At 37.8% G+C, this 144,179-nt stretch overlaps 3 protein-coding genes across 7 annotated transcripts; 1 reads left to right on the plus strand and 2 right to left on the minus strand.

The window, feature by feature from the left end:
* Window positions 1-228: 228 nt before the first annotated feature.
* On the minus strand, window positions 229-34,817 carry VTA1 (vesicle trafficking 1). 3 transcript variants are annotated; one of them, XM_064649312.1, is made up of 8 exons: window positions 34,640-34,817; window positions 23,591-23,685; window positions 20,070-20,197; window positions 19,331-19,406; window positions 15,887-15,998; window positions 9,235-9,408; window positions 7,421-7,501; window positions 229-1,349 (listed from the first exon to the last, which is right to left on the minus strand). In XM_064649312.1, the coding sequence occupies exons 1-8, from the start codon at window positions 34,746-34,748 to the stop codon at window positions 1,204-1,206; spliced, it is 921 nt and encodes a 306-aa protein (XP_064505382.1). In that variant the 5' UTR covers window positions 34,749-34,817; the 3' UTR covers window positions 229-1,203. The 3 variants fall into 3 exon arrangements, with proteins under 3 accessions (XP_064505382.1, XP_064505381.1, XP_064505383.1); XM_064649311.1 differs by having other exon boundaries at window positions 9,235-9,411; window positions 34,640-34,812; XM_064649313.1 differs by lacking the exon at window positions 34,640-34,817 and adding an exon at window positions 33,794-33,845 and having other exon boundaries at window positions 970-1,349; window positions 9,235-9,411.
* A 2,077-nt stretch (window positions 34,818-36,894) lies between these two features.
* On the minus strand, window positions 36,895-47,830 carry GJE1 (gap junction protein epsilon 1). 2 transcript variants are annotated; one of them, XM_064649314.1, is made up of 3 exons: window positions 40,411-47,345; window positions 39,643-39,825; window positions 36,895-39,233 (listed from the first exon to the last, which is right to left on the minus strand). In XM_064649314.1, the coding sequence occupies exons 1-3, from the start codon at window positions 40,447-40,449 to the stop codon at window positions 38,838-38,840; spliced, it is 618 nt and encodes a 205-aa protein (XP_064505384.1). In that variant the 5' UTR covers window positions 40,450-47,345; the 3' UTR covers window positions 36,895-38,837. The 2 variants fall into 2 exon arrangements, with proteins under 2 accessions (XP_064505384.1, XP_064505385.1); XM_064649315.1 differs by lacking the exons at window positions 36,895-39,233; window positions 39,643-39,825 and adding an exon at window positions 39,872-40,225 and having other exon boundaries at window positions 40,411-47,830.
* Window positions 47,831-48,165: 335 nt separating this feature from the next.
* NMBR (neuromedin B receptor) lies at window positions 48,166-75,118 on the plus strand. 2 transcript variants are annotated; one of them, XM_064649310.1, is made up of 4 exons: window positions 48,506-48,581; window positions 52,841-52,886; window positions 63,067-63,415; window positions 65,748-75,118. In XM_064649310.1, exons 3-4 carry the CDS (start codon window positions 63,089-63,091, stop codon window positions 66,147-66,149), a joined length of 729 nt encoding a protein of 242 aa, XP_064505380.1. In that variant the 5' UTR covers window positions 48,506-48,581; window positions 52,841-52,886; window positions 63,067-63,088; the 3' UTR covers window positions 66,150-75,118. The 2 variants fall into 2 exon arrangements, with proteins under 2 accessions (XP_064505379.1, XP_064505380.1); XM_064649309.1 differs by lacking the exon at window positions 52,841-52,886 and having other exon boundaries at window positions 48,166-48,581.
* Window positions 75,119-144,179: the final 69,061 nt, after the last annotated feature.

The raw sequence follows: 144,179 nt of genomic DNA on the forward strand, positions 1-144,179 counted from the left end.
TGCAAAGCAGTACAGCTATAAAAATGTAAATTTGATCCAGTAGCTTGGAAAGAAAGAGATAAAATGTCATTTAAATTATAACATAAATCAGACATGCTTTATGTTGTACTCAATTATTATGTCATGCCAGTTAAAAGACTACTTATTCTTTCTTTTAAACAGCATGGAGGGATTTTTAACAATCAAGAGCTCTATAATTGCAAGGGCAGATTTCATAAAGACTCAAAATCCAGTTTCCAAGATATTTTAATTAAATCCCAAGTCCAAAAAGTCTCCACAACAAAGCAGACAGGAAAAATATTAGTTGAAAAAACGAAACTCTATGACACTAAGACCAGAGACAAACCTATACTGCTTTATTGGTTGAAGAACAAGCTTTTTTTTTCAGTCTCTTAAAGATGGAACAGTTATGAAGTAAATCTCCCTAAAAGTTCATGTTTAGAATCTCTGCCTCCAGTTTCAGGATCATTGCTGATAAATATTAGTACTTTCCCTTAATTTCCCTTACATATACAAAATTGTAAAGTGTTCACACAGAAGGAGCAAGAACCAATAACGAAGAATACATGTTGCAATCCATGCAGCTATAGGGGATTATTCTCTCTGAAGTAACAAGAGATGTTTTCTCCAGTACATTTTAAAATGAGATGCAAAGGTCCTCAAGTCTCCCTCAACCTTGACTTATGTCTCAGGTAATACAAATACCGAAATAATTCATTTACAGAATAAAGTTCTTCCTACTGTGGATCTGTCAGCCTTCTCACATTCTCTCATTTTAGGAGGAAAGCACTAATCTTAGTTACCATTTTAAAGCTATTATACTTATTAAATAATTGTCTGGAATAATAAAATAAGAGTAAGAATTTTAACAGAACATCCTAATTCTCAAGTCTTTTACAGTCAGCGTTTTCCCATTCTGATAATCTAAATACTGCAAGTATTCTAACTTTTGCATGGTGTTCGTAGTACTTTCTTCAGTATTTTGCTTACAACAAGCCACTGCATTCATGTTTCTAGCTCCACTGTCTGTAAGATGAAAACAGAGATTCCTACTGTACCATTAATTACTAATCTGACAATGAAAAGGGGTTTCATTGTCCTGGGTGATGGAATTGAGAATTTCTGAGTAACTCCCCTACCCTAACAGGTACAGTAATAAGATGTTAGTTTTTTAGGCAAAAGACGAACTGTTGAATAAAGGCTTCATTCTCTGCCTGTAATTAGTAACTTGAGGGCCTTCTGTAGATTCTGCACAGCAGTGCTCACATCTTCATATTGCAAAGCACTGCCAGCATATTTGCAATACTTCTGAGCTCTGGCAAAGTCCTCTGGAGTCAAGCGGACTTCTCCTGCAAAAACATAAGTATTACAGTTACTATAAAGGAAATCTGACTTAGGCTTCCTTTCTTATGATTTTTATGTTAGACATATAGTTGTGGTAATTATTATGAAAACCAGGCTAATATTTGTGGTAGTACTACAAAGCCCAAGCTATGGAATTTCTTTTGTTCTCTTTTCTTTCCATTTATATAATGCTGAACTTCTTTACTTCTGGCATTTGAAAAATATGAGCACCTTTCTAAACACTGGTATTTGTATGACCTAGTGTCTTTCAAAAGTCAAGATCTTTGAGAAAGATGTGCTCTTCATCTAAGGCAGCAGAGGAGAGCTTTTAAACAACCTGTAAGAAACAAGGACAGTGGTCTTTGTGTTTACAGTATAATTACTCTGCTCTCTTCTTCAGGAATAATACATTTGAGTTAGAAACTGTTCCTTCTTAACTGGATAACTTTTCAAAATGTAGAATTCCTCACCAGCATGTTTTCACACATTTTATAATTCTGTTTTTCCAAATAATTCTTATGTTTCCAATTTTATGTAAGATGACTGGAAACAAGATTGATGTCATTAAATGTGCCCATTTTTGTAATACTGGAGAACACTAGCAAAAAATATTCTCATAATATACTATAAACCATCTGTTACTTATTAATCAGAATATTTTCTTAACATAAGTTAAAATATTGGGAATTCTGCAACGCTCAAACACATGCATTCAGTCTTCAAGAAAGCACAGTAGGGACTTATGCCCTAACTGGTAGAAGATTTTATATATGAATAGCATCAGTGATGTGTGCGTAAAATAAAGCACAGTTATGTTACTGTACCTCCTTCCACCCATAAATTCACTAGGAGTTTTAAGGCTAATCCCATGCCACACCAATAACCAATGGACAAATTATAAAACCTTTACTAAGGTTCTTTCAGAACAATTTAACTTGTAAATGATGGATTTTTATGGACACGGATAAATAATTATATGAAACACTAAAGATTATGTCTATATTTAATAATTTCCAACACAGCATTTTATTAGCAGTGAACAGATTACACAGATTAAGAGAAAACGCATTTTTAAATGCACCATAGATTTTATATAAAAATTGATTAAACAAAGATTTAGCTCTCTGAGTACAACATTTTAAGCAATGACATGAATATAGTTAAACCCACTTTTATGGCACAACTTCAGTTAGCTGGATCCTTTCTTTCAAAAGAGAACTGTTGTTAGCAATACTGTGAGAACGTTTACTAAAGAATCTCAGTTCTTATCAAAAAGTGTCTATTGTATTTGCTTTTCCTTCCCCCAATCTTATTATTTAAGAACAGCTTTTGAACAAATAAAATGAAAAACCTGGGAATATTAAAAACTAGACTGGTCTGCTGGTTTTCAAAACAACCCTACTCCAATAAAAAGCAGAAAGGTAAGTGCTCTTAAGCTTAATTTATCAATTTTTAAAACATACTCTAAAACTCTACTTATCTTCCCTTCAATAAATAAATATAAGCATTGAGGGACATAAAAACTTGGTGGGCTCATTATAATTGCAATGTATATTAGTTTACTGCTGAATAAATGAAGCCACATTACATCTCTTAAAATACGTACACATGTGAGTAAATACACTGAGGGAGTGCATAAACACAGGCACACACTTTGGTTATTTTGTAGCATACATAAAGTTACAGAGTAGAAGCAGCTGGGGTCAATCTGCGACCACATTACTGAACATCTTTAAGGAATTATAAAAGACCAGTTCCCCTCAAAGTGGCTTTATGCTATGATGCCAAAAGAAACTACAAAATCATTCTTTAAAAACTGGCCAAGGCATCAGTCCAGTATTCAACTAATTTATTGGAAGCAAGCCTAAATTCACCCGTCTAATCTTATTTTTACAGTATGAGCTCTATTAATGTTTTGCTGGCATAAAGCCTTATTTATTATGAAATCTACTTCAGATGCTATTATGACATAACTTGAGGGAAAAAAGTTAACAGTTTTAAATTTATAAACCAAAGTTTACACAGTAAGGGTGTTGATCTTTTGATGTACTCAGTAGCCTGAGCTCCTATTGAAATCAGCACCTCACAATGGACAAATAAAATAGAAATAAACTAGTTCTGTGTTCTTAAGTTTTCAAAATAATGTGAAACTTAATTGTAATGACTGCCTTAAATCAAAGGTATAAACACAGAAGTGAGTTACCAACTTTAATCTACATATTCTAAGGACTAAGTAGTTTCGCAGGAAAGGACCTGGGGGACCTGGTGGACAACAATTTGTCCAAGAGTCAACAATCTGCCCTTGCAGTGAAGAGAGACAACAGCATCCTGCGCTGGATTACGAAGAGCATTGCCAGCAGGTTGAGGGAGGTGATCCCGTCCCTTGCAGCCCTAGTGAGGCCGCATCTGGAGTGCTGTGTCCAGTTCTGGGCTCCTCAGTGCAAGAAAGAGTGACTGACATCCTGGTGATACGTCCAGTGAAGGGCCACAAAGATGATTAAGGGAATGAAGCACCTCTCATATGAGAAGTGGCTGAGAGAGCTGGGACCATTCAGCCTAGAGAAGAGAGGGCTCGGGGGAATCTTATTAATGTATATAAATACCTGAAGGGGGAGCATACAGAGGACAGAGCCAGGTTCTTTTCAGTGGTGCCTAGTGACAAGACCAGAGGTGATGGGCATAAACTGAAACACAGGAGGGTTGTGTCTGAACATCAGGAAACAGTTTTTCTTTTGAGGGTAACCAAGCTCTGGGACAGGTTGCTCAGAGGGGCTGCGAAGTGTCTGTCCTTGGAGAAATTCAAAAGCTGCCTTTTGTATTAAGTGACATTTTTTCTCAAACTTCCTCCTTCAGTGCAGCAAATTGTACTACAGAGAGAGTGCGTGGGCAGGGGGAGACACAAAGGACATGGTCCTGAGTGACTGGTTTTACAGGACCCTTCCTTGAGCAGAGGGGTTGAACCACATCACCTCCTGAAGTCCCTTCCAACCCAAAGTATCCTATGATTCTGAGCTCTAAAACAACACCAAGATGGGAAAAGTTTACTGTATTTATCCTGAAACAAACCTGTTTCTGTGTCTGCAATTATTAGCACAGTAGTTATATTACTGAAACATGAAAGGCATATGGAATCCAAAGCATGATTCTTTTTGTTTAAGAAGAACACAAAGTGAAAATGATTTAACTAAAACTGCTGAAAATCGTGTTGGGAAAAAAGCAGTTTTAGAATGAAAGTAGTGTGTATTTTACATGATATATCTGCTTCTCCCTAGTGTCCTCTTCTACCCATCAGATGTTTTTCCTTTTTATGATGCCCAAATATAAGGCAGTTGATTTAAGAATATTTCAATCACACAAACTGGTGCATAAAAACAGTGATGGCAAAGGTAAAAAATGGTTTTTGAAACAAGATGCTCTTTTTCCCCATTAAAGCACTTGAAATATTTGAAAGGATTTCTTTTTAAGATCATAAAAGCACATTCAATGTCAAATTATTATTTCTACATTATTATGCGCACAACTAGAATGGACAAATGCTTTCTCTATACTATGCCACTTGTGGAAGGGAGCATATGGCAATGTAAGAAGATCTTATAAAAACTGTGTAGCACAACTATGAATGCATGTAGTGTTAGCAGAATCTAGGGGTAATAAATTTTTTAAGAAAACTACACCAGACAAATGCACACACACACATGCACAAAGCTGCTGTGTAGCTCTACACTCTGTAGTAAAATACATTAACCAGTAATTAAATGCAAAAGTTTTGACACTTCAGAAGTCATGTTAATCTCTGAAACCTGCTCCCACAGGACAGGACAACTATTCAAAGACTCATGCTGACTCAAAATCAAAGAATACTGTTCCTTTAACTTAATTTTCTTTTGATAAAATATTCAACTCCTCTCCACCAAAAGTTTTTCTCCCATCTTAGTATTAATCAAATTGCTTCTCGCATGTTATGGGAAGGAAAGAAAATATATCATTTATTCTAAAGATATACATTTGATCTTACTACCAGAAGGAGTCTTGCAGGAATATGTGGAATATCCTGTTTGGCTATGTCTATACTAGCACATTCAACAGTGCCAAAGAACGCGTCTCAGCACTCAAACTTGACTGTCTACAGTGTCAACCTGCTGGAACACGCTCCAGTATGGTTTTGGCCCAAGCAAACTAGCACTTTCCCAAACAATTCCTGGACATGACTTGTGGTCAGAGCAGACTACAGACCGTTCAAGCAGTCTTCACAAGCTACCTTGTTTAGAAGGTTTAAAAGTTTAATAGTATGGATGTGAGTGGTTCTGTGCCAGCAGTTCTCCATGCCAAATATTTATAGGCACGTATAATTTGTTAGTATAGACAGAGACACTGTGTCTAATCATGAAGCAAGTGTACTTTGCACTGTGCTAGCTCTATGGATCTATTGGAGGGCAACATTGACTCCTTCCCATGCAAAGGAAACTTCAGTTCCATGGGAATGGTACCTACCTCAATATGGAGCAAGGATCTAGCCCAAATATATATATTGCAACTAGGAGCTGGGGGGGGCTCCTGAGTCCCAGAGTTTAGTATATCCCTTGAGATACAGGCACTTCTCAATCTACTTATGGGTCAGAGAACAAGGCTACTGTGTAACAGAGTACTGCTGGCATCAAGGGGACTCCTCAGCAGCATGAGAAGAATGGTATCTGCCCTTACTCTTACATGTATAGTTGAGGGGAGGATGCTTTGGGTAATGACCAGGCACGCACAATAGGACAGAGACAGGCACAGACAAACGCTTTCCATTGCTCTCAAGCTTTTTAATTCTACACATACAAACAAAGCTGTCACTGCATCTCTGCTGACTGACACATGCCCTATGCCCTCTTGAACTCCTACATAACTGAAAACGTATTTTCTAAGCTTTTAGAACTGAGGATCTGTATGACCTGTATGACCTGTATCAGCTCTTCCAGTGCACTTCTGCAAAACTCCCTCATAAGAATGTAACTTTGAGCTGTTCCAAGACCCAAACTTGCAGTGACACAACAGATGTGCACAGGAGGAATGCAGGCATACAAATACTCAGGTTAGGTCAAGTTAAAGATTTATCATGGTGCTTAGCAAGGCTCTTAATCACACAATATTACTTACTACGCATTCTCACAAACACACTCAATTCCTTTTTATTTATGTACTTATTAAACCAGGTTATCACAGGTAAGTGGTTAGAGGTAGCAATGCACTGATACCATTCAGATATTGAATAATATAAATATCTATTTCACGGACAGAAAAACTCCTAGAAACCAGTTAATTTGTCCAAATGTACATGAGTGTTCAAATTAGAATATAGGATAATTCCAGCTTCATTGTCAGTCACTACTCTTTCACAGGTTTCCCTAAGGTTAGCATTTATGTGCACACTTCAAAGCATGGTATATGCAAGCAGACATAAAAATACACATGATATAGGTTATTAGTGATTTTAACATCAAAGGCAGATGGTATCTTAGAAGATAAAAGCCTTGATTAAATGGTACATCAAAATGACATAATTAGCAATACCTTATAAATTATTTCATTTAACATGGGTACTACTTGTAGTCAACAAGCACACATAACAATTATGCTGCACCAAAACCACCACTGGAATGTTGCAATTATTTAATGAAGTGAATATATAACTTACATATTGACCCTGTAGAACAAATTTTAAGTAAAGGGAATGTGTATTAATGACCAAAAATATAATTTAGCAAGGCCATTGGGAATATAGGCTGTGCTAAGTATATCACAACCTCATCTGAGAAGTAAAAACATAAATAATAAAAAGCCTTACACAATGGTAGCTCATGGGTTCAAAACAGTCAGATAGACAGCATTAACCACACACTGCAACAAAGCTTTCAGAAACTATTAAACTCTTAGCAAAAAAATGCCTAGGTGATGTCAATTCTTTTTAAAATTTTGGAATTAGTAGCATTCAGATAACAATGACAATATTTCTCAAACTTCTTCCTGCAGTGCAGGGGAGACAAAAAGGACAAAGTATGCCCATGTACAAGCAATACAAATGCCACCAGCTTACCTCCAGACTGAGCACTGTAAAGGGAAGGATCGACTAGAGGAATATTCTGAGGAGCAGGTTGAATGGTGTTACTTGTCACTCCTGCAAATCAATCCAAAAAAGACGGACTTGGGTTATTTTTACTCAGGCTTTAAAATAAACAAACAAAATGGAACAGGTACACCTAATGATTCTTAAATTCAGCAGCTGATAGCTTACTAATTCGGAAAATGTGTAACAAATAATTTTAAAGCCCTCACTTCATACTATGAAAGTTTTATAAAATTATACAGAAGAATATTGTCATCCATGTTGTCATCCATTTTATCAGTACAGGATTTCACAGAAATTTAATTTCAAGCATCAAAAAGATAGGAAAACACTACTCCAAGAGACTCCCTAGAGCATTGAGGAAAACCTGCTAAAGAAAAGTGTGAGTTAACTTTGATGTCTGAAACTTAAATTCTACATTTTAATATCAGAGACAATCTCTATTATTTAAAGACTCATGCCTGTCATCTAACACTTGCAAACTATCTCCTTCCTAATTACTTCAAAAACAATTGATGAAAATAAAAAGCTAGCTAGAATTAAAAGAGAAATGGTGATGCTAGAAGAAACAGCACTTCATGCTGTGAAACATTCTTGTATGTGTTCCCATTTTAGACACACTCATTTGCCTAGATCCAAAAGTGTGCTTTTGCAATATGTCCAGTTCATAGCAGACTAACATAAAGTTATTTCTACAACATCTGCTATGTAGGAAGATGGTATAATCACTTTTCTAAATTATCTGTTACTGCATGGAATGATTGATGGGGTTAAAACTATATAATGCAATGAAATTCATGTATTCCAACAAGGTACATACTCCATAATTTTCAGATATGGTAAAAACAACACACTCTCCCTCCCAGACCCAAAAAAACCCCACCTATCTGAAGGATTTCCCTTTGATAAAACTGAAAAAAGAGCATCCTGAACTCCTCATAGGTTGAAGCATTTTTAAAATGAGAAAGTAAAAGGAGGGATTGTGTGACAAAAACATGTTCAATAATATAAAAAAGTATCTAAACAATAAATGATCATCAAGATTGAAATAAAATTTTTAATCTTATTATCAACCATTATATTTTATGGTTATTATAAAAAGGTCCCATGAGGTAAAAAAGTTGTATTCATCAATCCTTGAAGACAATTTTTTTAATACTGCAACTCGGAAGGAACTTTGGCACATAATAATAAGGATGTAGGAGGCAATATGTTTAGCAGTAGGGATAAAATTCCCATTAACAATATTGTCTGAGGTCAATCACAGTAAAGTACTTGCACAGGAAAAGGAGCACGAACCAAAAAGAAGAAAAGTATGAATAGTACATCAGGAATTATTGCTGTAGTGTTGCTGTAGCAATTTCAACATTATGTTGGATATGCTCCCGCATAAAGAATGACAGCCCATCTACACAGGGAAAGCCAAATATGAAATGAAATAACACAATTTCATCTATCAAGTGAAAGATACAAACAGCGCTTTATAGTATAGATGTTGCGATGCAACATCATTTTACTGGTTCTAGAGAAGACAAAAAATTCTGTCTGCAGGGATAGTAATTTTTTTAGTCCATAAATCTCTTCTGGCAAAGTGCTCCAAAATATGAATTACACATTTTAAAAAACGTAAAAAAGTATTCCCTATGGCATTTTTATAATATTATCTTATGAAGATGCTTTTGCCACACAATACCTGTGTTATTCTACTTTATAGGTAAGGGAAAGTGGGCTAGAGTTCATCTCTCAGTAAAGGCATGGATTTTTTAGGTGTGATTTGGACATACCTGTGTTATGAGGTACTTCAGCTGGAGTGTTGGCTGGTGCATGGGCACCTGGTGGTATATGTATGCCAGTGTAATTACTAGTTGGTGTGTTGTTAGCTTCATATGTAGATGATGATGCTGGTTGAGTTGTTCCACTATGGACAGAAGACGACCCCGCTTCTTCCTTTTCAACATCTGCTAAGATGACACAAAACAGGAATTACTGCAGCTGTTCCGTACAAACACTTGAAAACTCTGGCTTTCTTTAAAACCTCCTTTCGAATTTTTATTAGTAAAAAAATTGCCACTACAGTGTGCCAGAAAACATCAAGCCACCTACAATTGATTTGACAAAATAAAAAAGTAACATACCATACAATAAAGATCTAGAAACTCACATACTTTCAGAGGTCTCTTCTGTTCGAATTGAAGGATCATTTCATTACTGGTCTGAATATAAGAAATCTTTCTCATTAGAACAATCCCTTATACATTCATGTACTGCATCCACAGTAGTTAAACAAGATGTACAAACATGCAGCAATCTATGTTTTAATATATACATGAATCAGAATATGGAAAACTGTATTTGCCCTACAAACTCTTTGTAAAAAACTAGATAATCCTTTTACTCCATATCAAACCATGGATAAATAGCAAAAAAGAGGAACTTTGGGAAAGTAATACCAAACAAGAAAACTAAATGCAGCTTAGCTAAGTCATAATTGTATCTAGAACAGTTACAGTACATAATGTTCTACAAAAACAATATATCCCATAGCATGTACAAAGAATATACATATTATTTTTCAATCTCGTCATGTTCTTAAGGTTCTGGTCTAGTTTATTCAATGTTGCTTTAAAGGCTAGTGATCAATTTATTATGCTAATGATCCAGTTACTTTAGAACATGGTTGATTTCTGCTCCTTCATTTGAATTCAGTTCAATTTAAAACAGTTAATTTTCTTTTGCTGTGTATGTATTCTCCTGTATCAATAATGTCAGATGGAACAAGTACAGTTTTGGGAATTGCTTATTTAACAGACAGTTCTTGAAAGTGAAAAAAAAAATATATAGGAGCACAAAACTCATATGTGTATAGAGCTAGAAAAAGATGTTTTTTTATGAAATCCATACTGATCTTCAACTACACAAGATTATTATTATTATGTTATTCAAACACTTATACTGCTTAATAATGAAACCACCTACTGTTAAAAATATTACTATTACAAATATAAGAATTTTTTCCCTTTAAGACCCTCTTCCTCCCAGAAAAAACTTCAGGTGCTACCTTCACTAAACACCTTTTAAGTCACAACACTATTTACTAAAATAAAAGGCTACAAAGCAGAGTAAAATCAACAGTATTGTTGTTAGAACATTTTTACTAGACTTTAATAAATACACTGTAGTTTTATTAAACTGTTTCTGACATAGGCAAACAAACATCTGGCAGATTTCTGGAAGACAAAGGGTATCTTAAGGAGCCAGATATTTCCTTTCCTATATTTTTTGCTAGTAATTCATACTACAATATTATGTGGTTAATACACATGGAAATAAAATTAATGCCTGACAACTGTCAAAAAAGAGAAGAAAACTTTATTTTTGAGGTTCAAAAGTAAACAATGAATGTCTTTCAAATAATATTGCAATGATAAAAATAAGTTCAAATGCTGTATTTTTCAGTGGTTTTGGTGTTAACTTTAAAAAATCAGTTTCAGAAAAAAATACATTTAACAAAAACACAGAGGCTTACTACACATAAGATGAAAGAAATAGTTATGTACAACACTCATCATGCTGTCTGAAGGTAAGGCTGCCCAATATTACTTGTAACACTGTTACCAATTATAGCTTTGTAAAATTGTAGCTATAAAGTTGGCTTCTCCAAGCTGGGCGTCTGCATGAAGCTAGGATTTCGGGAAAGTTGTTATAAAAATTACTAAGCCACTTTTAAGAATGAGGCAGTAAGATCGAACATCCTTCCACTGTACTCAGTATCTCAACTAGGAAAAATTACCTGTAAATTCATGCCCAGACTTAAACCATTAATGCATTTATTCCTTTGTTCTGCCCCCTGTAGCTTCCTGTTGCCCTTATCTGCTTTTCCAGTCCCATTCTGATTTCTCTTTCTGTGCACTAGGACTTCATACCCCTGCAACCTCTTGCCCCATACTTTTGTTTCTCTTGCAGTAATCCCATCTTCTCTCCAAGACATTCTCAGTTTGAGCTTCAAGTTCCTCACTGCATAGTTCAGGGTCTCGTCACTCCTGTAACAGTGCAGTGCTGTAGGGAGCACTGGCCATGGAAAACATGAACTCAAAAAAGTCTGCCAATGTTAAAAACAACCAAAACCAGTGTTACCAGTGCTGACCATCCTTAATTACAGTGCCTGCAAAAGGAAAATTCAATAAAGGCAATCTACTTTTTAATCAGGTATATGTACCAAAAGATTAAGCTCAACTGTTTGATTTGCTCATTATGCAACTGGCCAGTGTTAAACTGTATTAAATGTAAAAGTAGTTTTGTTTAAATTAACTCTTCTTAGGTGTTTAAAGTGCCCAGATATCATCAAAGCATTGTAAGTATTCTTCCTGCAAAGCAAATATTTAAAAACTCTTTATCAAAGATTAAAGTATTAGAAACATTTTAAGATACGCACTTGCAGTATTTGTGAATAGTTTTAACAGTAGTGCCAAATAAAAGGATTTCACACTGCTGAAAAAGAATATTTAAGTCAACAAACTGTTTTTAAATTCTGCAGTTAGAACATCCATAACATTACTAAAAAAAAATAATCTTTTCCAGGCAATGGGAATGAACACTAAAAAAAATTAGAGAATTATTTTCTCATAAAGCAGTAGTAACCTAGAACTCAAAGTTCCTTGCAATTTGCTTAAAGATGCTGAAATACTAGGCTGTGAAACAGTGACACAATTGTTTTACATGTCGTTTCAGCTCCAGCTGAGTTTCTTGTCTTGGAACCTCATAAACCTTTGTGCTTGAATCCCAGCATAATGAATCCATAAGCTCTTCATATTTTCTGCAAAGCTACAGTATACCCACACCATCTGTTTGCATTTTTAAAATTATTATTTATTTATGGAACACAAGACTTTGTGAAATAAGACTGATATCCCTGGCCCCATAACCAACTATCCAAAGATACTTTTGTACAAACAGAGGATTCTCAAGGCTTAATGGGATTTCCTTGTCTAGTGTAAGGAAGCACCAATTATGACTTAACTTCAGCAGCTTAGTGCGCTAAATTTAAGAGTAAAAAAAAAAATTATTTTTGAGGAGTCCAGACTTCTCCAATTCTATGGACTCCTATTTTTAATGAATTCAGAGATTTAAAAGGTATCAATTTTAATTTTAAAATGTTTTCTTTTTCTCATTCTGCTGCATTGTTTCTCTTTTGCTTGAGATGTTGCTATAAGATTCATAATGTAAGGTTCTATTGGAACACTGATTTTTAAAAAAAATACATATACATCCAATTTTTTTCCACAACATTGAGAAATAAACTCCAAAGTGCATCAACTTTTCATACAATGTTCTTTCTACTAGTTGGAACTAATAATGTTTTCTCAAATTCTGTAATATAAATGTAGATTACATATTACATATTGCAGTGTAAGCAATTACATTTCATTTATTTACTATGGCTATACTATAACCATTTAGAACTTTTAAATATTTCCATTTTTTTTCCATTAGTATAAAATCTTGTTGGATGACCTAGGGCAAATGCTAAGTAACCTTTATATGTTCTCTAGGACTTGTATTCCAACTGCATTAATAAATTAAGCATGTTATTTTAAGGTTTCCATGGTGGCATCCTGACAAAAGTATCCATGAATCCAACAGCAGAACTGCATAAAGCATGCCTATGTTGCCGTAAAAACATCTCCAAGAGTTACAGTATGGTTTTCAAAAATCACAAAAAAACCCCAACACTTTGGAAAAAAATGGTAATTTGTCAAGCTTCAGAGACCTAGCTTCACTCTGTTTAAACAGACTTTTTCCACTTGCTAGGGGAGGAAGAAAACGAGCAAGCAGAAAGGAATGGGGAAGGTCCAGTCGTACATTCAAACAATGTTGCTTTTCTTCTTATGATGCACAAAGCAAGAACTGAAACTCTCTTTTACTGATTCTTCTCATAAAAATTAATTTGCATAAAGTTTTTGTCTTGGTTGTGTAAAACATTAGGGACACCTACACTGTGGAGTTAACTGTCAAAATAAATGTCAGAAAAGGTATTTTTCATTTCATTTCTCAGAAAATAAAAGTGTGAGAAATTATCTTTCTACATGAAATACAATTCCACAACAATATAAAAAGATATTGACAAATTACAGATCTTGCAGGCTCCCTAACAGTAAGGATGTTAAAATTTTGGCTCACTCAGCATTTGCGTCCCTTTTAAGTTGCATGTAGATATAACTTGGTAATGGAGAGCAAGAGTCTTCACCAATTCACCTGTACTGAACCACAGTGAGTACTAAGGATTTGAGTAAGGCCCTGAATTCTACTTTTACTTCTACAACAGTTTCTTTTGCAGCCTTGAGCAAGTCAGTTATCTTTGCATTCCATATTAATAAAATGAAGAGAGAACCTATTTGTTGCTGCTGAGCAATAGCTTCTACACAAGTTGCACACACAGATTTTTAGCAAAAGCTTTGTAATATTTACTTAGAAATTCTATTTTTGCAGTTGTTTACAATTCACAATTTGTTTCAGATAATCAGGTGAGCTTTACCACACTATGAGCCAGACCCCTAAAGAGAACTCATTTAAAACTAAAAATATTTAACTGAGCTATTCATTACATTCAATATACCAAAAGACTGTTCTCCCGTATGTTCCATTTTTCATTAAATCATCAAACTGGTGTAATTTGACAAAGATGTGATGAGGTTTGCAGTGGGAGTTGCAACTTGCACTTTTAGAGGTGGCTATATAAGTTTTATGAATTTATGTATTAATATAGGTGATTGATATATTTATACTTGTGCGTGCATATGTACAAAGTCTCATATACTAGGTCAGAAGAAAACTTCAAACGGTTAATGTTAGTTTTTTCATTAGGTATGTGAAGAATGATACATAGAGGTTATTGTCATTGTGCAGAATTAGTCTATTTTAATCTGCATAGTGAAAATATCCATTCCAAAGACATCCTATTTCGTAAGAGATTAACCTCTAAAATTCATATTCAATCTGTGTTGACTGAGGAGAAAAACAAAGAGACCTTTTATTAATAAAACTGATCACTATCAAAAGCAATTGGTTAAATGCAAAAAGAACTAAACATCCACAAAGCATTAAGCATAGAAAAACTGCAATCAAAGGAAAAGTAAATGGGTGAAAATATTTTCAAAGTTAGTTTAATAAATTACATACAATTTCTATTTTTATATATTTTAGAAATGAATATTTTTTGCATATCTTTTGCTTTTATCAATAACTGAAAAACATAATCAGTTTACACACACCATAGTAATACTTTTTTCTGGCTTAGCAGTTTAACCAAAAAAGTTTTGCACATGATTTCATCTGACTTCACAAAAATATGCATACATCTGTGAAGTTTGCAGATCTCTACTTTAGAAGTAGGGTAACATCTATAAAGATTAGAAATAAAAATATGGCAACTCTGATTTGATTGTTTAGTTACTCTTAGTAAATATACACATAATAAAAAAAGAGAACAGAGCTGTCTTTCTCAGAAGAGATTAGGATGTGATCCTGTAAGAGAGTCTGCTTAGTATGTATTCTGTTACTTTATAGAGAGGCTAGTTCATGTCTGCTCAAAGTGGTGTGTCTGTCTTTAAAAAGCTCTAAATGAGAAAGTTTTGAATGTCCCTAACATTTCATACTGAAGAGCCAGGCCTTTTATATTAGCAGCAATTTAGACAGGTCTGAGTGTATTAAATAGCAGACAGTAAAAGTTGTAACTTAGGAGGTTTAAAACAGCCTGTTGTAATAAACATTCATTTTGGTTAAGTGGATGTGCTTGGAAATCCCCACTTTACCTAACAGTTAGAGGATTCAAGGAATCCTGTACAGGAAGCTCAGGTAGCCAGAGGACCACAAGGAAAAACTGAAGACATGAGGAAAAGGTGGACAAGTGAGAAAGAGGCAGGAAATCCAATTGAAAAACAGCAGACCTGTTTTGAAACCCACAATACTGTACAGGGAGAAAGGGGTTGTCTCACAACCAGGTGTTTGCTTTGAAGTTGAATTCACCTATGATCAGTTCATTTTCAAATCCTATGTAACTTCTGAAAGAGGATAAACTGGCAAAGGGATCATAACTTTACAGAACAGATTTAAAAGAAGGAGCGTGAGTATTAATAAAGAAATACAAAGTTCTGCCCCAAAGCTGACAATGCCTTCTTAGAAAGTAGCTGTATTCAAAATAATAATCTCTACTACAAAGAAAAAAAATATTTTATTAAATAAGTCAATCAAACAGTAAAGTCCAATAAAATTAACAGCAGGAAAAGCGGAAAAGAAAAAGCAGAAGGTGGCCCACTGTGAATGGAACATTAAATGGGGAAGCTTTGCTTCCTGTGGGGTGCTCCCTGAAAAACTGTGCATACCATCCATTTCGGTCTTGGCACAGCCCTCTGCTCTTTTGAAAATAAAAGAAAAACATACCGAAACTCTCTCCTTCCATTCCAATGGGGCCAGGCTGAGGAGTCTCTCCATTCTTTAAGCAGTTATGAATGTATGCTGCCTTCCACCTGGCGTACTTCCTGTGCTGTGCGTTCTGGGGAAGGGAAAAGGCCAGACATTTTACCCACTCACTTCTGTGAATTTATGCATTCAAAACAGAAATATAAACATGTTTTCCACCTTGAGAGAAGATTAGAAAACTAGACTGCTTTCTCTTCTGTCATTTGACATCCCTTTAAAGACAAACAACATGTGTGAAATTAACAGGTGTATTAAAAAAAAAAAAAAGATAACAGCTCTAACAGGATCTCAGCATGAAAGGAAAATGTGGAGATCTTCGATTAATGCAGCATGTCAGGAAAAGGAAATAAATTATACCAAGACCATCTATTCATACCAGTATGAAATGCAGAGCACTGTGTAGGAAGTACCGATGTGACCTGATGATGAAAGTTTTCTATCTCCATAAATTTAAAATGACTATTCACTTTAGATTTAAATACCTGAAACTTAAAATGTGACTGATGCTGATCAGTAATATAAAATCTTTTCTAATTACATTATTTTAAAATTAAAAAATTTATTTAAAAGCATGAATACAGAAAGGCTGATGTAGATGCAGATTAATGTGATTTGTTTGGGATATTCTAGGACATATAATATTTTGATTTAATATCTTCACAACGTAGCTAAAATTCAGATGACGGACCTTTTTTGCAAATTTAAACAAACTGCTAATGACAACCTTAATAGTACAGTTAATAGAAAAAATAACGTGTCTTTAAAAATAATTATTATATTGACAGTCAATATATTTTTTTGCCAACTCTCCTTTTCTGAAATGGTGTCAGTATGAAGCAATAGCAGTGAGAAGTGGCTGCCTGCCTTTCTGATTCCATTTCCATGGTAACAGTTCGAAATTGAAAAAATCAACATGATTTTTCATTATTTTCAGTTTCTGGGAAAGAGAAATTGAGGAAAAGCATTTCACCTGGGTTTTCCTAAATTCTTTTCAGAAAACATGAGTGATTGAAATAAATGCCAGAATCTTAACAATTTTAAGATTTTCCATTTCATTTTTTAAAATATACTTTACTGTTCCCGGGTACAACCTTCAACATGTCAAAACATGAACTGAAGATTAGCCACTTTGTATTTCCTGGGACTGTTTCAACAGTTTCAACAGTTTATTTAATCCAGGAATTCTCAATTGTTGCAATAAATCTTAAACTGATTATGTAAATTAAATACTTTGTCATAAATTATATGAGAAATGACCAGTTCTGACAGTTTTGAAGTAATATTTATCAAGGAACAAGGCTGAATATAAACAGAGATGAGAAATTTAGAAGGATGAGTGGAATAAACTGGCCAAATCAACAATGCAGATTGTGATAGCATGCTTCACATCAACATCACCACCTGAAAGGTACTGGTGAACTCAAATTTCCACACTAACAATCACAGGTAAAGTGGTTTGGAAACTGAGGTAGACTGATGTCTCTTTAGAAGTCCTGACTGAAATTAAATCCAAAGTTTTTGAGAATTAATAAATTGACATTTAATACTGTACTTCACAAAGCCTATTGCACTGTCATCTAGAACAGGGTAGAGAAACACAATACAAAAGGTATCTCTAGCAAGCTCCCTTGCTCATATTTAATACATTGTATCCACCAGGACCCTTATGAAGCCCAAGAGAAAGATACAGTCTTCATTTTTGCAAGTAAGATTTTCTTCAGAAAAAAAGCCTATCCTTAAGACAGGTTTATTAAAATACATTCACTATACCTCAGAAGCAAAAAGTGCAATTGGAAAATCTGACTTTCTGCTAAATGCTTTCTTTTAATAATCGTTTCTGGTCAGTCAGTGTTACAGATTAAATTCCTTTATTAACAAACACACTAGGAGCCACAAAATGCAGAAATACTCATCCAGAGTATAGTACTTTTAGAAAATATTATTATGCAATATTTAACAGTCTGTACATCTCCCCTCTGTTCCAATACAGCAATTATTTATTGATAAAATGTGAAGATGTTGTTGTACCAGGTGTCCATGCCCAGGTGCTGGCAACATGGGGTGGCAGCAGTGGTGTCTGTGAGGAGAAGTCAGGGCTGCCCCACGTTGGATATAACTAGCTCCAGCAGACCCATTGTGGGACACAGGTGACACCTTCAGCCAGGCTGGTGGTGCCCCAAGGAGTGCATATTTAAGAATGGGCCAAGCACCCCCCACGCCCAAAATGCTGGATGGAGGAAGGAGAAAGGAACAAAGTGTCATGTCTGTCACGCATCCCAGCTGCAAGGGATATCATTCCAGAACTGAGAAGCAAAATTCTGTTGTGTTCAGTTTGTTTGTAATATGCACTGCTGTCCCTTTTTGGAAGACTACCCTACTGAATGAATGTTACTACTAAGGTTAATGAAAAGAACACTACTACCACACAGCTTCCTACTGACCTGATGAAAGCCGTGTCCCGTAAAACACATCTTCCAGAAAATCCTTTTGCCTACTTCTAATATTGAGATATAGAACATTCACCCTTAATTTTTGACACAATCCATTCATACTACCCAATAATCAACAACTGCCATTTAAAAAAATACATATTAAGTACAATACCCATTTTCTGATTCTAGGTGTCAAATATCTGCTTTCTATGCCTTGTTGTTGATTTAAAAGCCTTTTAGTAGTTGATAATACATATATATGAGGGCAATTACATGTTGAAAAAACAGGCAGATGATCTGAATATAGGTGTCATACTAAATAACCAGGTGTCAGGCTGAGCTTACTTCTGGCTAACAAAAGCTTCTGCAAAAGTCTAAGACGGTCACATCATATTTGTCCCATCATTCCTTCATGTGAAACTGGATGAGGACACTGTTGGAATGTTATGATGCTATACAAGAAGTGCACCACTGTTAAGACCATTTTTTTACCCTCCTTCCAATATTTACAAATGAAAGTAGCCTCAACAACTGCATTTTAAACTGAGCAAGTACAACTTGCACATTAGGCACACTTATCAGATTGGGGATTTACATACAGGATGTTGAGTCTGTGAATTCCAAACTGGGCATGGAAAAAAGCGAAGGCGGAAAAAGCCACGAACCTTTCATCATTTTTCCCTATGAGCATTCCCACTTGTTCAATGTAATGCTATGTGTCCCACAGTAATAATCAAACTTTGAATTTCTAACTGATACTTCCCATAAAGCATCCTCCAACAGGTAACAGTTGTCTAGTATTTCACATATGATTTATTTGAAACACTTAGTACAATTCTTTTTGAGTTACTAACAAGCATAAGACTATATAATCAGAACATATGTTCTTTGAAATTCATATTCACACATTATAAAGGCAACATCTGTGCTAGCAAAAGCAATCACATAATACAGTCGTATGCCTAACACTTACCTCTTCAGAGAGCTCCCCAAATACTGTTAGAACATCTATCAGGAGACTTGCGGTATAAAAGGATTTTATCATGTTTCTGTAAAAGAGAAAATATTTCGCTAACTTGGTAATGTCAGTCTTCAGAATCATACTACTACAAGTTGTCATTTTTAGACCATAATGGCTTATTTCAAGTCAAATATCACTATTCTTTTTCTTTTCATCTGATGTTACAGAACCTGCTTCACAACATTTAAATCTAGCAATATATTGATTAGTATCCTGACTACAGTGAAGAAAATGTTCAGTATGTTTTAAAACTGCTCATGTGTTCTGTACTTAGATTCTAGTTTGGAATGTTCCATGTAGGACATAGGAAATCCTATATTAGTTTCGAAAAATACATCAACATGCCATAGTAATTGCTGTAAACCAAACCACATAATGGATCATCACAACTATTTTACTATCCCTCAGTAAAAATTATAACGTGCTTGATGTAAATAAAGTGCAGTATTAGCCTGTGGTTTTAGAAGGCTTGCCAGCAGGTTAACAGCCTCTTAAGGAACATAAGAAGGAGGATACCAGATAATGTGTGAAGTTAGAGACGTACAAGTAACAACAAATCAAGTTTTCTAAAAGAGAAAAGAATGCATTAAAACACAATTCTTGTTCCCATTCAAATTAAAGGGAGTTTGGATATTCACATTCCCTGACCAGTAGCTTAATTCAGATAAGAAAACCAAAGATTTTCACCTACTTATGAAATTGTCCAGCTCTGTCTTCATTGTCTGCATATAAAAACATTTTCAAAGCATAATTCTCCACATGAGCAGAACCAACAATTTCCTGAGTAATTGCTTCATTATCACCAAATTGCTTTTTCATCTGAAAAGTGTTGGAAATATACATCAATTACTTTATTAGACCCTAGCAATTCTGCAAACACAAAATGAACCTGCTGACTTAAACAAGGACAATACAATTTAGAAAGAAACAACATACACTTTGTTTTACAAATTTCCAGCTTCTAACATAACAAAATGCTAAAAGCGGTGTGTGAAAGAGAAGGCACATTCTTTTGGAGAGAGAAACATTATGAAAAAGTAGCTCTGAATCTTCAATCACAAAATATTTATAAAAACCACAGAAAATCTCTGTAAAAGTTAAAAATAAACACAACTACAGTATTGTGAAGGAATAGCTACAGATGTTTTTCCCTTTAGTATCCAAAAGACCAGGCACTCCGAAGCCTGTGTCAGGATTCAACACAGTTCAATCAGTAAAGTAATCCAGGCTTTATAAAGGTACTGTAGATCAGAGTGATCATGTATAAAAAAAGCTCTTATAAAGCTTATTTAACTTACAAGCTCTTATAAAGCTTATTTAATTGCAGTTTATTATATCTTTCAAAGTGTGTGAGCCCTACCCTGACTGGTCTAGTGACCTATGGATTTACTGGAATTTTCAGTGTAAGCACTGTATCTCAATTCAAGACCTCTTTTCAAAGATGTTAGAGTACAAGAATCTTCAGGTTTCCTAATAAAAATCAGTAAAGCAAACAACCCTCTAACAGTTACAACAGGTGGATTTACAGCTTCTGAATAGGCTTACTGTTTGCACATGAGGAAATCTCAGGTTATCCTTAGAGAACAAAAACAGGAACACTGCATGATACTAACCTGCAGCCTTTATTTTGCCAAAAGATTTAAAAACAATCTCTGAATGGTAGTTATTTTTCATTGTGCGTGTGAAGAAACTGTAATCATGCAGGCTGCATTTCCATATTTTTTAGACTGCTGCCAACTTTTTAAGACATAGAATGTTGCCAGAAGAGTTACCTGATTTCAACAGTGAAGTATAAGCTTTCCAAATAGAATTTTAAATTTAAAGACTTTCGTCAACAAGTACTCTAAGTGGTTTTTAAAAAGTATTTGTTCTACAAAGTGTAATTTTCTTGTGAGAATACCATAATTTGTAAATTGAAAGATATGTAACTTAGATGAAACACAGAAGCTAACTCAGGAGAAAAGTTGGTTGCATACACATATATTTCCCCAGTCTGTCTATATACCTCACACTCAGAAAATAACTATACTTGAATAACTATACTTGATCTGACGTTCAGTGGAGATTATTTTAAACATACAAGTGACACTGTTATATACACTTCTAAAAATATTAAAGTTATTTGCTTTTGAAATTACCCATCACACAGTCTGTGATTTAATAAAGCAGTACTGGTGTTATAAATGTTGATTCGAAATTTGAACCTAAAAACCAAGCCACTTCAGTTTAACTTTACAAAAAAAAAAAACACCCTGAAACATTTAAATGAAACAGTCAGGTACTGGGAAAGCAAAACAACACAATTTTATGTAAAAATATTTCTGAGGGAAACATGCATTTTGGATACAAAATCACTGTGTTTAATTCACATTTTTGGAATATTATGACGTTTCTTGCAAAGGACAGATCTGGTAATTTCCAGCTATATCTACGTGGTTTTATTCTTTGGTATTGTAAAGATCAGGACTGTTTGTAAGCTTCTGTCTTAACCTCTAAAACACCCAACTGCAGCGTCAGTGAAAGCACAGACCTGCGGCGCTTCTCTGTGCCCCCTGGTGGTTAAGGGCAGACTGAAAATGGCTGCTGCTACATTACTGCAGAGGTCCAACTTTTCCATAAACCCAAGCTTCCCAGCCCACAAAACTGCTGTACTAGATTTGCTTAGAGGTGCTCTCTCTATCCTTCCACCACTTAGATACATGGAAGAACCTTCAGTGCCTGTGCATCAGATGTCTCACAGACAATTTTACCAGCAACTGAAAAATGAAAGCATGGACATTTGCTGCTCTTCTAGTCTTTCTACCTTTGAAACAGAAGGGGTAACTGAATGCTTCAGACAGATTAACTGCTGCAGTACCACATGGGATCCAACAAATTTCAACAATCCTTAGGAAATTAAGAGCAAACTCTTCTGGAGTTTTAATCTCACCTCTCCTGCCACCTCTCTCCCTTTCTGAACATGAAACCAGACTCATTGAAGGTGTCAAAATCTGATGAAATAACACACTAAGAAGTCACTGTACGCTGAATTTTCCATTACTAAAGATCAGTGATAAAACATAGCAAGAAGCACAAGGTGTGAAAAAAAAATCCAAATAGTTCATGTTTCCTTTTTTTTCTGAAGAATCTTAGAATCATAAAATGGTTTGAGTTGGAAGGGACTTAAAGGATCATCTAGTTCCAACTGTCCCTGCCATGGGTAGGGATGCCATTCACTAAACGAGATTGCTCAGGCAGGACCCATCCAATCTGGCCTTGAATACTTTCACAGATGAGGCACCTTTCACAACTGAAGGCTGTTGTACTAGTTTTGCACAAACTCTTCAGGCACTGCTGTGGCTAGATTTCGGACAGAATTACTAATAGTAAACATACAAAGAACTGCTGCTTCATTTTTCAACATTATTTTCTGCTTCCAAATGAGCACTTAAACCTTAAAACCCACACACTTCTTCCTTTGAGAATACTGAAAACTACAAGGTAGCAGAACAATATTGTTCTACAAGGTAGAACATAAACAGCTCCTAGAACTTAAACTGACCATTTGTACAATAACTTTACCTTTTTTAAATCTGTTCTATTTAAGGCTTTTTAATAGGATCAGATCCATTCAAAGAGCATGGCACGACCATCTCTGACACAGATTAGACTGCACTTACAAAAATTCATAGTATGAAATCTCCAATCTCTAATAGAGGATACGATCAGAAGTATCTTTATTTTTTAAAGTTTAAAAAACTCCCTGGGTACAACATTTTAGGTCAAAACTTTCAAAAGCATCTTTCAAAAAGGACTAGGCTAGTGAGTCCTACAATGAAAATAACACTCACACACTTCAAGGAATCAAAGGCAAATACATTAAAAAGGTCATCTAGAACACCTGTATTTATTTCATAACGAATTATGATTTGTCATGAGAATATGTTTGAATAAAGTATTGTAATTCATGTTGTCTACACAAAACCCTACGGCAAAATTTCAGTTATGTTTGTGCATGCATACATACACACATACAACTTTACCTCTTCCTTTACCTTTTCAAATCCTTCTGCCAATTTATTACATACAACTTAAATTCATACAATGTGCCTGCATACAGAACAGTTGCATCAATAACTGATGTTGGAGAAGATATCTTATTTGCAGAAGCTTAAATAAAAATTAAAGTAATATCATGAATCATTTTAAAGGAGACCGATAAATTCTACTTACAGCTTCCAACTGATCCATAAGCTTGGATAAAAATTTACGGCATTCTGGGGTTTTACTATCAATCTTCATCCCTGTTTGCATTGCATACAAACGGCCTTGAAATGATACAAAACACAAAAACAACAAAAGTGATTATCTAAGGCAAAACCCATTAGCAAACAAAGCAATGCCTCCCACACATCTGAAAGACAAACTCATGGTTTAACAGTGTAATGACATCAGTACTAGTGAGCAATGACAGTGAAATCCAGATATGCTTGGTCTTGCAGAGATATTAGGAGATATTTTTGTGAGACTTATGCTTTATTTTCCCCAATGACTACTCCCGCTGATTTCAAATTGATGTTTGTATCACTATTATGCAATATTAAGTGATTTTGTAAATTATCACTACCCTTGCTTGCAATGCTCTCAAATAGGAACTTCAAGTCGATTTGAGAGTGTGTGTATATATCTCAAAAATGGAACTTCATGTAGTAGGAACCAGTTAGCTTTAAAACACCACTTCATTAAACAGAATTAAGCATCTATTATCTCCATGTACATAGCATCAAAAAACTCAAGACAAAAACCTGATCTTTAAAGCAGACAAGACAGGTTTTATTAAACTTTATCTGTAAGTAGATTTGTCAGTTTTTAATATGATCTTGAAAATGAACAATGATGAACACCTTCTGATCAAAAATTATCTTTTTACTACCAAAATCTGTGAATTTTAGATTTGCACATGGCAGAACTTTATAGGCTTCATGAAACTGTGGGCAAACCCAAACAACTGTTATTTAATAGGAGAAACATGCACAGAGAAGGGAAAATGGACAGAAACATTCAGTAACCAAATGCAGAACATCTTCCACAAAAAAGGCATTCCACTAACTCTCACTCTTGACCTCTAAGGCAGTCCTACAGGACACTTTCTATGCTATGTAGGCTTCATCAAGTGACAATACTAAGCTAATGACTGATAGGTACCCTTAAGCCCACCTTATTTATCTTCAAGATGCTGACGTTAATATTAAACATTACTAAACCAGCACACATAAAGTTGAAATTAGATTTCAAACAAATTCAAACACAGAAAGAGACAGAGATTTGTATCTAAGGCACTGAAATAAATAAAGTCTACCATCAATTAAAATACCATCATCACATGACAAAGAATTAACACTCAGTCTTCAATTAAATTGATTTTTAAGTAAATCCTTGACTGTAAGCTCCCCTGAACACATTTCATGGTATAATTTAATAATATAAAACTTAAGAATTAATATAAGGGTTGCTAAACCTATAAGCCATCGAGATCAGTAGTTTCTTTTTGATGGATGGAAGTTTCAGATGTTTTTCAGACGCAAATAAATTGAGACCAATATGCATTAGGGTGACAAATTCAGAATACCCTTGGTCATTACTGGATATAGATTTATTTTACTTATTGAAGTATGCATCTTCAGATCTCTTCCATAACTCATTTACATTCTGATCCATATAAATGGATCTTGCAAATGTCTTTAGTCTTGAGGATGTTTAATAACTAAAAGATGTCCTAATTTTTAACTGTTACACTTGTGTTACCCATATGTGGCTTTTTTCACACTCTTTGCAAATACTTCCATTTAAATAGTGAAAGCAAGGTAATTTTTTTCCTCACTAATACCCAAAGGGGTGTATTTACAGGACTGTGCCATCTGTAGGCTTTGTAGGCAGCCTCGAAAAGCCAGCCCTTTCCCCTCTTAGGATTTCAGAGGCTCAGAAAAACTTTAAGACTCCTTCAGACACTCCAATGAACAAATGCAGAAGAGCAAGTCTTGAACATACAGAAAACACAGGTCAGAGAACAATAGTTACAGTTAAGAAACATGTTTTTCTTGTCCATATATAACTTTACACTGTGGCTGATATCAAGCAATGTTCCATACCAACACCACTTTCCTGCCAACAGAAGATTCTGGGACCAAAGTGCCCAAGAGTCCTTAGTCACTCACGACTGAAGGTCTATTATCCAAAGCACAGACTGTCAAGAAAACATGAAGGTGCTCTTGCAGCAGCAGTTCTACAGACACTAAGAACAGACATCCTACAGACAATTAATGTCACCTGAGATAAATGTGTTCCATCCGTCACAGCAATTACATCTCTGTACCACACAATCGACCATATGAGACAGTTACCAGTTTAGCCACCAATTCCCAATTTGGACCAGTGCCTACATAAATTGTATAGGAGATTTCCTGAAAGATCTTATTAACTGGTAAAAGGTCAAAGTACACTTAAGTTACTGTAACAAGAGAGTCTACTGTGATCTTCAGGAACTTTTGAAGTCCAGACTTTTTGCATACTCACTTCTTCACATACATTTGAAAGGAGGACTACTGCATAACAAACCTGTCTAGACAGGCGTCTGATGAGGCAGTCATTGAGATAAAGGCAAACGCTATTCCTTCTTTCTCAAGTAAGTGGTGATCAAGAAAGAGCAGGATGTCTGTGAAAAATACTATTAAAAGAGTATCACTACCTAGTAGCATTCCATACTAAAAGGTAGTCTTGACTCAGATATCACTGATAAAAGAACCTGGTTGTAATGAAGGATAAGGCAACTTGCAGGTCAGAAAATGCAAACCATACCCTTCCAGTCAAAATCTCCCCAAACATCAGTTTCAGTTGATGAACTGAAGATACAGAAGAAAAAGTACACTCTCCACAGTCTGAATCTCACCATTGCCAAACAAAATGTTGTTAAGTATGTTTAGGCACACTTACTGCTTTACTCAGCGCTGTTCTAGTCAAAAGTAGGGCTTTGGGATAGAAAACCTCTATCAACAATCACTAAACTTATCAAGCAAACAGCACGTAAAACCGCTGAAAAACTGAAAGAACTAGAGATTTCTAGAGACAGAAACAAAACAGGAAGACAAGGAAATAATTTGGTATTTACCTTTAAAGACACTACTGAAATAAAAATAATATTTTTAATGTTTCAAAATTTTGCTTTTGAAATTATCTGTATGAAGAGCAATATGTGAGTGAATCTGAAAGCAATAAGCAGTAAGCAATTTCTTTTCAAATCCCTTGCCTTATTACCAACAACAGGAAAAAGTGCCTACTTTTTCTAAGAGTTCTACTCTTTCCATTTTGAGTATTAATACATTGTATTCCTAAGGTAAACAATTAAATTCCAAATGCAGGTTTCTCCATGTCTGCATCTTTTGCCATTCTCTCTGCACTCTCTAATTTTGAAACGTCCCAAGTGTAGGCTATCTGTAAGACTGTGTTGGTTTTGATACTACTACCTTTGCCAATGAAGGTGTTAGAAGTCTCTAGTATATCTTTTACTTTTGTGTGTACTTCATCACACAAGTATTACTTATAGTAAAGATACACAATAGTAACTGAAAAATATGTTTTCATCTAGTGAAGGAAATCTATTAATGCCCTTTTTCTGTCTAACTTGCAGCAAATGGGCAAACCCACTAAATTTTCAGCAGCAATGAGCAAAATGTAACTTTCCAGTGTTAATATCGTCAGTCAAATTTTAAACTGGCAATTAATGGTTAAAGAACTGTCTGCCATGTTTATGTTGACAGGTAATCTCAGTAGCAAATAACTCATAAGCAAGAGGCTAAAAGTTTACTGCCTTCAACGTCTCTGCTGAGAAAGTCGACAGTGACATGAGTTCAGTTGCCCCCTCCCCCCCATATCTAAGAGAAAAGAGAGTAATTATTTACATTCCTTTAAATACAGCTGTTTTGGTTCCTGTAATATTGCAAAAGTAGAGGCATGTATTATTACTGTGCTTGCTAAGTCACAAAACTTTTGCTTTAATGGAAGTGGTTCAACTCCTAACAAGTGGAAGTTAATCTCCCGAACAGTATGGACACCACAGAAAGAAATCCTCTTAGTGTTCTGTATTACGAATGCATTATTTTACCTTATAAAATACCATACTTGAGATGCCATTTTACATCAAAATTATTTCATAGAAAAAAAAGTCCAAAGTGCATGCCCCTAATGACCGCAGTAGTATACTGTAAAACTCAACAACTAGACTTAAAGGGGCCATTTGCTTAGTAACATTTGATAAAAAAAATTCCTCTGTGAAAAGCCAAGCTTCTGGAAATGCTGACGTAAAAAGACAACTACATCCATACACTGTAGCTGCAAAAGTTTTCAAGTTTTTCAGCCTAAATGGAGTATATGAAGAAAGCAGACAATCTGGGAATTAAGGGACCTGTAATTCTCATCTCTCTTCACTATTTGTGATGAAGTTCTGGAATTCTTGTAAACATACAGATGAATGAAATTATTCCTTCTTTTTCTTTTATGCACTCACCCTAATAACAGACACAACTATTTTTTGCCCCCTTTATCGAAATCAGGTAGCAAAAAAGACTTTAATGCAGCCAACAACAGTAGCATATGCATAAAGTAAAGCACTAACAAGGTAAAGGAGTCTACATAGAGCTAATGTCTAAATATTAATGAATATTATAAGTAGAGCTAAAGTCACTTGTAATTTTATACAAGAACTGTTTTGCCAATTATTAACTACAAGAGAGCTTGCTCTCAGTTTGCAGACAGGACATTTATCTTCAAATTCATAAAGACTTGGCAAGTTATCATTCTCACAAAAATGTTTTGCCAAGACAACTACAAAATATACATCTTGACTTGCTGCCCTTAATCTTTGTTCAGTAAATACTAAGTGTGGGTGTGCTGGATGGAATTATACAGTGAGCTTTACAGAAACTTCTTTGCCTTCATTTATGTCACGTTATTTTTCCTTTGCTAACACCCAGCACAATTTCAGAGAAAGTATTTTGTCTTTAGTATGTGCCAGGCATTCATTCTCATACACATTAAGTTACTCCAGATTTATGTTTGGATAACAACTGAAACTCCCCTCACTCCCACTTTAAACTAACTCTGTGCCAAGTAAAAAATACTGGAGAACAAAAGTTCCAGCCAGCAAGCATGCACAAAACGCTGATTCTATGTTCTAAATTCTGTCCTCCTACCCATCTTTCTTTTTCCTGGCCTAACAGGATCAAATGATTATATTTTTTTTCCCTGTACATATTTAATTCTCTGGCATTCAAAAAGAAAAGTTATTAGCAACTGGAATATTTTCGACATTTGAGAGTAACAGATTGCAATAAAATACTAACAAATAACATTGCAGTAAACTTTAGCTACATTTTTATTCTGATTAAGGAATGAAAGCTTTTTCAGGCCGTAATTTATTACTCGTTCATAATCTTCACCTTCCTCTTCCTTTTGTCAAACCACTGACAGAAAAACATTTGTTAACTGCTTGGTACAGGAAGCCAACAGCTGGAATACAAATGTAGGAAGCAAGAGATACTACTGGAAACATATTTTCATATAAAAATGAATTATGCTTGCTTTCACGAACATTAATGTGCCATATTTCAGTCATGCAATTTCTGCGTACAAATCATAAATATATGGTATTTCTACATGGCTAAGTGCAAGTTGTCTGAATCCAAAGACTTTTAAAAATAGATCTAACAGTTCTAACAAACAAACTTTGAAGGGTCTTATACTGCCTCTTCATTATAAGATGCTGAAGAAAACTTGGCAAAAGACAAGATATTGGACTGGCAGCATCAATTCAAAAACCTAAAACATTCCAGAGAAAGCAAATTATTTTTAAATATTTATTTTAAAGTAAAATTAGTTTAAGGAGAAATGTAAGAAAAAAAGATCTGATATAAAAGTAGAGGGAATGAAGACTACAAACAAATTTAATTAAGAAACCCATAACAATAAAAGGATGATATCATGACCCCTTTGTCCCCTTAGGTTCTTTCACAGTATTTTAAGTTTTAGCAAGGAAAATGGACTCATAGCAGTATAATTCAGGGTCATGTAACATGCTAGACAAATTCTGTCAAGTCAAAATGATCTCAAATAAAATGTCTCTTACTTAAAATTCCTGACAGTTACAGTAAGTTACATTACAATTCCATTTTATTTGAATAATAGCAACTTGTAAACAAGACAAATAGGTGAGACAAAATTTCCAGTGACAAACAAGTGGTAACTATTAAGGTTAGCTGACAAATAATCTAGTAATATCTACTACAAATCCTAGGAAATTACTCTGTATTTTACACTAACATATTTCAGTCTGGTTTAAGGACTAACTTTGATCTTGTAAAATTTGAATAAGAGATCTATATGTGGAATTCGTAAGTTTCTAAGCTTTTGTACAATATTTAAATTACCAGTATTTTTAGAAGCTTGTCTCTACAGTCTAATAAAGAAAAGGAAATATTTCTAGTTAAATCAGAAAAACTACATTAAATGTAGGATTTATAGCAATTGAGATCTCTAGAATGCAACAGGAGGGCAAAGCAGCTACTCTGGATTAGTTATCGCCAAGTCACAAGGATAAAACAGCTTGTAGTGATTAGAGCACAAATCTGAAGCACTTCTGTGGAACACCCTCCAGTTTGGCTTAAACGGGAAGAAGAAGCCTATTTCGTGCCCTGGAAATCTTTTGGTTCAAGACGTTGTCAACTAGTTCTGGGAAGAAAAATTGTCTCTTTTGCTTTTTCTCTCCTGCTTGATCTCACAAAACCAGAAACATTAATACAATACTAAGATCCTTCAGAAGCATTTCTCTGGTGCTTTTGCATGTCAAGAATCTAAAAAGTGAAGAATTTTTCACACCTTTTTTAAGATCAAATTTACTGATCTCACATGAATGTTTTTTGATGTTTAGTACACTGTAAAGCAAAAGTCATCACAGCTCTGCTTTTCGGAAGTTACTAGAATCATAATTTCTCATGCTGCATCCATTAGATATCCAAACACTGTTGTGTGTTAGGGTGTTATATATCATGAAACATCAGTCCCTTTCTGGCAACTCACTCGCATTCTCTCAATACTTTTGAATCAGAACATTGATGCCCAGTAAGTACAGAAGTCCAAAATAAACTACCAATCATCTTTGCAAAGAGCTTAAAAACACTACTGAAAGGCTGAAACAACAGTCATTAAGGAAAATCTTGCTTTAAACTCTGAACTAGAAATTTTTGGAAGACACAGCTACTCTCAAGACTTACAATTGTTAAAAAAATTACTTCTGAGTCAAACTGTCTATGCCAGAGATAAAATTTCTTCAGTTATTACAGGCCAGAGATTTTTTTATCAGAGCCTGCCTCCTTGTGTCTGTAGAATAACATCTCAAAGTAGTCAAACAGTCAGACTCATTTAAGTTTTCAACATAAAAATTTATTTTATTGACTACCAATTAATTATTTGCCTTTTGCTAGACAATCAGTGTAGCACAGATTTCTGGTATTCCCTTATACCTGCTGAATCAGCTGATCTTTACTGAACCTGAAACAGCTACATACATTAACCATTAAGGGTCTAATCTCTTTTTAAGGAGAATTATTTTGTGAGATCATGTCCTGCACAACTTAAAAAAGGTTTTTTATTTCTTTACAGTCTATGTTCTAAGTAGAACACATTTAACAACCAAGTAAATTTATATTTGCTTCCAGACCGTATCATATTTTTATTGCTTCAATCAATTATGTCCATCCACTAACGACAGATAAGAAAGTAACAGTTTATACACAACATATAAAGGTACTGATCATATGCTGCTTGGAATTTGAATACCTATAAAGGAGGTTAAGCACAAAGGTTTTGTAAGGAATACACGGGACTACCATCAATAAATCCATTTTTTAATTTTTGCAGTGTTTCTAGGAAGTACCACAACAAAAAGTATCTGTGGTGTGTTACAGCATGCAAGAACATCGATATTCTTCTACATTTTATTTCTCACGTGGAAAATTATGTGGCAGTTGAAAAATACAAATAATCCCTGTTGTAGCTATTCATACGGTGTAAAACAGATTAACGTTCATTAAATTACTGTTTCTTTAAATTAATATATGCCAGCAATATCAAAAGAGTGGGAGTCCTGTCTTCACCCCACGTCACGGTGTCCTGTTCCTTGTCCTTGTCTGTGTGGGAGTGCAGCTGTTTAAGAAGCAGTGAATTGGCCTGGATGAAAAATAGCTTACTATTGGCTTTCATCATACTGGGGTTGGGGATGAGAGGTCAGAGAAGGAATACAGTATTTCTTTAGGTGGCACCACTGATTTATGCTAGCTTAATGCTTAAAATGCACTATACCCAAAAAAACATAAGAGACAAAAATGTATAACAGTGTATGCAAATAAAATGTGTAACTGCCATTTAAATTCTCGGCTTTAAGAGTGCACTATCTACCAGCTCTCATGGATGCTGATGAGAGACAAAAATATTAACAAGGCAGTAAGTAGTTACTCCTGACAATTTTAGTGCTAAGCTATAGAAAGCAATATTTTAGGTTGCAAACATATCTTGTCAGATATTTGCTTCTGATGTTCAAATTAATTCGTGTCACAGCTCTTATTATCAGAAATATACAAGTGGAATTTAACTAAAATGAACATAAATCAAAACCTAGCAAACATATGTCCATACTGACAACTACTGTGCTATGGAAACATTAATAATACTAGGACCAAAGCTTTGTTATAGGTATGAGCCACTTATGGCAATATTCCAAAGCTATAAACACGTCACTCTTCAGACTGATAGTTACACCCAGCAGATGACCAAAAGTCAGATGGTTCTGCCTCACAGAGCGGCTGTGCAAGCAGCCTTGCGATAGAACGTGCAGCACTGACTCACCACATGACCTGTCACTGCAGGGCCCCCTTTGGCTGCTGGGCCACACCAGCCTCCTGGTCCCGGGACACACAGTGCCAGTCATGCATCTGCAGATGAGGCTGGTGGAGAAGCACCAGCACAGAGAACACCACATGTTCCAGCACACACCGAGATTTCCTCACACTATTCCCTCCACACAATACATTATAGAAAATGTATAGAGCTCCTCTGAAACACATTTCAAAGGCTAAACAAAGAGATGTTCACTTTTTTCAGTGAAGCATCTAATGAGAAACACTGTTTTAACTCTACATAAATCTGCATTGCTTTCAAAACGTTATCTGAAAAGTATCCTGAAACTTTTTTGTATACCCAGACCTACACTTTTAAAAACCTATCTTTTCAGTAAAGCTTTTATTATTCATTGAATGCTAGCAGTATATGCAGTACGTTTTTTGGACAGTAGCAATATTAATAATTAATACTTTGGGATTTCACATAATTGTTCTAAACCCACAATGTTAAAAATTAATGGCTCATAAATCTTTTTGCTTCAAAGCCAGAACTAAACGAAGAAAAAAAAAATCCTACGAAACAGGAGTTCCGCATTTTAGTCAATCCAGACAATACTCATCCACCATGGGAGGAAATAAGTGTCACCAGTAGAACGCTGGTGAAAATTAATTCTTCTCCTTTGTGTATTTAAAAGAACAAAGGATCTGAGCAAGACCTAACTTGAAAAAGAGGTGTCACTGTTTTTCACTTTATGTAATATTTTAATTAGAATATAGCCTTCACTGTACTCAGTAATTAATCAGATGTGTTGAAGTATTCAAATGAAAAAATAACATTTTCAGACTGCTTAGGACAGACAAGGCAAACAACTTTACAGAAAATGGTAATTATCCAACATAGGCTTTTTTTTCCTCTACAATAAGACTTACATTAAGTTTCAGAATTGAAAAGACAAAGAAAAATAGAGTTCAGACACTTAACCATTTCTGTTTTAAAATAAAAATAGACTTGTATCTTGTCATCTATACTAAGTGCTAGTGTTTTTCCTGTCTAGCCAGATAGAGTGTTACATCTGATAGAAAAATCCAAAGAAACACACACACACACAAAAAAATCAAATCAAAAAATCAGTGCCTAACTGGTGATTCCTGCTACACAAAGTGTGCCTTGCCTCATGTTTTGCCATTAAATAAAGAGCAAATACTATTGAGAACAACCAATGTTCTAATATGTGGCTATCTCCCTTCTCTGGTTGCAGTTTTCCACATTAGCACAGTACTCCTGTGTAACACATAAAAGTTTATATTATTCTTCTGTCATTGAACTGACAAATTTTTCAGAGCTTTCTGAAGATCCAATTTCATGAATTCATCCTTACAAATTAAACTATATCTATTTTTTAGCTCTTTTTGAAGACAAGCCAAGTAAAACCCTCAGATGATCTTGCATCTCAATAAAAAGAAAAAAACAAACAATACTGTGACTACATACCCTCCTTCCCCTTAAGGGTAGTGGTCGTCACAGACATAAACAGACATTTCTGGTGATCTCAGGCATTTTCCCAGTGTGGTTTAACTGTAACAGGAATTTAAGACTAACAGCAGGCTCGAATTTCTTAGTTCACTATGAAAAGTCTTTTAGAAAGGCTCACAGTCCACCCTGACGACCATTAGCTTAGAAGCCATGTCAGCTTAAAAAATTTGCCTATTAATTTAGGAAGTTTTACAGTAAGATTTTGCTGTGTTCATTTCACTGAAACAAAGAGAAAAAGAGCCACCCACTCGCCCCTTTTGAGAACCCTGAGAAGGTGACAAAGCCCTGCAGAAAACAAAATGAACACTACTGGCAGGACCAAAGACTCTCAAACTCTAAACGCATACTCAGATACACGGGACAGAAAGGAGGTCTTCTCAGGAGGAGAAAAACTTCGAAAAGGCTCTCGAGTATTATTTTATACCATACTTATTACAGCTATCCCAACACTGACGGAACACTGGAGTTCACACACGTGTGCCCAAGCATGCACTCGGGCTGCTGGCATACGCCCCCGCCTGCGAAGGGCCTTTAACTCCGCAAAAGGACAGAGCCCATAGGAGGCGGGTCGGGGCAGGACCGCGACCGCCCGGCACCGCCCAGAGGTGGGGCCTTCCCACCGCCCTCGCGAACCCGCACATCCCACGGGCCCCCCAGGCGGGCAAGGCAGGGGAGGGGAGGGCAAGGGAAGGGAGGGGCGCTCCGCCCGGCGCGGCGACTGGCGGCCGGGGCAGGGGGCGGTGGCCGAGCCAGGGACCGGCGGGGCGGGGCGGCGCCGCGGCCGCCTCCTCCTCACTCACGTACAGTAGTACGCCACCACGGGCTCGCGCTTGTCCAGCTCCTGCGCGGTCCGCAGATGGTGCTGAATGCTCTTGAGCGGCGGCGGCAGCGGGGGCAGGGCCGGGGCCGCCATGGCGCGCGCAGGCGGCAGAGCACAGCTCTCGCTCCCGGGGCTGGCGCGCGCCGCTTCCGCTTCCGGCTCCGGGCGCCGTGGGCGGGGGCCGGCGGGGGAGAGAGGGGGCGGAACTGCGCCCCCTGCTGGCCGGGCGGGAGGCAGCGCGCCGTGCGGCGCGTCTGTCCGTCTGTCCGCCAATGCGGACCCACACCCTCAAGCGCCACCTGCGTGGCCCCTTAGTGCTTGAAACGCGTCCCACAGCAGCCGTGAGGAAGGGCCTGGAGATCTCGGGGCGGCCGCGGCTTCCCCTGGCCCTGCCTGGCCCCGGCTATGCCCTCGCCCTTCCCATCCCTCGTCTCCTTTCCAAAAGAGCTGTGCAGACCCTCCCTGTGGAGGTACACCGGCAAGTAAAATCTCAGATTGAAAAACCTGCCCCTTGGGCTGCGCCAAGGCTCACCAGGCGTCCGCGGAGCCCTTGTGGGCTGAACTGCACCTTCTCTCCTGGACCTCTGCCCTTCCTCCCGCTGGAGAAGCCGTATGCTACCGTGGTCTGGCTAATAGGGCTGGGCTGCTTCCCAGCAGCTGTCAGCAGGTCCACCAGCCCTGGAACGTACATCTTGTAGGATCACTGCTTCCCAGATAACTTCTTATTGGAGGGACCTCCAGAGATTTCTGGTTTTGCTGAGAGCAGATAAGAACAGCAAAAGTCGTGAACTGTCGAAGCAAAATGGTTTCAAATGGATCTCACAAATTATTTCAGTGTCTATCAGCTTCTCATTATGACAGCATAATTAAAATTATTTTTAAATTTCTTCTAGATATTCCTATTGCCAAACCTCTTCTTGGTCTCAAAATGACTGTCTGCAAGGCAAGAGAATGTGAATGCACCAGGGCATAAAAAAAGATGTGTGTTGGAGGGAGGCATGGGGTAGAAGAGATGGCTGCATTGTCTCATTGCTGGCATGGGAGAGTGCTGAAAAGAGAATAGAAGGGAAATGATGTCTGAACAAACGAAAGGATGCCAAGAAGGGAACAGAACAAGAAGTGGTTACAGGACTGGGATGTTGTGGTGGTATACTAGAAGCTGGCTGGCCCAGAACAGCTATATCTTTGATGTAAATGCAATCACATCACAATTACAGCTCTTTGTTAAGTGAGAACTAAAATGGTCATGATCGCTGACTAGAGACAAAACCGACTACAAACACATGAGCTGGGGATTGCTTTGAGTGCTGTCTGTGAAAATGAGGTGGCTCAAGTATGGTGGAGAACAATAAAAAAATCAAAGAAGCATTTACAGCGTGAACCTGATGTAAGCAACAAAAATGCTTCCTCAGTGATCTGGGAGACAGGACTTCATGTTCACTGCATAAAGAAATAGAATTGAATCAAAGAATCCCAAAGTGGATTATATAATTCCTTTCATAAAGGCAATAAAACCCCAAACCTTCAGATCATCTCAAATATATGCTAAGCATTTGAGTTAAAATCAGTGTAACACAAGAGAAACACATGAAGGCATATCAATCTCAGAGGGAGTAAGGGTGGAAGGAAGCTGATAGAAAACAATGTAAATGACGATTAAAGTGGTGGGAGTTTGGGAGACCAGGCAAAAGAAAAGTTTAGAGACCCTTGAGAGTACAATGAATGCCGGGCAAACAAATAGCAAATATAGGAAAAAGAAGTGTTGACAACAGTGGGGAAATGGTTTCTTTACATGAAGATAATATCTCCATCACCTTGTTCCAGACACTAATGACAGAATCAGTCACAGAAAAACATTTGCACTAAAAGGCAATAATGCACATTTTGTTTCTAAATGAAAAACAGAGGAATTTGACTATCTTAATTTCACAGGAAATGCAGGGAAAAAATTGGTGTTGTATCTCATTTACAAGAAGAAAACTTTTTAATATGTTCTAGATTTTGACCACCAAGGGAAAGGGCATAGTGCTGGGTAATCCAGCTCCTAAAGCTCCCCTGGGGGTCCTCAGGCAGTCCCATGCTAGTACTTCAAGGCTCTTGGTGGTTAACAAGAACATCCCCTGAGGGCTTGGGGGTTTTGGCACTCCTCTGACCTCTCTGAAGTGTTTGGAAATCTACACTACAGAAGAAGAACAGCAAGCAATGGAAATATTAAGCACCAGGGAAAATACTGACAAGGTTGTGATTAAATTATTTTATTACTATACAAATATCTGATTGTGATTTGCATACCATTGATCACAACTGTACCTAGCACATGAAAGTAAATTCTTCTTTTTAGTAGTTCTATCTATTGTATTCCTTTATAAATAAAAAAAGGTTTTTTTACCTGAGATTACAAGTTTCAATTGCAAAGAATAATTCCAGATGGATACTGACATATACAGTGAAAAATTAAACATGTATCAACCAAAGCACATGGCACATTATGCAAACAAGAAGTTAGCACAGTGATTTTTATTCCACTTGTAATGCTTGCAAATAATATCAAATAACTTACAAGTAAGTTTAATATTGAACAAATCTGATGGTGTTGACTGGACATTTGTTTAAGACAACATATATCTTATTCTCGTAGGGAAAAAAATAACATTAATGCTTTAATATAGTGAATGCACTGAAATTTATCATCTTGTTCTTGATCAGCATATTAAAAAAATCACACATCTAATTGTCACCCACTTTGTTTTAAATGGCCCAGATTCAATCAAATCCAAGACACCTAAATCATGCAATTCCATTTATGTAACAAGGACTACTATTGTGAGTGAGGATTACAACCTTGTTTGGGACTGCATGAGTAGCAGTTGGTGCTAAAACATTTGGTAATAATTTTTCCAGAATTTTCCAACTATTCCTGAAAGGACCCAAATGTCACTGGGACCTCAAGTTTTTATGTTTGAAAAACAAACAGAAAATAGCTAATTGTTATGATTGCTATTCTTACATATTTTATACAGGAAACTACCTCCTCCTTTCTTTCCCGTTTTAAAATCTGTTTTATTTCCATTACCTCACTTCAGCAGAAGGAAATCACTTGTAAATTTGATATGTTTATTAGTCCCTAAGAAGAAACTGTTGCACACAAAAATATCTGATACCTATATAAAGTTTGAAACCTAACCTAACCACATGCACTTATTGCATAGAACAATTTTAGTATGCAGACTTCTTTTTTAGCTGTTATTCTAGCAACTTTAGTCAGAGCAGGCAGTTAGGTGTGACACATACAGGAAAAAATTCTGTGGGCCCAATTCTGCAGTCATACACAAGCAAAACTCTCACTGAAATCAAGTCATTATTGGGTCTAGAGAAGGCTTATCTTCGATATTTTATTTTGACACTTTTAAGCCTCTTGTGCAAAATTAAGTCTTTACTTCTTTCAAAACAGGATCATACTAAATTATTAAAAATCTTCTACATCTTAAGCCAAAACATAAGGAGGGTAAGGCATTCCAGTCAGCACAAAGAATACCATGTGACTCTCTCACTTATAAAAGGAGATTCCCAGCCAGCACGTGAAACTAGCTGGACCACTACAAAGCAAGCTAGTATTGATGGATATGTTGTCCCCACAGTTCTAACCAGGAGTCTCTGCCCTAGGGAGCTGAGATGCAGGTTGTAACAGTGGCACTGATTTGGAAGATGCTCAAATGCTTTCTGGTACTCAGAGATTATGCACCATTACCGCTTAATTCTCAAGCCATAAGAACATGTAAGAAATTTGGAATAGTTTTTCTTGGAAGGTCAATAACCTTATTAGCCCCCATCGCATGCATTCAGAAAACCTGTGAATAACAGTACATTTATAAATTACCTCCTCTTCACATACAGACATTCCTCTGGAGGCAAAACTATTGTTTGTGGCAGGTCATGAAAATATGTTACTCTTGTAAATCTTATTGTCTTTAGTCTTGACATGGAAACAAAGATTATTCACATAATGTGGTAGTTTTTAGATAAGGAGTAAATGTCAGATGACTATTCTGCAGCAGTAATCGTGAGTGTGGTTCTCTTCTGCAACACTACACAGAGGACAAGAGATGTTTTTTGTTATGGCTTGAAATAATTTTGATAAAACCACAGGTGGACACGGTGGTAAATGAGTAGGAGTGGTTGACCTCACTGAGTTTTTAAGAAACCTAGCCTTCTACATGAGATCTCAAAAATTTCAGCAACACACAAGATCATTGTAATCACAGTAAATGTATACATTGCAATAAGAAAAATTGTCTTTTCAAAGTGCTCTGGCACCATGCACCGGGTAACGTTAAACTTTTTTTCAAGTGCTCCCACATCGCACATGTAGATTGCGTTCACTTTGAAACCAAAGAGCTGAATCTGAAGCCAAAAAGCAACAACTTCAAGGACAATCCTTAAGAAAACAGAGAAGATATAAAACCCCGTGTAGGATGACTTTTGGAGAATATCTTCCTGTTTGATGCTCTTACATGCAGCATAAAGGTGAAAAAAGGCTCCAGGTACGAGTACAATCACCAGCTGTAAAGCCCAGAATACCTAAAATGTAGCAGAAAGATAGCTGTCAGATCATTTACAACTGCATAGGGACAGTTAAAATGCACACATATTGGAACATTTTGCAAGTCTGTTTTTAACATGTATTAAATGTTTAAACACTTAGATGACAATAAAGGTAAAAATCACTGTTATGTTTTGATTTGAAATTTCAGTTGGTTTCTGAAACATTAGGAGTGTTGTTATGAAGGACAGAAAGCACAAATCCATATTTAGTCACAGATAAAGGGTTATTAAAAGGAATATACTAATGAAAAAAAGATAGGGATAATTAGCCCAGTCAGTTACTACTTCTTATATGGAACACTCATGTTTAAATTTTGCAGTTTATTTTCTTCATATTAGATTTTTGCAATTAAAAAAAAAAAAACAAACAAAAAAAGATAATTACCTGAGGAGTTATAGGCCTGAACTGGTTGTAACAGAAAAGATTAACCTCTCTCTTGTCTGGGTCACAGCTGAAATGCAAGGCCTCATTTCCATAAACAGCAAAGCCCAAAACGCCAAGGAAAAACATTCGAATTGAGCCAAAAAAAAGAGTGTGGAATTGGCCAATTACCGTTGGTGGCCTGAGCTGCAAATCACAGGGTTATTCACCATAAAAACAAAAATGAACACTGTTATTGTTGGAGGTCTACTTGCTCTTTTTCATTATCCAAAATATTTATTTTATTCTACTTGTTTTAAAAGGAGTTTGCCTATGAAGGCTGCTGTAGCTTTCTAACAAAATAACGGCTTACAACACTTTTATTGTTCCCACTAATTTTATATAAACGTTCATTTGTCTAGCAGTTGTCAGTTCATTTGTTTCACTGCCTTTATCTGTATTCCGCTGCTGCAGAACGCGCCAGACGGAGCTGAGCGTTTCGACCCAAAGTCTATTCGTTTTGCTGTTGACATGATGTCAGGTGATGGCAAAGCACGGACCGCCGTTCCACCATCAAACCCGACCATACTTATAACCATACTTATTCCTGCCAATTAAAGTTCAGGTCCCCACAGGGCCATTTACAGCCCCCCTCAAGCCGCCTTCAGCGTCCCGCCCGGCAGCACCGCTGCCCTGTGCCCGGGGGCGGCGGGCGCGGCACGGCTCCCGCGCGGTTTGGGGCCAGACCCCGGCTCCGGGCAGTGCCGTGGGGAGCCGCCCCTGGGTACTCACACATCCCTCCGAGAAGCTCCGGATGTAGTTGGGGGACATGTCTGGGGAAGGTACTCTGCGTGGGCGGCGGCGACCAGAGCCGGAGCCCTCCCTGGCCCCGGCCCTGGCCCCGGCTCGCTCCGCCCTTTGCCCCCGGGCGGGCCCCCGCGGTCGGGCCGGCAGGGGCGCAGCAAAAGCGGGGTCGGTTGGCGCCGGACGATAATCCCGGGCCAGCACCGTCAGCAGCGCTGGCCGCCACCGCCGCCCCCCTGCCGGCTGCGCACCTGCCCCTGCCCCGCTGCCTTACGCCGGCCTTTCACCGCCGCTGTACCGACCATCACCCCGGCCCGGCCCCGGTCCCGGTTAAGAACCCGGCGCATCGCTATCGGGGCTGCCGTCGGCTGGAGGACCCGGCACCCAGCGAGCCGGAACATCCAGAGTTTAATAGCTGCTTTTTAACTTAGTCCAATAAAAAAGAAAGGACACAAAAAGACTTGGAATCCGTTGGTCCACGATTCTGAATTCAAAGAACTAGCAATTGAATTAAATATTATTAACCACTCTAAAATCGCTATTAATAACTTAATGGCTATAATTGCAATTGATAATTTGCCAGCTTACTCAGTATGTGCAATTGAAAGATCTCTAGAAGAGCTAGGCATGTGAGCCCATACGGATGCTAGACACTCCTGCTGGTAAATAGCCTTAAGGATGTACCTCAACTCAGTGGTCTGAACCCAGTGGGAGTTTTACGAGAAGATGGAGAGAGGAAGAAGAAGACAGGAAACCAGTAAGGGGCAAATGCTAACTTGTCAATCACTGGAGCGCAATAGTTTATTTGGTATTTTGGGTGCACAAGAAAGTGAAATCCAGACGACAAATCCAAAGAGGGGCATTTATTCTTTTCCCTCTATCATGAGAGAACCTCCCTTGTAACTGGTGGCAGCGTGACTTCAGGCTGATGTAACAAAAGGCATTATTCCCTCTGTGATGAATGCTCAGAGGCATGGAAGCCTAGGCAGAAGGAGGGAAGAGATGGGAATCACGGTTCATTTTATGCATGGATTTAGCTGTTGTGTGTGTACAAGGTACCTCGATGTGACTGCATTAATGACATCATTAAAATAACTGTAGTAAGACATCAGAACATCCTTTGTAAGGGGAATCTGCCCTGTGTCTGCTGAAGTAGCTCAGTTGCAAAGATGTTGAAAAATGCTCCAATAAGTACATGTTATTTACTACAATTTCTAGTTCAGGCAGTTAATGAAATGTCTGTTTATCTCATGGAGATAAACAGACAAAGGTGCTGTATCAGTAACACCGAGAATGGGTTTCCAAACTTTTAATAATGCAATGTGCTGCTCTGCTCTGCTGCATAGAGTGAATGCTGAGGTTTGCGTATGTGGAATGAACTAAAAGCAATAATGCCTCATAGTGGTATGTAATCTACAATAAAGTACTGTGGTTCCCAGACTGTGTGACTAACCTTCACCAAAATGCAGTAATTGTGATTACAGTGAATTGTTTTTCAGTACATAATATATCTGGAGCTTAATTATCATCCAAAAGTAATTTGAATGTTCCCACAATAGTATGCAATGACTAAATTAGCTCAGCACACTGTGCAGATGTTTAATGTCAGTAATATTTCAATAATTTCATTATTTAAAATGTGAATTGCTATTGAAAACCTGCTGCTGAATATACTTCAAAAATACTTGTTTTAGTATTTATTATGATCTCTTTAAGCAGAAATGTTTATAAATACAATAACAGGAAAACTGAAAATTTCCTAGTTTCTAAATGAAGATAGATCTTTCCATGCTTTTCATTATGCTTGGTATAGTGTAATTATTTGCACATTAATTGATGCACATAAACACACAATAGTCATGAAGTTTGGTCAGCATTTGATTCCACTATAGACAGAAACAATATTTAAGAACACATTTTAGGTAAAAAAGCTGCACTATACAAATGCTACTTTGTATCTTGTTATTTTTAGGTGAGGATCATGTAATTACTTACCTGACTAGATCATCTAATCTAAGACAATCAAATCATTCTCTGTAGAACTTCAGAAACAGCACTATGGAAACTTGAATTTCTGTCCTGTGATAAAGATGCTAAAAGAAGAGTTATCTGGCAATGCCCTGATTTAGTTCTGGGAACACATAAGGAATACAGCTGCACTGAACTAAAAAAAAAAAATAAAATTCTGGAGAGGTCGTCAAATAAACCCAGTACAAACCCCATGAGCGTCTGCACTGAAACCCCCCTGAGTGTGATAAATGTGCCCACAATAAAATCGTCACTTTCTCTGAAGTGGCTCAATACCTACCATGTGAGATCAAGCACAGGAATCCCATTATCTTCACACTAGGAGAAACTAATAGCAATGTTTTTCTTTTGTCATGTGTGTTCAATAATGTGCTTTGCAACACCACATTAGGAGGATAACTTGAGATGGAAGTAGAGTAAGTTGGCATTGTGCAGTCCTTTTGAATGCAGTCTGCTGACAAAACTCAAGCCATTCCGTGGGACTTTGTTGACAGAAAATCAGTATTTGTTTTGAATCTATAGAAGCAGCTGTCTGTTAATTGTCTATCACAAACAAATGGCATGGAAGATGTTGATATCACACTTGTTTCCAAGTCAGTCCTAAGCCTGTCTTTCGACTCAAGTTGGCAACTCAGCTATGTGCTCTTTAACCTTTTAATGAGTTGGAGTCCTACTGAATAATCATAGTAAAACAAATGGAATCTAAATGCATGCATAAAGCTGCAGTTGTGTTTGGAGGGATGAACTGTGTGTTTAACATTAAGCACCCAATTCACTGCTTTAATAGAATGGTTAAATGCAGTGGCCCCTATTACCCTTGTGCCATGAAAGAAACAGCACCGAGAAAATGGCACAAAAAATTGAATTGGTATCAATAAAACAAGTTTTTTTCTGCAAAAAGAGAGGTAGCATGCTAAATATTGGAGAGCAGCTGCTTCTGACAGCTTTCCAGCTTTGTCTAATGTTGGAAGCACCTGAATTTCCATTTTGCTTTGCAGAGTTCCCTGTGTTGAAGCTTAGGTCCAGTGGAGGCCTCTATCAGTTGCGGACTGGTGCCTGCACTTCAGTTTGGATCTGAGATGGAGGTTGCTTCACCTTCTGCTAGGCCAGGAGTCTTAGGAGTCAGGTGACTTCCTCAGATCCTCCTCACTGCTGATTTATGTGTGGCACAAAAAATAGGAGGCAGGATGTAAAGTCTGAGAGCTGAGAGGGGTGGACTAGTGTCTAGGTTTATTGGATAGGGATATGGCTCAGCCATGCCACGCAATATGGGAAGATGTGTCATAAATACAGCTTCTTCCTCACTTTTTTTTAAAATTAATTCAAAGTCAATTTAATCTAAAAAAATTAAGAAATACACATGATGAATCACTAGTATTCTTTTCTACACATGGTTTGCCCAGCCATACAAACTTAACAGGAAGAATTTCTATATTGGTGTTTGTTGGAGCTTTCCAGGCTTGGGAGGCCACAAACTTCTGCTTGTAGCCCAGTGCTCCAGGGATATAGTACTGGTGTTAGACAGAGCCCAGCATTAACCACAGAATGTAGGTATTTCTTCTGTTCCCTGGAGCCTTGAAGAGGAAAGGACTACATGGCACATATCAGACATATTTTATGTTAGTTAGCTTATCCCTGAGCAGCCATAGTTGAACTTAGTGTTTCTCTTTTAAACATATTTAGTTTTCTAGCTTATGCTATTTGTGACATTCTCCACACAAATCCACAATAATTCTTATCTTTAGAATAATTCTTCTCATATCAGCTTCTCCCAGGGAGTGCACTGGCAATGCCTATGAGATGTTTAACTTCCAGTGCTATTTTACTAGTAAAAGAATTGTAGAGGCTTGATGTTTGAATGTCTAATCTTAGAGTTTGAGGTCTGGCCTTAGAGATGGGATCTTAGAAACTGAACAGTTGTCCTCCTTGACTCCAAACATGGAGTATTTCATACCGAGCTAGAGAGACCTCGTCTCCTTCCGTGCCTTTCTTCGACTCTGCCTACTCTTCCCAGCTGCTTCTTGGACCCACTTCTAGCTACCCACATAGGAACAGTTGCAAACCCTGTTATGTATTCTGAAACCTGGGGAAATGATCTATTTCAGTAGCCTCTTGTCCTTTAAATAGAGCCCCTAACTCAAGAAGCTGAAATGAAAATCTCTGCCAAAAAAACCCTCCATCAAAATAAGAAAGCCTCTATTGAGAAGTAACAAGAAAGAAAACAGGAGTTACTTAAGGTTATTGTACATTTGACTGTCTGGAAGAAGTCACTCTCTGTTACAATGCATGCCCACTTTTTCCAGCTGTGTCTGCTGGTCTAAGGTGTGATACTACAAAATTTATTGAAAGGCTTGGTTCCCGTGCTCAGTGTTTAAAATCAAATACTATTTCTTCCTTGGTTGTTGCCATGTTTCTTTTTAATGTGTGACTGATGATCAGGCTTTCAAACATGATCACTTCCAGGGCTGCATTTGAACCCAGTTTTCATTTAATGTGCAAGCACACATACTGAATAAAGTCTTCTTACTGCAGGTAGTTTTGGTGGCAGATATGCTTGAATTTTCATGGGACTACACAAAGCTTGTTGTGATGTGCAAATCTGGAATTAGCCCTGGAATTATCAAGTGCCTTGAGCTGCACAAACGTGGGAAAGAAGTGTTTTTTTCTGTCAGAACAACTTCTCGGTAGAGGGCGTTTGTGAGGTGTGTGGAGTTCCTCATTCCTACATGAACTGATTATGAATCCCTACGTTTGGGAATTACTGATGAAGAGTATTTACCTCTCACGTTTGTGGTTCCTGCCCTATGGTGTTGCATTCCCAGATACACTCCATCTGTGCTGGCTGATTGTGCCTGTGCAGTTTCTTTCTCACTAAGGACACTTACCTGTGGCACTCTCTCCCTTGCTCTTGTGCCAAGTACTGTGTCACAGCTGCATGATGAGATTGTCTCAGGGCTGTAATCTGAAATAAGATCCAAAGACGCAGGTGTACTAATTTTGTTTGAAAAGAGAATGAAGAACAGTTTATGTGGAGATCTGAATTCCGACTGGTTTATGTCAGGGTCTGTGGATCTTCCCCCCAATACCTTTTTGCCTCTGTGGGAAATTATATTCATACTGTTCGAGTGTATTCCCTTGTCTTTACACAGACATCTGTTGAACAACACTAGAAGCATAATCTAAATTTTTGTTTTCTCTGAGCTGGAGTCACTCACTCTCTCCAAAGCTTATTTCCTTGCTGTTCAGAGTTCTGAAAAACGTAGAGTAGATAAAATCAAGTACCGATAAAAATCAAGAACATAAAATCACACTGAAAATGTTTCTAATTCCTTAACCTTAGGAATTACTGTAGACTAAAGGACAGATAAAATTTATTAGGATAGAAGAAATTCTCCTGGAAGGCAGCACTAGGAGTGGTAATATTGTGCAACAAAAAGCAAGGAGTCTCACTTCTCTCCACTCAACCTGCAATAAGCTTCTGCCAACGGAAGCTTTTAAAGTGTTCTTCTGATGATATTCATGCGAAAAGACTCAACTTCCTCTTGTCCCAAATAATATTAAATATATGTTGAATTTAAACTGTTCTCCCAATGGGAAGCATATTGATTGTTCATATATAAACCCATTTTCAAATAAATTAGCAAAAGGATCATACTCTCAGCGTTAAAATTTAGCTCACAGTGTTAAAGACATATATTAGATCCCACAATGGGAACCAAAAAGACTGATTCAGAGCGTTAGCAGAGACCTGAATATTGATGATCTTAGAAAATTTCATATATGCTCAGCAAAGTAGAGGGTCACACCAATTTAGATAAATATCTAAGCCATCAGTAAGGCTGCCTCGGAGGAACTGTAGATGCATTTAACACTGTGTGGAGGAAACTTGATCAGTAACAAGAATCACTTCCAGAGGAGCTCTGTGACAATTCCAATGAGCCGCCTAGTGGTAAAGGTGAAGTCTCTAGCCTGATCTTTTCTGAGGCGAAGCACTGGCTGGGTCTCTAACAAATTATTCAGCATTATATGAGTCAGTAATTTACACAACTTTAACACATATCTTCAGGGATGTGAGAAGAATCACAACGATCAATCAATTGATGCAGAGAGGTGTAACTTTTAAGAAACATTAATGCTTTTTGTTTGATAATCTTAGTAAAAATTTATTTAAGAGAAATCTCTGATTTAATTCCTACACTAGACAGCATGCCATGGACAGACTATGTATCACTGCACATTGGACATGCTTTGCTTCTGATATTTGAGTGGACAGACTCTCCATACACCTGTCATAAACTCACAGAGCTTCAAGAGAACTCTTAATAACATGAATAAGCAAGTTTGCTACAAGCTCATACATACTCCTTTTGAGAAAAAGAAATAAAGGAATAAGTCTGCAGAGCATGTTAATGGCTAATGCTGTTATTCCTCTGCGTTAGTACTTTGTCTTGAAAACTTCAGTTCAGTAGGTCTGCCCGTCTTCCAGCATATGTACACGGCTATGTACATTCATGGCTTCTGCTGGAAACAGATGGAACTGTTTGGAAAGCCTACACACGTGCAGACACTAGGAAGTAAAAGACATTACCTCACTGAAAAGCGAGAAACACTAGGGACAAATGCTACTCTTCAAAGAGGCAAACAACATTCATTCTCCACTGTATTATACCATTTGCATAGTAAGTCACGGATAAAAGACAACACCTGTCTGTCTCCCTTTCCATGTCGAGACCACTATGAAATGCAACTTCGCGAATCAAACCCTGAAACTTTAAACACAGCTGATGCCTTTGAGTAAAATCTATGCAGAACCCACAGCTGGATGTCAGGAATAAAATCGCTTTATTTCCAAGTCCCTCGCTCCCTGTCCCCCTGCGTTTCAAAGCGCCGTGGTTTCACCTGGATAAAATGCTGGAAGACTGGTTTCCGGAGGCGATCCCGCGTTCTGCCCGACGTGGCGGACAGCCCTCCGGTTTGTCGGAGAGCATCTCTCGGGGACTGCTTGCGGAGGGCAGCGGCGGGGGGTGAGGCTCCCCTCGCCCCTCCCGCTCCTCCCGTCGTCTCCATCGCGCTCAGGGGCTGGGACCCCGCGGGACGGCGCCGGCTCCGGGATCCGCCTCTCCCTTTCGCGCAAGATCCACCTCGGCAGCTCGGGGCTGGGGGTGAGGGCACAGGCGCCTGCAGGAGGAGAGGCGGGGCGGCCCCTCCCGGTACCAGGTATAAACCGGGGCTGCGGAGTAAGGAGGGAGCTTGCTCTGCGCCTCGCCCCCGCCCCCGGCGCCGCCGCCCGCAGCTGCGGGCCGAGCAGCGCCGGCGCCGCTGGACAGCGCTGGCGGCCCCGGGGCCGCTGCGGGCGCGGGGAGGTGGCCGGACCGAGCATCCGAGGGCTCTCCTGGGGACGAGGGCAGGCAGCCTCTGTCCTGACGGCGTTCGCTGCCCGCAAGGCTTAGGATCTCTTGCCCACCTGCCCACTGGGACAGGCTTGTGCGAAAAGCTGAGGGGCAGAACATGGGAATTTTTATTTCCCTTCCCCGCCACTGCACCGTTGGACATTCTTCTGCATTTCTGAAGGGAAAAAACTCGTCAAAGAAGGGGAAGGAAGAAAGGCAGTAGGGAAGGGGGGAGAAAGTTGGTTGACTTGCAGAAAAGTAAAGCTTTCCAGTGGCTCCCACTGCACTTTGCGCTAGAGACCCTCAGTCCACCCGAAGCTGGAGGATGGAGCCAGAGCTCTCACCCGAGCTCACAACAGTGCCCCTTGGGGAGAATGGGAGTGCCCACCTGGTGCCCGACACAGCCCTGCTGCCCCCAGAGAAGGGCACGGCCATGTTCATCATCCGTTGTGTGATCCCATCGCTTTACCTCCTCATCATCACTGTCGGCTTGCTGGGCAACATCACACTTATGAAGATCTTCATTTCCAACAGTGCCATGAGAAGTGTGCCCAACATCTTCATCTCCAGCCTTGCAGCTGGTGATCTGCTGCTGCTAGTGACCTGTGTCCCCGTGGACGCCTCCCGGTATTTCTCTGAGGAGTGGCTCTTTGGGGAGCTGGGCTGCAAGCTCATCCCTGTCATCCAGCTCACCTCCGTTGGTGTCTCCGTCTTCACTCTCACTGCCCTCAGTGCTGACAGGTAGGAAAGCTGGGCTGCCAGTTCTCAGCTCTCTGCAGCTTGGGCAAAGGCTGGCCGGAGCTAGCATGAAAGGTGAAGTGCCCCTCTGGATAAGGTGTCCCTGGTTTGCAGTCCCCTCATTCCAGTTTGTGAGGTGCCCGTGCTGCTTCCCTCACTGATGATGGCAAGTCTGGTATTAACTGGAGTTAAAAGGTATCTGGAAATGGGTGTGCCTGGGCCTTCAGCTTCCAGGGTGTCAGCTGCAAAAACTGGGTTTAGCCCTGTCTTCTGCACCTCTGGGGTGGGCCTGTAACAGGCCATATACTGAAATCTTATTCTTTTGAGGAAGGTATCTGTGCCTTAGTAGAAGAGCAGGTTACCAGAGGTGACTGCCAGAACTAGCTTGGCTTCTGGGAATTCAGAGGATCCAAACTGTTCTGTTGTAATTGTCAGTCTTAAACTTTTGTTCAAACTATTCTTTTTGTCTTCTGAACTTTTAGAAAAGTGGAAAAAAAAGAAAATACCCCAAAACAAATAGAAAGTAACACTTTCATCTTCAGTACTTGTCAAATTAGGAAGAAACAAAGAGCTGGATCCCAATTTTTCCTTCCAATTACTGTGAATGGGTACTTAAGGAATTTATAACAACTGAGTGCCTGTTGGACTGTGCTTCAGGCTCTGAAAGACAAAATCTTGCAGTGTAATTGCAGCCTTGAATTAAATGAAATTATCTTTCTTCTGTTATCTAAGCAGGGTTTTTTTAAGTCAGAAATGAAAATATTTAATTCCTTCTCCATAGAAATTATCCCATTTTATTTTGTTGGGTTTTAAACCGAGGCACTGCATTATATTGGTGCATAATGTGAAGTCTTGAGTTTAGTGATATATCTTCACAATTACAATAATGTTTCTTTAAAACTTTTAATCCTTTTTCTAATAGAGTCTTGTAATTTTTGGGTTTTTTTTTGCTAATTCAGTAAATTGTTTGATTACACCTGAGGATAGTCTTCAGCAGACATAAATTTCAGTTGTATTTGAATCAGGACTGAACACACTTGTCTATAAAGACTTCATAACTTATGAAAATTGGTTATATTTTTTTAATAATAGCTTGCAAAACATACCTTAAAGTGAACACCTGTAACACTCTGATTAACTCAGTTAAAGAGTATGTCAAAATCTGTCCTTTAAGAGCCAAGGAAACCCTGCAGTGCTCTTTCTACTCTATTTCCACTGTTTAAAATTATGAATGTGGTATCTTATTTGAAAAGGGAAGAAGTTGCTTGTAGTGGAGATCATCTCCCAGTGAAATGTAATGTGAGAGAATGCCAGTGATTTAAGGGTTCATTCATTTGCTTTTTATATGGATTTGGAGCACTCATTGTCTGATCCTTCCTTTAATATCAGTAAAGATTGAAGAAGTAATAATGCTGAATCTGTTTACACTGAAAGCATTTAGGATTGCACATACCAGAAAACAGCTTCAGTTTGTGTGTTGAGATCATATAAGCTCATAATAAATACATTCCTCTAGCATTTTGGAGTCTGCAGTATATACCAATGTCAGAAATGGTTTTTACTAGGAATTAAACAACTCTGTTTTTTTTAAACTCTGCAATTTTATTTTTGGTTACTGAGAAAAAAAGCATTTATTTTCCAGTCAGAAGATCAGCCACTGACTTCAGAGACCAGTCTCCTAGGGGCCCAAGATATCGCTGAGTGAAGCTGGGTAAACTGTCAGTGGAGTTTGAGTTGGAATCACATCTACTTTTTTTTGTACGACACTTGTGTTGAACTAGAGGGTCCACTGGTGTGGAGGGGTTTGCGTCACACTAATTTGTAGCCTGATCCTAACATGTGTCATCTTGACTAGATCAGTTATGGGTAATTATGCAGGCAGATCAGGAGTGGTGGCAGCATCCTGCACCCAAGAGGTGCTGAGGAGGTGAGGCCTGGCTGCGTGCAGTGTTTTCTCTAGATAAGTGAATCTAGCATAGAATGTTTGTATGCAGTGATGTCACTACATGGGCTCCATTATAATCCAGTACGTATTTGGTCTGATACACAATGTCTTCTCTGTCTCTTTCACAGATAATGCTCAAAGTACCTTTTAATATATGATAATTAAAGCCTTTCCTGCTTTTTATTCCCTGTTGCCATGGGACTGTATGGAATGCCAGACATTGATTCCACTAAGGAACAGATTTAGGAATATTTAGAATTCCTTGCAACATGCCTGCGTGAATTAGGATAAGGAAGGTTGTCTTGGTTTCCACAGTGTAATTAGCACTTATTGCTTATGTGGAAATTCTGCATGATGGTTTACATGTATGTTGATACATTTAACAAAAGCAGCTACAGAAGCTATAAACTCTGAATGAATGTTACCAACAAACTGAAGATTTAAGGAAGAAAAAATAGTACTAATTGCATATATATATATTTTCTAAAGTTGCTTTATTTCGTATGGATTTTTGTCACAGAAGTCCCTTTCAGCATCAGTAATGCTTTCTGTCTGACAAACATGCACCTTTTAACTGAAAGCTTCATTATCTTGTACTGAGATGGTCTGAGTTTTGTTTTGGGTTTGGGGTTTCTTTGTGTATGTGTACAAACATGATATGTAATTTTTAACAATTCTTCCCAGACTTCCTTAGAGCACACTTGGAAACTGAAATCAGCTGCACACAGCATAGGTTACTGCCCACCCCCATCACAGGAATAGAAGCTGGTTCTTCCCATCCCTGAACTCCTGGTGGCCTGACTGACCAGGGAGTGGTGCCCAGATGCAGCCCCACACATGTTGGGGCAGAGAGGGATGGGAGTGGTAGAGATGGTGGGTATGGTGGCTCTAGAGATGATGCACTGGTGGTGCAGGGTGTTGGTGTGAGAGCAGGTTGCGATCTCCCTCTGCTATGGTGTGGGGAAGGCAGCATAGGAGCTGTGCTGCTGAGCCAGGCATCCCTTCTCACTGCCATGCAGGAGATGTGTAGGGACAGCACCCGTGCCTCCCATGGCCACTCTTCTCTATTGTGGAGAAACCAGATCACGTCTGGAAATGTTAATATTTCTCTGGTTTATAAAATCAAGGAAAAAAGAGAAGGTGGATTACAGAAAGAGAAAACCTAGTAATTACAGTGAAGATGTAGAAAATGAAGAAATGTAGAAATGAAGAAATGAAGAAAAAAGAAGGGGGCTGAAGGACAAAAATTAACAAAACAACAAAATAAAAGGAACTAAGGGCACCATAGGGCAGAACACCCCCAATAGCACTCAACACACCCTGAAAGTGCCCACAGGGCTGATGTATGAAGGCCAGGGATGCACTTCCTAAAGATGCGATGGGACAAGGAATTAAAAGTGGGGTCTCTGATGAGCTTGTTTCTCCATGGTTCATGGACTGCAGTTTTGACCAGATCTAAAGGATGTTACTGAGAAAGTCCTAGGACTTGGTGTGGTCTTTGATAAGGAGGATAAAAATAAAGAGTGCGAAGTGTTGCCAGAGGGACTGCAGCATGACACACATGAAGAAAATGTGTGCCAATATCTCCTCACTGCAAAAAAGGGCAGAAGCCACAGATGAATCTGACTTGGACCATCCCATGAACTTGTTCACTACTCCAAGGAGTGCCTTTCCAGTTTATGTCCATGGTGGACATGCAGTTAGCTCAGAATGCAAACTGGGCCCATGACGTTCCTCACTCTCTTCTCAGAGTAAGAGGTCTTGCTGCTTTGTTCCTGGGAAGGAGTCTAGGTAGGGCAAGGACCTGTTCCTAGTAAGAAATCCAGGTAGGGTGAAGACATAGATGGCAAGAACAGAAAGGTGTTTCCGAGGTGCTTTTCAGAGCTAGAGGTCTGAATGATACATAAACCTTGGTGTGGAGAGGTGGCTGGAAAAGCTCAGGAGGCAGTGAATTAAGAGTGAGTAACAATGTGTGCCTTTGGCCATTACTGCATTATTGTGTGGTACCCACAAAATGCCAAGACACTGGAGTAAACTCTGAAGGAATATATGTCAGTGTCTTCAAACAGCTCTAGATTTGTCCCACATAGTCTTTCCTTTTCTCCTTGGCTGTGGTTTATGCCTCATTTTTAATGTAATCTGTAACAATAGGATTAAATTTAATTCTGCTACTTTTCCTACATTGAATTTTCTTTCTAATGAAGGATTTAAATGTGTTAGCTCAAATGCAGTCCTGCTACACTCTAATGGAGACAGCAAAGCTGAACTCACCCTGCTGCAGTTAAAATAGCATCTTCTTTGCTTTCTTTCTAAAAAGTGTGACGTAAGGACACCTTTGATGAGACAAATACTTGATTAACCAGGTAAGAGTCTGAAAATTTAAATTCATACTTAAATAACTAAATACAGTGCCTGAGATGTTTAAAATATATTCTATAGATTTGCATAGCTAAACTATTTGATCCTTCTTTTCTTGGTTTTATTTCTTTGTTTATTTACTTTAAATGTGTAAGATATTAATCTGTATTTTTAAAACTGTAAAAAGGCTAAAAATGGTTTTTGCAAGTTTACTATTTATGTGATGACTTCTGATGACAGTTGGTAACAAAATCCATTTTGGCTCAGTTTGCATGTCTATTGTCTCCCTTTTTTGGGGGAACTAAGGAAGTGTTTTGAAGATGCTCAGAAGTGTAAAAAGCTGCACTAATAACTCCTTTAGGTTTTTCATTAGTAATAGGACCTTAATAAAAATTTCTTTTTACTCTTTTCAGAATTTACTTACAGTTTCTTCTTTTGTTATGGAAGATGCTGATTCAGGCTGAAATACTGTGATTGGAGAAATGTGAAATCCTCATTTCTTATTACATGTGGTGGAGCAGGTGAAGCCGGAAAGTGGACATGATTTCCTTTTGAGCTCTAATAGCTGATATTCAGGGATTAAAGAGCCTTTACAAGGAAAGTAGTATTAAATGACATCTTGAAAATTAACTGAAGAATAAAGAAAAAAAAATCAAAGGTAAAATGAAAGATTATCTGTATAGGAGAAAAACTGTATATAGTAGATGGGAAAAAAAAATTATATGGACCAAGTAGAAGTATGAATCTTCTTAGGAACACATACACTTGAGGTAAATGTATTGAATGAATGAGTCACTGAAGAACATTAAAATATATCACAGTCCAGATGTTTCTCTCACTGAAGGCTGTAGCAATATGGTTATAATTGTGCAATAACAGGCAAAGCAAAAAAAAAAAAAGAGTCATTTGGCAAGCTTTGTCTGTCACATTTTTTCAACTCGTATTTTAGTTTATGTGTGCCAACTTGATTTACAAAATAAACCTTGCTAAAACACCTTGGTCAAGTTAAACAGTGAAGCCTGTTCTCACCTATCTCCACTCTAAAATGTTCTTATTGATTTATATTCATTTTATACAGATCAAAAGAATATGATGGCAAATATTTCAGAAGAAACAAAAGGGATGTCAGAAAACTCCCACAGAACACTGCAGAATTATGTCTGGAGTAGGTTAAAGAGTTAACTATTCTAGGGTAATATTGTCCAAGCCAGGCAAGTCAAATCAAATGTTGGAGAAATTCCACTTGTGTCCGTCTTTACACAGCTGAAAATGATTTTTCAGTAAATAACATTTTCCTCCCAAGTTAGGCAACTGTTTCTCAAAATTCATGCAGACACCTACATATGTTAAACTCCTGCCTTTGTGCCTGTGTCCTGTGTGTGCTCTTCAACTCATACAGAAGCGGCTTAGATGGAGGATGGCAAAGTGAGAAATGGCTGTGATGTTTATCCTGGTCAGTGATCAATGCAGTGGCTGTGTTGCGCTGGCAACAGCCAGCTTTGCTTTGACTAATGCAAATGCCAGTGTCCAGTAGCTTTTCACAGGCCGCAACCTAAACCCTGGGAGACAGTTTCAAAAGCATCCCTCCTGTTTCCTGCTTCTTTGATCAATTCAGTAAAAGCCTGTGCCGGGGACAGACAAAATAGCTGCTAACCAGCAAATCCAGCCCAATTCTTACCAAGTATGTAAATCTCCATTCATTTATTTTATCTGTTTGGCTCTTGCCATGACATGGTACACAACTACCTTGCATATTACATTGCAATGGGTTAATACAAATCGAACTGTTGGAATCCTCAAGTCTGCATTTGTCATGTCCTTAGAAATTATGTCAAAGATCAAGTGTGCTTTCTTTAGGGAAAAACTTTTACATGTTTACTGTGATGATAAATTTGTTAGAGAATAAATAATAGATCTCTTTTTTATGTGTGCAGAGTGATGGAACTCTCAAATATTCTCCGGAAAAGGGATAGTTTAATTGAGTCCTCATTTTGAATAGTTTAATTATAGAAGAACTTCTGTATTTATCATATGAGTTTTGCTGCAGAACCATTCTTCCAGACTATATATTCCTGGTGCTAAATTATTTTCATGTGTTTTTATATGTATTAATGAAACAATGTATATGCAGTCGCAATCCCTAGGTCTAGACATGTATCTCCACTACGAAATTCTAAATCTATGCTGAGATTCAGCCAAGTTTGATAGTGTAATTACAAATGGCAAGTAAGTTATTACTAGTTCATGAAATTTTTGGAATGTATGAGGAAACCTCCTTTGGTGTCCATTACAGAGAAGTGTGTTTTGGCATTAACTTCACACAACTTGTCAGATATCAGAGAAAATAACCAGAGACGAACAACCCACATGTTCCCAGTTCAGGAAGGATATTGAGGTGCTGGAGCGGGTCCAGAGAAGAGCAACGAGGCTGGTGAAGGGACTTGAGCACAAGTCCTATGAGGAGAGGCTGAGGGAGCTGGGGTTGTTTAGTCTGGAGAAGGCTTAGAGGTGACCTCATCACTCTCTTCAACTACCTGAAGGGAGGTTATAGCCAGGCGGGGGTTGGTCTCTTCTCCCAGGCAACCAACAATAGGACAAGGGGACATGGGCTCAAGCTCTGCCAGGGGAGGTTTAGGTTGGATGTTAGGAAGAAATTCTTTACAGAGAGGGTTATCAGGCATTGGAACGGCCTACCCAGAGAGGTGGTGGATTCACCATCCCTGGAGGTTTTTAAAAAGAGATTGGACGTGGCCCTTAGTGCCATGATATAGTAATTGGAGTTGGATCAGGGGTTGGACTTGATGATCTTGGAGGTCTTTTCCAACCCAATCTATTCTATGATTCTATGATTCACATGAAGCTTGGTGTAATTACATCTGCTGCATACAGGTTTGTATATTTCCAGCTTTGTGTGAGCATATATACAAATAAAATTGTGATGTGTGTACAAACATGAAAGAAATGGATTATTCAATATGTTGTCATTGTATCTTGTATGATTTTGTTTATTCCCTCACATGACTATCCCAAATATGGTTTCATTTTTTTCCAACTGATTTTCACAGTATTTTTTTAAAAATAGTGTCACGTTTGTGTTTTGACTCCATGTTTGTCTGATTGTTTGTATTTTAAGGATTGCTATATTAACTTTTTCCTCTGATTTTTTTAATCTTCCTTTTTTTTCCATGGTATTTACTTGTTTTTTTCCATCTACACTGATTTCAGGGTAGACTAAGAATAGAAGTTGCAAATGAAACTGAACTGGAAACTTTTTTAAAAGTGGCAGAGTGGAGCCTTCTAGATGATAATACTGGAGCAAATAAATGAAGTTGCTGCTTTTTGAATTTAGAAATTAGAGATTTGGGGTCTAAATTCTCAAATAGTAAAATCTAAGTCTGTTCTAGATATATTAATAGAGATTTGGTTATTTAATTCTTCCTGGCTTGTAACATTTCTAAAAATCATCTGACCATGTGATGTTCTCTGCAATAGTATGCTATCTGCCATGGCATGGACTATAACTGAGTTCCTCAAGGAAACAGGAGGAAATGTTTTGTAACAGCAGAACTTTTATAAAGGTAAACTGGCACTAAACATAGTTTACACTCAGGATTTCTGCTTCCAGGCACTTTAGTGTCTGTGACTAATATTTTTATTGACCTTCTGCTCAATCAGTGATGATTTTGTGAGATCTTCTTCATTCAAATATGTATAGATATTGTTGCTGAGAGACATGTAGTAAGCATGCAGTGAATATGCAGATAAGCATGCATCTCTGTCTCATCAGTTGAAAGGTAGGGGTATCAATGGAATTTGGATCAAACCCATTTGGAGATATGGGTTTGTCTTTTCTCAAAGTCCTTTGACCCTTGAAGTTTCAGAACATAAACTCTGGAAGGATAAAACAAGATTAGTTCTTGTTTTCCAGGTGGTTTTTTTAAATGGAGAGCAGAGAATGAGTGAACAAAGCCAATAGTAGGTAAGGTGTCCTAGCTCCACATTGCAATGCCTAGTGTCTAGCCTAGGTGCTGACTTACCCCTCCCCCTCTCCACCCCTCCAGAGCAGAATCCAAAATCCAGAATCCCAAATTAGTGTTGGAATGAGGTAAATGCTCCAGAAAGGCAATAAAAGCCAAGAGAATACACATGCTAAACTGCCTTGTACTTTAAGAGTAGGGTTCTCTCCTCACAAGTGAAATGTTAATTTTGAGCTGCTGTCTAGCAGGCCTGATCAATGACTCTCAGACACCCTGGTTGAATGAATGGCTCCATTTTGTTCTTGGAGAGGCAGGTACCAGAGCTGCCTTTGCCATGGCAGTCTTGTGAAGGTTAATGATTTTGGTGTGCTCCAGTCATTATTTAAACACAACTTTGAGATCCGGCTCCTCAGCTTTTCTGTGCTTAGCTACAGGATCCTAATGAAGCTTAGATGCCAACTAAGTAGGTACAATCCTGGCATGCACAGCAGGGGAAATACAACTGCTTGCTTAGTTTAGAAGTTAAGAAAGAATGTGCACAGCAGGTTAGAACGGGCCAACCATTGTGCGAGGCTTCTGGATAATGTTTTTGGGACCAGGCACCTGAAAGTGTGTGGGGTTTTTGCCATACACATAAATATGTTTGCATATATTTATGTTTTATATATATATATATATATATATATATATATATATATATATACTCACAAACCCATATTCAACAGTACCAAAGCATAGACCTGAGTGCTGGAAGTCAGCCATTTGTCAAACAGTTGTTAGAGCAGTTCATGGTGTGGTTTTCACCCGGGTAAATCAATATTCTCCTAAACAATTTCTAGGCATGATCCAGTATTAAACACAAGCTCAGAGGCCATTACCAATAGAAGTGTAAACTGCCTAATTTTGTTGGAAGTGATGGTCTCATATTGGGATATTAAAAAGTTGAACTAGTCATGGATGTCCAACCAATGCCACTTGTCCTCCAGGCCTAAGAATAAACTCTAGCACTATTTAGTTTGCTCATATAAATGTAGCATAATTCTTTATTAGATTACATTCTTGTTTGCTTGTCTTATCTCGTCTCTCCTCTCTTTTCTCTAAGTAGAAACTTAGAGAAACTGCAGCTCTAATGAACACCTATTTGTCTTAAGATATGTGAACATATGTTGATGGGTAACTTGGAATTATCAAACTTAAATATAAATTTACTGGGAATACTGAAATATATGAACTTTTCTGAATAATAGCCACTGAAACAATTTACTAATTTTTCTTTCAGGAGGAGAATTGAAGAAATTACTGATGGTACTTTTAACTATTGCAGTTATAAATAAATGGCTTTAGAGAAGTAGAACTAAAAATCCAGATTGTGGGCAATGAGTTAGCATTGCAAGATTTGTACGAGCTTGTAAGAAGCATAGTTAGCTAATGTGAGGTGAATAGCAAGAGGAAGAAGTAGCAAGACAAGAAAAATGAAAAGGAAAACCAAAATTTCTTCTCTGATACACTGAGTGGACAGGACAGGTAATATATTTCATGCAGAAACACCCATCATCCTGGAAACTTCTGTTTTGATTGTTTTCAGGGTGGAGAAATCATCAACCAAAAGTTTAAATCGGACTTTTTTGTTGAAGCGTTATTGATAGCTTTTTGGCTCAACAAAGCATATTTCTGTAGTAGAAAACTTTTTTGCCTTGGGAAAATCTTGGGATTTTCCCCTTAAGAAACACGGAACACATGTCATTGACATTCACTTTAAGTGTGTTTACACATGGTCTGCTGGTCTTCATTTCAAATACTGTTCATTATATCAAGAGGTGCTCATTCCTGAGTGAATGCAATTCTCTGCCTTTAAGAGATAAGCACAGAATAAAAATATTGGGACTATCTGTGGAAAAAAACACATTAAGATATCTTTTTTGCATTGCAAGAATTTGTAAGAATAAAATAGAATAAATGCAAATTTCAGACAGTTTGTCTGTTGTGAAAGAAGTTCCCACAACACAAATGTGGGACATCACATGATCCCATATTGTTCTCGGCTAGATAAATTGTTCTCCTCTTAATTATTCAACTGGAGTTGAGTCAAATGAACTGCCATACAAGGAAAAGGACTTTGGTCCTATCCAAAATTTCATTCTACTGTAGTGGAATGGACACGGTATTTGTATTTTCAACAAATACTGACCATACAGCTGTGTTTTCTGTTCAGATATGTTTTATGTTGTTAGGTTTTTTGTGTTTGAAATCACCATGCAGTGACACAATAAAAGATTATCACATGAATGGTTTTGGTAAATGACTCTAGTTTTCAGGAAATGCAGTACTATGGCACAGCAACATCACTTAAAAAAACTTATTTATGAGAAGGCAAATTATACCAACCCCTCCAGCTTCAGAATCGAAATGAAAATTAAAGCCAGATAATATGGATTGTGTCTCTCCTTGCTTTATGACACTTCATTATTATATTTATTTTCATTGTGATGGCATGTAGAAAACTAGATTATAAATTAGTGTCCTATTTGTGATAGGTGCTATATAAACAGGAACAAGAAGAAAGTCCTTGATCTGAAGGGTTTTTAAGAAATGACAACAGACAATCCAGAATCAAAAGGGCAAGGAGATATTGTGGCAATTCTGGTTGGAATTGTTGGCTGTTATCTTAGTCCAGTTGCTGCCTAAGTGTTGTCTAGATGCTTCGTGTTGGTTTTTTTTGTTTGTTTGTTTTTAAGGTCATCACAACTAAGTACTCTAGAAAAGGAAGCAGCAATGTAGTGGAAAGACAGCTTAGCTCTAAGCATGAAGCAGCTTCTTTTAAAGTCAGGTGTGTGGGAGGGGAATAGCATTGTGGAAGCAGCAGAGACAGGAATAGAGCTTTCCATTCTAGTTTGAAGCTGATAAATACCTTTACGAATGGCTTTGAAAACAAAGGTTAGGAGAATAAGATAGATTGGTATTTATAAGGTAGCAACATGTTATAATGCTGGAGGAAGAGGATATTCTTTTCATCAATTTTTTGGGTTGTGTAGGAGGGAGGAGAATTCTTTCTATTGAAAAAACACTATACAAACAAAACCAATCTGCAGAATGGGCAAGTTTGTGCTTGTGTCTGTTGGCAGAAACCACAGCTCCAAAGAAAGGAAGTGTTTCCTGAGTTGGAGTCTCTTTGTCAGCAGTCATAATGATAAAGGATATAGGAAGACAGAATTTACATTAAGGTTTCTAATTAAAACCAAATGCGTATTTATGAATATTTCCTGAACTTCACATAAATCTATAATTTGCTTTTTTTCCATCAGTGAAGTAAAGGAAAAGATGGATTTATTTATTAATTTGACTAATTTGCACCTTTGCTCAATTTACTGGTGTTTTTTAATTGACGGAAAATATGCTTTTTTAAATTTGAATGGTTGGTGGTATGCTTTAGCCCTACATTGGTTCTATACAAAGGAAGAGTTTGTGTATTCACTTTGGGAACACTTTTCATTTCATTCAGTTTACATTTGATTTTATCTGTAACCTGTCTCTTTCTACTCTATATCTTTGCAAAGATATGAACAAGATGATGGATTTTGTACAGCACTTAGTGTCTTTTTCTTCTCGTTGACACTGAGTACTGTGAAGAGCTGAGCCCTAGGAAGAAGGAGGACACTTGTAGTCAGTAAAGTAGCAAGTAGAATAAAAGAAATTTTTTTGTACTAAACTCAGCTGTTTTGTGAAAAGGGGCACTTTGCTCCAATGCCTTCCAACTGGAGTCAGTCATAACTCAAGGAAAAGCATGATATTTTGCTGAAACAGCCAAAGTAGAAATATATGCCACGTCTTTTTCTAATGTGAAGACTTCTGAAAAGGTCTTCCGTTTAGAGATTAACAAATGCTAAAACAATTATTTGTGATACGGTCATTGTCTTGGGTCATAGGGCTGTGGTCAAAATAGTTTGAAGCAATGCAATGGGAAAGAAAAACTAAAAGTAATCTGTAGTACAATATATTATTTTTGTCCGATGCCCTCCCCATGCCCCAAAGACCCCAAACCAGCTCTTCCCAAAGAATGTAAAGTTTTTTAAAAAATGAGCAGATGTAAGGACTTGACGTCACCTCAGTTGAATGAAATGAAATAGAGGGTCTGTCTCTATGTAATGAAATCAAGGCGGACAGCAATAGGAAGCAGTTATTGAATAATAAGGTCACAGTTTGTGTTGGGTAGTATTCATGCTTTGTGAAGAAGCTTCTGTCCTTCTTATGGCAGTATAAAGGATTTCTTTACACCTTGGTGTCCAGGGAGTTTCTCATTGTGCGTTAGCAGAAATGGTAAACAGAAATTAACAAAGACTGTTTGCTGAGTTTCATTTTCTACTGCGTGATATGGGTGAAGATACTGTAAAAATCTTTCTGAATTCAGAGAAGATATGCACATAAATAGCCATTATTTTCAATTATTTAGTGATAAAAAAAATTATCACAATTCTGAGACAGAGGACTCCAAGGCACATTTTGACTCAAATATTCTCAGAAGAAAAGATACCAAGACAGTGCTCTGCTCCAGACATTTTCATGGCATAGCCAGCTGCAGTGCTGATTGCCAGCAAACTCAAAGTTGCTGTGTGGTGGTACAGCTTGAATCCAAAATTCATCAAATATCTGCTCATGGTGTTGAAAAGCTATGAACTACCTGTCAGGACTTGCAAATTAGCCATAAAGGATATCTGGGATCACAACTCCATTTCCCAGCAGTCCCTTCAGCAACTGTTATATTTGGGTATAAACTAACCCTTGGTATGTATTTAGACCCCTGCTCATAGCCATACATATTTAAATGTCTGTATGCATGTATGTGTATCTAGATGCTTGGATATGGAGTTTTATCACAAAGTGATAGGCATCTAAGTTAGAGTTCTCAGTCTAATCTCACTGTATAGCTAACAGAGAAAAATAAACACCTGAGAGCGTGATTTAATGCACCTGAAATCTGAATCACTCTTTGAAAGTATATCTCCACTGACTAGAAAGACCTGAAGATAGATGATGATGTACCTGAAGTATGAATCTCTCCTGACTCCTTTCTTCTTATCAAATTTTCCTTTAGATATTAAAGAAGAATATTTTTTCCAATTCTCAAAACTTTTGCTGTTTCAGAAAAAAACCCCAGCCATTTCAAATCACATTGAAAATAAAAACAAAAGAATTGAGAAAGCTAAAAGAACTTATGAGACAAAGCAACCTTCCACATTACTGCTCCTTAGACAAACTGAAATGTTCTGTTTAAGGTTTAGTTTTTAATAAAAACATTAAAGCATAACTTACTTACAAAAAAAAATAAATTAAAAAATCTATGGAAAACATTAAGATATCCCCCATAAATTTTTTTCAAAGTATACTTGCCCTTTTAGCATGTACATTTTCTTGTGGAAAATTTCAATTTTTCTCCCTTCCTGCAATGATGTTGTTTAATAAAATAATTCCTGACCAGAGTCTATCTCTGTTTGTTTACTTTACTTTGCTGTGGAGTGATATTTCCATTCTCTGCAATTCTTCCTGTTTTCATTGTAAGGGCTATGAAATTATCAATTCCACAAAGGTTTATATGTAATCATATATTATGAGACAGTTTTCCAAAATGCAGTGTAGAGCAGCAGCTTCCAACTATGGATGTGGAAATGTTTACTTTATGTAAGAGTTTAATAGTTGCAGGCTGTTGGGAGTAATTTCTGCCTGACTTTATGGAGATGTATATATTCCTCTGAGGAGGACTGGGGCTATCCTAGAGTAGGAAAGCTATGGTGGCAGACAGGAAGGAGCCCTGGGCTTCAGGAGCTGAGGAAGGAAGGAAATGCTAAGTATTTGTGTGCTGGTACAAGAGGGAGGTGGAAATACAGAGGTAGGATGCACATTTGGAGATTTGCTGGGGGGTATTTGGAGAAAGAAAGTGCAGAGTCATGGCTGATTCTGGGCTTTCACCACACTGGCTCGGAACGGGCACCTACAGCCACAGGTTATGGTGCCTCCCTCTGCCACCTCTGATGAAGATGTATACAAATAAAGGTAGAGATTTAGAGAATGCAAATTTAAGAAAGATTACAAGCCTCTTGACATTTCAAATAAGAGCAAAACGTATTATTTTAATCAAAACCATTAAGTGATCTTGTGCATCACATGTTGAATTTAAATACCTTTTAATTTGCATCTGCATTTTGATCAATTTCAGGTACAAAGCAATTGTAAATCCCATGGACATCCAGACCTCCAGTGCAGTGCTATGGACCTGTCTTAAAGCCACTGCCATCTGGGTAATCTCCATGCTCCTAGCAGTTCCTGAAGCAGTGTTCTCCGAGCTGGCTCACATCAATGACACGGATAATGCCACTTTCACAGCGTGCATACCATACCCCATGACAGATGACATGCACCCAAAGATCCATTCTGTGCTGCTTTTCCTTGTATATTTCCTTGTGCCTCTTGTGATTATTAGTATCTACTACTATCATATTGCAAAGAGTTTAATAAAAAGTGCTCACAACATCCCTGGAGAATACAGTGAGCATTCCAAAAGACAGGTAAGCAATTTGCTTTTTACATCCTGTTGAAAGATTTGTGTTTTGTATACACTTATAAATGAAAGTAAAGGAATTATAACACCCAAATAGTTTGGATTTTACAGAAGATGAGTTCAGTTTCCACATGAACTAAGACAAGGATTATCTGAAAAATCTAGTTTTCACAATTACTCAGTATTAAGCCCAGTATGTAAATTAATATGAACAAGGAAAAATATAAATTCAGTGCCATCAATCCACATTCTTAACAGTAAATGACATTGGTACATGTGCTTGTATATGCTGTTAATTTAACCATTACTTGTGTTCTTACTAAAGAATGATGTTTTTTGTAGTTAATGTAGACAGGCTTCACCTGTCTCTATAGGCAGCCATTTTGGGAAAGAAATCTTTGAGAATTGTCCCTCTTTTATTTGTGCTTGGAAATGAGAAAACTGACATAAGCAGGGAAAATTTATGTAGGAAATCTAAGGTCTTCTCAGACCAAGGAGTGCTGAAAAGATGAACACAGAGCATTAACTGATTATTTTTTGACTTTCTTAGTAGATCTTCCTTGGATATAATCCTGAACTCTCACTTTTCTAATATCCTTTCTGTTATAGATGCTATAACACTCTTGGTATATACCTTTGAGACAAAGCTTTTTAAAATGCTGGACAAAGCCATCTTCCCTGTAAGGCACAGGAAGCAGTAAGATAGCAACATTAGCAGGAACACGTACATGTACAAACACCAGTTTTGCAGTGAAAGTGCCTTGATCACTTTGCAAAAGCATTAGTAGTGATAGAGAAAAATACTTATGCCTATTAAAACAACTTTGAATGATTTTCTCTTCCAGAATTTTATAAAACTACTTCCATACTAACTGAAATCTCCTTGCATATATAGTATGTGCATATTCATTTAAAGGAAAGACTACATTCCCTCATGTCCTTTTTGAGCAGCATTTCATTTCTACTCTGGTCTGTTTCTTGTCAAAAGTGCGTACATATTAGCACTTCAGGTATTATTTTATTTTCTTGTGAAATATAGAGAGCCTTTTGGCTGAACTCTCTAGATGGAAAAAAAATGTTTAATTTATATCACATTTCTGAACTCACATGTATTTTAAAGTAAGAACATATTTTTTCATTCTACTTGTTTTTTTTTTCTTTTTTTAATCTATGAGGCTCAGAAGAATAGAAAATTCTGGTATACTTACATGTCTTCCAGCAAGAGAAAATAAATTCAGACTATTGCTATCAAATCATGTTTCTTTAGGCCAAGTGTAAAATTCACTCTCTGCCTCTGCACCTTTTAGTTTGCTCTTGCAATGTGAGTGCAAATGCTACCAAATTGAAATGTTAGAGGTTTTCCATCTTTTGGGAATTCCCCGCTGTTTTTTGTTTAGATAGAGACAAGAAAACTACTTAAAGATTAATTTCACAAATTTTGAAGCCCTGTTAGAATAAATTTGCTTCATTTTTTTTTTCCAGAAAATTGAGCAGAGCTAGAAAACTTTCCTGCATTTGCAAAATTTTCATACCTCATATACATAATAAATTTTTTAGGAAGAATATGAAGAAACTTTCTGCCTCTCTTTGGTGCCTTCTATCTGTCCAGTCTCTCTCTCACTTTGGATTCACTGTGTAGGCTCATATCTTGCCAAATTTTCAGCCATTCTCAGTAGCGTCACTGTAATCCATTATAACTTAGTGCTGAAATTAAGGTACATTTCATGTCATTATTGAAGATTTAATGGAACCTTTCACTTTACCCTGGAATTAAGATGCTTTATACTGTGTAATGCAGTTTTGGTGGTTTCTCTAGGAGAGAGGGGCAAGCTGAGGCACTTCAGGAAAAACAATGGGATATAAACATATATGTATATATATAGAATGGCTAACACCCTAGTAATGTCTCTACATTTCATTCACAATGTCTCTAGATTTTAAAGCCAACAGTTTCTAAATAGCTTTCTAACTAAAACTTAAGTTTCAAGCCAAGCACTGAAAAGATTACGGTTCATGACATCCTTTGGAGCTTACTTTTAGGCTAAAAGCCAATGTTTCCTTGGGTCATGAATCAGTCTTGCTGTGTATATCGTATAGAAAGAGCAACCTTGTGTAACTGCAAACAGCTAGGATCTGTCAGTGAAAGTAAACTGAAAGTGGGAAAGGAAAGTAAATGAGACGGAACAAGTAATTCAACGCGTGAAGGAAGCATTTTTACTGGCCTTACTTATGATAGTTGTTGAAGCTAATATAAAGCAAAATACTACATGTTTTAATTAGTCTGTTATGTGGAGTAGTTCTATCATTGTTGTTCATTTGGGTTCTCTTCATCTTTTTAGATGGAAACTCGGAAACGTCTGGCAAAAATTGTTCTAGTTTTTGTTGGCTTCTTTGCTATCTGCTGGTTTCCTAACCATGTGCTATACATGTACCGATCTTTTCATTACAATAAGATTGATCCATCAACAGGACACATGGTTGTTACCTTAGTGGCCCGAGTGCTAAGCTTCTGCAATTCTTGTGTCAACCCATTTGCATTGTATTTTCTCAGTGAGAGTTTCAGAAGGCATTTCAACAACCAGCTTTGCTGCAGGAAGAAAGCTCAGCAAGAGAGATCTGCCAGCTACTTGCACAACTCTTCTGCCATTCAAATGACTTCCCTGAAAAGCAATACCAGGAACACAGCAACGACCATGACACAACTGAATGGGCACAACTTGAAACAAGAAATGTCATTATGATTTAACATGTGTAATTTTTGACTGTGAAACAAATTTGAACATTTTATTTGCAGTTTGTAACTCACTTTTGGCTCTCGTGATTAGACTGTCTAAGTACTCCAAACAGAGGTTCTCTCAAAGTCTGGCCAGTATCAGATTATCTCACACCTAGTCTGACTCTTAGATAGAAATGAGCAGTACATTTTATTGAGAAACCAAAACTGACTGGTGTTACACTGTACTTTAAAGGACATGCTAGTATGTGTTTAACATGAAGGAAAGCAGGGTATCTGATATAATATTGCTTTAAAAAGTTTAGATTTTCTGATTTGAAAAAATATGTATTTTCAACTGAATATTGATCCAGGCTTATGTTTTACTCTAATAGATTTTGCATTATTTTAGCTGTGTGGTATCTACAAACATTGCTCATTAAGACTGTTAGGCATTTTGGACTCAATTAAAGGGCCATTGCAACACATAAATTCTAGTTTCAGATAAAAAAGTATTCAAGTATCGAGTGCCAGATCTTTACCTCATTGAAATCCACCTTGTTAGTTCACTTTGGTAGATGTACATGATGAGATTTTACTCTTTGAAGCTTCTGTTTGCTGCCGAGGTCAGAAGTTTATCTGCTAAAATTTCATTCTTTTCATGGTTAACATATCAAAAGAAAAATGTGTGCAACATGCAGGTTTTCTAGAACTCAGTGTCTGAAAGCTCATTTCTCTGACTGTTAAGACTGTGGCACCATTGGTTTAGAGTTTCTACATGCTATTTATTTGCTGCTACCTGATGTTGTTGATATCAGTACACAGCTAAGAAGGATGCTAAGTGTACTGGGAGGGCTGAACATTCAAGAAGGTAAAATTCTGAGTGGCTACTTCACAGGGGTTCTGTGGCAAGTTTTCATACAGCTCAGCAGGATCTCAGAGTGCAGAACCCAGATTAATACCAGACAAAACCAAACTGAAGGATGCCATGCAGGAGCACACTCAACATACTCTGATCGCTAAGGATCATCCAGACCATGGGCCAGATGAGTCCTAGTCTGAAACAACCCACAACTAATGAAACAGGGTGGCTGGCATGAGTAGCTGGCATTGGTTGCTCAGTACCAGCTGTTTGCTTTCTGTGTTTTAAGCACATGTCTTATGAGGAGTTGCTGAATGAGCGGGAGTTATGTAATCTGGAGAAAAGGAGGCTCAGAGGGGCCTTATCAGTCTCTAAAACTCTGTGGAAGGAGTTTGAAGCCAGGTGGGGGTGAGTCTCTTCTTCGAAGTAATAACTGACAGGCCGAGAGGAAATAGCTTCTAGCTGTGTCAGGGAATGTTTAGATTACATTTTAGGAAAAATGTTTTCACTGAAAGGGTGATCAGGCATATTAGAATAGGCTACCTAGGTAAGTGCTGGAATCACTATCCCTGGAAATGTTCAAAAAGAGTGTGTATATATCAGCTGGGGATATGGTTTAGTGGTGAACATGGTGGTGCTAGGCTAATGGTTGAATGCGATGATCTTAGAGGTCCTTTCCAATTTTAACTATCTTGTGATTCTATTCTATCTTCTAGATCTACTCCTAATGCACACACTGTTTACCAGTCTCAACAAGGCTCCAGTACTGTTGAAAATCTGATACTTTTTCTTTTCCTGAAGGCTCATGTGCATAAATAGTCAATGCACTTCTGAAAATCCTGTCTGAGCTGCCTAAAAAAATGATTTTCTAATGTTTTTGTTAGTCATTCCAGTGCCATGGGCAGCATACATCTTTGTCATTATTCCTAGGAGGACATTTTCAAGGTACATGGTCAGTGCAGACCTGGGATTTAAACAACTGGGAATGCTGTGTGAGGCTCTAGTACCAATTACCATCACGTCCAAACAAATTTGCTAGGAGGATCTGCTCCTCTTTTTTTCAGTTACAGATCTCTGCTAGGGATACTCCATACAAAGCTTGCAAAACTGCCCTTCAGATCTCAAGAAAGCAAGAAGTTCAGCCCTAAAATAATATATTTTTTTAAAAATTTTTTCAATCAGTTCACATGCCAACACAGGTAGTCAACTAGGCACAAAGACGGAAACATATTTCTGCTGCTCAGGCAAGGCTGTTCATAGAAAAGCTTCTGGGGAGAGTCAGAGCTGATTCCCCCTTACACAGCTGCATGGTGTCAGATGAATAATTATTCCCAAGCCAGGTGAGAGGCTAGCTGGGGCAGGGTTTGTTTTGTGTCTGAGCTTCAGAGAGAAAATGCTCACAGTGTCCTTCTTAGGAGAAGGGGCAGTAATGGCAGATAAGGGCACCTTGTGAAATTATTTTGTTATGGCCAGTTCATGAGCCAAATGTAATTTTAAATACCTTTCTCTTTGAAATTGGATGGAACTGCGCCAGCACAGATCTCTCTGTCACAACACTGTATCCTTGACTTCTGCAGTGACTTGTCTAAGGTGAATACTAGAAAGTAAACCAGAAATTTAGATTGGATTTCAGAATTAGTTTCCAGCCTTATAAGTTCAAAAGCTGAAGTGCTAATGCAGTATAGCAACTCACTATTCCTTTTGTCCTTATTTATGCACTTGCATTTATTTAGTTCTGTTTGTAACTGTGGAACCATCGGAAGTTCAAAATTTCTTTCTCAATTCCCCTGTCTTCAAGACTAGTCATACCCCTGCCCCAATTTTTAAAGCAGCAAGAAGTTAAACTGATGTAATCTGTACATGATTTAGCCAATTATCTGAGAAAAAAAAATCCCCAGTTGTTACCACTCAACAGGGAAAGTAATAGATTAGAGTTCTTAATGTCAACCAGCATGGTCCAGTTGGATGGACCTATAGGGTGATGTAATGTAGTTAAAGTTGTGTGCAGCATTCAAATGAGAAAACTTATGAAGTTCAGTGTAGTTCAGCTCCATACTACCTGCCCTAAATGATTGCTGTTGCCCTGTGGCTTCAGTGGCTCCTTGGAAGGTTTTACACAAACGAGCCAATTGATTCGAACTTGTAAATCTATGTGTAATGGTTTAGCAAATTGTCACCTGTCGTGGTTTAGGAATGGTATTCCACAATCTAGTGTTCCCAAAGTTTTGGATTCCGCACTTCTGATCAGTCTCGATTCCTTTTTACTCACAAATATTTCACACCTGCAAACCACAAAAGCTTAATCTTCCTCTGTCAATTCTTAGTGCTGATCACTGACTGCAATCAAGTTTCCCATTCATTTGTGCTGGTTTTTTTCTGGTTCCCAGCTCCTGATTTTGTTTAGCAACTTTCTACACTGCATAGCATTTCACAGGACTTCTAAATCCATTGTGTTCTTTATTTCCTAAATGCATTTGTCTGATGGGGACATTACCAGATGATACAGGTGCCCTACCGGAAAAATAATAATCTAATTTGTAGTAGATTTGATGCTTGTGTTTGATTCATACTCTTCACTCAGCATCTTAAAGTGCTGTGTGTGTTATGGACAGCATGAGCCAGCTTTCTGGCAGAACTGCAAGATACATTATGTTTCTTTTTGTTGTGAGGGGAAGGTGTTCTAGACTATAATTCCTTCTTGTCAGGAAATCAGCACAATTTTGGTTCATTATTTCCCAGGCCTAATACTCCAAGTCTGTTTTGAGTAAGTAACCTAAACTGTATATAGGTCCTCTCAAATTCTTGTAGCATGGTGTGCTGGAATTAGTTAATCTTTCTGGAGCTTTACTGGATGTATTGCTAGCCCAATATGCACATTTTGGAAGTGTCTGTTACTGTGTTTCTGTACATATTGTATACAAGTACAGCTGTATGTATAAAGCTATTTTCAGAGAACACTACTTGCTAACAATTAAATGATTGTAGAACACATTTTATGAAGTATTTTCTTCTAACTGTAGTCAAAGAAACAAAGGAAATCCATAAATGAGATCGTCACCTTTTCACATACTACATTTAGATCTGTGCTAAAACAGTTGTTAAAATACCACCTGATTATTTCTTTCTGTTATGAAAACTTTCTCATTTCAGAAACATCAGTTCTTTTCTGTCTTCCTCTCCTGAATTTTGAGATGGTGTCTTTCAAACATATTTTTGCAACAATTGAGAAAACTACCATCCCTTCTCAGTGTTTGAAAAATGAGGGAATAGAGGCAATTACTGTTTCCTCAGTGTAAGACTTTTTTTTTCTCTAGACTAAAGCTAGTACAGAATAAGTCTGATAGCATCTTGTCACTCCACCCTGTCAGTCATATAAACATTATATACACTGGTGAATTCTGAAATGTCAGTATGGTTAAATTCTTAACTGACCTGAGACACCACATTTAGTATTACACTGTGACATAATAATTATCTTCAACAAAACCACTTCAGTTACAATATGGAACAAATCTTTGCAACACGCCTGCCCCATAAATATTTTTCTTAGCTCAGTCAAATAGGTTTACAGAAATTATGTCCCAGAAGTTAGTCAGGCTGTGAAGTCTAGGCTCAAAGGGGGAAGGTGATAAGACCAGTGTCGTAGTTTGAGACCCTTAAAATCCAATTCTCGAGTCGAAGCCCCCCTACCACATCTCACCCCAGTGAGATGGGTTTTCCAGACACTAGACAAGACTCAATATGAGGGGAAAGGGAATTATATTACAATCACTGTACAAATAAATATTACAATACATCATATACATAATCTTAACTATCTCTCCTATGATAAATCAGTATTTACAATGGATCAATCTCTTCTTCCAGTAAAAGTTCAGAAGGGAAGAAGGAAGAGATCGTTTCCACTCTCAGAACAGCAGTGTCTCTCCTCTTCCATGCAGCAGCTGTAGCTGGACTGCTGTAGCTGGATCTCCTTCCATTACACACAAGGGGGGGTCTCCTCTCACCCCCTCTCTCTCCCGTGGACTGCGATATCAGGGACAAGCTCGCATCACCACATCATATCATGAAGTGCAGGGGGTCTTCATGACGGTCCCTTTCCTCAGGGGATTCACCCCTGAGTCAGAACGTCTCGGGCAGCTTTCAGTTGAAAGCCTTTGCCTCAACCATTCTATCAGAGCTCCTGTGCTCTGTCTTAGCTGCTGCCAGCTTGGCAGCAGCAGCGGGGCAGGGGGGCAAGGTCACCCCCTCCGCATTCCGTCTGGCCGTCCCAGTCCAGTTCCGGGATGTCTTGAGCTTCTTAGCTCCTCTGTCCGGTGCATGCTGCACTCCAAGACTCCTCTCAAATAGGAGTCCATCTCCTCCTCCTCTCTAGGAGGTCTCAGAGAGGTTTGGGGGGTTTGTTTCAGTTCTTACCCCAAACTCTCTCTCTCTGTAGAGCTTAGTCCTGCTCTGTCTCTCTCCGTTGGAGATCTCTGTGTCTTCCTGCTTGGCTGCAGGCCGTCTCTGCTACATCTTATCTCTTTCTGGCTCTCTGCCATGGTTCTGCATCCACTGCTGCTCTGCTGCCGCTTTTAGTATCTCCTGCTGCCCACTCACAGTGGAGAAAGACTCTCAGCTTCTCAGTCACAGACTCTGGTCCAGTTTATTACTGTTTCCAAGTTTCTATGACTCCAGCTGGGGACTGGGGGGCCGTGGCTCCCCAGAGGGGCTCTTGCCCCTTCTCCTCGTGGCTTTACAACATGGCCACTTCCCAACAACTACAACATCCTTCTTTTCCGGTCTGGTTGTGATATGTTTATATTTTGCAGGAGTGCTGATTGGTTCAACCCCAAGGAACACCACCCCCTTGGGGGTTACCATTTTTTTAACTCCAGGGGGAAAACTTTTTTTCCCCCACCACAGCCAGGCTCACTAAAGATGAGCCTAGGGGTGGCATACCTGGGATGGAGGCAAAACCATTAACCCATTTGAAGTGCATCTACACCAATGCACTCAGTATGGCCAGCAAGCAGGAGGAGCTGGAAGCCACTGTACAGCAGGAAAGTTATGATGTAGTCACTATCACAGAAACATGGTGGGATGACTCTCACAACTAGAGTGCTACAATGGATAGCTATAAGTTCTTTAGACATTGTACAAGTGGCTGGCAAAAGTCTCATGCTTGCTGACCCTTGTACTCGTGGGTGACTTCAACTTGCCAGTTGTCTGCTGGAAATACAGTGAAGCAGAGAGGAAGCAGTCTAGGAGGTTTCTGGAGTGTGTGGAAGACAAATTCCTAAAAAAACTGGTAAATAAACTTTCCAGAGGAGGTGCTCTAGTAGACCTGTTTTTTCTGAACAATGGAAGACTGGTGGGTGATGTGGTGGTTGGTGACCGTCTTGGACATAGTGACCAGGAATGGTAGAGTTTTCAGTCCTGGGTGAAGTAAGGAAGAGAGCACCAGCAGAACTTCCACCTTGAACCTCCAGCAAGCAGACTTTGGCCTACTTAGGACATTGATTGACAAAGTCCCTTGAGAATCAGGGGACTTTCCAAAAGGGCAAAGGACTCCAGGAGTGATGGGTGTGCTTTAAAAAGGAATTGTTAAATATTCAGGAGTAAGCTGTCCCCACGTGCATAGAAAAACAAGTCATCAGGAAAAAAGACTGACCTGATTAAACAGAGAAGTTATGCTGGAATTTAGGGAAAAAAAGAGAATCTATCATCTCTGGAAGGAGGGTCAGGTAACTTGAGAGGACTACAAGGATGATGCAAGGTCGTGTAGGGAGAAGATGAGAAAGGCCAAAGCCCAACTAGAACTTGATTTCGCTGCTACAGTTAAAGACAACAAAAAAAGTTTCTGTATATACATTGGCAGCAAAAGTAGGGTCAAGGAGTGTCTCCATCATTTGTCAAATGCAGAGAGTAGTGCAGTGTCAGGGAATGAGGAAAAGGTAGAGGTACGTATTGCCTTCTTTGCCTCAATCTTCAATATTGAGACCAGTTTCCTCAGGATACCCAGCTCCTAGAGCTGGAAGTTGGTGATGGGGAGATGAGTGAAGCCCCCATAACCCAGGAGGAGATGGTTACTGACCTGCTACGCTAATTAGACACTCCCAAGTCTAAGGGCCCTTATGGTATCCACCCCTGAGTAATGAGAGAACTGGTGAAAGAACTTGCCAAACCAGTATTTGACTGGAAATTAGCAAAGGTAATGCCCATCTACAAGAAAGGTCAGAAGGATGATCTAGGGAACTACAGGCCTGTTAGCCTAACCTTGGTTCTGGGAAAGGTTACAGAAGGGTTCATCCTGAGTGCCATTACACAGCACATGCAGGACAACCAAGGGAACAAGCCCAGCCAACATGGATTTATGAAAGGCAAGTCCTGTTTGACCAACTTTGTCCTTCTATGACAAAGTGACCCTCTTAGTAGATGAGGAAAAGACTGTGGGTGTCATCTATCTAGACTTCAGTAAAGTGTTTGACACTGTCTCCAACAGTATCCTCCTAGAAAAACTGGCTGCTCATGGCTTGGATGGGTGGACTCTCCAATGGCTAAAAAACTGAGCCCAGAGAGTTATGGTGAAAGGAGCTAAATCTAGTTGGCAGCCAGTTGCTAGCGGTGTTCCCCAAGGCTCAGTTTTGGGGCTGGTCCTGTTTAACATCTTTATTGATGACGTAGACATGGGAATTGAGTGCACCCTAAGTAAATTTGCAGAAGACACTAAGTTGGGTGGGAGTGTTGATCTGCTTGATTGTTGGAAGGCTCTGCAGAAAGACTTGGACAGACTCTATTAAGGGCTTAGCACAACTGCATAAGGTGTAATAAGGCGAAGTGCTGGGTCCTGTAGCTGGGTTGCAGCAATCCCATGCAGCACTACAGGTGCTACAGTCACTGTAGGAGTGACTTGAGAACTGTTCAGGAGAAAGGGACCTGGGAGTGCTGGTTGACAGCCAGCTGAACATGAACCAGCAGTGTGTACAGGTGACCAAAATGGCCAATGGCATCTTAACCAATATCAAGAATAGTGTAGCCAGCAGGAAGCCATCATCCTAACCTGCATTTGGCATTGGTGAGGCCACACCTTGAGTGCTGCATTCAGTTTTGGGTCCCTCCCTTTAAAAAGGACATTGAGGTGCTGGAGTGTGTCTAGAGAAGGGGAATGTGGTGGGTTGACCTTGGCTTGACACTAGTTGCCCACCTAGCCACTCTATCACTCCCCTTCCCAGCTGGATAGGGGAGAGAGTAAGATGGAAACAACCTGTGGGTTGGGATAAGGCAGTTTGTTAAAGCCAAAGCAAAACAAAAGCTTGCATGGGCAAAAACGAAGCAAAAGATAATAAGATTTATTCTCTATTTCCCATGGGCAGCAATGGTCAGCCACTCCCAAGAAGCAGGGCTTTGGTATGCATAATGGTTCCTCAGCAGGCAACCATTGCAGACAATGAATGCCTGCCTTCCTGGTCCTTGCCTTAGCTCTTATATCTGAGCTGATGTCATATGGTCTGGAATATGCCTTTGGTCACTTTGGGTCAGTTGGCCTACTTGTGTCCCCTCCCAGGATCTTGCCCTCATTTGAGGAAGGAATGCTACAGTGCTGATGTTGTGCTCAGCAGTAGCCAAAACACCAGTGTGTTATCAACACCCTTCTAGCTACCAATACAAAGCACAGCACTGTGAGGGCTACCGTGGGGAAATGAACTCCAGCTCAGCCAGACAACAGGGCAAAGGTAACAAGGTTCACGAAAGGTCTAGAAAATATATCTTACGAAGAATGGTTAAGGGAGCTGGGTTTGTTTAGTCTTAAGAAGAGGAAGCTCAGAGGGAACCTCATCACTCTCTACAACTACTTGAAAGGAGATTCTAGTGAGATAGGGACCAGTCTCTTCTACTGCACCTGCAGTGAGAGGACTAGATGAAATGGCCTTAAGCTGAGACAGGGGAGATTCAGATTAGATATTAGAAAAAACTTTTTTCACTGTTAAGGTGGTCAGGCATTGGAATAGGTTGCCCAGGGTGAGTCATAATCTCTGGAGGTGTCTAAGAAGCTTCTGGATCTGTCAAGAGGTGGATTTTGTTACTTCATTCTTTAAATAAATGGAGTCATTTGTGAGTAAGAAGCCTTGCATCATTAGTGGCTCAGTGCTCTATTGATTCACCTTGTAGTGGATGTTTGACTCAGAAAAAATACTCTTGAGTGAACAAAAGGAGATATTAATGCTGTCTTTCTCGAGGGGAGGATGGTACCGCAGCTTAGCTGGTTTTAACTCTTCATGGTTCTCAGTGCTTCATGAACCATTCTGTATTACTGCTGCCCAGTGCCTATGGACTGCATTTCTTATGCATCTTCAACAGTCTACCTCCAGCTGACCCACTGTGTAGAGTGTGAATGCAACTTGCTGCCTTAGCTTCCATAAAGCTGGAGGGTCCCATCTACATGGCATCTGAGACAAGATGTCTCTGCTGACATTAGCGATTTTGCAAGACCTTGCTCTATAGCAGACAGCCCCTCCTGCATTTGTACCATGTACTGCTTACCTGCCTGTCAAATAAGATCCTTCTAATTTCAGTCCTCTCAAATTCTTCTCATTGCAGGGCCAAGGCCTGTAGTATATTTCCACTTAGTGAAGGAATGGTAGTGTTCCAAACCACCTTTGTACCCCCAGGAGCTGTATGGGCTCCCCTGCCTCAGTTTAACATTATAACTTCTTGAGCCAGGTCATAGGCAGCCTTACCAGAGGGGATGCGTTACTGTGTCTGTTGGTCACCAATGCAAGTGAGCTAATTGGGAACATCAAGTTTGGAGGCAGGCTGGGCTGCAGTGATCATGCATTGCAGTCCTGAGGGGTATGGGTGAAGTAAGGTGTAAGGTTAGATTCCTGAAACTTAGGAAAGCAGATTTTCAGCTCTTCAGGAAGATGGTGGAATCCCCTGGGATACTGCCTTCAGGGACAAAGGGGTGGAATGGACCTGATAGATTTTTAAGGAAGTCTTCCAGAGAGCACAAGGGTTAGCAATCCCCAGGAGCAAGAAATTAGGCAAGGAAGGCAAGAGATCAGCATGGTTGAGTAGGGAATTGCTAGTCAAACTAAAAGGAAAGCAGCAAATACACAGACAGTGGAAAACCCAGGTAACCCAGGAAGAGTATTGAGATGAAGTTAGCTTGTGAGGAAGCGAAGATGGAACTTTACCTGGAAAGGGACACAAAGAGTAACAGGAAAGGCTTCTACAAGTATGGTCAAAAAAGGTGTACCCCTGCTGATGAACAACACTGAAAAAACTGGTAACAATGGAAAAAACTGAAGCACTCAATAACTTTTTTTCTCAGTCTTTAATGGCAACCTCCTTGCCCACCCATCTCGAGTGGATGGACAGCAGGATGGGGACTGGGGGAGCCAAGTACCTCCCATTTTAAGTAATGATCAGGTTCAAGACCACTTGAGGAACCTTAATGTACCTAAGTCAGACCCAATGAAATGCATCTCAGAATTCACAGGGAATTGTCTAATGTAGTTGCCAAGCCACTTTCCATATTTGAAAAGTCCTGTCAGTCAGGTGAAGCCCAAGGTGACTGGAAAAAGAGGGTCTACAAGAAAGATGGAGAGAAAGTATTTACAAGAGTATGTAGTAACTGGACAAGGAGGAATGGCTTCAAACTGAAAGAAAGTAGGTTTAGGTTGGATATTAGAAGAACTTCTTTACTGTGAGGGTGGTGAGGCACTGGAACAGGTTGCCCAGATATGTTGTGAATATCCCATCCCTGGAATTGTTCAAGACCAGAATGGATGGATCTCTGAGAAACCTGGTCTAGTGAAAGGTGCCCCTCCCTGTGGCAGGGTGATTGGAACGAGATGATCTTTAATGTCCCTTCCATGACTGTATGATCTATAGCCAGGTTTTTCTAGTAACCTGGCTCAGCTGCTGGACCAGAGTGCTGACAAAGCAGAAAAAGCTAAAATCACTGGTGCATCTCTCTTGTCTTTTAAGTGAGACATCATTGGTATCATGACTTCTAGGACCACAAACCACTCCCATAGGACTTCTCTTTATGCATGGCACAGGGAAGGAGCTAAAGATAGCAAGGATCACTGTAAATCCAGTATTTCGTAATTTTGGAGATCTTTCCTTTGTCACTCTAATGACCTTTTACTGCGGTTTTCTTGAATGTTCTGTGTGGTGCTTACACAGAAAAGTGGTTTTGTGGGTTTAGCCTTTATTGAAACGAAGTGTTTGCATCACACTGGCAGCTTGTATCACAAGAAGTCAGGCTGCATTTCCCAGCACACTGACCAGTACTAACAACAGCTCGAGGATACATTTCAATTAAACATCAAAGCTTCAAATCAGCTTATACCTGGACAGGATTTAGCAGTGCCTGACCAGAAAAGCAGCTAATAAAGATGTATTTCTGAATAATATTATTAAAAGCTGAGCAGATGCAAATTCCCAGTTTGGCTCTTTTGCCCACAAGTGCAATACAGGACAGAAACTACGTGCAGAGAGGAGGAAATGGTCTTTTACACAGTATGTACAGGAGGGCCAGTGTGCCTGTGAGATTCCCAAAAGGGCAAGTACGTGCTAGGAAGATAACCATCTTCTCAGCTCCTTTTCAAAGATGAAAAGATGTTTTATGATTATTTTATAATGACAGTAGCAGCCTGGTTTGGGTTAAAAAAGGAGCACATTGCTAGGGAGTTTTCTACCTTTCAGCAGTGTGTAACCAAGCATTGAATAGAAGAAAGACATTGAGGTGCTGGTGTGTGTCCAGAGAAGGGCAATGGGGCTGTTGAAGGGTCTGGAGCACAAATCTTATGAGAGGTGGCTGAGGGAGCTGGGGCTGTTTCCCTCAGGAGGAAACTTATCACTCTCCACAGCTACCTGAAAAGAGGTTGTAGCCAGGTGGGGGTCAGTCTCTTCTCTCTCGTAACAAGTGACAGGATGAGAGGAAATGACCTCAAGTTGTGCCAGGGAGAGTTTACACTGAATATTAGGGGAGAAAAAAATCAGAGAAGGGGTTATAAAGCATTGAAACAGACTGCCCAGGAAAGTGGTGGAATCATTGTACCTGGAAGTGTTCAAAAAACATGTGGCTGCCACACTTGAGGACGTGGTTTAATGGTGATCATGGTAGTGGTGCTACGTTGACCGTTGGACTTGATGATCTTAGATGTCTTTTCTAGCCTTAAAAATTCTATGATTCCATGATTGTATCCTGCAGATCAATGATTGTTTACATAGGAGGTCATAGAGTCCTTCCTCCTCTTTGGGAACGCTCATCAGCTTTCTGTGGCAGTGCTCGGATTGTAGATGTGTGATCTGAGAAGTTAGTGGTGATGTACAGTATCAGCATTCAGTGACATTCAGATGCCAACAAGCAGAGCTGTTGACAATTCCCATGACATTGTCAGGTCTGCAATCAGACTCTGTAACTGGAGAAAAAAGACACAATATTTTTAAGGCTCTTGTATATAAGAGAATGAAAAGAAGTAAGAGGAGCTTTGCATTACAAAAAAAGAAAAATTTTTCTAGGTCTTAACAAAACACTTACTTAGTATTTGGCATCTTACTGCCATTTAGCTAACCTGCCAAAGCTGATCATCATGCTGACCATTCAGAAAATTGTTTTTAAAATATAGGTTTCTCTCTTACAGAAGCCATTTTGAAAACCAAAAAATGATTTTTGGAAAAAATAGCTTGAGCTTTACAAGTTAACCTAAGTCCACATCAAATTACCTTGTAGGAAATGCTAATCAGGTAAGCAACTAATTACCACCTAATCATTAACATTTCCCATTAAATATTAAAAGATAAGGAATCACAGCTATTTTTCACTTGAAATTTGACCAAAACTTAGTAAAGAATGAGTCAAGAAGGGCCAGTTCTTCAGGCCAACTGCTTTTGACCCTTCTGCCCTGCATTGTCTTGTACCTTATGTTGCGCCTTACATAGAGAGAACATGAAAATACTTTCTGCTATAAGTTTTGGTCATGTAACTAGCAAGTAATCTCAGATGCAAGCCCTTAAAAGTGTCAGGAATTCTCTGAAAGAAAAGTGATGGAAGTAAGACAGTAGTCTGGATCTTTGGTTTTGGTCTTTTTAAAAAATTTTTTATGCTAATGGATTGACATATAGCTTAGAGATGTTTGTTAAGACCTCATTTTAAGTCTGGAATAACTAGAAATCATGAGTTCAGAAACATTATTTTGGGCTTACATTGGTGTGAGTACAAAACAGGAAACCTTACTCTGTATTTTCTAAGAAGGTTTTTCTGTACTAAGGAATTAGGTGATACTGATATTTCAGATTCTCTTACTTTCTCTTTATCTTTCCAATAGAAACTCTCAAGCCCTGAAATTTAACATGAATTTATGCGTGTTTATTCTTGGTGGTATAAAGCCATAGTAAATATATAGTAAAATATTCTTACACGACTTTAAATTTTTCTCAAATACATGCAAACCAGTCACAAAGTTCTTATTTATATCCATAGGAAATGCATATAAATATAGAGAGGACAATAGTTCCTCAAAGTGCTTGTGGGTTATAAATCAGACCATGTGGGACCGAATATCCATTGCACTACCTCAGCAGTTGCCTGAGTTGCAGAATAATTGGGTTCTAATTAAATTTTACTTTTGGAGAAAAGCTGCTAAAAATTAAATCTTAAGAGCTTTGTGTTTCAAGCTGAGAACATGTTGGCAAATGTTCCTTGTAATAAGCCTGTTAAAAATCCATTTATTCATCTCATTTAGCCTCTGTAATTCCCACAGAAGCACAAAACCAACAAAGAACAACTGAAAACTAAACTCAGGTGTCCCATGTGATGGTTTCCATTAGGATTGTTAGAAAAATTGAAATTCTTCCCAAGAAAAGAAATTATACAAAAAAATCTCAACAAGTTCCTCTTGAAAATGTCACATTTTAGGTGAAAAAAAAATTAAATCTCTTAAGAAAAATTACAGTACTACTTGAATCTAAGCAAAAATTAATGGTTTTAGGAGAGGAACACAAACTGCCCAATTCAAATTCTGGCATAAGTCTTAGATCTAGGGAACTGTTTGACAGTCCCCATGAGGAAGTGATATACGCAAAAGGTCAAGTTTTAAAGGATCTGTCCTGTATACTGAGAATTTTTACCAGGGAATCACTTTTATATTAACTACATTACATTTGGCTTTTATTTAATGTGAAAGATATCATTATGAACAAGCACAACACAGTAATTTGATGGAAAGACAGAAGGTAAAAGTGGTTATTCCATCAGTCTGTCCACTGAAAATAAAGATGTCTTCTGACACAGTTTAATATCAGACACTGCACAAGTGAAGCCATGACACATCAGAACACTTCAGTGTTTTCCCAGAGCTTGCACAATGGCAGAACCAAGAGAAAGTTTTAGTGCAAAAGCCTTTTCTCTTTTTACTGCATACCCTGCAGGCAGAGCCCTTGGGTACACCCTTCAGTCATGTCAAATAGATTAAAACTTTCCTTTTTCGTAGCTGTCTTTCACAAAATCCTGTTGGATCAATGGCTGTGTGCAGTACTCATAAAGAATAAGAGAAAATGTCAAGTCTATGACTTTTTAGTTCTCCTGTGTTTTCTAAAATGTGGCAAATAAAGCCACATAACATATGACAAGTGAGCAGAAAATACTATAGGTCGTGTAATCAACTGAAGAATGCTGATTTTGCAGTGCATCTGTTTTGCACTTTCATTGCTAAGTGTCAAATAAGTTTCAAAGGATACAAAACCCTCACAAACCATACATACATAGCAGGGAACCAGAATAAATCACATACCTCCTACTGCTGAGTAGACTCCCATAGGCCTGCTGAGGGCTTCCATACCCTTCAGAGAGTGTGTTGCCTTATGGCATTTGTCTAAAGTGGGGATGGCTAACAGCACAGCACACATCAAGAAAATGGACTTGATAAAACCCCACAAAACCAGACCACTATTAGTCTGTTGATAAATCAACTACGATATTATATTAATTTCATGTTACTGAAGCTAAAGTAAAAGTTAACATTGTGCTTCATCGCACTGTAATCATTCATTCAAATATAGGCTAGACATCTAACACTGATGTGTAATTTACCTTCTACAGAGTGTGCTGCAGTGTATATGTTTATGCTTTCATCCAGAGTAATGCACAGCCTGAATGCCTGGATGTTTATACAATCTTGCAACTAGAAGGAAGCTTTTTGCTATCCAGTCATAAACGAACCCACTCTGTTTTTCTGTACGCAGTCCTTCCTCATTGTAATCATCAGAACTGTTGCAGAGAAGGTGGTCAAAATCCTTCCTGCTTTTCAGGACTCATTAACAGAAGAATGCCATTATCTGCAAAAATGGTGTTTGCCAGAAGAGAAAGGCATAACATTTGTAAGACCAGTGCTGAAAGCAGAAGTGGTTGAGTATCTCAGAGAACACTGTACCAGTACCATAGTGCATGCTTCCCTGACTGACCTAAAAAGACCCTTCCCTTCCATGTCTGGAAAAGACAGCTTGATCAGTCCTGCAGACTTTCTTGTGCAACTGAATAGCTGCTCAGCATGCCCAACAAGTTGGACATCATACATGTTCTTATGAGAGCACTATGGTGGCATGCTCATCAAGGAGGAGGAATTCCTCTGGCATCAGATGAGGAAATAATGAAAGAAGACAATAAGAAGGTAGCAGAGAAGAAGCTCCTAAGGTCTCCCAAAATAGGAGACATTACTCTGAAAATCTGACTTGGTTTCACCAAGTCCAGGGGGAAACATACTTCAGAGACTTCACTGTATTTTCTTAGGGTATGGGTGACTAGAACAAGTCAATGCCATAGATGTATCTGCACATCTTCCTCATAGGGGAGCCCTTTCTAAAGGAAGATGCATGGGTAAAGTGTCACATAAACAGAAAGGAAGAACTGGGTAATACATCCCTCATCAGTGATTTTGAACAGAGTTGGAGCTTCTTTTGCTTCCTTTCAGCAGACATTTCTAATTGTGTACTGCAATGTAATGTACACACAAGGATTTTCCATTCTGTCAGGCATTCTGATTGTTCACACCATGAGAAACATCTGGACAATTTCATATGCTGCAGTTTGTGCTGTAGCAGTTAAGAGAGCTATTTTTTCTCTTCTTATTTAAATTTGGTGAGTTTTTCAACTCCACAAGGGAAAGAAAAAAACCCAAAGCTGGAAATGAATCTTTTATACAGTAATATCATGATAGAAATGTCTTAAAAAAAAAAGGAAGAATGTTATATTCTCAGTCTGTTTTTACACCCCGAGGCTACGGTGATAAATAACACTTTGCTTTTCCTCTCCTTCCCCATTCCTGCGGCAGTTAGTGTTGTTCTTTCTGGAAAAACTCCACAGTGTAAATAATAAGACAAACCCACTTTTGCTATGGTGAGAGTTGAAGACAGAACACTAACTTGAAAAATCAATGGTCCTCATAAGATTATAGTTTTATGGATGGGGAAACAAGATATCTGAGACCAGCCTTTAAGTCTTAGGAGGTAATATATGAGACTTCACAGACTATACAGAACTAACTTTACCTACAAGAAGTTTATGGTACTTAGGAAGGAAAATTACTTAAGATGTTTACAGATTACAGTCTGTAATATGCTGGAGGATGTAGCAAGTGCCAAAGTCATGTGCTGATATGAAGCTGGGATAGAGGTAGGAGAGGAAAATGCCTAAAAATACAGACATGTTCTTGCAGCACCAGTATACCTTTCAGGAAGAAGTAATACAATAACGTTAAGGCTAGTCTCTAAAACTTACCACATATATGGAGTTCTAGTAAAAAGTAAACTTCTCTTTTTAGTGATTATCTTAAAAAAGAATGGTAGGTCTTTGTGGTAGGACCCTTACTGTGATTTGGAGGAGCACTTTAATAGAGGTATGACAGAGAGAGTGGGAAGTAGCTGAAAAAGTAAGTAAAAGGACCATGAAACACCATTATTTATTTTTAAAAGTAAATCCCGACATCCTGTATTGACAGAAGAGGCCTTACATCTGTTTTAAAAGCCTTACTGAAACAGGACATTGCTACTTTACTCTGAGCAGATATTGGAAATTTCAAGGGCAGATCATGTCTGGAAAAATTCTCAAACTATTGTCTAAAGCAAAAGCTATCTCAATACCTTCTTTCCAGTTTTTACATTCAAACACTGCCTTGTACTGAGAAGCAGCAGACTTCTAGTGTGTGAATGTGCCTTTTGTGCTGACTGAGCCAGCTTGACCTTACTTCAAAAAAACAACCTTAGGAGCATTAGGAACCACAGTACATTCCCATCACGAACACCAGCTGAGCAGTCCAGCCATGAGGACAGTTTGTACTCGGGGTACTCAGGCATGCAAGATATGAAGGCTGCAATGCGCTGGTGCTTTGGTCCCTCCTGGGACTGTGTGGGCAGGCAGAGTAGACCCTACAGTCCCTACAAACCTCGTCTATAACTTCTCTTATGCACAGACTGGAACTGCTGATGGATATGCTACATCTCCACTAAATCCCTTATATGTACACCTGATAGTCACAGGCTGTAACTCTGCATGAGTTACATTGCAGGAAAACAGAGTCATAGCCTGGACATATTTGGACAAGAGTCCAAATACTCCCTCAACACACTGACACACACAAGTACTGATAAGAATTAATACTCAGTGGATTGTCCTGGTGAAAATTATGAGCTGCAAATCTAATCAGAACTGTTAATTTAAATATTTATGTGTTGGGTCTGTGTGCTTGTATAACTGCACTCTCTAATCATATATACAGTCTCAGGCAGGTTTAGGTGTGTTATAGTGCATGTTGCTGCTGAGATGTTCCACTAGTCCAGCATGACAAACACGGACACGATAATTACAAAGCATTGTAGAATGGTTTGGGTTGGAAGGAACTTTAAACAGTTCCAATCCCTGCCATGGGCAGGGACCCTCTCACTAGATCAGGTTTCTCAAAACCCTGTCCAACCTGTTCTTGAACACCTCCAGGTATGGAGAGTACACAACCTCTCTGGGTAACCTGTTCTAGTGCCTTACCACTGACACAGTAAATAATTTCTCCCTAACATCTAATATAAACCTACCCTCCTTCAGTTTAAAGCTATTCCACCCTTAACCTATTGCTACATGCCCTTGTAGCAAGTCCCTCTCCAGCTTTCTTGTAGGTCCCCTTTAAGTATTGGAAAGCTGCTATAACGTGTCTCCAGAGCCTTCTCTTCTCCAGGCTGAAGAACTCCAACTCTCTCAACTTCCCTTCATAGGAGAAGTACTCCAGCCCTCTGGTCAACTTTGTGGCCCTCCTCTGGACTTGTTCCAGCGGGTCCACATCCTTAAGCTGGGGGACCCAGAGCTGGATGGGATCTCCTGGGGGGATCCCACAAGAGTAGAATAGAGGAACAGAATTACCTTCCTCAACCTGCTGTCCATGTTTTTTTGATGCAGCCCAAGATGCTTTCTGTGCTGCCAGTGCACATTGCTGGCTCATGTCCAGCATCTCCTCCATCAGCCATCCCAAGCCCTTCTTGGCTGGGCTGCTCTTGATCAGTTCATCTGTATTAGTACTGGGGATTGCCATGACCCAGGCGCATGTTGGCCTTGTTGAACTTCATGAGGTTTGCAGACGCCCACCTCCCAGGGTCCCTCTGGATTGCATCCTTTTCCTCCAGCATGTTGAGTACATGATGCAGCTGGGTGTTGTTGGCACATTTGCTGTGGGCGCACTCAAGCCCACTGTCCGTGTTTTATACAAGGATGTTAAACAGTGCTGGAGTGGTCTTTTCCTGGCCATGACGTGTTTTAAGATGTGTCTTTCATTTATTTTCTTTTCTTTCTCTGACTTATCTATTTGTCTTGTAAATATGTGGGCATGCGGTACCTTTGAAGGTTCCTACTCTTTCTTGCTGTTTTGAGCATTAGCAGAATGGAAACAATGCTAAAAAAATAACGTCATATTACCTATTTATGAAGTCTGAGTGTAAAGTTAGGCAAATATTTTCATTACATCCTACTCAAAGTATCTGCTTCATAACTCTTATTCTTTGTAAATGCTGAAACATAAATCACTTGCTTTTTGTATACTCTATGACCCTCAGTGATTTACCACTCAGAAAATAACAGTGCGAGGATCGAGAGCCTGAATTTTACTAATCTTACAGTTTATTCCTATAAGAACATTTTGTAAACTTAGACTTACTGTCTCCTATATTGAGCTAACAAGTAGATGTATCATTAAATTATATAAACATTTTTTAATGAAATATTTTAATTTTTTTTCCTTTTCTTGGCATGATAAATGCAATCTTCCTTAGAACAAAAAAACGCTCTTCTGAACTATGCATCTTAGCTTTCAATTGAAAGTATCTTTGATAAACTGACAAAAAGTGTGTTCCTTGATTCTTCATTCCCTATCTATAAAACTACTTCATAGTAAAACTATTTCATAGCTGTTAAGAAGGGTAAGAATGATATGCAGAAAGGTGGTTATTATGTAAAAAAAAAAAAAGGTGAAAAATCAAAAGCCTAATCCCAAGTTTGCATATATTAGCCTTAGTCCTCTCCCCTAAGGACAATATTCATTACCTAGAACATGTAATACATAATATTTTCTCAGGTGGATCTTGTATTTCCAAAAACTCTCAGGAGTTCCCTTGTTCCCAGACTTCATGCTCATTCAGCTTTTGGCATATCTGTAATGACTGAAGAGGGTTGATTAGTACGTACTGTGGTACCTTTTCTAATTAAGGCTTTCTCTCCAAGGGTGTGAATTTCACATTTTGGTAGTAAGCCACAAAGGATTAAACTCTTTGTTGTCACAGCTGAATGAGATTTGAGGTTACTTAATACCCTAATGACTGGCCCTGCACATTTTTTGCCAGTTCACTTCCCCAGAATTGTATTTCATAATATTCAACCTCAAATATCTTTTTTTTTTTTTTAATTTTTCAACATAGTACTTTTAAACAGAGTTGTTACTTTTACTAGTTCTTGGCAGATATTCTGGCTCTGCAGAAAATGTAATCTGTTTTGACGCAGGATTTCCAAAATATTCCTGTACTCAGAACTGACCAAATATACATATTTCTCTCAAGTGATTAATCCTCTAGCTGTTTTCTTAAAGCCAATTCTTTTGTTATGCTTACGGTTTTTCATCAATATAAGCACAGAGAAGATTTTTCTTGGGAGGAAAATGAAGCTGAAGAGTCAACCCTGCAGAAAGAGAAATATTTTCTTCACTGGGTAGAGGAGTGCTCTTTTGGTGTGTCTACAACAATGTAATGGACCATAAGTAGCAGTGGCTCAGTCCATCGCTCGTAAAGTGAAGTGGCTGCAACTCTCTAAGACATACAGAAGACTTTTATTTGAGAGGAATGTTCCCCAAATGCCATACTTGGGGTTTTAAAAGTCAGAAAATCATCACAGTGGGCACTAATGAGGTTAGTAGACAAGAAGTTGAAATGTATGCAGTGAGTTTCAACATCTAAATGTTATTCACTAATATACCCTACCAATCTACCATATTCTCTGGGGATCCACAATGAGTTTGTCTCCTAATTCTCCAGTTAGCCTTGGGATTAACATGCTTCCATCCTACCTTCCACCATTTGGTTTACCTTTTCTAAAGCATGTGTTCTACTAAACCTGTCAGGGAAGCCAATAATCCTAACAGAGCAGTTTTCACACACTGTACTGAATGGTGGATCCACTGTACTGAATGCTGGAAAAAGAGGGCAATCTGCTTATGGCCATCTTGGCTTTTGAGTAAATGACAAGAGCGAATAGGATAGGAAGAAGTGATTCCTTTGCTTGCCAGCATTACCTAGAATTAAGTAGGTGTTAGAAGATAAACCATCTGTGAAGAATAGGGAGGTGCCAAGAAGCTCTCATAGAGTAACAGGGATGTGAGAGGACACACAGGAAAGGCTGGGGTAGGCAGATGAAATCAAGCAGTGACTTAGTTAGCCTGAAGATAAAGCAGCAGGGGGAACAGGCTGAAGTGACCTTGGAAGCAGGACACTGGTTTAGGGGAAGTTGAATCTACTCAGTATGTGTGTCAGTAAGCTGCTGTATGCCTTTTGGCCATGCAGAAGCTCTCATAGCCTGCAGGAAGGAAGCTGCACTAAGAGATAGTGGCTCTGTGATAAAACTGCAGTACCTGTGGGAGTTCTGGCAGCTGCTGTTAACAGCTTGATGTATTTTCAATTTACTGTATATTGTTTTCTGTGAAAAAGGTCTATCTGGGAAGCAAGGAGTAAGGTTGCTTATTTCTAGGTGATATTGCTCAACTCTCACAGCACTCTCTGGAGGCTTCCTCTCCTGAAAGCAACTGGAAAGGGGGAAAACCTGCAGAGTGTGCCCAAATCACCTGATACCTTAATTACAAAAAAGTAATTGTGTTGATTGTGGGGTGGGTGTGGTGGATATTGTGGGGATTGGATGAATACCAGACGGTCCAAATTCTCCAGGATCCATGTTCTAGGGAACAACCAGGTATTTTCTGCAACAGCTTCCATGACATAGAGAGAAAGTATGCCTAAGACTGCCTTTTGGAGAGGCAGACTCAAAAAACAAATTGGGACAGAAGCCTTGTGTGCCTTTGCTGAAAGCTCCAGATGCTGGTTCACTGGCAGCTGCTGACTATCACTGCAAGTTGCAAAGTCACTAATTATTATTATTTGCAGAACAAATTGGTTGTCCTTCTACATATGTCTGCCTACAAACACCTGCCAGACAACTACCTAGTTGCTAGCCAGTGATCTTTGGACAGAGCGTTTCATGTTCTCGTCTACATTTCAGCTCACTGTTTTGAGGCAGTACAAATTAACAAAAGCTGCTTCAAGTGAAAAACTAGTTTAAAGCTGCTCTAGGTAATGTCCTCGTCACTGCCAGCTGCAGTGAAAGAAAGATCTGGCACAAAAAAGCAGTACAGTTGTGTTCTCCCAATTCTTATCTTGTATAGCCTTCATACTGACTCAGATCAGCGCACAGCATCAGGAAGCCATAAATGATACTTTATAGTTTCTAGATATCCTTCTCTGAATAAACATTTTTTGTATGCGAGAGGAAAAATTTGTGTTAAACATAAGCGCAAGACAGGATTATTACTAAAAAAATAACATCTACTAGCAATTACACAGCAACAGTTGTTTCCTGTTGCTTAAGCTAAGAGTATGATAAAGATAGAACTATTTTTAAGGTTCAGCAAAATTCAGTTGACTAACTAAATAACAGGTTATACAAATGATGATATAATACTGTGATAATGAATTTTTCTGGCTACGAAGTTTCTAAGTGTCAACAGAAGACTGGTTTTTGTGCATCCAGTTTGTTGCAATCATTCATCCTAAAGCTGGTGGTATCATCTGTGAGCATGACAACCTTATAAAGTCAATACATTGCTACAAAATTATCTAAAAACTTACCTTAATTGTCAATGTATTGATGCTGATAACTCATACTTCATTATTTGAGTTCTGAAATTTTCATACTTCAGACAAATGTTCAAATTAAAAATAAAAACATAGTATCAAATGTTATAGAACCAATCTGAAGAGAGGTAGCTGCTTGACATAATTCAGGCCACTTATTTACTTACCTGCAAGGTGTACTAATTATTTTGCAAGGAAAACTTTCTGCTTTCATGGGAGATGGACTTCATTTCTATTAACAGAAAAAACACATTTTGTTGCTCTATTTCACTCTAGATATTTTATTTATTTATTTATTTATTTATTTACCGTGGTGGACACTTAGTTGTGACCTAAGACAAAACCTCCTGTTGCTAATGATGGCCACTGAAAAGCACAGAATAACATAGATGTAACATGAGTAATTCTTACCAGGATATCAGCCCAGAGCATGTGCTTGATTTCCCACCATTCTTTACCTCAGTCTGCTAACTCATATGACAGCTACAAGAATGTTCTTCCATTACTAGGATTACTTGATGTTTTTTAGGTGCCGCACGATGGAAATGCCTTTTTCAATGCCCAAGGAACCAGAAACACAAGGAAGAGAGCTTAGATGTTCTTTCCTAACCAAACTGCTTTCAAATGATGACAGGAAGATGAGCTAAGTAATTTTCAGTAATGAGATAAGACAGAACTAAATTAATGGATATGCAGTTATAGAAAAGAGAGAATGCTTATAAATGAAACACTTTTCATTTAGGTCTGAATACATAGATCCACTTTGATGAGTTAACAAAATGTATTGCCTTTTCAGCACAACATTAGTTCTTAATAATATTAAAGGTATTTGATTTCTTTGACTGGGAAGAAAACCAGTCCTGGTCACAGCCATTGTAAATACTAATCCCTTTGTCTGTTTTATTTTCCACATGTAACACAACAATATTTCTATTAATTTCTATGCATTGCTAACATAGGACAGGACAGTCTTCTAGAAGGTAATTATTTTATGCTCAAAGAAGGTTGCTGTAATCCCTTTCTTAATCACCTTATTCATCGTATGGACACTGTGGTTTTGGATAGTGTGAGTTACAACTATTGAATTATCATAGCAAAGAGTGAACAGAAAAAAAAAGAAAGAAAGGGGAGGAATAGCAGCAAAATGAAATAGAGAACCATCCTAGTGAAAGGAAAATAAAATCAGTTTTAAAAATCTGTTTTATCTATTCATCGTGGGTCCTTCACAGATAACAGACTTGTATAATTTTATGGGAATTCAGGTATAACGTTAAATCACAAGGAAGAAGGATTTCCTTAAACACATTTAATAAGCTTCTTTAACTTTCAGAATGACTTGTATTGTCAGGAAATCTCCAATGAAGACTTCTCTGAGGCTGAAATAATACTGTATATCTCTTGGGGTGAAAGAAGAGATGTACAGGTGAAGCCTGAAATAACATGAATTGAGAAGAACTTTAAAGGCTCTCTATAACAAGTTTAACAACTGATGTTTTGTCTCTGATAAAGAGATATGCGTTCTAGCTTGAAACAAATGGATGGTTCCAGTCATTTTGATTTTATAATCTGCCTTACCAATGATTACCACTGACCTGGCCTATTTCTTCTGTATATTAACAGGACAGTAACTTATTTTTTCTCTGAATTAACCAGAATAGCTGGTTCCTGTCCTAAAACACTGACTTACATGATCTTTTCCAGAATTGTCTTCCATTCATTTTTTCTCCCTAATAAAGCATCAAGTCAGAGTAATGTCATTAAAAACCCCCTCTGAACCCTTTTTCACTCCTTAGAAAATTACTGTCAACCTTATACTCATTACAGTATTGGCTTAGACTCCTATCTTCTTGAATTTAACTGAAAAAAAAAAGAAAATTGAAAAACATAGTCATATCATGATACAGTTTGATTTTTATACTGGAAGATCTCAAAGTGGTTTTCACTTTGATTTTCTATAAGTCACTCTTAAGAGTACCTCCTAGGACCATTGTCTAAGCCACTAAACATTTTTACATGCCATGGAAAACGTACCATCCCGTGCCACTGCCTTAAGCAGGTCTCCCAGAGGAGATATACCTTAGCAAGTTAAGGCTTTAAGCTGAAAACACCTTACTGCACTAAAAAGGAGTGTCCTGTTAAATTCCTCTTTCACTGTAATAGCAGATAGATCCTGTAAAACCTTATGTCCTCTTGTACAAATCTGCTATTGGCTATTTGCATAATTAATCATATAGCATGAAATGGGATTCTAAGGAGCTACATGTTCAGGAGAAAAGAATACTAAGGCACAAGAAGTTTTCTGAATTAACCATTATTTTCTATCTCTTGGACAGTAAAGGGAAGTCATTCTGCATTTAACAGTTGTTGTCATCTCACATTAAATATAAGCAATATCTGTGAGGATGCAAACAGTAACTGCACAGGGAAACACTGCATCCTGTGGTGTTCGTGACCCAGGCCAGCCAGTTTTCGGTTGACTTCCTGATGCCACACATATAACACCCCCCAAACGAGGTGGAAAATTAAGGTCTTTATATTTGTACTGAAATTATATTAAAATAAATTAAAAATTATATTAAAATAAATTATAAATATTCCTGCCTGCTTGCCATAGGAAAGAGGGCAAATGATTTACCACATTTTTAAGGGATATGGCTTATCTTCTCTTGTTCTCAAGTTTTATTGCCTTCTAAAAAGCAAACTTTGCTCCTATGACCATGTTAAATATGAAGAAAGAACAAATCATCTGGATGCTTTGCATCATTTCTACTCTGCTCTCAAAGACTATAACTTTCTGAGACACTTATGCTAGAATATGACAGGGACACTGGAGAAAATAGAATTACACATAACTTTCCTTACTTCAATAGATTCAGCATTTGTTTCTCTGTGAAAACAACTGGGTATTTTTATCTCAGAGTCAGTACCTCCAGCAGCAAAACACCTTCTAATATTTTTTAGAGAAGATGTTTGCATGGAGTTTGAGAAACTGAATAAGTGGAGCTTCCTACAAAATAAAACTCTAAATAATATCTAATGCTGACTCGGACTGAAAGTCTGAACGCTGGATTACCCTTAATTACATTAATCAATGTATTCAATTACCATCTCCATTAATGACAAAACCTTGATTTATCTGCTTGAATAATTGCTAGCTGTGATCAGTCATCTGACCGAGCTTTTGAAGAAGAATGTCCTTTTACATGAAGCTAAAGTGCTATTTATGCTATTTATGCTTGGGTTAAGTTCAGCTCATGAACATGTGCTCTCTGATTTCTTTCTGAGAACTGGTCTTAGGCACAAACACTTTAGCAATGTTTTCTAATACTGTAGGGCTTGCAGGTGTTATGAGTCTAAGTCTAGCATTGGAAAATAATTCCAATACCTCTCATGGGTGATTTAGTCATCAGCTTTTCTCATTTTGAGTTGAAGTTGTCACTATCTTCTGATGCCTAGGCCTGGAATAATAAGCAGCTTCACAAGCTACTTGGCAGATCCTATAAAGAAAGATTTTAAACATTTTGAACATTTTGGAATGCACCATTAGATCTCAAATTATGTTTAGATTTGGTTCATTTCTCCCTATTATCAAAATGTGCCATATAGTAAAACAGCCTTTCCTGAGAGGACAGGATCCTTGCAGCATCCTGCCTGCTTTCTTCTGCATCATGGCCTCTAAGAAATAACTTTTCCCTTCTGACAAAACTTGCAGCTATAAATGCTAGCATTATTACCTGCTAATACCAGGAAGAGTGCTAACATTTTGCCTTGGGAATACCTGGTCCTTACTTCACTAGCCCTAGGGAAGGAAGGAGGAGGGAAAAGGAGTGCCATGGAAGTGGTCTCCTGTCACTCGGAAGTCCATGTTTCATTAAGGTGGGGAATTTAAACTCTTCCTTTCTGCTTTGAAGAGCAAATAAATTGCCTTAAGTTACACTAGCAACAACACTCCAATATGTGTGGCTACATGAAGAGAAGACGCAGAGTGTTCTATGGCCTCCAGTTCCAGATTTTGTCATGTCTCTGCCTGCTGAGAAGAGGAGCAAGTCATATATCCTCAAGATAAATAGATGCCTTTGCATATTCACAAGGATCCTGGCAGTGAGCATCATTTAGACTCTCATGGTGCAGCCTTTCCATTCTAGACTGATGTAGAGCTCTGTAGCAAAATTATATCCCTGTATTTCCAATAGCACAACAAACCACCACATTTTTGCAATTATAGTATCTGTAGGGTTGGGGTTTTTTTCTATAAACACAATCAGTTCAGGAGATGTAGACATTTTGCAAGTGTTATTCCCTAATCCATGATTTAAGCACTTTAGTTAGATTATATGAATATTAGGTACATCAGACAGTAACACAAAATGTTGGCTCATAGAAGCAATAGCTTATTTCTATTTTTTGCTCAATTTTAGGGTGAATATCTAAAACATTAGAAGGTTTTCTTTGATATATGACATCTTCTTCTAGTAATGAAATATGAAAATAAAAGCAATTTAAAATTTTCTTTATTTCTTGCACATATTCAAATACCTTAATTCTTTTCTTCTGGTTTCTATCTTTAAAGAAAAAAAAAAGAAGAAAACAAAGTCTATTTGCACCATTACAATAAATTATTGTTAAATACGGTGTTCTGAGTTCTGTTTGTTTCCTCTTCTTGTTGTGTTAACTTGATGAAATAACCTTTGTTACATTTCAACACAGCATCTTGATAAAGAATAGTATTTGTTTTAAGAATAGCCACATGTGTTTTTTGTTATCATCACCTCACATAAAGCCATGATTCTCCACAATTTTAAGACAATGTTCTCAGCAAGAGACTGAAATATCACAAAGAATGATCTCCTGGTGAGAAGAAGCAAAAAACAGATTTCTCTCAGCAAAATGCAAATTCATTTCATGGGGTTTTGCTCAGCACAGCAAAGGGAACCATAGCAACATCAGCAAGCATATACATTCAAAAGCTGTTATTAACTGATACGGCTGAGACAAAAATTAAAGAGCAAAATCAATAGTGTTCAAAGTTTGCAAGCAAAGATGTGATGATCCTTCAAATTTTGCATTTGGATTCGATGTTCATACAAAATCACGTATAAAGGTCACAGATACGTAAATTTTAAATCTCTCGGTTGCATTCCTACTGATATAACAAACCTTAGTAACTGCAAGGGTGCCTTGTGAACTGCAAAGCTTTGTGCAGCATGTAGGGTGTTTAGTGCTAACTTTTCCAGTTCCTAGAGGTTCAATGAATTAGAAAGATAATCTACCGGGCTGGCTGCTAATGCATATATTACACTGATTAACAGTCTTGATCTTTTCCTCCAGACAGCCTGTCATGACACCAGCATCAAATGCTGTTTTACTTCTCCTGCATATCGGACAATATTTTGCTTGGAGAGTCACAGTCTACTTAAGAATAATAACAGAAAAAGTCAGACTGGATTCAATCCATAAAGAAGTGATGGGAGAGAATATTATTAATGGCAGCACTGTAGCAAAAAAACCCAGAAACCAAAAGAATCCCCCAGAGTATATCTGTTTTACAATATATAACATAAATTTGAATTGAGATAATGAGTTTGGTTGATAAAGACTCTGTAAAACACAAAGCCTTTGAGTAAGCAGTTTGATTTATACTTTATGACCTTCAGATTGAAATCTGGCATTTATGCACAAGATAATTAGATGAGAGATGACCCAAAGCTCTCAAACCTTGTCACTGATAAGAAATAACAGGTGAATGGAGTATCTAGAACAGGAATTTCCATTGAAGATCTTCAAGGAGCAGCTTTCAGTGCAGCATGACTTGATATACTCATAAGTAATCAAGAATCAGATTAAAAAAAATAATAATACCTATGTACACATTAGACAAAGACAACACTGAGTCACAAGTAATGAAGGCTAGATAGTTGTACTTACAAGTTTCGTTAAATAATTAAAAAAAAGAAGATGTATGAATGTTACCAGATCCAAGTACAGAAGTTGCTGCCACACCCCTCTTGGCAAAAAGCATTTTCCAAACTTAACTAAGAATAGAATCACAATGTTATGTTGTAGCAAAAAGGTCTGGTGTTATCCTTACTTACAGAGGAAACAAATTAGCAAATACATGGCTTTACCTCTGTAAATGGCTTTTTTTCCTACAGAAGGAACACACTGAACTCCATGGCTATTCACATTTTTAGAAGGATGGTGGAAAATTGCACATAGGGAGGTGCTAAGACTGGAAGTGACGAAAGGTCTGTAATACATGGCTTTTTTAAAAGAATAGAAGGGTTCACTTTGTTTAGTATATTGAAGGGAAGTGTGAGAGGCAAAGTGATTCTGTTGTAAAAATATCTTCAGGAAGAGAAAATACTAGGTTTAATAAAATTTTTCCAACTCACTAAAAAAATTAAAATGTGATGAAGCTAAATGTTCTGGACTTAAAGCTGAATAATTTCGATGAGAAATTAAGTGCACTTTTACAAAAGCCATAATTATTCCATTATCGAAATCACCAAGATAAGCAGGAAATATTAACAAAACCAATATTTTTACTATCACACTTATTATTAGGATCTTCAAATGAAGTTTGAATTATTTCTGGGAATACGTGTTGGCCAAATTCAAATTACTGAGGTTAATTTGAGAGTAAATGAGAGAAAATCAAGATAGGCTAGAAGCCAAAGAAATTGCTAGTTCTTCCTAGCTTTCAGGATTTTCATCATCATTTCCAGATGTACCTTTTTAAACCAGGATTTTGTGTATATAGTAGCAATATATGGAACAGACCTAAGGGATATGTGTGTAAATTAGTAGAAGTGGAAAGAGGAAATATGTTTCTGCACATCTCCTGCAATACTTTCCTCTCTCCTTTCCTCTCTTCCTCCAAACCATCATGGTCATTTCCCAACGATAAGCTTACATAGAGAAGTATTTGTCTTAGAAGGCTAAGAAAGCTTGATGGAGGTAGTGCTTGGCAAAATGCTTTTATGTCTGAACTGCCAATAGCAGTAGTTCAACTGCTATTCAGTCCAGTTCAACCAAAAAATCCATAAAGCATATTGAAGGAGATGGGGCAAGGCTCTTTCACATATCCAATCACAAACAGCTGTCATATCTAATATAATCTGGAGAGTGGTAATACACCCCACTGTTCTTAATTTCTGCTCCAAAATGCAGTAAAATGTGATTTCTACTGCCAAAACCTGAGCAGATGGATAGTCAGAACAGCACTGTGGCTGACATCAGGACTTTACTTATAGCACTGGTATTCTGTGACTGTAGCTTGCTAAGCAAAATATTTGCAATGCAGAGTTAGCCTTTATGCTCTCATGCTTTTAGATCAGCCTTCGTAAGTCTTTAAAAAAAACCAAAAAACAACAAACCAAACCAAAGTAAAATTGCAGTATTCTAAGCTTCTGATTTTCAAAATAACAGCCCAAGACTAGAAAACAGTCCTAATCAAGCAAATACTTCTTCATGCAGAAGGTTATCTAATTCCTTCAATTACTGAACATTTTGTACAAAGACAAAGGCAGTCATTTTGCAATGAGCAAATCTCAGGGGACTGGGAGTAGCCAAGAATACCTGGAATGTTTGTGTGGTTGTGATGAAACCTCCTTATTAATTTAACATATTCAGAAGCAGCAGATACTATGGAATATTAATGCTCAGGATGCCTGAGGGCATGCTTGCAGTACAAATGGAGAGCAAAGCAGAGAGTCCCTAATTTATCATTGGACACAAGCTCACATAGTGTGACAGAAGCGCCTGACAGGTGTGGGAGGTCAGACCCACAGCAAAAGGTGCTTTCTTGAGGCAAGGCATGGTAGTTCAGAGGCTGTCTTGGGTGAACACAGCTTCCAGGGTCAGCTTTGGTGGATTGAGTTAACGGTAGCTATAGTCTGAGAGGTCTCTTGGCATGAAACTCTTCTGGGAAATTCTGCCTCAGCAGTGTACTACATATTGAAGCATTAGCTTCAGCAATATACCGTTTGCAATCTTGATAATTATGCTGAAATTTCCCTCCTAAATGCCTGTGCATGTAAAATGGATTGTGACCCAGCTTTTACATGAGAATGCCTTGTTATCACATGCTATGTAATACATGCTTTCTTTTTAGATCAGTACCAACAGTATTTTTTTGCAAGCTACTTTTCCTTGCTCACCTTATTTTTCTTCCTGGTTTACCCATAACAGAGCTATTCCCAAGCTGTTTGAAGTCAGCAGAAACACTGCTACAAACTTCAAAGGAACCTGAATGTGTTTTCAAGAACAGATCAGAATGTGCCTTCTGTGCTGAAGGATCAATTAACCCAGTGGATGGGAAGTGCAAGCAGAGACAGCACTAGGCTCTGCCTACCCCATAGGAAAGCATAGTTCTTCCAAGCAGAGAATATCATTGGTGCAGATTACCTGCCATGTTTGGGGATGTGTGCTTAGGATGATACTGAGTGGTCTAAAAAGACAGAAACCATTTTAATTTTTGACTGGTGATTAGGAAGGAAGAGTTTACAAAATTGGAAATGCTATATGTCTTGTTCCTAACACATCTTTGCACTGAAAATGTACCCTGAATTAAATCTGATTTGGTCTGATTTCAGTCAATCCGCTAGTGTTAGTGTTCCTATTCCAGAGTCCCACACTTCCCCCCATACAGCCTGATTGATTTTAAAGCAGACATAATGCATTTCTCTTTCTCACTCTCCCTGCCCCATTTCGTAAGCCAACTTGACTTAGTCGTGATATCTCAAACAACACAAAATTTTTACTTAGCAGAGGTTCTGATTGCTGCATCTGAATGGCAGGAATCATTGCCAAACCAGTTCTCTTTTTTCTTTTTCTTTTTTTTTTTTTTTTTTTAATTACTGTACAAAGAATGACGGCCACTTATATCTATGTGTTTTATGATTTGCTGAGTATCCGGATATATCAGCTGTTTTTTTCTTGTGCGAGGGAAAATGCTCCATCAGTCTCTTTTGCAAAAGACATCCAGATTAATTGTCCCTGCAAGGCTAAAATTCATAAACTAGTGGCTTTGGTAGATAGTCAACAAAATCAGCTACAAGTATTCACATTTTTCTGTGCTTATTGTCTTATCAATTATAAGTGATATAATTGGCTTTGTGCTTTTTGCATTCCAACTGCCTTATCACTTGCCATTTATCCCGCCTTAAGCAGTAGAATACATTTGCTGCTTAGATTTACAAATGGCTTACGAAGCAAGATCCCATTAAATCTGTGTACCTAGTGGTTTCCACTTTCATTCTTATAATGCCTCCATTTCATGATGAAAAAGCACAGACACTGCTGGTGGAATGACTGTTCAAATTACAGGTACCTAAAGATAAATAAAATCTTTTTCTTTATCCACAAGGGAGAAAATTCCCCCTTTTAAGTATGCATAGGAACTTCTTCTGAAAGGATGACTTAGGCCAAGTTAGTGATTATTTATGCTGTGAACAGAATTATGATCTAAATAATACATACAGAAGCCCAACAATTTACTTGAGCAATTAGCCTGAGGCTAATGTGCTTCCTTGACTGGTGATGTGACTCTGTGAGCTCTGTGTTTTAAATAATATTATCCATATAATTAATATAGATTGAGGAGATGTTCAGAATTATAATGAATATGGTAACTCTTCAGCTAAACAGATAATTATATCAGGAGGAAAGAATTAGCCAAATTGTGTTGGGTTTTGGCAGACACTAACATTGGATAACTATATTCAGCTTCATTTGTCCCCAGTCGATACAGGCAATCCAGTCTCCAGAGAAAACAGATGTACATGATTCAGTCTGTCACCTGGTTCACCATCTTCTCATGTGTTGTGTTCTTTTAATAGCAACAAGCTGCTACTGGTAGAAATTTGGCACAGAGACTCATGAGCAAAGCATATATGCATTTATCTGAACATACAACAAAGATTTGGAACTATTGCAATATTTTTAAAAGTTCCTTTTTTCCCCCTTACTTTATGTGCATTTTAATAAACCAAAGCTCTCTGAAGCCAAAGCATTAAGTTTCAGTGGAAACTCGTTATTCTGGATTCAGCTACTAGAGTTTTAGCCTCTTGGAAACAGATTACTATAAGTGTTCTTAATTTTGAAACATTTTGATGTCAATAGTCTGCCTGATGTCTCTCACTTTGGTCTTGGCAGTTTCAAAGTTCACTGCACAGTGATTTAGTCCTTGCTTGTGTGCCAAGTTACTAAATACCAGTGATAATGTTAATAAAAATTATTATCTAAAACTATGCCAAAAATATTCCTCATTTGGCAAAGAGAATGTGCATACATGTTATGAAAATATAAAGGTCTCTCCCAACATTAAAAAATCCCCAGAAACAGGGATTTTATAGGTGCAAGTGCATATGTGTGTATAACCACATGGATGTTTGTATGTCATATGTGGACTTTCACTCCAGAGACTTGCTTTTTTTGGTGGATTCATTGCACTCATTTCAGTAGTGCCTAACCAAAAAGTATAGAGACACTATGACTGAAAATAAAAACAAAATCAAAATAATTTTGTATTTGGTGTGTGCAAAGAATCATTCACCCTTGGCAGCTGTTAATAACAACTGTATAATATAGACCGTAAGCATGAGCCCCTTTTATGGCATCCTTTGTTTATCAGGCTTCTATCAGAGTGATGTATATTTACTTTTTGAAGGATAAACAATGTGAAATCTATTTTTTCTTGAAGAGTCTTCATCTTATTAAAACTATGCAAATTGAAAAAAGAGTTTCAATTTTTTTCATACTCAAGGAATATTAGGCAGGAATATAATTCAGAACAATAAATAGATTTCTATTAAACTTTTTTACAATTAAAATCAAGTTATCAAAACTTTCTGTATTTCTCACACAATCATAGAAACATTAATGTTGGAAAAGACCTCTGAGAAGATTGAGTCCAACCTTTGACCAAACACCACCATGGCAAATGGACCACAGCACTAAATGCCATGTCCATTTGTTTCTCGTACGTTTCTAGGGATGGTGACTCACAACCTCCTTGGGCAGCCTGTTCCAATGCTGAACCATCCTTTCAGTGAAAGAATTCTTCCTTATGTCCAACTTGAACCTCTTCTGGCACAACTTGAGTCTATGTCATCTTTTCCTGTTGCTAGTTGCCTAGGAGAAGAGGCTGATCCCCACCTTGCTACAGCTTCCTTTGAAGTAGTTGTAGAGAGTGATAAGGTCTCCCCTGAGCCTCCTTTTCTCCAGACTAAACAACCCCAGCTCCCTCAGATGCTTCTCACTGGACTTACTTTCCAGACCCTTCACAAGCTCTGTTCCCTTTTCCGGACACACTCCAGCACCTCGATGTCTTTCTTGTAGTGAAGGTCCCAGAACTGAACACAATACTCAGGATGTGGCCTCACCAGCATTGAGTACAGAGGGACAATCACTTCCTTTGTCCTGCTGGCCACACCATTTTTGATAAAGGTCAGGGTGCCTGTGCCCAGGCCTCCTTTGCTACCTGGGCACACTGCTGGCTTGTGTTCAGCTGCTGTCAACCAGCATACCCAGGTCCTTTTCCACTTTGCCCCCAGCCTGTAGCGCTGCATAGGGCTGTTGTGACCCCTGGGCAGGGACCAGATCTCTGCCTTATTGAACTTCATACCATTGGCCTTGGCATATTGTTCCAGTCTGTCCAGATTCCTCTGCAGAGCCTTTCTGCCCTCCAGCAGATCAACACTCCTGCCCAACTTGGTGCTGCCTGCAAACTGACTGAGGCTGCACTTGATCTCCACATCCAAATTGGTGATAAGGATATTAAACAGGACTCACCACAGTAATAAGCCTACTGACCACCTGTCAGCTGGATGTAACTCTATCCACCACCACTCTCTGGGCCCAGCCATCTGGACAGTTGATTGACCCTGTCAGAGATCAGAAGATTTGTAACACTTATGTTTCTCTTAGTGGGTTTTACGTCCCTAAACCTGAACATATTTGGACCAAAGACTAGCTCTAGTCTCTTTGAGCAGCTGATGGCATGGTGGGGTTCGCAACAATAACTTCCCTTTGACTTCTCTCCTGTATGGCACTAACTCTCCCATTGAACAGAGGAGCTGAGGACTTCAGACAACTGAACATATTTGGTACTTTGGTATCCAAATTCATTTAACCTTCATACTGTCAGTTGTCTGGAGTTTTTTACTGTTTTTTACTGACATTACTATTGTAATGTCTTAAACCATGAGATCCATGAAAAATTTCTACTGATTTTAATGACCTTTGAATCAAACACCCAGAGTTCTACTGGTTTTTAGTTTGATTGATTACCATTGTTTCAGAACATTTTCAGCAAACAAAACCAAACCCACAAACACACAGGAAAGTCCCAGTAAAGTTCTCCAATAGGACATGAAATTTATGTATAATCTACCAGTTTAACTACTCCATGACTCAGGGAATGACATGCATGATGAGTTTATGAAATTAAACTTGTCACAAAGAGGCCAAATGGGAGGTTTAATTAGTAAGCCAAATAATTGTAATCCCTACCCATTGCTCTGTTTGTGCAAAGTATTTGTGTCATCTTTCCATTATATAATTATATTAAAGAGAATTATTAGCTTAATGAACCCCTGAATTATCTCATTGACTTCCAAAGGCTTCCACCACTGAAGTTATCCAAACACCCTCCGAGCTGAATGTTAAATAAATAACGCAAAAACCTAGAAAATTTTTGCTATTGCATCAGTAAAAACCTTTAGTGACTAAGGTATTCTACAGAAAAACACTAAGGCTTGTTATTGAAGTAAACTCAGACAGCTGCTGGGACTGACCTGTGGTCTAGCTCAAAATCCACAATATTGTTTCGGACTGATTGTATGACCCTTCATACACGTTAAGAGTGAAGTACCCTAGACAGGATGAGTTTAGGGCCAACACAACCTTTGAAGATGAAGGCTCAGTGTAATTACAGTGTAATCAGTATAAGGGATAGATAATATCTCTTAAGCAGAGAGAAAATTGTCTATATATTTATTTATGTGTTTTTTATTCCTTTTTATTCTTTTTAAACTGAAATTATTTTCAATTTGTTTTAAAAAAGTTAATCCACAATAGACAAAAATTCAGTATTATGTCAGCCTATGATTTGTAACTAAGTAGAAAAATTTCATTGCCTTCCCTTCTTTTCTCGCATGTATATTGCAATCGCATCACATCCTTCCCTCATTTTCATGTCAAAATAGTAGGCTAAATGAAGCAAAAGAAACTCATCATGTCTTGCTTGTCAAGCATGACTAGTAGGACGTTCTACAATCTATATGAATTATCTGTCATTTTGCTCTGGCCAGGAAATTAATTTGTAACTGTTTTTAAAATCTTTAGTGATCATCAAAGTAAGTTAACGTTCAGAACTATTGAAGTACAATGCATAGAAAAAGCAACCCTACACTTCTTATTCTCTTATGCAGTAGTTGCAGTCTTATCTCTGGTAGTCCTAGAAAGAAGGAAAAATAATGAGTTTAGCTCATACTGACTGAGTGCAGCTGAGAATTTGTACTGCTTGGCAACCTTTAGATGCCAAAATTGCATTGCTATTCATGTGACTTGGCCCTGGAGTGGGAACTGTTGTGGAGTTGCTCACAAACTGCAGGAGATCAAAGGCCACAGACAGTTGTCTTACACCACATCACTCACTGTCCCTAAGTCATATCTACATCTACTTTACTTGGTGACTGTTAATGGGAAAAGTGAGTGTTTCATCTCAAACCCTCACTTGATGTAAATCAGTGCCACCAATGTGAGAAGAGTGATAGCATTGTAGGCTGCCCATGCTGTGTTCTGCTCCTTGGAGTGTATTTTTCTCTACATTAAATGTTAGAGAAATGCACCAAAAGTATTACTATACTCTACATTACCAAAAGCATGTTTTATTCATGTGTTAATGATGCCCCAGATAATTTAATTTAATGTATCCTTAACTTGCTATTTAATACAAATAACATAACTATCATAAAGAAGCACACAAAATTTTATGCAAAGAGCATTCTAGCTGTCTATTCCTAGTATCCACATGAAAAGCTGTTACTATGATATATCTTCTTGGCTAAATATTGTTATACGTTTAAGACACGCTTGATTGTATTAAAAAAAAACAAGGAAATATATTTGCTAAATTTAGCCTAATCACAAAGCTTTTTCGCAAAATGGTTGCTTTCAGAATATACAGAGAATTTGGGCTGTTTAGCATTTCAAGAAGAAAGAATAGTCTCTAGAAATTTTTTCTCTCTTTTTTGTATTCATTTGTAAGCCTATTGTTTATCTTGAAAACATTGTTCTGGTTGTACAGGAAATTATTAATTTCCTCTGTCTGTTTCCACTTCTCATATGCTTCTCTGTGATTTTCAGGCTCTGTTGCTTCCTTTTAGTTGCTCTACCATTTGCAGGGGAGAGGGGAAAAATGCTGCCCCTTTTTATTATATTCTCCTCTTCCATTCTCCTTACTGTGTTACATTTGTGCAATTCCTGTCTCACCTCTTTCATGCTATTTCCTCTCAGAATTTCATTGATATGAATTTCAAGAATATTTTCAATATTTTTTCTTAAAACAGATTTTTTATAATTTTATAATTCTACTAGTGAAAAAACAGATTTAACAAACAGGATCTGATCTTCAAACATATTTTCTAATGAAAGGATTAGACTGAGGGCAACATTCTCTGAGGAAAGCCCCCTGCACTTGCATATTACTACCAATACTATCGCAAAAGAAAGGGAAAGCAAGAGATAGTTTAATATATTTCCACTTCCACATTCCCAGTTTCTGCTATAGAGATGTTAAGGAGCTGATCTTCAGAAAAGTGATGGGAATGGGGGATAAATTATGTCAGGAATCCTAAATGAAGGTACCAATGTGCAGAGCACTGGGTGAAACTGAGCAGACATGGAAAGGCCTCTGGTTGGATTTTAAATGACTACACATGAGAAAATGTGTCAAGACATCAAGGATGATGTCAGAGTATCTGTTTTCAGTTCAGTCCTGTCAACAGTCTTTCATAATGTGCCTGTGAGTAGTTTGTGTATTGCTCTATACTGCAGTTATCTGAACTACAGCTCTTTATTTATCAAGAAACCTTTTCAAGAAGCAGAAAGAAATTACCTTTCACTTTGTATCTGTTGGCAGAGAAAAAACAATAAGTACACATGGGAAGCTTTGCTTTTCTGGATATTGCAAGGCAGGAGGTATATTAGGGATATGGGCTGAAAGGAGACAACCCTGAAAGATCCACATTCCAAGGAAAAGCAAAAATCTGTTTCAGAGAAATTCAAAAGGACATGTCAATATAGATAATTAGGGCAAATGTGTTAACACCGACCTCATAAAAAGGAGTAAAGAGGGAATATAGCTGGTCCTGCTATGCCTCAGTCTCACTATATACTGAAAGATGTTCCAGCTCTGAGATTTTTTTCTTGTCATGCTTGGACTCTCTGGCGAATGATATTAATGTTCACCAAAGGCATCATAAAACATAGTGGGAATTATGAAACTTTGGTAGCTACGAGAAATAGTAATGTATCATAAACCGTCATAAGGTAGCATAAAGTGTCCAAGCTAGCCAAAAATTAGTCCTTCAACAAAAGCTGGTATTTAATTTATGTAATACTTATGAAATATTTATTAGTTTGTGTGTATGTCTGTTTGTTTTTAATATTTCTACTGCTCTACCATCCTTTTTTTTTTTTTTTAAAGGACCTGAGGGAGAGTCTACATGTTACACCTTTGCCTTTTTTTTTTTTTCCTGCAGGACATGCTGTTCTGTTATGATGCGATACAAACCTTCTTATCTGTAGTGATATCAGCTTATATTGTAAGAACGTAGGCTCACATTCAAGGCTGGTTTGTAACAAAAGATAGTCAAATTGTTGTGGTCACCCAAAGCACCCCTGCTGTGTCTGTTTCCCTTAAAACAATCTCTTGGGGAAAAATAACTATGAGTTTGAGCAGAGGTTTGATGGCAAAGTGAAAAAATAAAGCAATCCCAAAACCAAAACCCAGAAAATTTCAGTTTACAACTCATAAAAAAACCCCAACTTTAATGTCCAATCTTGAGAAGGGCAGAGCTATTTCTGAATGGTCTGCTTACTGTATTGCCACTGGCAAACAGTGCTGCTCCACATCAACGTAATAGTCTTAATGCAGCACTTTGCCACAGCAGCTATCAGTATTCCAATAGATGGAAATATTGAGTCATCTTGCTATTTTCCTAATGCATTTCCAGAACTGTCAGGTTGGTCAAACCTGATGAGTATAATTGCTTTTTTCCAGTAGGTCCCCTGTCAGGTCTTATGACACCTATGCTTCCATGGTGCCTGAGAATAGCGAGTATCAGGAGCAAGATACTTCCATCTTCTTGTACCAAGGCTGACATTTTCTTATCCTGTCCTGTATGTGTGGAGCTGGAAGAATGCAGAAACTTATAGATTTCCTTGTCTTTCAGTCAAAATGCTTTTTAAATCCATTTGTAACTCGCACATTTACCTTGGCTTCCTTGTAATTGCTGTGAAATGGAGTTTCAGATTATTATTTACCTTCTGTGTTACAATTAGCATATTTCTAGTAGCTTCAAAATGGGAAACTAAAGCTGAACAGCTGAGCCTAATTAACAGTTCATGTTGCACATTACAGGAACTGATACTTGTTGCTTTTGGAAGAGTTAAGAGCCAATAGAATAACATTCATAATGGTTATATTAGGGTGCCAAACTTGTAAGTGTAATTAGTAAAAAATCATTGTCATTTGACTTCTGGAGATACTGCTGTCTAAGGAAGAGGGGAATGTTACATTATATTTGGGAGACTCATGCAAAGGAGAGAGAATAAACTTGTATTCTTCATGGTACAAATTCAAACCCAGTAGAAGACTGATTCATTTTCATCAGCATCATTAAATATAAAGATCACAGAGAAGATACATCAAGGGAGCGGGAGAAATCCATAAATTGGATTTCTGCAGTGATAATCTCTCAAACTTTCTCATCACTTGCATAGGGAATGATGGTATGGATATCTCCTGCACAGAGTACTTTGAGAATGGCAAGTGGCTTCCAGTTAGCATTGTCAGTCAGGCATGAAAATCCTGATTTTTACTTCTCTCAGCACTTCCTTGAAGGGTTAATCAAATGGTATCACTGCAGATTATCTGAGTCTCTGTCTGGGAATTGTTAGCCTTGCTCTAATTAAATAGGAGCCTTGAAAAAGCATTATTCTTGAAATTTATTACAAAGAGTACTTTTCAGAAATAGGTGTTTTTGCTCCTGATTGAAATACTTCCTTCCTAGACTTCCTCTGGTGAAAGGCCTATGGTTCCCCACATAAATCTGCCTATTTGTGATGTCTATATTAACCTTCAGTCCTGCTCTTACTGTTATTCCTCCTGCATGCATTTTTCAAAATGTTTTATTTCATACTTGCCATATGATATCCATAAATACTGGTCTCTGTCTGCTTCACTGACTTTTTTTTTTTTAAGGGAGGTGGGGCAGGAGGCTAACTGGCATTTCCTTTTTACCTTTCTACTGTTTTTTCCCCCTAACATTCTTACAAGAAATGTTTTAAGTTCCTAATTGATTAGATACAGGCTGACTGTTCTCAGGCAGAGATTTAGGTGAGATTCAGTGACATTTTCTTGTTACTAAACAAACAGAGAAAGTGCTAATGAATTGATCAGATGGTCTAAGTATCAGGAATATGAAGGAGATTTTGGTGTTTATAGCTGAAGTGTGTTCACAATAGGAACCGCCCTAGGGAGACAGACACTGTGTGAGATTTTTAGATCTGACATGATTATAGAGGAGTTCTATCAAGGCAAGAAATTGGGAACCTATGTTGATACCTGAAAAGAGGAAAATCAGGTATGCAAGAAATGAAATGCATGAAAGAGTAACAAACAGCAGGAAAACAAACCAGAAAAATTGCAAATATTCATGAGAATAATAGAAAACTGAATAATAGAGGTAGCTACAAGGCTTATTCCAGGGGCACTAAAAAACAGATAATGATCAATAAAATACAGCTGCAATACTTCTAAACCTATTTTACAAAAAAAGACACTAAATTAAAATATTCTAAAATAATGCTGCAAAATGCAGTAACAGGATATTGTGAAACTTGCAAACCCACCAATCTATATGTCACTGAAAACAACAGATGATTTGTATGTATTAGTCAATGAGTTTATGTTGTAAAACAGCAGAAGGTATTTAACTGCCTAAGAAGTGCACTTTCATTTTGGATAGAGGGGTAAAATCCTCAAATATTTTAAGATGGAACTCATTCCACTTACCAGAAGGATTATTAACACAGCTCATTGCAAGAACTATCTGGGACGTGTTCTATTTTTGGTATTGTTGTTTCCCACAAATGCACACCAAGTCCACACTCATTAAAACTACAGTTGAAATTCCACCAGATTTTTCAGTTATGTGTCCAGGAAACTCCAGGTTTATCACTTAGCACATATTTGATCTCGATCTCGGGTCTAGACTCTCCATCATTCACGCATTTACACATAATCTGGAACAAACTTCAGTACAGATTTTTCTGCAGATATGAGTTTGGCTTGCCACAGACCAGTTCTCTGACACTTACCTCTTCATGAACACTTTAATCCTGACCTACAGACAGGTCATTAGCATGAAAAACAGGGCGCTTGAGGAAGGACCTGACACCTTTAGACAGCCTCATTCCCTCTAGAGTTTTTTTGACCTTCAGCTGTTGTTCCAGACTATCTATCTCATCTTATACACTGGCCCCTCTGTTCGCCCTATCTATCCTTCCACTTTAGCAGCTTGGCAAATCCATAAACCCGCATGACTAGCTTCTGAGATATGGAGATTTACTGCACTGACCTGCCAGTTCATCTTGTGTATTATTGTAAGGAGCATTACCTGCTACATCTCCTGAGTCAAAAGCACAGTTCTCATGTGTTTATTGGGTTGAACTCATTAGATTCAACTGATTCTTGTATCTCAGTCATTAGCAGCTTTCATTATAATATGTTTGCAGAAGCTTGCTTTCTCCTACTTTTTCTCCAAGAAGCCAGCACTAGCTGATTTCTACAAAAACCAAACCAAAACAAAAACCAAAAGAAATCCCAAAGCCCCTGAAAATAGACAAAACATTCATTGTTACTTAATGTGTAAACTTACTTAGACTGGCAAAATGGATTAAAAGAGCACATTTTAATTTGAATATCTCCTAGAAAAAAAGTGGAGCTACTCCAAGCCTCTTGGTTTTCCTGGCACACATGGCACTTCTGCCTGACACCTTCCACCAACTTCTTTTTAATTCTCCCACAACTGTTATAACAAACTGTGAAGACAGAATTTCTTCTTCTGGGTTACACTTGCAAAATTTTTTAGCAGAACTGCTTTGTCAAAAAATAGAGACTTCTCATCTAAGGCAACTTGTCTCTATAATCAAGAGGTTTTACCCTCAGCTGAAATAACTATGGCACCATGATTGTTGAGTTCATGGTAGTCATTTTGCAAAATGGCTACTAACTGGTTACATGAAACAAAGGAAATGTCAGTTGCTTTAATGTGGATGCCCTTGAACACGTCTATTTTGGTACTGGACATGAAATACACAGACACAATGGAGCATATGAAGAGAATGCCTTGTAGTTCAGTTATAACTGGCACAGAAATGGGATTTTGATCTAGTCATTGCAGAGATGTACCAAGTAGCTGACCTCTGGAGGGCTGCACCACCTGCAGGTGGCTCTCCAAGTGGGAGACCCGCATTTAGACTGCAGAGACACTGCTCTGGTTTTCTTTCCCTGCAAAAAATCAGATTGGCACAGTAAGGTGGCTGCTACCTACTTCTCTGGGTGAAAGAAAGGCAGCATTGTAACAGTGAGCCTGGGGTAGAGCAAGAGCCTCCCAGTGCTGTGTTAAGGTGAGGCAGGTTTCTTGTCTCACCTTTCCAGAGTTAAAACTCACTTGTGCTGCTAGTGAGAGAAAAGGACAGAGAAGACATTCTGTTTTTATGAAATAATAAAAAAGCCTCTATTTTTCACCAATTCTTTATCATTACATTACTGAATCTTCCCTCTGAGTTCTTTCTCTAAGTGACCATTTTCAGTTCCAGAGGCCTTTTATAGCAAATTTTGTGCCTGCTCTTCAGACACAGGAATATACTGCTTGCCTCTTCTCACCTTAGGATTTAAAAGCAGCTTAGACATCACTGCAGAAGTTATAATTCTTTGCCTTTCAGTATACAAATAAAATTATAATTGTATCCTTTCCCACAATGGAATTGACTGAGGAGATCTCTTTTACAAGACGACTGATTATGGTGGCAAATCTATCTGTATCTTGTCACTTTTCTAGGGATAGGACATATCACTTTTCTGATCATATTTCAAAGTTTTTTTGGCAATTCAGTATGCCTGAGTTAGTTCCATAACTTACAAAAATATATATTGTGTCTTTATGGGTAGAACTGCCTTTTAGAAAAATTAGTCCTTGTACAATGAACAGCAGATCTGTGAACTTTACCAAGATCCACATATATGGATGTAAGATATTTCCATCTTAAATGGAAATAAGACAGAAATTTACTTCCATTAAAAGTAAATGGAAGTAAGATTTACTTACTTCCGTTTAAAGTAGTAAGATATTTCTGCTTGTTTTGACCTTGCCTCTGGAAAGAAACCAGATTCTGTTTTGTCATTCCTAATTCTGAATGACAACACTGCCTACACTATAAGTTCATCTTCTGACTAAATGAATACAATTTTAAGAATTATTATTGTAGATGGCAAAGATCATGCACAAAATATTTTCTGCTGTCATAATTTATTTTCAGCTTTTATCATGCTGCCAAAGTTTTATTGAGCCAAGAGTCCCAAGGAAAAAAAATGATGTGAGAAGATATAATTGAAAACTGTGCCACAATACATACAAGGAAAAAACCCTAAGATTTCATAGGTCATCTTGAAGTTTTGTAAGATATTGTAAAGTAAGATTAAATTTCTGTGTTAATTCTAGCAAGTTAGTTTGAAAACTGTCCTTGGAACGTTACTTCAGAGAGAGCTGAAGTTGTCTGACATCACTAGAAATCCAGCCATTCAGTCTCTACATACAGATAATTGCATTATTTGGATTCGTGTACCTGTCTAAGAACGAGGATTCTTGATTCCTGGTTCACTGCTCAGACTAACTTCAATTTAAGTAGCTTTATGCCTCCTGCCTCTCTCTTGCTTCCTGCACAATGTGCTTTTAGGACAGAAGTACATGGTGCACCCCTATGTCATAAAGCAGTTACACACCTCATGCTGAAGCAAGAAATGAGATGCATAATGTACAAGACTGCACAGACCACCTCAAGTATCTGGAAAAGCAAAGAGGTCTCTCTGGGAGAGAGAACAGTAATTATGAACATGATGGTGGCATGAAATGCATTATGGTGAAGATAGACTTGTACTGGGTAGAAATCACCTAAGAAAATAAATTTGCCTGTCATCCCTTCTTTTGTAGCATGGAACAGCACTATGCAAATTTAGGTGCTTTGGGCTATAGGTTATGTACTTGCAGATTCATAACTACAGTATAACAGGTACTGCACAAATATATTTATACTGTATCCAAACCACAGATAGTTAAGATGTTACTAAAGTGGATATCTACATCAGCATCCCCATTTATTGCTGGTTGTTTGTGTCTGTGTGCTTCCAAGCAAAGCCAATTTTTCCGTTGTTTATCAGTTATTGAAATCTCTGAAGGAATCACAGTACAATAATCCATGAACACTACAAACCTCTTCATTTTTCACTCAGTTGTCTTCCACAAAATGGACTTGTCTAGATTTTGGGCAGATAGAGTGTCTCATCACAATTACACAATCTTTCTCTAATATTTTAATTAACACAGACACAATTTCTGATAGTGCATTTATTTTCATTTTATTGGAAATGATGCACAAGATTTCCAGAGTGACTAGGACAATTTAATGAAACAGCTAACTTTTCTGATTTTAAACTGATTGGATTTTTCTGCAGCCAGCTAGCTCAGTTTATTTTTAATAGACTTTTAGCAAATTTTACTTTCATATAACAATTTACTTCAAGTAACAACTGCAAATAAATATGTGGTCCAATATCTCATTCCCAACAGACTTTCTATTTGGCCAATATCTGATTAAGAAGTTCTGCATAAAAACTTTTAATTACTTCCGATGACCGTCTGATTGGGAATATACTGGAAATATAATCCTAGGCCCTAGTACAGAAAGCAAAATCTACTTAAGTTTTGACTAACAAAAACATACCCAGGATTTTTGTTGATGTCAAGGAGGGGACTTTGGATTTGAATTTGGATGAAAAGGCACAAAAAAGGCGTAAAGTCAGTTTCCTGATGTGGATCAGCTAGTACAGTAGACCTGTCTATCTTTTGTCATTTAAAATATAATTCAATCAAATTATTTCAATATCAAACAGAAGAAATTAAAACCAATAAAAATATCTATTATACCTTCATGAAGGAATCAGACAATTTTTAAGTGGTTCATATATGTGTGAAGAGCAAAAACTGAGATAAAAGCACCCAAGTATATCATTTTAGTAGAATCAAAGAGGATTTGTATGACAAAAAGGAATGCTAAATAAATATCCATTACTATTTGAGCTGAGTAATGTAATTTTAAAAGGTCATTTTGTGTGATTCTGATTTTTTGTCCTCTGAGTTTCTGAAATGCCCCCTATACTTCCATACTTTCCCCCTTCACATTTCCCCCTTCACCTTGGTTCATAAGATAGGCAAGGAACATAAATGAAAATAAAGATATCTGACAACTCAATGTAAAACTGTGCCTTTTTGAATATGCATATAATGCAACAGCCAGATTACTCTGCTATATTTTATACTATAACCATTTAATGACAATTTTGCAGTGAGGTGGTGAAATCAAATATGGTTCCCAAAATTCCAGCAGAAACATGGAATCTACACATGTGGTATTACAAAATGTACACACTGAAATATTAATATTAATATTAATAGTGCATAGTGGATTGCCAGGATTACTGAAGGTGTTATTACTCTATTGCTCAGTACATCGAGATGCAGACATCCCTAAACACCAGCTTCACTACCCTATCAGTAGTTGTTCAGCCATAGCACTGAGCTGAAACTAGTGAGCTCCTCCTCTTCAGCATTGAAAGTTTTTAAGGTACAGGGTAAGATCAACGCAGCTTTATGGTTTCCTAGATTTATGCTTATGTGTCCAAGCTTCTGTGCTCCTCTCCTAATTGCACTGGGTTGGTTGTGCCATGCGAGTACACCTGCAGAATGCATGACATTTCTGTCATTGTGGAGTGGATGTTTCACAGTTGTCATAACCACACGGAAATCGCAGAACCGGAGAATCTCCTGAATTGGAAGAGACCCACAAGGATAATTGAAGTCCTACTCCTGACCCTACACAGGGCAGCCCCAAGACTCACACCATGTGCCTGAGAGCATTGTCCAAACCTTCTTGATCTCTGTCAGGCTTGGTGCTGTGATGACTTCCTGGGAATCCTCTTCCAGTGACCAACCACGCTTTGGGTGAAAAACCTTTTCCTAGTATCTAACCTAAACCTCCCAACAGAGCTTCGTGCCACTCCCTTGGGTCACTCCCACTGGTCACCAGAAATCAGTGGCTGCCCCTCCATGTCCCCTCGCGAGCAAAATGCTTTAAAATGGAAATGATCTCATCTGGGAACATTTAGAAAAATAAAATAAAATAAACACCATAATTTTATTGCTATAATAATACAGCAATATTATTAAGAGACTTGAAAGACTATTTGCTCTTTGCAGATCTTTCGATGACCATGAGAAATTATTTCACTTACACCTATGTGCGAGAAAGAAATAAATCTATTTAAGGCAAAACCCTCCAACATTGCAGGGTAATGGTGAAATTTAGTGTGTGAATGGTTTCTTTCACCTCCTTCAATCTTTGGTTTTAGAAGGAAGCAGTTACGTCATCACTATCTTTTGAAGGAGAGATCTCCAAGACCTACAAACAGCACACAGAATGAACAGTGGCAGGATAACAGAAACTATTAAACCCACTGGAACAGATAAAAATGAACAACTAATGCTAGAGCTTATAACTATGGGTTGTTACTATAATAATGGTCAGGCTAAATAAGCTGAGTGATAAGAAAAGGAGAAATGCATGTATAAGTTTTGTCAAGTGCTCACTGAGTTTTAACACACAGCAACAAAAGATAAACTGATTGACCTAGGAAGGACAAATGTCTCAGTCAGGCATTTTCAGGCACCAGTTCTTCTTTCAATAGTAAACTAAATGTATTGGTTGGTGGGGCTTCAGCATCAGACCAGGCATTAAAAACGAAATCAAACACTATTGAAGTGAAGGCTGCACTGTATGCCATGTGCACTGGAGAGGAGCAAAGATGAAATCTGTCATAAAGAAAGGGTAAAATTCCGCACTGAAAGGCAAAAAGAAGTAATGTCGTGCAGAATGAACTTAATGAAGATCTTAAGATGCTCATAATTTATTGTGGAAGGTACAACAGATATCTGAACTGCTGCTTTTTGAATGAAACTGACTTGTTTAAATAGTTACCCCCATGCTGAAGTCACCCCTCGATATTTAGCTAGAACTTTTTTCTTAAAGGACAGGCTGTTTTGTCTAAGCATAATGAGAGTCAGAAACAGCAGGGTAACCCTTGGTAATTGAATTTCATGGTTTAATCACTGTCACAGAAAATTATGCCTAATTTTTTATTTCGAAATAGTTGTTTTTTTCAGTCATTGGTTTTAGTCTGCCTTTCTCCACAATAATAAAAAGCTGTTTAATGATGGGTAGTTTCTGTCTTTAAAGAAAAATATACTTTGTAAACAGATAATTTCCTTTTTAATTTTAAAGATGTAAATACTTTCTCAAATTCTTCATTAATTTTTCTATGCTCTTCTCAGTATTACCTCATTTCTACTACCCTTCTAAACTTATAAGAACCAGAAGTAGATGTATTACTCTATTGTTATCTAATTAGAGTTCTGATTTTGCAGAAGTAATACTGCATTCTAACAGTATGCTGCTTTGTAGCACAAAGAATGTTGTTACTGCCATAGAGCTATTTGCATTTGCTATTCTGAAACATTGTGCTTAAGCAAGTTTCATTTGCCAAACAATTCAGAGCAGTCTCTCTGATCACTCTTTCCTTATCAGTATTTACCCCTTTATCAGCTCTGTGTCAGCCGGAAGCATTGGATTGCTTTTCTGTGCTTTTCGTGACTGATGTACTGAAAGCTTTCAGTATATTATCAGTTCTGTAAATGCTAGAAATACATCTGTTTTATGATGATTCCCCCTCGAGAATGGCATTTTGTCATCAGTTAATTGTATATATTTGAATCCATTAAATTTATGCTTCATGAATGCCATGTCTACCAATTTTTTGGTCGCTGTTGTGCAGCACTCAGATGAATGTCTTGATTCTGCCTATGTTGTGTCTTTATTATGTCTTTATGCACTGTAAGTAAAATCCTTTTCAATGACGACAGGTGCTTGACAAGACCTTGTTTCCATAAGACTGTGGTGACTGATATTAATTTTCTACTTTCTCTTTAATTCTCTGTGAGATAACGTTGATTCTTTATATTTTTACGCTCTTAATGGCTGAATCAACAGGCCTGTAGACTGACTGCCAGATGCGTGAGTATATCTGAGAAATACTGGCTGTTCCAGCTTCAGCTGCCATAAGTGCTGGGTCTGGGTTTTCTCGGTAGAGAGTTCCAGAGCAGCAACTGTAACCCCCCAGACCAACCAAACCACTTTTGGATGGCAGCAGCACATCTTCTCACTGTTGTAGTTTGCCAAAAATTTGTCTGGGGAGTGTTGGCTGCTTGGGAGACAGCTGCATGCACAGGAGCCTGACAAGCTCTTGGGAGTCTGATGGATGCTTGGGAGCCTGAGATCTCTTTCCTTTCCTGAGAAAAAATACTGTCCCAGATGGAAGCATTTCATATGTCAGCCTGGTTCAGAACTGCTGAATAAGCTGGTAGTTTTGTCCAGGAGCTTGAACAATTTTCCAGACTTTACTAAAAATAAGCATCAGAAAACTAGCTGTCTCCTCAAGCAATGCTTTTGTTACTCTGGTTAAACTATCTACCTTACATTATTCTTCCACCATTCACAGTGGCTATTAAGGACTTAGTTAAATATTAATATAATGAAAAGCACTTTGACATTCATATGCAGTACAATATTTCCTGACTCCTGTTCAAGTAAAAACCAGAAACATTAATTTAACACTTCACACCTTTAAATGTAATGACATTCATTCCCTATTCATGTACTCTGTCTTTTTTCTCCTTTGCAGTGTACTGTAGGTTTATAAAAATTCAGTACTTGCCTCTATATTCATGGTATTAGTCTGAAACAGCTTATAATATTTTTGGTTTGTGGTGTACACGAAAGGAATCTTCTACTCTGGAGGGTTGTTCTGTTGTTATGTTTGTCTCATTTTAATTGCTGCTTTATTTTCCAAGTCTGTAATAACAATATAACAGATAATAACTACCATTTTAATTCTCCTTGGATGTGGAGTAAACACTTTAATCCTGAAACATTAGGGATATTAATTTTTAGAGATTTTCTTCCTCAAAACACAGATCTGATTCTCATTCGCTTCACATTGCAAGAAAAAGAAGAATCAGGTCTGTTTCCCTCCGTAATGTCTTTCCTTTGCAGCACATATCCAGACGTGGTAAACTGCAATCAACTGTAAGTTTTATACTTTTCTGTTTCAGGTAGAAGGGTAAACGTTACATTCACTGTGCAAGAGCAGAGTTCCTTTGTGTATCTCAGTAGCTAGAGTGATGTTGTTTCTGCATAATGTGTTACTCTTGACTAAGAGTAAAGGATGTGATTTTATCTTTTTTTTTTTTTTTTTCATTCCTTTACATACAAATGTCAGTAACAAATGAGGGAAGTCTCCTCAGCAGGGAGGAGAGAATGGAGCTTCTCAGATTGGATCAATTGGGTTTGTTCACAAGGAGTTTGTTCACAAATAATTTAATTTTTATGGTTTTTGAAGCACTGAGACCACTGGCACTGTAAAAGAACATTAAATTTTCTTTGTTTATTTTACATGTATTGCTGTTGGAGAAGTTGACCGAAGTTTTTTAGAGTATTGAAACTGTGATTTTTTTCTTAGAAATCAGGATCTTCCAGCACATCCTTCCATGTTCTAAACTCTCAGGAAACTTGTTCCACATCTGTTGATGGTTTATTTCCAGCACTTTTCACTTCCTGGCCTTCGTAAGCTGTATTGCCAAAAACATTCAAATCTAATCTGAAATAAAATGTGAGTGTAAAGAACAAAAGAATGGGAAAAGGAACTTAACACAAATGGCTTTCTTGAGCTTTGATTAAACTGAGGTATTTCAGTCAGTCTCCTTGAAAGCCTGCTCTTCATCAGATTTAGAAGTATTCAGAGGAGAACAGTAATAATTTAAAAGTACTTAAAGTTTTTTCTGGAATTTTTTGTGTCTGGAAAGGAAAAGGAAAATGTATTGTGGAAAAATAACTTAAATGTCTGTTTATATTGCATCACTTACGTTACACTGGCAATATCCTTCTGTTACTCTACATTTGGATTATTTCTATATAATTTCAAAATGAACAGAGACACTGAGATGAAGTAGCTTGAGAAAAATATTATTCAAAGTCTTTGATGTTAATGAACATACCAGTACAAGAGTTCTGAAGAAATTCAGTGTGAAGCAAATCCTTTTTTCTTATTTATAGAAGCCTGTATACCTGGAAGTGAGCCAAGGTGTTTCCAATGTTGATTTTGAGGAAGTTTGTGGGTGGACATTGCTTATTGTATTCTATTTTTCAATAACCTTCTGAAGCATTGAGGGACTGTAGATTTTGATGTGTATCAATAAAAATATTGTAGTCTGTCCCTTAAATGACTTTTTAGGGGAGGGTTGGCTGAAGTTCTCACTTTTACTCATAGGATATAATAAATGGACACTGGACCTAATTGGTGCTCCAGAGAACAGAGAAATTGTATTTTAGCTTAACCAAGACTGGTGGCAATTAGTTTCTCCTGAAGTCAATTTCACAACACTATGGAATCAGAAGTAATACCCATCTGGTGTTTTGTCCTGTGCAAAGATTTCATTGATCCATGTTACCCCCAGTTAATCCATCAGCAAGAGCATTTTTCACCTATGAACTTGTAGTGTTCAAGTTGTAAGACTGTAAATGTTAAAGTACCATGTTGTTTATATGTTACATGTGATAGTAGAATTTCAATAACCAAAGCCTGGCAAATCTCAGGACTTGCCTACATTTATGAGAACCCTGAAAAAAAGCTACTTCTTTATACCAGACCAGCAACAAATGAAAGTGCAAGTACTAAAAACTATCATCACCTTAAAGCTGTGGAAACAAGGAAAAGAAGTTAAAGAACTTAGGACCCAGGTGCTATTGCAATTTAATGGGAATTGAACTTCTCATACTCAGCCAGAAATCCTAAATTTTGGACCAGATTTTGAAAAAATTTTATGTTTTGAATGAAGACATGGATGCAGTCATGTCCTCAGAAGTATGCTGGCTGCCTAGCACAGTAACATCCCTATCCTATAGCTGGAGTCAAGTAATACCAAAAGTAGATAAAGTGTTTGAAACTCTCTACTTCATTTTTCTTATGTGTTGCTTGCTGTTGATGACTCTTAATTTTCTGGCCATTTAAGAATACTTTATATTTATTCTTAGTCAGGAGGTAAAATAACTGATAGTATATTGCTGTCCTGAGACTACTATAGTAATCATGAACAATCTTACTTATGCCAATTCTTCTGAAACGCATTTCACAGGAATTAAGCTAAATATTTTCCTTCACAACACTTGCAGAGATTTAATTAAATCTTTCTTTATCAATGATAATGATAAAAATATATTTCTAATCCTTTACTGATTAAGTAAAAACTTGTTTTAAAGCTTTTAAGCTGCTTATTTTTCAAATCTTCACACAAATAATTTCAGAGAACATTGATAACAGAAACATTTTTCAATTAAAATTGTTTCTATAGAAGCTAAAATTTTGGAACATTTAGGATGTCCCCCCAAGTTCCTTAAAATGATCATCTTACTTCATGAGGATCAGCGCAGCCAAGTCAGACATGGTGATGCACTTTCAGAGCCCTTTCAAATAACCAATGGTGTGAAACAAGGCTGTGTTCTTGCACCAACTCTGTTTGCAATCTTTTTCAGCATGATGCTCCAAGGGGCCATGGCAGACCACGACAAAGAAAATGGTATCTACACCCAATATCGTATCAACAGAAGCCAATTCAAACTAAGGCAACTGAAGGCCCATACTAAGATCTTAAACCATCTTGTCCACGAGCTGCTTTACGCTGATGATGACACCCTTGTCGTCCACACAGAAGTAGCTCTGTGTTTAACATCCTGCTTTGCAGAGGCTGCTGAGCTTTTTGGACTGGAAGTCAGCTTAAAGAAGACAGAAGTTTTCTATCAACCTGCACCTCAGGAAGTCTTCCATCATCCCATTGGTGAATCAGAGCTCAAATCAGTCCAGAAGTTTAATTACCTAGGTAGCCTCATCTCCTCGGATGGTAAGATTGATGGAGATAGACAACAGGTTAGCAAAGGCATATAGTGCTTTTGGAAAACTGCATAAAAGAGTTTGACGAAGTAAACACCTGAAGAAAAGTACAAAGATCAGTATTTACAGAGCCATAGTGCTGTCTGCTCTTTTATATTGGTCTGAATCACGGATCATCTACCACCACCACCTGCGTCTCCTAGAACGCTTCCATCAACGCTGCCTCCGTACAATCCTAAACATCCACCGGTCAGATTATGTGACTAATACATCTGTTCTGGAACAAGCAGCAGTCACAAGTATTGAGGCCATGTTGCTGAGAACACAGCTGCGCTGGGCAGGGCACATCTCAAGGATGAAGGACCACTGCCTCCCTAAGATTGTACTCTATGGTGAAGTTGCCACCAGCTGCCGCAAGAGAGGAGGCCCGAAGAGGAGATACAAGGACTCCCTGAAACAACAACTCAGCCTTGGCCATATCTATCATCATCATTGGTCTACTCTGGCCTCCAATTGGGAGGCCTGGAGACACACTATCTATAACGCTGCTGCTTCTTTTGAGAACACACACAGGATCACTCTTGAGAAGAAAAGACAACCTAGAAAGAATCATGTCTTGTCAATACCACCTAAGAAGTCTTTCCACTGAGCCTTTTGTAATCGGACTTGTCTCTCTCGCATTGACCTTTTTAGCCACCAGTGCACTTGTAGCAAGTGTGGGTAGAGTCCTTCCCAAATCTTCATTCACGAAACCTAGCCATGACAGAAGCTAAAATAGAAGACTCTGCAATTTTTATAATCCAGTAGAGGTAACTATGTTTCAAAGTAACTTTTTCTTCTAGGTAGGCCTTGAAATAAAACAGTAGGCACAGTTGTGGGTTGTATGTATACAAACAGTATTCAATGGTATAGGTTGTATGAAGATCTTAATAGAAAAAGAAACTACAATCCTGCCACAAGAACTTTGTAATCTCTTTGTAAGAGATTAATTTACCAGTTTCTATTCCCAGCTGAGAGGAGTACAGAGATATAGTGAATTAAAAAATCTTATCAGTTACTAACCCAAAGTTACATATCTGAAGTCCCCATGGTTATCAATTTTTCCCTTGATATGATTCTAGGTTCTTAATATCTCTTAAAATATAGGGATTAAGTTATGCTAAAAGAGTTGCATACATAATACATGATGTTCTGATGTAGTCCATAAGATAATTATTTCCTATACACTTATTTCTCTCATAAATTCAGCTGGCCATCTCATTTCACCTATGGGGAGATGTCATCCCTCTATGGAGAGACCTTGTAAAACCCACCACTATGCAAAGCAGCCACTTGGCTCACCACATGAAAATCATTCAGGGACAATATTACTCTGACATCGCAGTCAGAAAATGAGCTGGAACTAGAGAAGGTAAACAGCTTGCTAAGCTTGGAAGCACCTTGCCCTTACCATACTGAGGAGAGACTCTTCCAATGGGGCAGCAAGGACAGGAGGATGCTCTTGCTGGCTGCTGTGCATTGGCTACAACAGCAGTTGCGTAGCAGTTGGGCATGGAGGGACACAAAGAGGGAAAATGGAGATCAGGGACTGCTTGAGAGAGCAATCTCAGAGCTGACCCCTCTCAGGCCTAAGCCACCCTCAGTATCAACCAAACCAATATCAGGACTCTACCAAAAGGGAAGGAAAGTGCTTGAAGCGTTTTTTGCTTGGAAGTGTCTTTTGCTGCTTGCGACAGAAGAGAGAAAAAGAGATGTTAAAAGTCAAAACCTGCAGTAATTCCCAGTATGAAGACTCTCAGTTAAATCAGTTCCCATAATCTGCTTTCCAGACCCAACATTTTTCCAATAATAATATTATAATCTCCCTGACTCATAAAATTCTTGAGTTCTTTTCTGTATTAGCCAAAAATTTCCTCATTCTGTTTCCAATAGATGTAGTAAAAAGACAGAGGTTGTGGCAAAAAAGTGATTTAATAACCTTCTTACTTCCTCCAAAAAACTACCCAATGTCTGCTTACAAAATGATCCAACTGTATTAGTAGCTGCCTAATTAAAATTCCATGCAGCTCTATGAAAGTAGAGCATGTTTATAACAAGATGATATGTACTCTATTTTAACGTGCTTTCTCACTTTGCTATTAACTAAATGTTACATTTGTTTGATACCTACAGTGCTATATATAACTGTTAACAGTCTCATGATGCTTAGTGAGCATATTCAGTTACTCCTGATTTATAAATTTTTCTTGGAAATTACTAGAATTACATTTCATTGTTGTAGCTACATCTAGCAATTGTGTTCTGGTGTATAACTCCTGATGTGGAGAAAACAGTGAGGAGGCTGCCTCGTCAGATGTGGTTTTACACAAAGTGTTCTGGGCAACTGCTAAGACATGAGGGAAAATGTTATGATGTTTCTAACACAGGGGCTTTTGCTGCAAAGTAAATGAGACAAGCATGGCAAACTGATCTGTGCTCCCATGTGCTATTATTAATGGGAAACATCTGAAAAATATACATTGTGATTTGTCTGTCAGTGTGAGCAGGGACCTGTGCGAAATTGTGTCTCTATTTAACACATGATGCCTTTCAATGTCAGAACCGTTGACTGTCATCTCTGCCCTTTGTGCTCAGCTGTCCTGTCATGAATAAAGCGTCTGGGAGTGGAGCTTCAACAATTTATTGTTTTGAGTCTTATTGCCACAGAATAAAATCACCAGTGTCTCTCGTGTGTCAATCAAGAAATCTAAGACAGGCATCTTCAAACATGGGTTCCCACAAACCGTAGCATCTCTGAAACATCAACACTCCATGGAGCTATTTCTTACAAAATATATATTTAAACAAAACATGCTTCATTATTTCACTATATAGCATATGGTTAAATTGCCTTATTGCCTTTAGGATATCCTTTTAGTTTTACAGATAAATATTTTTTCCCCACTGTTCATTTTCCTCACCCATTGCACCATTATTCATGACCATAAAGTACTCAGTTAAGATTAAAAGATTTGGTTACAGTCCAGACCTCTGGCAACATGATTTCACTCAACTTTAAATTTATCTTTCTACAATCTTTTTTAAAGCTAACGCCATTGCTGGATTTGAAGTAATAACATCACTGTAACTAAGTTCAAAAGCCTTTCAGAGAAGAGGGAAAAATAGGGGTCCTGAATCTGGTAACTTGAAGACAGAGGAATTGTTTTTTAGATACTGTCTACAAGATATTAAAAAAAAAAATCAGGAAAATGTTAATTGAAAAAAAAAAAAGAAGAAATAAAATTTGTTGGGGTAAGATCTTAATCAACAGCAGCTATTCTCTTCCAATAGATAACCAGCAGCTAGTTTCTTTCAGTATTTTGGCTTGCCAGGAATAGCCATACTAAACAATTGAGCGGTCTATTTACACTGCAGCCTGATTGACACAGAGACTGTTAGCTCTGTGCTTGTGCAGTGCTTGGTCTACTCTGTTACTTTCTTTTACTCTATTACCCTTCATGACAGAGTAATAGACATTCTCTTCTTCCCACTTAGCTCTGTAAACTGGTTGGTCCCTGTAGCAGAAATTAGGAAGAAAGAAAAAGCCCCATAGCATGATCTTTCTTTGAGATGTCCTCTGATAGGATACAATTAAAAAAAAAGTAATCATTATTGAACAAGACATTTGTCTAAACATATACATTTTATATAAATGCATGCAGAAGTGTATATTAATATATGATTTATATAAATGTATTACAAATATAACTTTGCCTTCATATATATGTCTGATTTAGAAAGTCAGTTATTTGATTTGTTCAATGTCACTCACTGTCATTTTTAATGTAGATTTTATATGAATAGGTATATCAATACAGAGACTATTGTGTGGGAATGAATGGCTGACTAAGAGAGATTAAAAGTCTGATGTACAGTTCAAGAGTGTTAATGATAGATCAGTGCTATTTTTCATGCAATTAAATGGTCAGGGCAATTACTTTTAGAAAAAAACTAAACCAAAATCTGTATTACATTTAACAGGCTCGTTATAGGGAGCTTGGTGGTATTTGACATTTAGCTTTATTAATTTTCAACAAGGAACATACAACTGTCTTTTCACATGTATGTGATCAAGAAATGCAAACAAGGCAAATAAAGCAATTTTTAAAATAAGCTATTCAATTGTAACTGAATGAAGTACACTTGAACTATACCGTTGTGAAGTAGGTTGGATGCAGGAAGGGAAGTTGACCATCTACCTATCTTCTGTGCAGGTATGTAATAGGGAGAGTTTGAAGGATGCCGAAATTGAAACCAAACACCGTTGAAAGCTCAACAAAAACCAATACTTAATACAAAGAAGTGGTGAAGTAAACGGGAACCCGAGAGAAAGACAAACAATGAGGGAATACAACACCCTACTCAGGTGTCACTTATGAGGTTATCTTACCAGCTCCCAGTGCCAAAAAATCCTCTGTAGCAGCTGCGTTCTCAGAGGGTCAGCAGGCTCACACGTAGCGGACATCCCCGCAAAAGGCAACGTGGTCCTTCGTGTGAAGCAAGCCACCCCAAAATGAGCTATCTGCTTTTTATACAATTAATTGGTGACATCTACCTGGACAAGTGTGGCCAGGACCGCCCAGCTAGAGGTCTTCAGTCCCACTCCTCATTATGCAAGTGGTATCTCTTCTGCGCGTGCAGAGGTACCTTGAAATTCCCCTTGAGCATGCGTGTTATACCTCAGAGGTCTTTTCTAATTGAGTCTGAGGGTTTACTTCATCATCCTCCTCTTCAATTTCTTCTTCAAACGCCCTTGAAAGGCTATCAGCCAATCCTAGGACTATACAAGATGCTCCCTTCAAGGACGAAATTCTCGTTTATCAGTGCTTGTTTTCTCATACTTTAACAGGAAAAAGATAAACTCACAGGTGGCTGGGCCAAACACAGACCAAAAGTATCAACGTCCAATTAAGCCCTGACACAAGGTACCAGGTTTAGGCATTGCTTAGGTGTTGTTCATAGACCCCAGTGGTCAAAATGTCTACTACAGGACCTAGGTACATGATAGTACATTAAAGATGCTGTTGTGGTTTTTGTTCAACATTTTTTTATTGCCAGCAGAGAACCACAGTTCCTTAGTGAGAAAAAGCAGGAGAGAAAGACAAGCATGAAAGGGTCTTGCAGATCACAGTATAATTTCATCTTTCTGGGGCTGAAAACTTATGTGAAATTATAAAGCAGTTTCCAGAGGATACAAAAATACCCACTAGAATTTTGGCAATATCTTAAAATATCTTAAAATCTATCAGTTAATTGTGAGGATATTATGAGGAACAGCATAGCCTCTGTGGATATTTCCAGTCACTATTTGGTCTTAAACTTTCTATTGTTGACAACAACCTTTTAATAATTTTCAAAATAAGAAATTGCTTGGAAATAGCAATATTAGCAACACCTCTTGTAATAAAGAGATGACATACATACAATTTATACCGCCATTTTCCATCATGACTATGCATGAATTATGGTCAGAAGCAGGTTGTCTTTGGAAGACAGAGTTAATATAGTTCAGTCATTAAAAACTTATATGAAAAGAGAATGACAGTATTCTACACAAGCTAGTCTCAGGCTTTGCTGTGAGATGATGTCTACCTGTGATGTGAAGTATGAGATTTACAGCAAATGTTGGCATGTTGAATTTGGTAATATTGAACCTTTCATTGATATTGCTGGCTGTTGTTCAGCCTCAGATCATTCTTATATTCAGGAAGAGCTAAACTTGATATGACTTTCAGTCAGTGTGCATGACTACATCTACATATAATCTCATTGGAGGTGAAACAAAAACTATGTCTGGGCATAATTCCCTTTTAGATTGTCATCTCTAAGGTAAATTGTGGGAGTACAGGATTCAAAATACTGGTGGTACACAAGTCTGGCTTCACAGGCTAATTCTGCTTAGTAAGATAGTTTGGACATAATCCTAATTAATGGCCTTCAGAACAGCTCCATATCAGAAACGTTACAATACAACTCATGTCAATATAGAAAAGGCTGTGTTTCCAAAAAAATATTTTCAGCTTATGATCAGATAATATGGCTCTCGTATAGATTCACAGGATGCTGTGAAGGGTTGCAAGACCCCACAGGAGATCATCTAGCCTATCCTGCTCACAACAGGTCCAACTAGAGCAGGCTGTACTGTGTCTTGTGTGAAGGATAGCCACAGTTTCTCCTATAAGCTTCCCTTTCAATTCATACAGATGATGAGTGAAATAAAAATAAACACATTTTTTTCCATGCAGACCTTCTTCTCAAGTGGAATTCAACATTGTGTTCTGAACCAGACCAGTATGAACAGCAGGCACTAAACTTGATCTCTCAGTTCTATATCAGGCTGTAAATGATGGAATATTACTTTATCTTTCAATGCTGTTTTTCATCAGGGCTTTCTCTTAACCCTGGGAGATATTTGGTGAAAGGATTGCACACTGCTATACTAGTAGAATGAGCCCAGCATATCAGGTCCTCCTCACCATGACCTCCTGCATCCTAGTTCGGCATAGGACTGCAAAGGATTCACAGAGGCACAGTGAAAAGCTAATTCTAATGAGGCATCAGATCACTACATGGAACAAAGTACAGGATTATTTTTAAGTATTTTGTCCCTCTTCACATCAATTAAAATGAGAGGCAAATCTGTGTTTTTAAGGAAATATTTTCACTCTAGCTAGATACATGTCAAAAGATAAACAGCATGAGATAAATGAGAAAACCTCACAATTTAAGAGTGGAATTATGATAATATAGATTAAAGCAGGATAAATGTTTTCTTGTAACATACATTGTGAGATAACTGTATTGCTAGGCACAGTGTGACTTTTAGTCTTTGACATGGATGACAAATTTTCATCTTACATTTGCAACTTTCTTATTAGACCAGAGAAGAAATATTGGAGAAAGAAGGGGAGTTAGGGAATAAGATGGGTGATCTTGGATTTTCCTCAGAAAGAAAGTGAAAACCAAAAAAAGTAGAGAGGAAGAGTGATGTAACTGAGAAAGAGGAAATGTGTATTAAAATGTTGCTTTCTTAATCAAATGAGTAAGTACCAAAATATCCAAGAATTTCCCTGCTAAAATAAATGAGAACACCTGCCTTATTCCTTTCTGTTTATATTGAACTGACAGGAAAGAATCACCTATGCCTTTTTTGAGCCCAGATCCTGCAAGACAGTGATGTAAGACAGTGGGGCTTCTGCTTTGGATAAAATAAATCATGTCAGTAAATCTTTGCATTACTGCACTTCTGAAGTGAGCTTTAGGATGGGAAAACTTAGCAAACAGCTGTAGGCAATTGTTCATAGAGATAGCAGCACAAAGACTTTGCCCAGAGAATATTTAGTTTCAGGGCCTACTGACACTGAACTTTTCTCATCCAGAATTCCATATTTCTGAGTCTTTTCATTTCTCACTTTTACCTAAAGTAGTCCACTTTCTGTCTTCTACAGATTTTTCTACTCTACTACTCACGGTGAATGCAATTTTTATTAGTATGCTATGAACTTCTTTTGCCAGGGGAAGATTTCCCTCCTACTTCACATCTGAATCCTCGCTAGCTTTTAGGTGTCTCTGCATCACATCATTATTGCTTAGTTTCTGAAGTAACTTCTTGTGTAGCATATAATGAAAAAAATCCTTTTGAAATCTAAACTAAATTTGTCAGCAAATTTTCTGTGATAGTGAACACCAGGAAACTTGGTCCTAGAATCATGAATGAGGTCTCTGTGACACGGTTTTTACGAGGTATCTTCAATACAGAACCAACCATAAATGCATACATGTCTAAAAATACATAACGTGTGACACCCAGCAACAGCAAAGAAAATAAAGACTATAGAAAAGGAGTTAAAATTGAGAAGAACCAAAAAGCTCATGAGACACTGATCCAACACAGATCACATAGGTCACTGGATCTCTGCTTGGGCTCCCATGGATTAAATCACCAAAGTTTTTTACATGTTTTGAAGATGACACCTGGCTCTGATTGAGCTGAGAGTTTGAGATGTACAGACAGCACAGTATACCCCTCCTCTTTTATATTAGGAGGTAGCTCAGGGGAAGCTCAACTACTGAAGAGTGGGTGCAGCCTTCCAGGGCAGATGTCCTTTCTAATGCCACAACACTAGGGAGTAAAACAGTATATTTGCAGCTCCACCTCCCCCTAAGAGTCTTGATGTTCTTCATTTTCTGAAATAGGGGAACAAAGGTTAAAAAAATAACAGCTGGCAAGAAGTTTAGAAAATAGAAGTGGGAATGAGTAAGAGAAATATGGACAGAAAAAGCAAGAGACTGTTAAACAGGAAATATATTGAGACAGGAGAAGATGGAGGACTCAGATAAAGAAGGAAGAAAACTGCAAATGTGATCACTGAATGCCCCAAGAGGGAATACAGAAAGTAGAGAACATTGAATCATCAATCCATCACAAAGGGCTCTGATACCCAACCCCATTTACTAGACAAATGTGCATAAATATTCTTATAGACAGTTAAAATATTGCATTTTGAAGAAGAAGGGGCTTATATAAATATATTAGCAATATTAATGATTTTAGACTGTGCTGGGCTGACCCTGGCCGCACTTCAGGTGCCCACCTAAGCTGCTCTATCACTTCCCTTCTCAGCTGGATGGGGGGAAGAAATACAACAAAAGACTCATGGGTTGAGATAAGGGCAGGAAGAGATCACTCACCAGTCACCATGACGGGCAAAAAGGACTCATCTTGGGAAAAAAATGACTTAATTTATTGCCGATCCCATCAGAATAGGACAATAAGAAATAAAACGAAATTTTGAAAACACACCACCCCTCCACCTCTTTTGGCTAGGCTTAACTTCACCCCCAGTTTTCTCTCCCTCCCCTCCCCCAGCAGTGTAGAGAAATAGGGAAGGGAGGCTGTGACCAGTTCATCACAAGTTGTTTCTGCCACTCCTTACTCACAGGCTGCCCCTGCTCCAGTGTGGGTCCCTTCCCCAGGGTGCAGTCCTTCAGGAACAAGCTGCTCCAGAGTAGGTCCCCTACGGGGTCACAAGTCCTGCCAGCAAACCTGCTCCAGTGTGAGCTACTCTCACCATGGGTCCTGTCAGGAGCTTGCACCAGTCTGATCTTCCCATGGGCTCACAGTCTCCTTCAGACATCCCCCTGCTCCAGCATGGGGTTCTCCATACTCTGCAGGTGGATATCTACTCCATGGTGGACTTCCAGGGGCTGCAGGGGCACATCCTGCCTCATCATGGTCTTCACCATGGACTGCAGGGGAATCTCTGCTCCCGTGACTGGCACATCTCCACCACCTCCTTATTCACTGACCTTGGTGTCTGCAGGGCTGTTTCTCTCACATATTCTCACTCCTCTCCCACTGATGTTGCTGTTGTGCCTGGGTTTTTTCCCACTTCTTAACTATGCTGTCCCAGAGACTCTACCACCATTGCTGATGGGCTTGGCCTTGGCCAGCAGTGCGTCTGTCTTGGAACCAGCTGAGATTGGCTGCATTGGACATGGGGAAGGCTTCCAGAAGCTCTGCACAGGAGTCACACCTGTAACTCCCCACTACCAAAACGTTACTACACAAAGCAACTGACTGATCATTGTAACCCTGACTGTGATCAGTGGAAATTTTGACATTGTTTCTTTGTAGTCTGTTTTTCATCTTCAGAGTGTCAGTGTTAAGGTTAAAGTGAGAAATGAAAGACAAAAATTATCTGTAGTGCAAGCAATGATCTCAGGTGGGTGATGGATTACCCCGGAAGATTTAACACTGAGCATATATTTTTGAAAAACTTGATCTGAAAGCTGTGTTTTGTACTGCTTCTGATAATACTTAGTGATATTGAACTGAGAATCACTGAGAAGATGGATTTTATCCCAGTGGAAATAAGTGGTGGGATAAAGCAAAAGGAGAAGGGAGACAAAGCAGCAAGGCACTGAAAAAATCTCTAGGAGGTCAGCTCAGCAGGGCAGAAAATGTATAGGCAGGGTTATGGTACATGTACTACAAACAAACATCATATTGGTGTGTGTTACAACTTCACATCCACAGCAGCACTCACATCTAGAAAGTTCCACGGTGTGGGAGCTTCACAGCTAAGATGCCTTTTCTCATGTGAAGAAAGTTGATCACCATCGTGTGTTTCACAAGAATTATTATCTCATTCACTGAAGAGGATACTCCTCTCTCAAGTTTTGTGTAGCTGATAAGCTAGCTGTTTGGAAAAGCTCTGTGGACTTTTTTTTAAAGTAAAAAATACTAAGTGTTGCTAAAAAAGTCTACTAAATTTTATCAACAGACCATGCTAATTTACAAATTTTACATAATTATAAGCTCATTTTTAACTCCCTAAATTATTTTCTTTTAAGATTTTTTCAAATTTATGATCAATAGAGCTTCATTAATTCCTTTCCTATTAATAACATCTGAGTGTATTATTTATTTGGTTGATTTCTATTCAGAGCAGGTGATGCACTTTTACTGAAAATAGAAAATTTCTAAAAACATGTTAAATTCTGTAATTTCGTATGATGAAATTTACCCACTTGTGATACAGTGTCATTAAGGCATTTTTCCTGTTTTCATTCCCTGAAAATTAGGAAATAGTCGTGTTGTTTATAGGTTGATAGGTTGTTACATAGTCATATGCATGAACATTATAGTTTCAAATTGTGCATGTGCACACAGATTTAAGTCTCCTATTAGTTCAACAGATACTGGAGTTTAGCTGTCTGGTTCTTAACTCCCATTGAGTGAATTATCTCTTGGTAGAGAGAAACCTTTACCACAAGCTTCAAGGGCTACTGTGAGCTGCGTATGAAAAAAAGCAACTGGAGATCCATTTAAGTGGAATACTGTTAAAAATGATTCTCAAGAAATCCGTTTTATATATGAAGCTGTGAAATCTGTTTTTCTCCTTCTCTGGATCCGACAAAGCCACGTGCCAGGTCTAGACTCGGCATGTTTAGCTTCTGTTTGTCCGTAAATTATCAAAGTTTCTTGAAGAATCTCAGCTCTTTTCATTTCCTGCTATTCTTTTTTCTTCTCACAGCTCCATGATAATATAGACCAAAAGGATTTCATTAGACACTCTTCATGTCTGAAAAACAGAAGACAAGTATTAAAGGAAAAGATATCAGGCATTGTGATTCAGGAGGTCAAACATGCTGAATGTAAACACAGATGTGGAAAATTTACAGAGAGGAATGACCACTGGTCCCCAACGTTTCTTTAAGTGACAAATACAGTTGATCCACAGTCATAAAAGAGTCAAATAGACTGCTGAGTGAAGAGTTTGGTTGTCTGCCTCCCTTCTGTTGCACAAAAATATACTTACTTTCAGTGTATTGTGAAAGACACTAATTTGTGCATTTTCAATGACTTAATAATAAATGTTAGTTAAGTCATTTACAAAACAGCAATCACTAAAACCTACTGTTTAAAAAACAAACAAAAAAACCCCCACAAAGATTCCAAAATGTTTTGAACATGTTTTCAACAATTTTATTTCTCAATATAGAAGTTGGCATATCATATAACAAATGCCTGGTTATATTTATGGTCACTCATAGCAATGAAAGATATGATCTCTACTTTTGTAGCATTGTCCCTTTGTAAATGCACTTTAAAAGAAAAACAGCAGTTAAAATTTAAAGAGTTTCTTGTTTACTGAATTCTGAAATCATACATTAAAAACATTTAGGAGGTGCAGTTCATTATTGAAAAGCGTGTAATTATTTTATTCTTTAATAAAACATTCACTAAAATACAGAGGAGTTAGATAAATAATACAAAACACCTAGAGATTGCTACTGTAATTACAAAGTAAGCAGACATTTGATTATATTGCTTTACAAATGAAGGGAAACAAAATTGCTGATATTTCTCGATAATTACAGGTCCTGCAGGTATTTTCTTCTCCCTAAAAAAAGAGGACTAAACAAATGCTGTGAGTCTGTAATGACTTGCAAGGTCTAGTACTAGGAAACTCTCAGGGAAAACTGTTGGTTATATGAGCATGAGTGATCAAACAAGCTGCACTTTTATTGACAATCCATTCTAGAATATAATTTGAAAATTCATTTGAAAATTTGAAAAATCATTCAAAATTATTTATTGAAATTGCTTTTTTACTTTTTGCTTCTAAATCCGGAAAATCTTCTTAGGTTTTTGTTTGTTCAGTCTCCATGGATTTGAATGGAAACCTCCGATTCAATAGTGTTTTGGTTTCACTCCACATAGTTGCAGGGCAACAGTACATAATTTAGGATACTGAAATTTTGCAAACAGCTGCACTTGGTAGCAGTACTAGGTTTTAATGCAGACAGTAATTTTCAAGGAAAAAATAACCAAATACCATGGATGAAACCAAAATTGCTTTGCAACCTGAATACATTGTTGATAAGGAGTCCATTTATCAGGACTCAATTTCTAAACAAAATTAAAGAAGTAACTTAAAATATATTTTATACAAAAGTGTAATAATGATCCTACTATGTATTGTCCAAAGTTCTGGTTTCAGTTTTCACCTGTTACTTGGACAACTATTTAATTTCTAATTTATCTTATGAATAATGAAAACATTACATTAAGAACCTAATAAGCAATACTTTATATGCTTTGGTAAAAGAGCTAGGACAAAATATTTAAGTTTTTGGGACAAAAAAGTGTGAATTATATACCCAAAAGAACTTGAATTTCTGTAGATAAAGGAAACGTTGCAGAAAACTTTTGTTAGTCTTTTCAGTTGGGCAGATATTCTCTACTAGATTTTTCTAACTTATGGTCAAAAGCCACTTTCCAAGATTAAAGATTAATACTGCATAATCCAAAATGTAAAATGGACAGCTGGAAAGTTTCAAATACTGAACTAACTGATAGTGGGATTGAAAAATTTAGCAGTAATTTCCGGGATGTGCAAGACAACATATATTAAAAGAAGAAGAAATATATGTCATAGAATCATATCCCAGAATAAAGATTCCCTCTTATCTGAGCCCAAGTAGAACCTCCCATTCCCTGCCTGTGGTAGGGAACAGATTGACTCGCTCCTCATTGCTAACCTTTCCCTTTAGAATGAATTGATGTAAAATGTCAATAAGTTTACAATAGAATATTAAAAGACAATTGAAAGTAATTTCAAAGTGAAAGAATAAGAAAAACTCATGGACATGTATTATTAGAGTTAGGTTCTTTTTCACTAGAAATGAACTTTTCTCTGTGACAGTTTCCTAAACAGCAACAATTTATATTGCATATATCATCTGTATGTATGATGTATGTATGCTATGCATCTGTATCTTATCTTTGTATTCACATACATAAAAACATTTACATATATATATACACAGAGAAATGTGTATGTATTTGTACACTTATAATTACACATATGTACACATACAAAGCAATACTTTATCTATCAGTAGTATCCTGGACCATATGGTTATATGCTTACATGTATGCTTACATATATGTACGTACACAGAAACACACATATCGGTATATGTATAAAATCTATACATCCTGTATGCTGTAGGCCATTACTTATAGCCATATTACAGGAAAAAAATATATACTAGTTTCAAAGCTTTCGTCAATAATGATATACACAAATACCAGCTGGGTTCCACTTCTATTTTCCCTCTCTCCAGTTTTTTAATTGTACTCTTTTTTGGATTGGCAGAACTGTTTCAATCCCTCTTATCAATGGAAAGTTTCTTATGCTAACTTAAAGGCAGTCACAGGGATTTGGGGGTTTTGCCTCTTAAGTTCAACCTTCCTTCGATTTGTATTTATTATCTTGATGCTTGGGAAAAACATGCAGTGATTTTCTCACTGTTTCTAGTCACAAGAGGATTTCTAACAAGAGTTGGACTCGATGATCTCAGAGGTCTTTTCCAACCCGGTTGATTCTATGATTCTCTTGTCCTTCCTGTAGTTACACACAAATAACTAAGCATTCAAATGTCACCAAGTCAAAAATTCTTTAAAACTCCCCCAAATGATTTTCATTTTTTGTAAAAGTGGTGATTACCTTTTATTACAACTCTTTTAGAACAGCTAAACCTTCACTGGGGAGCACAAGGTGTAGGCACAGCCCAACCTAACCAACATTATGCAGTAGGATTAGTAGCAAATAAAATATATTTTACATCCTGGGGATTACTCACTGTGTGACAAAACCAAAAGTCTTTTTCCCTGTATAAATTGATATTTTTTTTACATCCCATGGGTGTCAAAAGAAGAATGAAACTTGATGAAAGGTTGAGAAAGTATCTTGGCATCCATCACATCATACGCTTTTCAAGGACGCAATAATTCTTACCATTTTTGAGGTGCAGACTGAAATAGACAGAGGACTTCTAGCTGGGCACTTTCTTCTTTTTTTTCCAGGCAGAAGAAAGATGTCTGTATACCGTCATCTATTTTTCAGAACCAGGCCTATTGCTGATTTTTGCCCAGCACATAAATGATTTCTGGAATCCATTGTCAACTGACATTCCAGAGATCAGCTGCTCAGTCTGAATAAGAATGAATGAATGAATGAATGAATGAGGATTACTATGAAGTAATAATAGTTTGAGGCATGAGATTCTGGTAGAAATTACTGAGAGAGGAAAAAAATTCCCTTTGGGCTGGCTATTCCACAATGAGGTTTCCTGTATCTTTCTTTCACTTAAACATCTGCTGTACTAGATAATTGTTTTTATGCTTCCCAGTACAAAATTTTCATGGTGGACATAGCTTATAAAACACAGTCCACAATCACATTTTATACATTGTTCCTTTAAGGTCATACATATTTACATGTCAGGCCCAGTGTTAATGAATGAACACCTCAAAATGTAATTTCTCGGTTGCCTCATCTAGCTTCCTGTCAGTACCCAGGCTGGTTAAAACCAAATGAAGCACACTTATCGCTGACATATATTTGCCAGAAAAGCTACAAGGCCAGAAGGCCTCTCTGCGCCAGTCTCACTTGTTTACAGGGACTGGAGAGATGCCTTCTCCCATAGCATGTGACATGGCCATGCACCCAAAGAGTGGCTAAGTCCTTTCCTGATTTCAAAATGTGGTGGCAGTACATATTTCTACAAATCAACCCAGTTTAAATCATGGTTTTTACAGTGAGAAATACCCAACTAATGTTTCCTGAAGGAATCCCTTCTCTACCATCCATTTGTGAGCAAGTAATTGGGCACATAGGGAACAGATCAGTATATCAAAGCAGCCAGTGTTTGTACCCCTGTACCAATGTAGAACACTTTTTGGGCAAGTTTGTCTTCTGAGTAGATTTAGTGCAATCCCCTGGACTAAACATTCGCTCATATGTGTGGTTTAAAGTCAGTCAGACCACCATCAAGAGCTGGAGGCTCTAACACATTCTAACAGTGTTCTTAGTTCTGTGTTTCTTGGATATTTTTCAGTGTGTCTTTGGGGACTTACTCCACTTCCAAATCATAGTTTTACTAAACAAGAAAACCCTGCTGAACCATAGGTAAATCAGAAACAAGAACAGAAAGAAAGTTGCTACCCACTATTAAACTAAAGCTTAACTGTGTTATTTGACTGTGATGCAGAGAAGTAATTGATCTTGTGCCTACATGTGTGAGCACTGAATGAAGCTGTTTTCTCTGGGGGGACTTCACCTCCTGCAGCGCTGAGGCATCAGGCTCTCTAGTGGGAATGAAATAATGATACCTGAGCAATCCTAGATCCATGAATTTCAGGAGTCTGCAAATGTCAAGCATCTGCCAACAAAACATTTCCCAAGCTAATGTATTCCAAACTGGGATTATCTTTTAGACCATAAAGTGTCTTACAAAAATCTGTTAACACTAGTGCAGAGACCAGATGGATGTTTTTATGCAGTTTATCATCCAACATATGTAAAAAAGAAGGGACTATTAAATCTAACAAGCCTTTGTTCTGGCACACTGCAACAGGGCCTGTTGGATCCACCCTCATCTGAGGGGTATTTGGAAGAGGTAAGCTATGAAATACGATAGCATCTGCCTTGAGAAATCAACTGATAAAATACATAAAATTGTTAGTGTGAAAATCTTATCCTTTTCCTGCTTTTATGTAAAGTGATGACATGGCTCTGAGTTCTGGCTGATGAAGAGCATCCTTGGTGCAGCAAGTATAGAGGCAAGCACAGCTCTTCTCCAAAGGAGCCTTGTAAGTTCAAGTGTGTGGGTATATTGAGGACAGGATCTGTCAGTTTTGTCTCATCTTGGGCATTATTGTGGAGAGGATCAGTGCAACTAGATCTCTTGATCTCTCATTACAGCCAACCACCCTGGATTACAAGTTGCCCAGTGGGGTTATGGAGTCTCCCTCACTGAAGATATTCAAGAACTATCTGAACGCAATCTTGTGCAATGAGCTCTTCGATGACTCTGGTTGAGCGGGGAGGTTGGATCAATGACCCCACTGTGATTCCTTCCAACCTGATTCTGTGGTTCTGTGATTTCAAAAAATGACCAAATCCTACTTTGATTTAAGTCTGCATAGTAACATTGACTGACTTTGCCAGAATTATAGACAGTATTGCCTGTCAGTGTCATGTATTGCTGATCTAGATTTATTGTGTAAGTCCCCAGAAATAAGCACTAGAACACAAACATTTGCATACCAGGAATATAGTTAGAGACAAATCAGCCTTGATTTGTCTTTTGCATGGCATACTGGACTAAATCAAGGGAGGATATTCAGTATAACTTCTATTATACATATGTTATTATATTATTTATATATTCTATTGTTCCTATTAAAGTCAAACTCTGCAGGCATAGTAGGGGATCAGTATTTTGAAAATAAGGCAGTCCAATATCCTCAGATCTGTTCCATAATCTTTATTTCAGTGTGATATATGGGCTCCAAATCTCAATAGAAACAAGAGTGGGAAAGAAAGAAGAGGTCTTCATGCTAAATCTCATATTAAACTGAAAGAACATGCAAGGAAGGAACTCTGACCACCACTCTGCAAGGCTCATGAAGATCAACATATTCTCTATCATTTCTGTGAGATGTTTTCAGATAAAAAAGAATGTCTGATCACTACTGAAAAGTACCTGAAATGATCCCTGAGAAATCTGACTGGCTCCATTCATGGCAATATCTTTCTGCTATCATTTCAGCGCATCTGTAACAGACCACCTACTACTGACTCATTTCTGTTCATTGAAAGTATTTTGTTCAGGGCCTTACTGCTTCCTCATGTGACTTCAGGACAGTACTGGAAGATACTCTTATGCTGACTTCTCCAAATGTGATTTTCAGAAAGACAACCCGAATATCAGATTTCCTGCCCTGAAAACAAAACAGTCAACTAAGAACCCCCAATTTTTAATAGACAGTAGCCTACCTGTTAGTCAGTTTATTCCTTTTTTGGTAATAAAAGAGTTTTTATGAATTAAAATATTCTTGCAATTATTATAGCTGAAAATGTATAAAATATTTATTAGTAGTTTACATTCTCATGATCTGTATGTGTATACACATATATTTTTACACAGATAGGCACAGGAAACAGCTTTTGTTTAAATCACTTGTAGAGACCTCACATTTGAAAATGTGAATACACTGCAGATTGTTTTTTTCCTGTATGTCTGAAAAGCCTCTGTAGCTGTCAGCTTAGTAAATGTATTTGATATCTTTTGTGGTATGGGGTGACTCTGAACTTCACAAAATTTGTCTTATTATCATCCATCACCACTCCAGTCAAAAAATTCTGGAGCAAGAGAACATAAGATGCATCTTAATTGTGATAACACTAAAAAAGTGAGGCTGTGGATTTCTAGCAGTCTTTGTCAACAGTTTGTATGAAATACTAATTTTCCAGGCAGAAGAATGTTTCTTTTTTTAATCATCTTGCTCTTTACAATTAATAAAGTGGGATGGTGAACTAAGTTGAAAATGAATCACCATATAAATTATTTAAGAGTAAAACTGAAGCACAAGCAAAGATTGGTTATGGTTTTGCATGCAAATAATCCTCTATGCAGCTGTTAAAATAATGTATTTTTTATCAATTCAAGCTATCTCATAAGGTAATACTACCTATATCATACCACTTAAAGAGTAATAAATATTTTGTCCCAAATACATTTACCGAAATAAAATCCAATAATTAGGCACATAATTTACTATCAGTACTTGCAAATCATACTTACATATGATTTCATATCCAAATTCTACTCTGAATTATTTCTCAAATGCAGTAAGTTCGTCTAGCAGATTTATTGTATCTGTCATTTTTAAAAACAAATAAAACTCAAAAATATTTGGTTGTAAAATTAGTTAAGCAGCTCTCATAGATGAAACACTTTGTGTGTTAAGGTTTTGATATAGGGTATTGTGAGAAGGGTTTTGTTAGCAAAGTGGTCTGGAACTGCACACTTTTCGGTTTGTGATCACTCTTTAGATCAGCCTCAATTTAGGTGGTAGGACGTTCAACAGAGTGTGTTCTTTCAACCAGTGCCATGCTGTCAGAGACACTTGTGAACTTTGGGTGGAGGTCAGAGAACGAGACAGAATGTGAGTGGAGTGGAACGATGAAAGGAGAAGTGATCTCAAGCCTCATGCTGGGAAATGGTCACAATCAATCACCACCTTAGGGACAATCAAAGGTGGCATAAGCAGGATATTTGCATTGCAGATGAATAACAACTGACAGTGTGAGCCATACCCAAACCTTCAAGCTGTATGAACAACTCTGGACAGTTTCTGAAGTTTTAGGGTGACGTGAGGCATGATATCTCGATTTCACTTTGTCTTTGTAGAGAGCCTGATCATGTAGAAAGAACTCAAGACATCTTATCTCGCTTGTACTGGTCATATGATGTTATTGCAATAACGAATGAAATAGATAAAGACTCAAGACCAGGAACATTGGTGTGGCCTACCTACACAGTTGGTAATAATTTAAAAATAATTTTAACTTTTAAAACTCATAAGATAGTCAGGTTTCCTCACCTAAATAGAATTAAAGCAGCACCACCACAAGTATCCAGAAGTGTCTGTAAACAGACAATTCAATCATTAATTAGATTGGCATCAGAAGTACCCACTGTCCCCACCATCATAACGTTTGCCAATCTGGATCTCGCTGACTGGGGAGAAACATAATTTCTGTTGCTACGCCTGTTTGCAGCAGTAGTGTTAAAATCACTGGACCAAAACCAGCCACCAGTTATGCCAGGTGTTGTAAGTGAATGACAATAGAAGATAATTCTTTAAAGCAAGAGTGAGTATTTGATCTGAACAAAAGAAATGGACAGATAAGGGAGAGAAAAGACGGGGGCCAAGTGTCATCCTTCCCATGTTACTAAAGGGAAACTTATATAACAAGGTTAGGTAAACAAAAAGGTTTGATACATCTGGGATTTGGAGACGGATCTCCTTGATCGTTGTTCTATTAAATCCAATTTAATAGAAGATTAATTTTATAACCCTGCATCCCACCAACACCAATTTAAGTTACTCTCTGTAGAACTCTGTGAGAAGTGAATTGCAGAACAAAGAGAAACTCATATTCTTATGACTGTGTATTCACACGCCTGCTTTCCAGTTACTCTATTGCCCACTTTCTGTATATTTGAATTCTTAGTTACTATCAGGCTTTTCCCATAGTTTGATTATCCTAGAACTAACAAATACCATATTTGTTCTAAAGAAACAATGTACAGTAAAAAATATAATAAATTTTAACATTAGACAGTACAGGAAAACAAGATTACTTTCACAGTCAAAAGAAGTACTTCTGTGGACAGTTTACAGATATCTACAAAATACTTTTCTTATAATTTTTTTCTCCAAATGTACTTTTAATTTGGATTCTCTTGGCATTGACAATGTTGCCTTTTCTTTCTTTACAATTTGTTTTGCTCCTTCGCAACAAAGGTGTATAACAAAGGTTTCTCTGAATTTAAATAAAGTAGAAGTAAGTTTTTCTAGATAAAGGTTTCATACATGGAGGACAGTGGTGGATTCTCACAACAAAAATCAGTTCCTAGATTTTTCTGTGGTCCCACACACATGATGTCTTCTGCACATCTGCAGGATGCTTCACTTTTCTTATTGTTCTCCCTGCACTTGGTGATGATACCGAAAACTGGATGCCACATGGGCCTGGTCTGCTGACAGACTGCTTCCTTCTGAGAAGACCTCAGTAAAAGCAGAGACAGATGATGTTACTCAGCACAGCTTGGTAAAAGAACACTGGAGAAGCTTTATTCTAGATCTGTGTTTTGCACCTCTGCCTCTTGCACCTGCCTACTCAAACTGATTTGCTTTACTTGACTGGCTGTGTGACTCTTGTGCAGAACTGGCAGATACCTATTCAAAGGATGCCTTTCTTGAGCCCCTGAAGTGGTTGAAATTATGTCCCCACAAGAAGCATTTTGTTGGCTTGGTTTTCTCTACCTCCTGGTGGCCTTAAGGAAAACACTTTTTAGTACATCAGAAGAGTAAGTGACCTGCATGCAGTCTGTTGTTTTTTCTTTTTTTCAACAGGTATAAAAAACTTTGCTTTCTTTTTAGCAGTTTTCAATGAGATTACGGGAAGAAATCCTAAATTCATGGCTCTGAGCAGGACAGCACTGACAACATATAGCTTCATCCCAAATACTAACTGTGCTGCTTCGGAGACCAAACTGGGATCCACAGATGGTACTAATTTGCCTTACTTAAGCACACAGCCTGGCAAGGTAGGGCAGCTTGGATTTCTGTAAAAATCAAGTAAAAGAAAACCAAATTGGACAGTTCTTTTTCACTTTCTTAAAAGGAGCAACAATATATTTTTTGCAATGCTAGCTTGAGTTGCAAAAGCTTTTCCTAGAGAAAATCATTTAGGGATTTCTATAACTTTTGTAATAATTGGAAGTAAATTATCTCTTTGAGAAAAGGACAAAAACCGGCTAATTACATTTAAACATACTGATTTTATTTTAGCCATTCCTTGAAACAGACACAAAAAATAGCATAAAATCGCTTTGAACTTCAGAAAATATCCATTCTATACAGGTGGCCTTAAGAGCTTTCACTGAGTTTTGGCTACAAAGGAATGCCATTCCTGATTCAAATCTCTGTTTTTCACATGGCAATTTTAAACTTCTACCTCCATTGTTTTTTGCATACTCATACTTCCCTTTCTATGGAAAAGAAGTAAGATGAGACATAACAGAAGTTAGATTTCTCAACTTTTAAAATATTTCTCCATAGAAAAGGTATAAGCTGAAGAAAAAACAAATTTGGCTAACCTCTGTTAGGTACATTTGATATTAAATTATGCAGCAATATAAATTTCCCTTGTTGTGGGAAATTATGGTGATTTTGGCAGATGTCCTGGAGACTGTTAATTCGATTTTATTGTTCAATGCTTCCATTTAAAAGACCTCATAAAAGCATTATTTAAAAACATGGAAACAGTCTTACCATTTTCCTAAACATCAAATACACTGTTTTGCTCAGTTTACTTTTTGCAGAAATGGCAACACAAGATGGTCCGCTTCTTCATTTATTCTATTTTCTAGTGCATATATAGCTTCTAAAAAGCTGCAAGTGATTATTTCAGTAGGAATTTTTCCTGATGCAAACATACAAGCTGCTTTTAATGACCACATTATGGTTTATGCCAGTTATTCAGCAGCCTTAGAATGACCAGAAGTTGCAGTACTTCAAGCAAACATAATAATGATATCATGTTATTGCAACATAACAAAACGTCACTAATCCATCCAGGCAACCCAAATTTTTAGATTATGAGAGTGAACTAAATTACTTTTGTCTCATTTTGTCATTAATGGCTCAAACCAGCTATGATTTGGTGAAGCACAGAACCTTTTAAAATTCCTATTTCTGAAGAGCATTAAGTTTACAAAAGTGAGTGGTATGTCTCTGGCAGAAAGTAGGTGATTAGACACAGCCCTTAACTACACACAGACACTCTACTGGGCTTCTTTGAACAGTTGTATTAAGTCAATGCATCTGGCCTAAAAGATAATTTGGGCACCGAGAGCATAATTTTTGCATCCAGAATGAGAAATCTGGCTGCAATAACAGTTATAGAAGACAAATGCTGTGATCAAGCTCAGATAAAAGCTCTGAATCCTGAACTGTACAAACATATTTAATAATGCAAGGGAAGACTATGTTCAGAAGATTATAAGCCTTTAGACATGTCCAGAAAAGTTAACTGGATTATCAAATGATGTTGTTTCAGAGAGATGTCTTTGTTAGTGGACACTGAGTTTTGCTGTACATATATATGTATAATACAAATGTTATCACTTTGCCAGAAGGGTCAGAGGAACAAGAGTCTGTGCCAAAGGACTGGTCTCTTATACAGCTAATAGACGTAAAGTAATCAAGTACACATGTTAGTTTGTATGTGTAGGTGGGGCAGAATTTTAGAACACTAAGAGGACAGCAAGAAATATGAATTTATGGCCTTGGTAAGGCAATATCAGCAACCATGGATAGTTAAACATCTTACATGAATGTCAGATGATAAAAACAATCCCTGTGAAGAGGGACTGAAATCTATGTTTCTTCTTTTTCAATGTCATAAATATCTTCTTAGGTTAATCCTATGGATAAATGCGAAACTCAAGGACCAGAGATACTAACAATGGTGAGTTGAAGGCAAAGAGAGAGTTGGTCCACATATTAAACCTCTGTGAGGTAACAATATGCAGCACATCTTTCTGATCCTTTCTGAAAGGATCAGCTTGCCTTGTGGGCTCATTCATTCACAGGAAGGTATGCATATTCTTGTAGGGTTTCCATCACCATGTCTATTTATGTAGAACAAATTATGCAAAGGTGAATGAAACACAGTTGTTACTTTGGGCCTACTCTTTATGCAATGTACTTTTTTCTTGTCTCACTATATGATTTTAAGTGGCATAAACCACATTTTATTAGACTATAAAGAAAATGCTACAGAACAGTTTTTAAGTTTCTAAAGTGATAACGTTTAAGAATCACTGAAAGATTTAATCTGGATTTCTCCAGGTATGTCTTGATTTGATCTAGAGTGTCTCTTACAAAGAGCAGTTCTAATCACCTTACAAGCAATAAAGCGCTCACATAGGAAAATAACTGTTTTAAAAAACCCCTCAAATTCCAGCCTCCTAAATTTTCACAGCCTTTCTTTATCTGGACATCCACTGGCAGTTTTTGTGTAGATGAGGCATCACTTCAACAATGATATTAGAACACTGAGACGCTAATATAATAAAGTAAGGAAAGCAATCTCTTGAAGAGATGAGCAAAGTACCCGTGCATTTTCTGTGGGCAAATCCCTTATCTTTTCTTTTCCCCCTCCTCACACACACACATGGATAATGGATTTAGGAGAAAACTGTAGCTGAATGCTTAGAGATTTTTCTCTTTCCTGGCAATTTTCATCAGTGAATCAGAGAGATGAAATTTTAGTTCAGAGTTCTAAAGTTTTACTTGGATCTCTTAAAAGAGTGATTCTACTCCATGATTCTAGGCATAATGGAGATGACAAATATTGTCCTTTTAAGACTCAAACTTCACAAGCCCATATGGCTACATTGAGTGAAACTGGAAGGTATGCATTGTGAAGAAAATTCTTTTAGTCTTCAGGCACAGTGGCTCCTCTTTTAAGACTATCAAAGTCTGATGCTTTCCTTTATTTTCACTGGTTTAAGTTTCTTGGACTCTAAAAGAACTACTTTAGTGTAGAAATGTAGAGTTCTGCGCTATGGCAAAAAATAAAATCGTTGTTTTATTTCTAGGGAGAGGAAGAAAACACTTTCTCTGCTTTCGGTATCCTTCTGTGTTAGGGCCAATCACAGGTCAATTTATTCTTGATGAGATAAGCAATTATTTTATTTTGATGTATTGAACTTTTGAGAAACTGCTGCTAACCACAGTATTCATCCACAAATCCATACCAGCTATGTTTTAGTTTAACATTAACTTTTTGAAATTACAAATCCAAGAGATGAGAAGGCAATTCCAGACCAGTCCAGATAAAAATCATATTAAAGCAAAATCAGAACTTTTTACAGATCAGTAATTCTGCATTCTGACAACCTCCTGCAATATTTGGAGCTTCAGTTAATAAGTCAAAGGAAAAATCCTGCTAAGGGGTAGACAGACTTTATGGGTGGGTAGGGTAGAAGAATAGGTGATGCATGCTGAGTTTAACAAGGGCTTACACATGCCATCAAAGTTTCTTGCTATCACAACACAGCCAATGAAATTAGAGACATCTTAAGTTCAGTTACTCTACATATAGAACCCTGGCCTAAAGGAGAGGATAATAATGGATAAGAAAGGCACTGTTTTGCTTTGTAGGAAAAGAAAAGGAAATCTAACTACTGCAGTATAGTATGTCTAAATTGAACAAAGCATTTTTCCTATGCATTGAATTTTTATAGTAACAATATCTGAGACTTTCTTCCTGCCCATAAGGGCAAAAACCTGTTTTATTCATGTTAGGCTTTTCAATTTTATCTAAAGTAATACATGACATTGCATTTATGTGTAGTTTGCATGTGTGTAGTTTGAACTTTTTCATTTGAATTGTAAGGAGAATTACAATGAGTTTTCTTACATAATAGATGATCTTTTTTCTCTTGTTAGCTTTGCAATGGAACATCTCTGTAAGGCAGTACAAACTATTACCCTTTTCTCAAATACATTGTTTATGACTTAAAGTGTTCTTCATTTTTCTTACAATAAGAACACTTAAGTATTCTTCATTTTTCTTACCATAAATTCATACAGGATTTCTAAAGATGAGTATATTTTATTGCCATTACTAACTTACACAAATTCTTATATTGGAGGTGAACACTCAGGTGCTCTTTATTTCTGGAAGCAATGCCTGGAAGGTCTGGTTTGAAGCTTAGTTGCTTTTGTGTGACCTATCAACTGAGAAAACACAACTGGAAAAGATTCACAATCAAACTAAGAGTGAACTGATGGAGGGATGATCAGTAACAGATCTGGAAGGAGATATACAAGACTAACACCTTATTAATACTGATGAAAAAGGAATTGTTTCACTGTGAAAAATTCAGAAAAAAAGATTTTTTAGGTTTTCTTATTATATACAGTCTACCTATCACATGGCTCATCACTTAACAACAACTGAATACCCTAAAATTGCTTTCGCAGTGATTTTTATTTAAATACTGGCTTGTCTACTATACAAGGCTAAAGCCTGACTTTTTAATTTGCTCACTTTTCTATCCTCTATGAGCTCAGTTATGTCACCTCCCAGTAAACCATGGAGCATGGTGAGGATGTCACTGCTCTGGCCTGGACAAGAGCTAGCATGGAAACATAGTGTTCTCCTGCAGTTAGCTTGACACAGGCTTCAGATCTGAATAGAACTTGGAGACCTACTGACCTGGCAAATCTTATAAACTTCAGTAGCTGAAACCCTCAGGTATGGTTTCTTTCTTGTGCCGTTATGCTCTGCCTCTCCAGCTGCATCCTTGCTGGCCAGGGAGCCAGAAGCCCATTCCCCAACTTCTCCCCTTCATCAAGTCAAAGCATGGCAACTGCTCTCAGGGTGTCACCAAAACTAAAGGTTTCCATGCCCAAAGGAGCATCATAAGCTAATGCATTCTTAAACAAAACCTGGAATTGAACCTTACTCCTGGGACAGAACCAATGTGTTGAACACACCTCCTGATTGATATGAAGCATTTCCTAACCTTGGAGACTAGGTTAAGAAGATTCTTACAAATGAACTTTTATTGCCTAGTGCCTCCAAACTTTTATCATTTCATGCATGAGACACAACTTTACTGGAATACAAATTACTTCCACTAGGTTTTAAAACACAATAAAAGGTGGTACTTCTGACACTGAAATTTTTCAGATGGCATTGACATCAGGAAGGAAGCACATGACAGAAATAACATTAAAAAAACATATAAGGTAAATAGTTAAATAAATACTTACTACGTTACTTTTGGACTTCCTTAAAGAACTGGGAAAATAATGTTATATCAAACACATTTCTGCACTAAATTATGAAGAGGCATTATCCAGAAAGAACTTTAAAACAGATGAGCAACACCATGACTAAATAAAACCCTGGAGAAATCCAAACTCACAAAACAATCCATAATAAAGC

The sequence above is a fragment of the Pseudopipra pipra genome, chromosome 3, assembly GCF_036250125.1.
Source record: "Pseudopipra pipra isolate bDixPip1 chromosome 3, bDixPip1.hap1, whole genome shotgun sequence".
Classification (NCBI taxonomy): domain Eukaryota; kingdom Metazoa; phylum Chordata; class Aves; order Passeriformes; family Pipridae; genus Pseudopipra; species Pseudopipra pipra.

Bases quoted from the DNA above. Each gene is read 5' to 3' on its own strand.
- GJE1 (XM_064649314.1), bottom strand. From the start codon at position 40,449: ATGTCCCCCAACTACATCCGGAGCTTCTCGGAGGGATGT. The intron at 39,826-40,410 runs GTGAGTACCCAG...TGTGATTTGCAG, and splicing joins GGAGCTTCTCGGAGGGATGT to CTCAGGCCACCAACGGTAAT. The intron at 39,234-39,642 runs GTAATTATCTTT...GCTACATTTTAG, and splicing joins TCAGGCCTATAACTCCTCAG to GTATTCTGGGCTTTACAGCT.
- VTA1 (XM_064649311.1), bottom strand. From the start codon at position 34,748: ATGGCGGCCCCGGCCCTGCCCCCGCTGCCGCCGCCGCTCAAGAGCATT. The intron at 9,412-15,886 runs GTATGTTTTTCT...GTGTCATCTTAG, and splicing joins AATGGAAGGAGAGAGTTTCG to CAGATGTTGAAAAGGAAGAA. The intron at 7,502-9,234 runs GTATGTCCAAAT...ATTGATTTGCAG, and splicing joins TGAAGTACCTCATAACACAG to GAGTGACAAGTAACACCATT.
- NMBR (XM_064649309.1), top strand. From the start codon at position 48,166: ATGGAGCCAGAGCTCTCACCCGAGCTCACAACAGTGCCCCTTGGGGAG. The intron at 48,582-63,066 runs GTAGGAAAGCTG...GATCAATTTCAG, and splicing joins ACTGCCCTCAGTGCTGACAG to GTACAAAGCAATTGTAAATC. The intron at 63,416-65,747 runs GTAAGCAATTTG...TCATCTTTTTAG, and splicing joins GTGAGCATTCCAAAAGACAG to ATGGAAACTCGGAAACGTCT.